A 144,179-nucleotide genomic window follows, 5' to 3' on the forward strand; every position below is an offset into this window, starting at 1 on the left:
CACCAGATCGAATAGTTAGGGCCTTAGAGGTCAACGCCAGAAGCATAAGGTACATTATAAATACAACAGCTTTTCCATCGTATAACAGGAACAATAGCAACCAGTGTGAAAGATATGGTCATTTCTACGTTCCGGGCAGCCTAGGCTTCACCCTAGTGCGTTGTTCCACCAGATCGAATAGTTAAGGCCTAAGAAGTGAGCGCCAGAAGCATAAAATACAATATAAATACAACAGTTTTTCAATCGTATAAAACGAATAATTGCAACCACTATGAAAGTTATGGTCATTTCTACTATCCGGGCAACCTAGGCTTCACCCTAGGGCGTTGCTCCACCAGATCGAATAGTTAGGGCCTTAGAAGTCAACACCAGAAGCATAAGGTACAATATAAATACAACAGCTTTTCCATCGTATAACAGGAACAGTAGCAACCAGTGTGAAAGATATGGTCATTTCTACGTTCCGGGCAACCTAGGTTTCACTCTAGGGCGTTGCTCCACCAGATCGAATAGTTAGTGCCTTAGAAGTCAACGTCACAAGCATAAAATACAGTATAAATACAACAGTTTTTCCATCGTATAAAACGAATAATTGCAACCAGTGTGAAAGTTATGGTCATTTCTACGTTCCGGGCAACCTAGGCTTCACTCTAGGGCGTTGCTCTACCAGCTCGAATGGTTGGTGCCTTAGAAGTCAACGTCAGAAGCTTAAAATACAATATAAATACAACAGCTTTTCCATCGTATAACAGGAACAATAGCAACCAGTGTGAAAGATATGGTCATTTCTACGTTCCGGGCAACCTAGGTTTCACTCTAGGGCGTTGCTCCACCAGACCGAATAGTTAGTGCCTTAGAAGTCAACGTCAGAAGCATAAAATACAGTATAAATACAACAGTTTGTCCATCGTATAAAACGAATAATTGCAACCTGTCCGAAAGTTATGGACATTTCTACTTTCCGGGCAACCTAGGCTTCACCCTAGGGCGATGCTCCACCAGATCGAATAGTTAGGACCTTAGAAGTCATCGCGCGAAACATAAAACACAAAATAAATAGAACAGTTTTTCCATTGTGTAAATCGAATAATTCCTACCAGTGTGAAAGTTATGGTCATTTCTACGTTCCGGGCAGCCTAGGCTTCACCCTAGTGCGTTGTTCCACCAGATCGAATAGTTAAGGCCTAAGAAGTGAGCGCCAGAAGCATAAAATACAATATAAATACAACAGTTTTTCAATCGTATAAAACGAATAATTGCAACCACTATGAAAGTTATGGTCATTTCTACTATCCGGGCAACCTAGGCTTCACCCTAGGGCGTTGCTCCACCAGATCGAATAGTTAGGGCCTTAGAAGTCAACACCAGAAGCATAAGGTACAATATAAATACAACAGCTTTTCCATCGTATAACAGGAACAGTAGCAACCAGTGTGAAAGATATGGTCATTTCTACGTTCCGGGCAACCTAGGTTTCACTCTAGGGCGTTGCTCCACCAGATCGAATAGTTAGTGCCTTAGAAGTCAACGTCACAAGCATAAAATACAGTATAAATACAACAGTTTTTCCATCGTATAAAACGAATAATTGCAACCAGTGTGAAAGTTATGGTCATTTCTACGTTCCGGGCAACCTAGGCTTCACTCTAGGGCGTTGCCCTACCAGCTCGAATGGTTGGTGCCTTAGAAGTCAACGTCAGAAGCTTAAAATACAATATAAATACAACAGCTTTTCCATCGTGTAAAACGAATAATTGCAACCAGTGTGAAAGTGATGGTCATTTCTACGTTCCGGGCAACCTAGGCATCACCCTAGGGCGATGCTCCACCAGGTCTAATAGTTAGGGCCTTAGAAGTCAACGCGCGAAACATAAAACACAAAATAAATAGAACAGTTTTTCCATTGTATAAATCGAATAATTCCTACCAGTGTGAAAGCTATGGTCATTTCTACGTTCCGGGCAGCCTAGGCTTCACCCTAGTGCGTTGTTCCACCAGATCTAATAGTTAAGGCCTAAGAAGTGAACGCCAGAAGCATAAAATACAATATAAATACAACAGCTTTTCCAACGTATAAAATGAATAATTGCAAAGAGTGTGAAAGTAATGGTCATTTCTACGTTCCGGGCAACCTAGGTTTCACTCTAGGGCGTTGCTCCACCAGATGGAATAGTTAGTGCCTTAGAAGTCAACGTCGGAAGCATAAAATACAGTATAAATACAACAGTTTTTCCATCGTATAAAACGAATAATTGCAACCAGTGTGAAAGTAATGGTCATTTCTACGTTCCGGGCAACCTAGGCTTCACTCTAGGGCGTTGCTCCACCTGCTCGGATGGTTGGTGCCTTAGAAGTCAACGTCAGAAGCTTAAAATACAATATAAATACAACAGTTTTTCCATCGTATAAAACGAATAATTGCAACCAGTGTGAAAGTGATCGTCATTTCTACGTTCCGGGCAACCTAGGCTTCACCCTAGGGCGTTGCTCCACCAGATCGAATAGTTAGGGCCTTAGAAGTCAACGCCAGAAGCATAAGGTTCATTATAAATACAACAGCTTTTCCATCGTATAACAGGAACAATAGCAACCAGTGTGAAAGATATGGTCATTTCTACGTTCCGGGCAACCTAGGCGTCACTCTAAGGCGTTGCGCCACCAGATCGAATAGTTAGGGCCTAAGAAGTCAACGCCAGAAGCATAAAATACTATATAAATGCAACAGCTTTTCCATCGTATAAAATGAATAATTGCAAAGAGTTTAAAAGTAATGGTCATTTCTACGTTCCGGGCAACCTAGGTTTCACTCTAGGGCGTTGCTCCACCAGACCGAATAGTTAGTGCCTTAGAAGTCAACGTCAGAAGCATAAAATACAGTATAAATACAACAGTTTTTCCATCGTATAAAACGAATAATTGCAACCTGTCCGAAAGTTATGGACATTTCTACTTTCCGGGCAACCTAGGCTTCACCCTAGGGCGATGCTCCACCAGATCGTATAGTTAGGGCCTTAGAAGTCATCGCGCGAAACATAAAACACAAAATAAATAGAACAGTTTTTCCATTGTGTAAATCGAATAATTCCTACCAGTGTGAAAGTTATGGTCGTTTCTACGTTCCGGGCAGCCTAGGCTTCACCCTAGTGCGTTGTTCCACCAGATCGAATAGTTAAGGCCTAAGAAGTGAGCGCCAGAAGCATAAAATACAATATAAATACAACAGTTTTTCCATCGTATAAAACGGATAATTGCAACCAGTATGAAAGTAATGGTCATATCTACTTCCCGGGCAACCTAGGATTCACCCTAGGGCGTTGCTCCAACAGATTCAAAAGTTAGTGCCTCAGAAGTGAACGCCAGAAGCATTAAATACAATATAAATACAACAGTTTTTCCATCGTATTAACCGGATAATTGCAACCAGTATGAAAGTTATTTTCATTTCCACTTTCCGGGCAACCTAGGATTCACCCTAGGGCGTTGCTCCAACAGATTGAATAGTTAGTGCCTTAGAAGTCAACGACCGAAGCATCAAATGCAATAAAAATACAACAGTTTTTCCATCATATAACAGGAGTCATTGCAACCAGTTTGAAAGATATGGTCATCTCTACGTTCCGGGCAACCTAGGCTTCACTCTAGGGCGTTGCTCCACCAGCTCGAATGGTTGGTGCCTTAGAAGTCAAAGTCAGAAGCTTAAAATACAATATAAATACAACAGTTTTTCCATCGTATAAAACGAATAATTGCAACCAGTGTGAAAGTGATGGTCATTTCTACGTTCCGGGCAACCTAGGCTTCACCCTAGGGCGTTGCTCCACCAGATCGAATAGTTAGGGCCTTAGAAGTCAACGCCAGAAGCATAAGGTACATTATAAATACAACAGCTTTTCCATCGTATAACAGGAACAATAGCAACTGTGTGAAAGATATGGTCATTTCTACGTTCCGGGCAACCTAGGCGTCACTCTAAGGCGTTGCGCCACCAGATCGAATAGTTAGGGCCTAAGAAGTCAACGCCAGAAGCATAAAATACAATATAAATGCAACAGCTTTTCCATCGTATAAAATGAATAATTGCAAAGAGTTTAAAAGTAATGGTCATTTCTACGTTCCGGTCAACCTAGGTTTCACTCTAGGGCGTTGCTCCACCAGACCGAATAGTTAGTGCCTTAGAAGTCAACGTCAGAAGCATAAAATACAGTATAAATACAACAGTTTTTCCTTCGTATAAAACGAATAATTGCAACCTGTCCGAAAGTTATGGACATTTCTACTTTCCGGGCAACCTAGGCTTCACCCTAGGGCGATGCTCCACCAGATCGAATAGTTAGGACCTTAGAAGTCATTGCGCGAAACATAAAACAGAAAATAAATAGAACAGTTTTTCCATTGTGTAAATCGAATAATTCCTACCAGTGTGAAAGTTATGGTCATTTCTACGTTCCGGGCAGCCTAGGCTTCACCCTAGTGCGTTGTTCCTCCAGATCGAATAGTTAGGGCCTAAGAAGTGAGCGCCAGAAGCATAAAATACAATATAAATACAACAGTTTTTCCATCGTATAAAACGGATAATTGCAACCAGTATGAAAGTAATGGTCATATCTACTTCCCGGGCAACCTAGGATTCACCCTAGGGCGTTGCTCCAACAGATTCAAAAGTTAGTGCCTCAGAAGTGAACGCCAGAAGCATTAAATACAATATAAATACAACAGTTTTTCCATCGTATTAACCGGATAATTGCAACCAGTATGAAAGTTATTTTCATTTCCACTTTCCGGGCAACCTAGGATTCACCCTAGGGCGTTGCTCGAACAGATTGAATAGTTAGTGCCTTAGAAGTCAACGACCGAAGCATCAAATGCAATAAAAATACAACAGTTTTTCCATCATATAACAGGAGTAATTGCAACCAGTTTGAAAGTGATGGTCATTTCTACGTTCCGGGCAACCTAGGCGTCACTCTAAGGCGTCGCTCCACCAGATCGAATAGTTAGGGCCTAAGAAGTCAACGCCAGAAGCATAAAATACAATATAAATGCAACAGCTTTTCCAACGTATAAAATGAATAATTGCAAAGAGTGTGAAAGTAATGGTCATTTCTACGTTCCGGGCAACCTAGGTTTCACTCTAGGGCGTTGCTCCACCAGATCGAATAGTTAGTGCCTTAGAAGTCAACGTCGGAAGCATAAAATACAGTATAAATACAACAGTTTTTCCATCGCATAAAACGAATAATTGCAACCAGTGTGAAAGTAATGGTCATTTCTACGTTCCGGGCAACCTAGGCTTCACCCTAGGGCGATGCTCCACCAGATCGAATAGTTAGGGCCTTAGAAGTCATCGCGCGAAACATAAAACACAAAATAAATAGAACAGTTTTTCCATTGTGTAAATCGAATAATTCCTACCAGTGTGAAAGTTATGGTCATTTCTACGTTCCGGGCAGCCTAGGCTTCACCCTAGTGCGTTGTTCCACCAGATCGAATAGTTATGGCCTAAGAAGTGAGCGCCAGAAGCATAAAATACAATATAAATACAACAGTTTATCCATCATATAAAACGAATGATAGCAACCAGTGTGAAAGTTATGGTCATTTCTACGTTCCGGCAACCTAGGCTTCTCTCTAGGCCGTTGTTCCACCAGATCGAATAGTTAGGGCCTAAGAAGTGAACGCCAGAAGCATAAAATACAATATAAATACAACAGTTTTTCCATCATATAAAACGAATGATTGAACCAGTGTGAAAGTTATGGGCATTTCTACGTGCCGGGCAACCTAGGCTTCACTCTAGGGCGTTGCTCCACCAGATCCAATAGCTAGGGCCTTAGAAGTCAACGCCTGAAGCATAAAATACAAAATAAATAAAACAGTTTTTCCATCGTATAAAACGAATAATTGCCCCCAGTGTGAAAGTTATGGCCATTTCTACGATCCGCGCAACCTAGGCTTCACTCTAGGGCGTTGCTCCACCAGATCGAAGTGTTAGGGCCTAAGAAGTCGACGCCCGAAGCATAAAATACGATATAAATACATCAGCATTGCCATCGTATAAAATGAATAATTGCAAACAGTGTGAATGATATGGACATTTCTACGTTCCGGGCAACCTAGGCTTCACTCTATGGCGTTCATCCACCACATCGAATAGCTACGGCCTCAGAAGTCAACGCGTGAAGCATAAAATACAATAAAAATACAACAGTCTTTCCATCCAATAACAGGAATAATTGCAACCCGTGTAAAAGTGATGGTCATTTCTACGTTCCAGGCAACCTAGGCTTCACTCCAGGGTGTTGTTCCACCAGATCGAATAGTTAGGGCCTAAGAAGTCAACGCCAGAAGCATAAAATACAATATAAATATAACAGTTGTTCCATCGTATAAAACGAGTAATTGCTACAAGTGTGAAAGATATGGTCATAACTGCGTTCCGGGCATCCAAGGCTTCACTCTTGGACGTTGCTCCACCAGATCGAATAGCTAGGACCTTTGAATTGAAATACAGAAGCAGAACATACAATAAAAATGCAACAGTTCTTCAATCGTATAGCATGAATAATTGCAACCAGAGTGAAAGTAACGATCATTTCGACGTTTCGGGCATGCTAGACTTAACTCTGAGGCATTGCTCCACCAGGTCGACGTGTTAGGGCCTTGGAATTCAACGCCAGAAACATAAACTACAAAATAAATACAACAGTCTTTCAATCGTATAAAACGAATAATTGCAACCTGTGTGAAGGTTATGGTCATATCTACGTTCCGGACAAACTAGGCTTCACTGTAGGGTGTTGCTCCACCAGATCGAATAGGTAGGGCCATAGAAGTCAACGCTCGAGCATAAAATACTATAAATATACAAGAGTTGTTCCATCGTATAACAGGAGTAATTGCAACCAGTGTGAAAGTGATGGTCATTTCTACGTACCGGGCAACCTAGGCTTCAATCTAGGGCGTTGCTCCACCAGATCAAACAGTTAGAGCCTTAGAAGTCAACGCACGAAGCATAAAATACAAAATAAATAGAACGGTTTTTCCATTGTATAAAACGAATAATCGCTACCAGTGGAAAAGTTATGGTCTTTTCTACGTTCCGGGCAACCTAGGCTACACACTAGGGCGTTGCTCCTCCAGATCAATCAGTTAGGGCCTTAGAAGTAAACGCCCGAAGCATAAAATGCAAAATAAATAGAACAGTTTTTCCATTGTATAAAACGAATAATTGCTACCAGTGTGAAAGTTCTGGTCATTTCTACGTTCCGGGCAACCTAGGTTTCACTCTAGGGCGTTGCTCCACCAGATCGAATAGTGAGGGCCTTAGAAGTCAACGCCCGAAGCATAAAATACGATACAAAATACAACAGTTTTTCCATCGTATAAAACGAATAATTGCAGCCAGTATGTAGGTTAACGCCATTTCTACTGTGCGGGCAACCTAGGCTTGACCCTAGGGCGTTGCTCCAACAGATTCAATAGTTAGGGCCTTGGAAGTCAACGCCGAAAGCATAAAATGCAATAAAACTACAACAGTTTTTCCATCGTATAGCATGAATAATTGCAACCGGTGTGAATGTTATGGTCATTGCTACGTTCCGGGCAACCTAGGCTTGACTGTAGGGTGTTGCTCCACTTGATCGAATAGGTAGGGCCATAGAAGTCAACGCCCGAAGCATAAAATACAAAATAAATAGAACGGATTTTCCATTGTATAAAACGAATAATTGCCACCAGTGTGAAGGTTATGTTCATTTCTACGTTCCGGGCAACCTAGGCTTCACTCTAGGGCGTTGCTCCACCAGATCGAACAGTTAGGGCCTTAGAAGTCAACGCCCGAAGCATAAAATACGAAATAAATAGAACAGTTTTTCCATTGTATAAAACGAATAATTGCTACCAGTGTGAAAGTGATGGTCATTTCTACGTTCCGGGCAACCTAGGTTTCACTCTAGGGCGTTGCTCCACCAGATCGAATAGCGAGGGCCTTAGAAGTCAACGCCCGAAGCATAAAATACGATACAAAATACAACAGTTTTTCCATCGTATAAAACGAATAATTGCAGCCAGTATGAAAGTTAACGTCATTTCTACTTTGCGGGCAACCTAGGCTTGACCCTAGGGCGTTGCTCCAACAGATTGAATAGTTAAGGCCTTAGAAGTCAACGCCGAAAGCATAAAATGCAAAAAAAATGCAACAGTGTTTCCATCATATAACAGGAATAATTGCGACCAGTTTGAAAGTGATGGACAATTCTACGTTCCGGGCAAACTAGGCTTCACTCTAGGGCGTTGCTCCAACAGATCGAATAGTTAGGGCCTTAGAAGTCAACGCCCGATGCATAAAATACAATATAAATACAACAGTTTTTCCATCGCATATAACGAATAATTGCAACCAGTATGAAAGTTATGGTCCTTTCTACTTTCCGGCAACCTAGGCTTCACCCTAGGGAGTTGCTCCAACAGATGGAATACTTAGGGCCTTAGAAGTCGACAGCCGAAGCATAAAATACAAAATAAATAGGACTGTTTTTCCATCGTATAAAACGAATAATTGCTACCGGTGTGAAAGTTATGGTCATTTCTGCGTTCCGGACAACCTAGGCTTCACTCTATGGCGTCCTTCCACTACATCGAATAGCTACGGCCTCAGAAGTCAACGCCTGAAGCATAAAATACAATAAAAATACAACAGTCTTTCATTCCTATAACAGGAATAATTGCAACCCGTGTGAAAGTGATGGTCATTTGTATGTTCCAGGCAACCTAGGCTTCTCTCTAGGGCGTTGCTCCACCAGATCTACTAGCTACGGCCTTAGACGTCATCGACAGAATCATAAAATACAATAAAGATGCAACAGCTTTTCCATCGTATAAAACGAATAATTGCAACCAGTGTGAAAGTTATTGTCTTTTCCACTTTCCGGGCAACCTAGGCTTCACCCTAGGGCGTTGCTCCAACAGATTGAATAGTTAGGACCTTAGAAGTCAATGCCCGAAGCATAAAATGCAATAAAAATGCAACAGCTTTTCCATCATATAACAGGAATAATTGCAACCCGTTTGAAAGTGATGGTCATTTCTACGTTCCGGGCAACCTAGGCTTCACTCTAGGGCATTGCTCCACCAGATGGAGTAGTTTGTGCCTTAGAAGTCAACGCCAGAAGCATAAAATACAATATAAATACAACAGTTTTTCCATCGTATAAAACGAATAATAGCAACCGGTGCGAAAGTTATCGTCATTTCTATGTTCCGGGCAACCTAGGCTTCACCCCAGGGCGTTGTGCCACCAGATGGAATAGTTAGGGCCTAAGAACTGAACGCCAGCAGCATAAAATACAATATAAATACAACAGTTTTTCCATCCTATAAAACGAATAATTGCCACCAGTATGAAGGTTATGGTCATTTCTACGTTCCGGGCAACCTAGGCTTCACTCTATGGCGTTCTTCCACCACATCGAATAGCTACGGCCTCAGAAGTCGACGCCTGAAGCATAAAATACATTGAAAATACAACAGTCTTTCCACCCTATAACAGGAATAGTTGCAACCCGTGTGAAAGTGATGGTCATTTGTATGTTCCAGGCAACCTAGGCTTCTCTCTAGGGCGTTGCTCCACCAGATCGAATAGTTAGGGCCTTAGAAGTCAACGCCAGAAGCATAAAATACAATATAAGTAAAACAGTTTTTCCATCGTATAAAATGTACAATTGCAAACATTGCGAAAGTAATGGTCATTCCACGTTCCGGGCAACCTAGGCGTCACTCCAGTGCGTTGCTCCACCACATCTACTAGCTACGGGCATAGACGTCATCGACAGAATCATAAAATACAATAAAGATGCAACAGCTTTTCCATCGTATAAAACGAATAATTGCAACCAGTGTGAAAGTTATTGTCATTTCTACTTTACGGGCTACCTAGGCTACACCCTAGGGCGTTGCTCCTACAGATTGAATAGTTAGGGGCTTAGAAGTCAACGCCGGAAGCATAAAATGCAATAAAAATACAACAGTTTTTCCATCATATAACCGGAATAATTGCAACCAGTTTGAAAGTGATGGTCATTTCTACGTTCCGGGCAACCTCGGTTTCACTCTAGGGCGTTGCTCCACCAGATCGAATAGTTAGTGCCTTAGAAGTCAACGCCAGAAGCATAAAAAACAATATAAATACAACAGTCTTTCAATCGTATAAAACGAATAATTGCAACCAGTGTGAAAGTTATTGTCATTTCTACTTTCCGCGCAACCTAGGCTTCACCCTAGGGCGTAGCTCCAACAGATTGAATAGTTAGGACCTTAGAAGTCAGTGCCCGAAGCATAAAATGCAATAAAAATACAACAGTTATCCATCATATAACAGGAATAATTGCAACCAGTTTGAAAGCGATGGTCATTTCTTCGTTCCGGGCAACCTAGGCTTCACTCTAGGTCGTTGCTCCACCAGATCGAATAGTTAGTGCCTTAGAAGTCGACGCCAGAAGCATAATATACAATATAAATGCAACAGTTTTTCCATCGTATAAAACGAATAATAGCAACCAGTATGAAAGTTATGGTCATTTCTGCGTTCCGGACAACCTAGGCTTCACTCTATGGCGTCCATCCACTACATCGAATAGCTACGGCCTCAGAAGTCAACGCCTGAAGCTTAAAATACAATAAAAATACAACAGTCTTTCCTTCCTATAACAGGAATAATTGCAACCCGTGTGAAAGCGATGGTCATTTGTATGTTCCAGGCAACCTAGGCTTCTCTCTAGGGCGTTGCTCCACCAGATCGAATAGTTAGGGCCTTAGAAGTCAACGCCAGAAGCATAAAATACAATATAAGTACAACAGTTTTTCTATCATATAAAATGTACAATTGCAAACATTGCGAAAGTAATGGTCATTCCACGTTCCGCGCAACCTAGGCGTCACTCTAGTGCGTTGCTCCACCACATTTACTAGCTACGGCCGTAGACGTCATCGACAGAATCATAAAATACAATAAAGATGCAACAGCTTTTCCATCGTATAAAACGAATTTTTTCAACCAGTGTGAAAGTTATTGTCATTTCTACTTTCCGCGCAACCTAGGCTTCACCCTAGCGCGTTGCTCCAACAGATTGAATAGTTAGGACCTTAGAAGTCAACGCCGGTAGCATACAATGCAATAAAAATACAACAGTTTTTCCATCATATAACAGGAATAATTGCAACCAGTTTGAAAGTGATGGTCATTTCTACGTTCCGGGCAACCTCGGTTTCACTCTAGGGCGTTGCTCCACCAGATCGAATAGTTAGTGCCTTAGAAGTCAACGCCAGAAGCATAAAAAACATTATAAATACAACATTTTTTCCATCGTATAAAACGAATAATTGCAACCAGTATGAAGGTTGACGTCATTTCTACTTTCCGGGCAACCTAGGCTTCACCCTAGGGCGTTGCTCCAACAGGTTGAATAGTTAGGGCCTTAGAAGTCAACGCCGGAAGCATAAAATTCAATAAAAATACAACAGTTTTTCCATCGTATAAAAGGATTAATTGCAACCAGTTTGAAAGTGATGGCCAATTCTACGTTCCGGGCAACCTAGGCTTCACTCTAGGGTGTTGCTCCGCCAGATCGAATAGTTAGGGCCTTAGAAGTCAACGCCAGAAGCATAAAATACAATAAAGATGCAACAGCTTTTCCATCGTATAAAACGAATAATTTCAACCAGTGTGAATGTTATGGTCATTTCTACATGCCGAACAACCTAGGCTTCACTCTAGGGCGTTGACCCAACAGATTGAATAGTTAGGGCCTTAGAAGTCAACGCCCGAACCATAAAATGCAAAAAAAATACAACAGTGTTTCCATAATATAACAGGAATAATTGCAACCAATTTGGAAAGTGATGTCCAGTTCTATGTTCCGGGCAACCTAGGCTTCACTCTAGGGCGTTGCTCCACCAGATCGAATAGTTAGTGCCTTAGAAGTCAACGCCAGAAGCGTAAAATACAATATAAATACAACAGCTTTTCCATCGTTTAAAACGAATAATTGCAACCAGTATGAAACTTATGGTCATTTCTACTTTCCGAGCTACCTAGGCTTCAGCCTAGGGCGTTGCTCCGACAGATTGAACAGTTAGGGCCTTAGAAGTCTACGCCCGAACCATAAAATGCAAAAAAAATACAACAGTGTTTCCATCATATAACAGGAATAATTGCGACCAGTTTGAAAGTGATGGACAATTCTACGTTCCGGGCAACCTAGGCTTCACTCTAGGGCGTTGCTCCAACAGATCGAATAGTTAGGGCCTTACAAGTCAACGCCCGATGCATAAAATACAATATAGATACAACAGTCTTCCATTGTATATAACGAGTAATTGCAATCAGTGTGAAAGTTATGGTCATTTCTACGTTCCGGGCAACCTAGGCTTCACTCTAGGGAGTTGCTCCACCAGATCGAGTAGCTACGACCTTAGACGTCGAAGCCAGAAGCAGTAAATACAATAAAAATGCAACAGTTTTTCCATCGTATAGCATGACTAATTGCAACCAGTGTGAAAGTAATGATCATTTCGGCGTTTCGGGCATCCTAGACTTAACTGTGAGGCATTACACCACCAGATCGATTAGTTAGGGCCTAAGAAGTCAACGCCAGAAGCATAAAATGCAATATTAATACAACAGCTTTTCCATCGTATAAAACGGATAATTGCAACCGGTGTGAATGTTATGGTCATTTCTACGTTCCGGGCAACCTAGGCTTGACTGTAGGGTGTTGCTCCACCAGATCGAATAGGTAGGGCCAAAGAAGTCAACGCCCGAAGCATAGAATACAAAATAAATAGAACAGCTTTTCCATTGTATAAAACGAATAATTGCTACCAGTGTGAAAGTTATGTTCATTTCTACGTTCCGGGCAACCTAGGCTTCACTCTAGGGCGTTGCCCCACCAGATCGAATAGTTAGGGCCTTAGAAGTCAACGCCCGAAGCATAAAATACAAAATAAATAGAACAGTTTTTCCATTGTATTAAACGAATAATTGCTACCAGTGTGAAAGTGATGGTCCTTTCTACGTTCCGGGCGACTTAGGCTTCACTCTAGGGCGTCGTACCACCAGATCGAAAAGTTAGGGCCTAAGGAGTCAACGCCAGAAGCATAAAATACAATATAAATATAACAGTTTTTCCATCGTATAAAACGAATAATAGCAACCAGTGCGAAAGTTCTGGTCATTTCTACGTTCCGGGCAACCTAGGCTTCACTCTAGGGCGTTGCTCCACCAGATCGAATAGTTAGTGCTCTAGAAGTCAGCGCCAGAAGCATAAAATACAATATAAATACAACAGCTTTTCCATCGTATAAAACGAATAATTGCAATCAGTATTAATGTCATAGCCATTTCTACTTTCCGGGCAACCTAGGCTTCACCCTAGGGCGTTGTTCCAACAGATTGAATAGTTAGGGCCTTAGAAGTCAACGCCCGAAGCATGAAATACAAAATAAATAGAACAGTTGTTCCATCATATAAAACGAATAATTGCTACCGGTGTGAAAGTTATGGTCATTTCTACGTTCCGGGCAACCTAGGCTTCACTCTAGGGCGTTGCTCCACCAGATCGAATAGTTAGGGCCTTAGAAGTCAACGCCCGAAGCATAAAATACAAAATAAATAGAACAGTTTTTCCATTGTATAAAACGAATAATTGCTACCAGTGTGAATGTTATCTTCATTTCTACGTTTCTGACAACCTAGGCTTCACTGTAGGGTGTTGCTCCACCAAATCGAATACGTATGGACTTAGAATTCAACGCCAGAAGCATAAAATACAATAAAAATACAACAGTTTTTCCATCGTATAAGAAGAATAATTGCAACCAGTGTGAAAGTAATGGTCATTTCAACGTTCTGGGCAACCTAGGCTTCACCCTAGGGCGCTGCTCCACCAGATCGAATAGCTACGGCCTTAGAAGACAACGCCAGAAGCATAAAATACAATATAGATACAACAGTCTTCCATTGTATAAAACGAGTAATTGCAATCAGTGTGAAAGTTATGGTCATTTCTACGTTCCGGGCAACCTAGGCTTCACTCTAGGGAGTTGCTCCACCAGATCGAGTAGCTACGACCATAGAAGTCGAAGCCAGAAGCAGTAAATACAATAAAAATGCAACAGTTTTTCCATCGTATAGCATGACTAATTGCAACCAGTGTGAAAGTAATGATCATTTCGGCGTTTCGGGCATCCTAGACTTAACTGTGTGGCATTACTCCACCAGATCGATTAGTTAGGGCCTAAGAAGTCAACGCCAGAAGCATAAAATGCAATATTAATACAACAGCTTTTCCATCGTATAAAACGAATAATTGCAACCGGTGTGAATGTTATGGTCATTTCTACGTTCCGGGCAACCTAGGCTAGACTGTAGGGTGTTGCTCCACCAGATCGAATAGGTAGGGCCAAAGAAGTCAACGCCCGAAGCATAGAATACAAAATAAATAGAACAGCTTTTCCATTGTATAAAACGAATAATTGCTACCAGTGTGAAAGTTATGTTCATTTCTACGTTCTGGGCAACCTAGGCCTCACTCTAGGGCGTTGCCCCACCAGATCGAATAGTTAGGGCCTTAGAAGTCAACGCCCGAAGCATAAATTACAATAAAAATGCAACAGTTTTTCCAACGTATAGCATGAATAATTGCAACCGGTGTGAATGTTATGGTCATTTCTACGTTCCGGGCAACCTAGGCTTGACTGTAGGGTGTTGCTCCATCAGATCGAATAGGTAGGTCCATAGAAGTCAACGCCCGAAGCATAAAGTACATTAAATATACAAGAGCTTTTCCATCGTATAACAGGAATAGTTGCAACCAGTGTGAAAGTGATGGTCACTTCTACGTTCCGGGCAACCCAGGCTTCACTCTAGGGCGTTGTTCCACCAGATCGAAAAGTAAGGGCCTAAGTAGTCAACGCCAGAAACATAAAATACAATAGAAATATAAAAGTTTTTCCATCGTATAAGACGAATAATAGCAACCAGTGTGAAAGTTCTGGTCATTTCTACGTTCCGGGCAACCTAGGCTTCACTCTAGGGCGTTGCTCCACCAGATCGAATAGTTTGGGCCTTAGAAGTCAACGGCCGAAGCATAAAATACAATAAAAATACAACAGTCTTTCCATCCTATAACAGGTATAATTGCAACCCGTGTGAAAGTGATGGTCATTTGTACGTTCCAGGCAACCTAGGCTTCACTCTAGGGCGTTGTTCCACCAGATCGAATTGTTAGCGCCTAAGAAGTCAACGCCAGAAGCATAAGATACAATATAAATATAACAGTTCTTCCATCGTAAAGAACGAATAATAGCAACCAGTGTGTAAGTTATGGTCATTTCTACGTTCCGGGCAACCTAGGCTTCACCCTAGGGCGTTGTTCCACCAGATCGAATAGTTAGGGCCAAAGAAGTGAACGCCAGAAGCATAAAATACAATATAAATACAACAGTTTTTCCATCGTATAAAACGAATAATTGCAACCAGTATGAAACTTATGGTCATTTCTACGTTCCGGGCAACCTAGGCTTCACTGTATGGCGTTCTTCCACCACAACGAATAGCTACGGCCTCAGAAGTCAACGCCTGAAGTATAAAATACAATAAAAATACAACAGCCTTTCCATCCTAGAACAGGAATAATTGCAACCCGTGTGAAAGTGATGGTCATTTCTACGTTCCAGGCAACCTAGGCTTCACTCTAGGGCGTTGTTCCACAAGATCGAATAGTTAGGGCCTAAGAAGTCAACGCCAGAAGCATAAAATACAATATAAATACAACAGCCTTGCCATCGTATAAAATGAATAATTGCAAACAGTGCGAAAGATATGGACATTTCTACGTTCCGGGCTACCTAGGCTTCACTCTATGGCGTTCTTCCACCACATCGAATAGCAAGGGCCTCAGAGGTCAACGCCAGAAGCATAAAATACAATATAAATATAACAGTTTTTCCATCGTATAAAACGAATAATAGCAACCAGTGTGAAAGTTGTGGTCATTTCTACGTTCCGGGCAACCTAGGCTTCACTCTAGGGAGTTGTTCCACCAGATCGAACAGTTGGGGCCGCAGAAGTCAACGCCAGAAACATAAAATACAATATAAATATAACAGTTTTTCCATCGTACAAAACGAATGATAGCGACCAGTGTGAAAGTTACGGTCATTTCTACGTTCCGGGCAACCTAGGCTTCACTCTATGGCGTTGCTCCACCAGATCGAATAGTTAGGGCCTTAGAAGACAACGCCCGAAGCATAAAATACAAAATAAATAGAACAGTTTTTCCATTGTATAAAACGAATAATTGTTACCAGTGTAAAAGTTATGGTCATTTCTACGTTCCGGGCAACCTAGGCTTCACCCTAGGGCGTTGTTCCACCAGATCGAATAGTTCGGGTCTAAGAAGTGAACGCCAGAAGAATAAAATGCAATATAAATACAACAGTTTTTCCATCATATAAAACGAGTGATAGCAACCAGTGTGAAAGTTATGGTCATTTCTACGTTCCGGGCAACCTAGGCTGCACCCTAGGGCGTTACTCCACCAGATCGAATAGTTACGGCGTTAGAAGTCCACGCCCGAAGCATAAAATACAAAATAAATAAAACAGTTTTTCCATCGTATAAAACGTATAATTGCTACCGGTGTGAAAGTTATTGTCATTTCTACTTTCCGCGCAACCTAGTCTTCACCCTAGGGCGTTGTTCCACCAGATCGAATAGTTAGGGCCTAAGCAGTGACTGCCAGAAGCATAAAATACGATATAAATACAACAGCTTTTCCATCGCATAGAAGGAATAATTGCAAACAGGGTGATAGTAATGGTTATTTCTACGTTCCGGTCAACCTAGGCTTCACTCTAGGGCGTTGCTCCACCAGATCGAATAGTTAGGGCCTTACAAGTCAACGCCCGAAGCATAAAATACAAAATAAATACAACAGCTTTTCCATCGTATAAAACGAATGATTGCAACCAGTGTGAAAGTAATGGTCATTTCTACGATCCGGGCAACATAGGCTTCACTCTACGGCGTTGTTCCACCAGATCGAATAGTTAGGGCCTAAGAAGTCAACGCCAGAAGCATAAAATACAATATAAATATAACAGTTTTTCCATCGTATAAAACGAATAATAGCAACCAGTGTGAAAGTTATGGTCATTTCTACGTTCCGGGCAACCTAGGCTTCACTCTAGAGCGTTGCTCCACCAGATCAAACAGTTAGGGCCTTAGAAGTCAACGCCCGAAGCATAAAATACAAAATAAATAGAACAGTTTTTCCATTGTGTAAAACGAATAATTGCTACCAGTGTAAAAGTTATAGTCATTTCTACGTTCCGGGCAACCTAGGCTTCACCCTAGGGCGTTGTTCCACCTGATGGAATAGTTAGGGCCTAAGTAGTCAACGCCAGAAGCATAAAATACGATATAAATACAACAGCGTTTCCATCGTATAAAACGTATAATTGCAACCAGTTTGAAAGTGATGGTCATTTCTACGTACCGGGCAACCTAGGCTTCACTCTAGGGCGTTGTTCCACCAGATCGAATTGTTAGCGCCTAAGAAGTCAACGCCAGAAGCATAAGATACAATATAAATATAACAGTTCTTCCATCGTATAGAACGAATAATAGCAACCAGTGTGTAAGTTATGGTCATTTCTACGTTCCGGGCAACCTAGGCTTCACTCTAGGGCGTTGCTCCACCAGATCGAATAGTGAGGTCCTTAGAAATCAACGCCAGAAGCATAAAATACAATAAAGGTGCAACAGTTTTGCCATCGTATAGCAGGAATAATTTGCAACCAGTGTGGTAGTAGTGGTCATTTCTACGTACCGGGCAACCTAGGCTTCACTCTAGGGCGGTGCTCCAACATATCGAATAGCTACGGCCTTAGAAGTCTACGACTGAAGCATAAATTACAATAAAAATACAACAGTCTTTTCATCGTATAACAGGAATAATTGCAACAAGCGTGATAGTAATGATCATTTCGGCGTTTCGTGCATCCTAGACTTATCTCTGAGGCATTGCTCCACCAGGTCGAATAGTTAGGGCCAAAGAAGTCAACGCCAGAATCATAAAATATAATATAAATACAACAGCCTTGCCATCGTATAAAATGAATAATTGCAAACAGTGCGAAAGATATGGACATTTCTATGTTCCGGGCTACCTAGGCTTCACTCTATGGCGTTCTTCCACCACATCGAATAGCAACGGCCTCAGAGGTCAACGCCAGAAGCATAAAATACAATATAAATATAACAGTTTTTCCATCGTATAAAACGAATAATAGCATCCAGTTGAAAGTTGTGGTCATTTCTACGTTCCGGGCAACGTAGGCTTCACTCTAGGGCGTTGTTCCACCAGATCAAACAGTTAGGGCCTTAGAAGTCAACGCCCGAAGCATAAAACGCAAAATATATAGAACGGTTTTTCCATTGTATAAAACGAATAATTGCTACCAGTGTAAAAGTTATGGTCATTTCTACGTTCCGGGCAACCTAGGCTTCACCCTAGGGCGTTGATCCACCAGATCGAATAGTTAGGGCCTAAGAAGTGAACGCCAGAAGCATAAAATACAATATAAATACAACAGTTTTTCCATCGCATAAAACGAGTAATTGCTACCAGTGTGAAAGTTATGGTCATTTCTACATTCCGAGCAACCTAGGCTTCACTCTAGGGCGTTGCTCCACCAGATCGAATAGTTAGGGCCTTAGAAGTCATCGCCAGAAGCATAAAATACAATAAAGATGTAACTGTTTTTCCATCGTATAGCAGGAATAATTTGCAACCAGTGTGATAGTAGTGGTCATTTCTACGTACCGGGCAATATAGGTTTCACTCCAGGGCGTTGCTCCACCACATCGAATAGTTACGGCCTAAGAAGTCAACGCCAGAAGCATAAAATACGATAAAGATGCAACAGTTTTTCCATCGTATAAAACGAATAATTGCAACCAGTGTGAAAGTTATGGTCATTTCTACATACCGAGCAACCTAGGCTGCACCCTAGGGCGTTACTCCACCAGATCGAATAGTTACGGCGTTAGAAGTCCACGCCCGAAGCATAAAATACAAAATAAATAAAACAGTTTTTCCATCGTATAAAACGTATAATTGCTACCGGTGTGAAAGTTATTGTCATTTCTACTTTCCGCGCAACCTAGTCTTCACCCTAGGGCGTTGTTCCACCAGATGGAATAGTTAGGGCCTAAGCAGTGACTGCCAGAAGCATAAAATACGATATAAATACAACAGCTTTTCCATCGCATAGAAGGAATAATTGCAAACAGGGTGATAGTAATGGTTATTTCTACGTTCCGGTCAACCTAGGCTTCACTCTAGGGCGTTGCTCCACCAGATCGAATAGTTAGGGCCTTACAAGTCAACGCCCGAAGCATAAAATACAAAATAAATACAACAGCTTTTCCATCGTATAAAACGAATGATTGCAACCAGTGTGAAAGTAATGGTCATTTCTACGATCCGGGCAACATAGGCTTCACTCTACGGCGTTGTTCCACCAGATCGAATAGTTAGGGCCTAAGAAGTCAACGCCAGAAGCATAAAATACAATATAAATATAACAGTTTTTCCATCGTATAAAACGAATAATAGCAACCAGTGTGAAAGTTATGGTCATTTCTACGTTCCGGGCAACCTAGGCTTCACTCTAGAGCGTTGCTCCACCAGATCAAACAGTTAGGGCCTTAGAAGTCAACGCCCGAAGCATAAAATACAAAATAAATAGAACAGTTTTTCCATTGTGTAAAACGAATAATTGCTACCAGTGTAAAAGTTATAGTCATTTCTACGTTCCGGGCAACCTAGGCTTCACCCTAGGGCGTTGTTCCACCTGATGGAATAGTTAGGGCCTAAGTAGTCAACGCCAGAAGCATAAAATACGATATAAATACAACAGCGTTTCCATCGTATAAAACGTATAATTGCAACCAGTTTGAAAGTGATGGTCATTTCTACGTACCGGGCAACCTAGGCTTCACTCTAGGGCGTTGTTCCACCAGATCGAATTGTTAGCGCCTAAGAAGTCAACGCCAGAAGCATAAGATACAATATAAATATAACAGTTCTTCCATCGTATAGAACGAATAATAGCAACCAGTGTGTAAGTTATGGTCATTTCTACGTTCCGGGCAACCTAGGCTTCACTCTAGGGCGTTGTTCCACCAGATCAAACAGTTAGGGCCTTAGAAGTCAACGCCCGAAGCATAAAACGCAAAATATATAGAACGGTTTTTCCATTGTATAAAACGAATAATTGCTACCAGTGTAAAAGTTATGGTCATTTCTACGTTTCGGGCAACCTAGGCTTCACCCTAGGGCGTTGATCCACCAAATCGAATAGTTTGGGCCTAAGAAGTAAACGCCAGAAGCATAAAATACAATATAAATACAACAGTTTTTCCATCGTATAAAACGAGTAATTGCAACCAGTGTGAAAGTTATGGTCATTTCTACGTTCCGGGCAACCTAGGCTTCACTCTGGGGCGTTGCTCCACCAGATCGAATAGATAGATCCTTAGAAGGCAACGCCACAAGCATAAAATACAATAAAGATGCAACAGTTTATCCATCGTATAACAGGAATAATTGCAACCAGTGTGAAGGTAATGGTATGTCCTACGTTCCGAGCCAGCTTGGCTTCACCCTAGGGCGTTGCTCCACCAGATCAAACAGTTAGGGCCTTAGAAGTCAACGCACGAAGCATTAAATACAAAATAAATAGAACAGTTTTTCCTGTGTATAAAACGAATAATTGCTACCAGTGTGAAAGTTATGGTCATTTCTACATTCCGAGCAACCTAGGCTTCACTCTAGGGCGTTGCTCCACCAGATCGTATAGTTAGGGCCTTAGAAGTCAACGCCAGAAGCATAAAATACAATAAAGATGTAACTGTTTTTCCATCGTATAGCAGGAATAATTTGCAACCAGTGTGATAGTAGTGGTCATTTCTACGTACCGGGCAATATAGGTTTCACTCCAGGGCGTTGCTCCACCACATCGAATAGTTGCGGCCTAAGAAGTCAACGCCAGAAGCATTAAATACGGTAAAGATGCAACAGTTTTTCCATCGTATAAAACGAATAATTGCAACCAGTGTGAAAGTTATGGTCATTTCTACATACCGAGCAACCTAGGCTTCACTCTAGGGCGTTGCTCCACCAGATCGAACAGTGAGGTCCTTAGAAATCAACGCCAGAAGCATAAAATACAATAAAGGTGCAACAGTTTTGCCATCGTATAGCAGGAATAATTTGCAACCAGTGTGGTAGTAGTGGTCATTTCTACGTACCGGGCAACCTAGGCTTCACTCTAGGGCGGTGCTCCAACATATCGAATAGCTACGGCCTTAGAAGTCTACGACTGAAGCATAAATTACAATAAAAATACAACAGTCTTTTCATCGTATAACAGGAATAATTGCAACAAGCGTGATAGTAATGATCATTTCGGCGTTTCGTGCATCCTAGACTTATCTCTGAGGCATTGCTCCACCAGGTCGAATAGTTAGGGCCAAAGAAGTCAACGCCAGAATCATAAAATATAATATAAATACAACAGCCTTGCCATCGTATAAAATGAATAATTGCAAACAGTGCGAAAGATATGGACATTTCTATGTTCCGGGCTACCTAGGCTTCACTCTATGGCGTTCTTCCACCACATCGAATAGCAACGGCCTCAGAGGTCAACGCCAGAAGCATAAAATACAATATAAATATAACAGTTTTTCCATCGTATAAAACGAATAATAGCATCCAGTTGAAAGTTGTGGTCATTTCTACGTTCCGGGCAACGTAGGCTTCACTCTAGGGCGTTGTTCCACCAGATCAAACAGTTAGGGCCTTAGAAGTCAACGCCCGAAGCATAAAACGCAAAATATATAGAACGGTTTTTCCATTGTATAAAACGAATAATTGCTACCAGTGTAAAAGTTATGGTCATTTCTACGTTCCGGGCAACCTAGGCTTCACCCTAGGGCGTTGATCCACCAGATCGAATAGTTACGGCCTAAGAAGACAACGCCAGAAGCATAAAATACAATATAAATACAACAGTTTTTCCATCGCATAAAACGAGTAATTGCTACCAGTGTGAAAGTTATGGTCATTTCTACATTCCGAGCAACCTAGGCTTCACTCTAGGGCGTTGCTCCACCAGATCGAATAGTTAGGGCCTTAGAAGTCATCGCCAGAAGCATAAAATACAATAAAGATGTAACTGTTTTTCCATCGTATAGCAGGAATAATTTGCAACCAGTGTGATAGTAGTGGTCATTTCTACGTACCGGGCAATATAGGTTTCACTCCAGGGCGTTGCTCCACCACATCGAATAGTTACGGCCTAAGAAGTCAACGCCAGAAGCATAAAATACGATAAAGATGCAACAGTTTTTCCATCGTATAAAACGAATAATTGCAACCAGTGTGAAAGTTATGGTCATTTCTACATACCGAGCAACCTAGGCTGCACCCTAGGGCGTTACTCCACCAGATCGAATAGTTACGGCGTTAGAAGTCCACGCCCGAAGCATAAAATACAAAATAAATAAAACAGTTTTTCCATCGTATAAAACGTATAATTGCTACCGGTGTGAAAGTTATTGTCATTTCTACTTTCCGCGCAACCTAGCCTTCACCCTAGGGCGTTGCTCCAACAGATTGAATAGTTAGGACCTTAGAAGTCAATGCCCGAAGCATAAAATACAATAAAAGTACAACAGTTTTTCCATCGTATAAGAAGAATAATTGCAACCAGTGTGAAAGTAATGGTCATTTCAACGTTCTGGGCAACCTAGGCTTCACCCTAGGGCGCTGCTCCACCAGATCGAATAGCTACGGCCTTAGAAGACAACGCCAGAAGCATAAAATACAATATAGATACAACAGTCTTCCATTGTATAAAACGAGTAATTGCAATCAGTGTGAAAGTTATGGTCATTTCTACGTTCCGGGCAACCTAGGCTTCACTCTAGGGAGTTGCTCCACCAGATCGAGTAGCTACGACCTTAGAAGTCGAAGCCAGAAGCAGTAAATACAATAAAAATGCAACAGTTTTTCCATCGCATAGCATGACTAATTGCAACCAGTGTGAAAGTAATGATCATTTCGGCGTTTCGGGCATCCTAGACTTAACTGTGAGGCATTACTCCACCAGATCGATTAGTTAGGGCCTAAGAAGTCAACGCCAGAAGCATAAAATGCAATATTAATACAACAGCTTTTCCATCGTATAAAACGAATAATTGCAACCGGTGTGAATGTTATGGTCATTTCTACGTTCCGGGCAACCTAGGCTTGACTGTAGGGTGTTGCTCCACCAGATCGAATAGGTAGGGCCAAAGAAGTCAACGCCCGAAGCATAGAATACGATATAAATACAACAGCGTTTCCATCGTATAAAACGAATAATTGCAACCAGTTTGAAAGTGATGGTCATTTCTGCGTACCGGGCAACCTAGGCTTCACTCTAGGGCGTTGCTCCACCAGATCGAATAGTGAGGTCCTTAGAAGTCAACGCCAGAAGCATAAAATACAATAAAGGTGCAACAGTTTTGCCATGGTATAGCAGGAATAATTTGCAACCAGTGTGGTAGTAGTGGTCATTTCTACGTACCGGGCAACCTAGGCTTCACTCTAGGGCGGTGCTCCAACATATCGAATAGCTACGGCCTTAGAAGTCTACGACTGAAGCATAAAATACAATAAAAATACAACAGTCTTTTCATCGTAAAACAGGAATAATTGCAACAAGCGTGATAGTAATGATCATTTCGGCGTTTCGTGCATCCTAGACTTATCTCTGAGGCATTGCTCCACCAGGCCGAATAGTTAGGGCCTAAGAAGTCAACGCCAGAAGCATAAAATACAATATAAATACAACAGCCTTGCCATCGTATAAAATGAATAATTGCAAACAGAGTGAAAGATATGGACATTTCTATGTTCCGGGCTACCTAGGCTTCACTCTATGGCGTTCTTCCACCACATCGAATAGCAACGGCCTCAGAGGTCAACGCCAGAAGCATAAAATACAACATAAATATAACAGTTTTTCCATCGTATAAAACGAATAATAGCATCCAGTGTGAAAGTTGTGGTCATTTCTACGTTCCGGGCAACCTAGGCTTCACTCTAGGGCGTTGTTCCACCAGATCAAACAGTTAGGGCCTTAGAAGTCAACGCCCGAAGCATAAAACGCAAAATATATAGAACGGTTTTTCCATTGTATAAAACGAATAATTGCTACCAGTGTAAAAGTTATGGTCATTTCTACGTTTCGGGGAACCTAGGCTTCACCCTAGGGCGTTGATCCACCAAATCGAATAGTTAGGGCCTAAGAAGTGAACGCCAGAAGCATAAAATACAATATAAATACAACAGTTTTTCCATCGTATAAAACGAGTAATTGCTACCAGTGTGAAAGTTATGGTCATTTCTACATTCCGAGCAACCTAGGCTTCACTCTAGGGCGTTGCTCCACCAGATCGAATTGTTAGGGCCTTAGAAGTCATCGCCAGAAGCATAAAATACAATAAAGATGTAACTGTTTTTCCATCGTACGGCAGGAATAATTTGCAACCAGTGTGATAGTAGTGGTCATTTCTACGTACCGGGCAATATAGGTTTCACTCCAGGGCGTTGCTCCACCACATCGAATAGTTACGGCCTAAGAAGTCAACGCCAGAAGCATAAAATACGATAAAGATGCAACAGTTTTTCCATCGTATAAAACGAATAATTGCAACCAGTGTGAAAGTTATGGTCATTTCTACATACCGAGCAACCTAGGCTTCACTCTAGGGCGTTGCTCCACCAGATCGAATAGTGAGGTCCTTAGAAGTCAACGCCAGAAGCATAAAATACAATAAAGATGCAACAGTTTTTCCATCGTATAGCAGGAATAATTTGCAACCAGTGTGGTAGTAGTGGTCATTTCTACGTACCGGGCAACCTAGGCTTCACTCTAGGGCGGTGCTGCAACATATCGAATAGCTACGGCCTTAGAAGTCTACGACTGAAGCATAAAATACAATAAAAATACAACAGTCTTTTCATCGTATAACAGGAATAATTGCAACAAGCGTGATAGTAATGATCATTTCGGCGTTTCGTGCATCCTAGACTTATCTCTGAGGCATTGCTCCACCAGGTCGAATAGTTAGGGCCTAAGAAGTCAACGCCAGAAGCATAAAATACAATATAAATACAACAGCCTTGCCATCGTATAAAATGAATAATTGCAAACAGTGCGAAAGATATGGACCTTTCTACGTTCCGGGCTACCTAGGCTTCACTCTATGGCGTTCTTCCACCACATCGAATAGCAACGGCCTCAGAGGTCAACGCCAGAAGCATAAAATACAATATAAATATAACAGTTTTTCATCGTATAAAACGAATAATAGCAACCAGTGTGAAAGTTGTGGTCATTTCTACGTTCCGGGCAACCTAGGCTTCACTCTAGGGAGTTGTTCCACCAGATCGAACAGTTGGGGCCGCAGAAGTCAACGCTAGAAGCATAAAATACAATATAAATATAACAGTTTTTCCATCGTACAAAACGAATGATAGCGACCAGTGTGAAAGTTACGGTCATTTCTACGTACCGGGCAACCTAGGCTTCACTCTAGGGCGTTGCTCCACCAGATCAAACAGTTAGGGCCTTAGAAGTCAACGCCCGAAGCATAAAATACAAAATAAATAGAACAGTTTTTCCATTGTATAAAACGAATAATTGCTACCAGTGTAAAAGTTATGGTCAATTCTACGTTCCGGGCAACCTAGGCTTCACCCTAGGGCGTTGTTCCACCAGATCGAATAGTTCGGGTCTAAGAAGTGAACGCCAGAAGAATAAAATGCAATATAAATACAACAGTTTTTCCATCATATAAAACGAGTGATAGCAACCAGGGTGAAAGTTATGGTCATTTCTACGTTCCGGGCAACCTAGGCTGCACCCTAGGGCGTTACTCCACCAGATCGAATAGTTACGGCGTTAGAAGTCCACGCCCGAAGCATAAAATACAAAATAAATAAAACAGTTTTTCCATCGTATAAAACGTATAATTGCTACCGGTGTGAAAGTTATTGTCATTTCTACTTTCCGCGCAACCTAGCCTTCACCCTAGGGCGTTGCTCCAACAGATTGAATAGTTAGGACCTTAGAAGTCAATGCCCGAAGCATAAAATGCAATAAAAATACAACAGTGTTTCCATCATATAACAGGAATAATAGCAACCAGTTTGAAAGTGATGGCCAATTCTACGTTCCGCCCAACCTAGGCTTCACTCCAGGGCGTTGCTCCACCAGATCGAATAGTTACGGCCTAAGAAGACAACGCCAGAAGCATAAAATACGATATAAATACAACAGCTTTTCCATCGTATGAAACGTATAATTGCTACCGGTGTGAAAGTTATGGTCATTTCTACTTTCCGGGCAACCTAGGCTTCACCCTAGGTCGTTGTTCCACCAGATGGAATAGTTAGGGCCTTAGAAGTCAACGTCAGAAGCATAAAATACAATATAAGTACAACAGTTTATCCATCGTATAAAATGAATAATTGCAAACATTCCGAAAGTAATGGTCATTCCACGTTCCGGGCAACCTAGGCGTCACTCTAGTGCGTTGCTCCACCACATCTAATAGCTACGGCCTTAGACGTCAACGACAGAAGCATAAAATACAATGAAGATGCAACAGCTTTTCCATCGTATAAAACGTATAATTGCTACCGGTGTGAAAGTTATTGTCATTTCTACTTTCCGCGCAACCTAGCCTTCACCCTAGGGCGTTGCTCCAACAGATTGAATAGTTAGGACCTTAGAAGTCAATGCCCGAAGCATAAAATGCAATAAAAATACAACAGTTTTTCCATCATATAACAGGAATAATTGCAACCAGTTTGAAAGTGATGGTCATGTCTACGTTCCGGGCAACCTAGGCTTCACTCTAGGGCGTTGCTCCACCAGATCGAATAGTTAGGGCCTTAGAAGTCAACGCCCGACGCAGAAAATGCAATAAAAATACAACAGTGTTTCCATCATATAACAGGAATAATAGCAACCAGTTTGAAAGTAATGGCCAATTCTACGTTCCGCCCAACCTAGGCTTCACTCCAGGGCGCTGCTCCACCAGATCGAATAGTTACGGCCTAAGAAGACAACGCCAGAAGCATAAAATACGATATAAATACAACAGCTTTTCCATCGTATAAAACGAACAATTGCAACCAGTATGAAAGTTATGGTCATTTCTACGTTCCGGGCAACCTAGGCCTCACTCTAGGGCGTTGCTCCACCAGATCGAATAGTTAGGGCCTTAGAAGTCAACGCCAGAATCATAAAATACAATAAATATACAACAGCTTTTCCATCGTATTAAACGGATAATTTCAACCAGTGTGAATGTTATGGTCATTTCTACATTCCGAGCAACCTAGGCTTCACTCCAGGGCGTTGATCCAACAGATTGAATAGTTAGGGCCTTAGCAGTCAACGCCCGAAGCATAAAATACAATATAAATACAACAGTTTTTCCATCATATAACAGGAATAATTGCAACCAGTTTGAAGATGATGGTCATTTCTACGTTCCGAGCAACCTAGGCTTCACTCTAGAGCGTTGCTCCACCAGATCGAATAGTTAGTGCCTTAGAAGTCAACGCCAGACGCATAAAATACAATATAAATACAACAGTTTTTCCATCGTATAAAACGAATAATTGCAACCAGTATGAAAGTTATGGTCATTTCTACGTTCCGGGCAACCTAGGCTTCACTCTATGGCGATCTTCCACTACATCGAATGGCAACGGCCTCAGAAGTCAACGCCTGAAGCATAAAATACAATAAAAATACAACAGTCTTTCCGTCCTATAACAGGGATAATTGCAACCCGTGTGAAAGTGATGGTCATTTGTACGTTCCAGGCAACCTAGGATTCACTCTAGGGCGTTGTTCCACCAAATCGAATTGTTAGGGCCTAAGAAGTCAACGCCCGATGCATAAAATACAAAATAAATAGAACAGTTTTTCCATCGTGTAAAACGAATAATTGCTACCGGTGTGAAAGTGATGGTCATTTCTACGTTCCGGGCAACCTAGGCTTCACTCTAGGGCGTTGCTCCACCAGATCGAATAGTTAGTGCCTTAGAAGTCAACGCCAGAAGCATAAAATACAATATAAATACAACAGTTTTTCCATCGTATAAAACGAATAATTGCTACCAGTATGGAAGTGATGGTCATTTCTACGTTCCGCCCAACCTAGGCTTCACTCCAGGGCGCTGCTCCACCAGATCGAATAGTTACGGCCTAAGAAGACAACGCCAGAAGCATAAAATACGATATAAATACAACAGCTTTTCCATCGTATAAAACGAACAATTGCAACCAGTGTGAAAGTTATGGTCATTTCTACGTTCCGGGCAACCTAGGCTTCACCCCAGGTCGTTGTTCCACCAGATCGAATAGTTAGGGCCTAAGAAGTGAACGCCAGCAGCATAAAATACAATATAAGTACAACAGTTCTTCCATCATATAAAACGAATAATTGCAACCAGTATGAAAGTTATGGTCATTTCTACGTTCCGGGCTACCCAGGCTTCACTCTATGGCGTTCTTCCACCACATCGAATAGCTACGGCCTCAGAAGACAACGCCTGATGCATAAAATACAATAAAAATACAACAGTCTTTCCATCCTATAACAGGAATAATTGCAACCCGTGTGAAAGTGATGGTCATTTGTACGTTCCAGGCAACCTAGGCTTCACTCTAGGGCATTGCTCCACCAGATCGAATTGTTAGGGCCTAAGAAGTCAACGCCAGAAGCATAAGATACAATATAAATACAACAGTTTTTCCATCATATAACAGGAATAATTGCAACCAGTTTGAAAGTGATGGTCATTTCTACGTTCCGGGTAACCTAGGCTTCACTCTAGGGCGTTGCTCCAACAGATTCAATAGTTCGGACCTTAGCAGTCAACGCCCGAAACATAAAATACAATATAATTACAACAGTTTTTCCATCATATAACAGGAATAATTGCAACCAGTTTGAAAGTGATGGCCATTTCTACGTTGCGGGCAACCTAGGCTTCACTCTAGGGCGTTGCTCCACCAGATCGAATAGTTACTGCCTTAGAAGTCATCGCCAGAAGCATAAAATACAATATAAACACAACAGTTTTTCCAACGTATAAAACGAATAATTGCAACCAGTATGAAAGTTAACGTCATTTCTACTTTCCGGGCAACCTAGCCTTCACCCTAGGCCGTTGCTCCAACAGATTGAATAGTTAGGGCCTTAGAAGTCAACGCCGGAAGCATAAAATGCAATAAAAATACAACAGTTTTTCCATCGTATAAAACGAATAATTGCAACCAGTATGAAAGTTAACGTCATTTCTACTTTCCGGGCAACCTAGGCTTCACTCTATGGCGATCTTCCACTACATCGAATGGCAACGGCCTCAGAAGTCAACGCCTGAAGCATAAAATACAATAAAAATACAACAGTCTTTCCGTCCTATAACAGGGATAATTGCAACCCGTGTGAAAGTGATGGTCATTTGTACGTTCCAGGCAACCTAGGATTCACTCTAGGGCGTTGTTCCACCAAATCGAATTGTTAGGGCCTAAGAAGTCAACGCCCGATGCATAAAATACAAAATAAATAGAACAGTTTCTCCATCGTGTAAAACGAATAATTGCTACCGGTGTGAAAGTGATGGTCATTTCTACGTTCCGGGCAACCTAGGCTTCACTCTAGGCACGTTGCTCCACCAGATCGAATAGTTAGTGCCTTAGAAGTCAACGCCAGAAGCATAAAATACAATATAAATACAACAGTTTTTCCATCGTATAAAACGAATAATTGCTACCAGTATGGAAGTGATGGTCATTTCTACGTTCCGGGCAACCTAGGCCTCACTCTAGCGCGTTGTTCCACCAGACTGAATAATTAGGGCCTAAGAAGTGAACGCCAGCAGCATAAAATACAGTATAAATACAACAGTTTTTCCATCATATAAAACGAATAATTGCAACCAGCATGAAAGTTATGGTCATTTCTACGTTCCGGGCAACCTAGGCTTCACTCCAGGGCGTTGCACCACCAGATCGAATAGTTACGTCCTAAGAAGTCAATGCCAGAAGCATAAAATACGATATAAATACAACAGCTTTTCCATCATATAAAACGAATAATTGCAACCAGTGTGAAAGTTATGGTCATTTCTACGTTCCGGGCAACCTAGGCTTCACCCCAGGTCGTTGTTCCACCAGATCGAATAGTTAGGGCCTAAGAAGTGAACGCCAGCAGCATAAAATACAATATAAGTACAACAGTTCTTCCATCATATAAAACGAATAATTGCAACCAGTATGAAAGTTATGGTCATTTCTACGTTCCGGGCAACCCAGGCTTCTCTCTATGGCGTTCTTCCACCACATCGAATAGCTACGGCCTCAGAAGACAACGCCTGATGCATAAAATACAATAAAAATACAACAGTCTTTCCATCCTATAACAGGAATAATTGCAACCCGTGTGAAAGTGATGGTCATTTGTACGTTCCAGGCAACCTAGGCTTCACTCTAGGGCGTTGCTCCACCAGATCGAATTGTTAGGGCCTAAGAAGTCAACGCCAGAAGCATAAGATACAATATAAATACAACAGTTTTTCCATCATATAACAGGAATAATTGCAACCAGTTTGAAAGTGATGGTCATTTCTACGTTCCGGGTAACCTAGGCTTCACTCTAGGGCGTTGACCCAACAGATTGAATAGTTAGGGCCTTAGAAGTCAACGCCCGAACCATAAAATGCAAAAAAAATACAACAGTGTTTCCATAATATAACAGGAATAATTGCAACCAATTTGGAAAGTGATGGCCAGTTCTATGTTCCGGGCAACCTAGGCTTCACTCTAGGGCGTTGCTCCACCAGATCGAATAGTTAGTGCCTTAGAAGTCAACGCCAGAAGCGTAAAATACAATATAAATACAACAGCTTTTCCATCGTTTAAAACGAATAATTGCAACCAGTATGAAACTTATGGTCATTTCTACTTTCCGAGCAACCTAGGCTTCACCCTAGGGCGTTGCTCCGACAGATTGAACAGTTAGGGCCTTAGAAGTCTACGCCCGAACCATAAAATGCAAAAAAAATAAAACAGTGTTTCCATCATATAACAGGAATAATTGCGACCAGTTTGAAAGTGATGGACAATTCTACGTTCCGGGCAACCTAGGCTTCACTCTAGGGCGTTGCTCCAACAGATCGAATAGTTAGGGCCTTACAAGTCAACGCCCGATGCATAAAATACAATATAGATACAACAGTCTTCCATTGTATATAACGAGTAATTGCAATCAGTGTGAAAGTTATGGTCATTTCTACGTTCCGGGCAACCTAGACTTCACTCTAGGGAGTTGCTCCACCAGATCGAGTAGCTACGACCTTAGACGTCGAAGCCAGAAGCAGTAAATACAATAAAAATGCAACAGTTTTTCCATCGTATAGCATGACTAATTGCAACCAGTGTGAAAGTAATGATCATTTCGGCGTTTCGGGCATCCTAGACTTAACTGTGAGGCATTACACCACCAGATCGATTAGTTAGGGCCTAAGAAGTCAACGCCAGAAGCATAAAATGCAATATTAATACAACAGCTTTTCCATCGTATAAAACTGATAATAGCAACCAGTGTGAAAGTTCTGGTCATTTCTACGTTCCGGGCAACCTAGGCTTCACTCTAGGGCGTTGCTCCACCAGATCGAATAGTTAGTGCTCTAGAAGTCAGCGCCAGAAGCATAAAATACAATATAAATACAACAGCTTTTCCATCGTATAAAACGAATAATTGCAATCAGTATTAATGTCATAGCCATTTCTACTTTCCGGGCAACCTAGGCTTCACCCTAGGGCGTTGTTCCAACAGATTGAATAGTTAGGGCCTTAGAAGTCAACGCCCGAAGCATGAAATACAAAATAAATAGAACAGTTGTTCCATCATATAAAACGAATAATTGCTACCGGTGTGAAAGTTATGGTCATTTCTACGTTCCGGGCAACCTAGGCTTCACTCTAGGGCGTTGCTCCACCAGATAGAATAGTTAGGGCCTTAGAAGTCAACGCCCGAAGCATAAAATACAAAATAAATAGAACAGTTTTTCCATTGTATAAAACGAATAATTGCTACCAGTGTGAATGTTATCTTCATTTCTACGTTTCTGACAACCTAGGCTTCACTGTAGGGTGTTGCTCCACCAAATCGAATAGGTATGGACTTAGAATTCAACGCCAGAAGCATAAAATACAATAAAAATACAACAGTTTTTCCATCGTATAAGAAGAATAATTGCAACCAGTGTGAAAGTAATGGTCATTTCAACGTTCTGGGCAACCTAGGCTTCACCCTAGGTCGCTGCTCCACCAGATCGAATAGCTACGGCCTTAGAAGACAACGCCAGAAGCATAAAATACAATATAGATACAACAGTCTTCCATTGTATAAAACGAGTAATTGCAATCAGTGTGAAAGTTATGGTCATTTCTACGTTCCGGGCAACCTAGGCTTCACTCTAGGGAGTTGCTCCACCAGATCGAGTAGCTACGACCTTAGAAGTCGAAGCCAGAAGCAGTAAACACAATAAAAATGCAACAGTTTTTCCATCGTATAGCATGACTAATTGCAACGAGTGTGAAAGTAATGATCATTTCGGCGTTTCGGGCATCCTAGACTTAACTGTGTGGCATTACTCCACCAGATCGATTAGTTAGGGCCTAAGAAGTCAACGCCAGAAGCATAAAATGCAATATTAATACAACAGCTTTTCCATCGTATAAAACGAATAATTGCAACCGGTGTGAATGTTATGGTCATTTCTACGTTCCGGGCAACCTAGGCTTGACTGTAGGGTGTTGCTCCACCATATCGAATAGGTAGGGCCAAAGAAGTCAACGCCCGAAGCATAGAATACAAAATAAATAGAACAGCTTTTCCATTGTATAAAACGAATAATTGCTACCAGTGTGAAAGTTATGTTCATTTCTACGTTCCGGGCAACCTAGGCCCCACTCTAGGGCGTTGCCCCACCAGATCGAATAGTTAGGGCCTTAGAAGTCAACGCCCGAAGCATAAAATACAAAATAAATAGAACAGTTTTTCCATTGTATTAAACGAATAATTGCTACCAGTGTGAAAGTGATGGTCCTTTCTACGTTCCGGGCGACTTAGGCTTCACCCTTGGGTGTTGTTCCACCAGATGGAATAGTTAGGGCATAGGAAGTCAACGCCAGAAGCATAAAATACGGTATAAATACAACAGCTTTTCCATCGTATAAAACGAATAATTGCAACCAGTATTAATGTCATAGTCATTTCTACTTTCCGGGCAACCTAGGCTTCACCCTAGGGCGTTGTTCCAACAGATTGAATAGTTAGGGCCTTAGAAGTCAACGCCCGAAGCATGAAATACAAAATAAGTAGAACAGTTGTTCCATCGTATAAAACGAATAATTCCTACCAGTGTGAAAGTTATGGTAATTTCTACATTCCGGGCAACCTAGGTTTCACTCTAGGGCGTTGCTCCACCAGATCGCATAGCTAGGGACTTAGAATTCAACGCCATAAGAATAAAATACAATATAAGTACAACAGTATTTCCATCGTATAAAACGAATAATTGGAAACATTGTGAAAGTAATGGTCATTTCTACGTTCCAGGCAACGCAGGCGTCACTCTAGGGCGTTACTCCACCACATCTAATAGCTACGGCCTTAGCAGTCAACGCTAGAAGCATAAAATACAATATAAATACAACACCTTTTCCATCGTATAAAATGAATAATACCAAACAGTGTGAAAGTAATGGTCATCTCTACGTTCCGGACAAACTAGGCTTCACTCTAGGGCGTTGCTCCACCACATCGAATAGCTGCGGCCTTAGAAGTCAACGCTAGAAGCATAAATTACAATAAAAATGCAACAGTTTTTCCAACGTATAGCATGAATAATTGCAACCGGTGTGAATGTTATGGTCATTTCTACGTTCCGGGCAACCTAGGCTTGACTGTAGGGTGTTGCTCCATCAGATCGAATAGGTAGGTCCATAGAAGTCAACGCCCGAAGCATAAAGTACATTAAATATACAAGAGCTTTTCCATCGTATAACAGGAATAGTTGCAACCAGTGTGAAAGTGATGGTCACTTCTACGTTCCGGGCAACCCAGGCTTCACTCTAGGGCGTTGTTCCACCAGATCGAAAAGTAAGGGCCTAAGAAGTCAACGCCAGAAACATAAAATACAATAGAAATATAAAAGTTTTTCCATCGTATAAGACGAATAATAGCAACCAGTGTGAAAGTTCTGGTCATTTCTACGTACCGGGCAACCTAGGCTTCACTCTAGGGCGTTGTTCCACCAGATCGAATTGTTAGCGCCTAAGAAGTCAACGCCAGAAGCATAAGATACAATATAAATATAACAGTTCTTCCATCGTAAAGAACGAATAATAGCAACCAGTGTGTAAGTTATGGTCATTTCTACGTTCCGGGCAACCTAGGCTTCACCCTAGGGCGTTGTTCCACCAGATCGAATAGTTAGGGCCAAAGAAGTGAACGCCAGAAGCATAAAATACAATATAAATACAACAGTTTTTCCATCGTATAAAACGAATAATTGCAACCAGTATGAAACTTATGGTCATTTCTACGTTCCGGGCAACATAGGCTTCACTGTATGGCGTTCTTCCACCACAACGAATAGCTACGGCCTCAGAAGTCAACGCCTGAAGTATAAAATACAATAAAAATACAACAGCCTTTCCATCCTAGAACAGGAATAATTGCAACCCGTGTGAAAGTGATGGTCATTTCTACGTTCCAGGCAACCTAGGCTTCACTCTAGGGCGTTGTTCCACAAGATCGAATAGTTAGGGCCTAAGAAGTCAACGCCAGAAGCATAAAATACAATATAAATACAACAGCCTTGCCATCGTATAAAATGAATAATTGCAAACAGTGCGAAAGATATGGACATTTCTACGTTCCGGGCTACCTAGGCTTCACTCTATGGCGTTCTTCCACCACATCGAATAGCAAGGGCCTCAGAGGTCAACGCCAGAAGCATAAAATACAATATAAATATAACAGTTTTTCCATCGTATAAAACGAATTATAGCAACTGGTGTGAAAGTTGTGGTCATTTCTACGTTCCGGGCAACCTAGGCTTCACTCTAGGGAGTTGTTCCACCAGATCGAACAGTTGGGGCCGCAGAAGTCAACGCCAGAAGCATAAAATACAATATAAATATAACAGTTTTTCCATCGTACAAAACGAATGATAGCGACCAGTGTGAAAGTTACGGTCATTTCTACGTTCCGGGCAACCTAGGCTTCACTCTATAGCGTTGCTCCACCAGATCGAATAGTTAGGGCCTTAGAAGACAACGCCCGAAGCATAAAATACAAAATAAATAGAACAGTTTTTCCATTGTATAAAACGAATAATTGTTACCAGTGTAAAAGTTATGGTCATTTCTACGTTCCGGGCAACCTAGTCTTCACCCTAGGGCGTTGCTCCACCAGATCGAATAGTTAGGGCCTAAGCAGTGACTGCCAGAAGCATAAAATACGATATAAATACAACAGCTTTTCCATCGCATAGAAGGAATAATTGCAAACAGGGTGATAGTAATGGTCATTTCTACGTTCCGGTCAACCTAGGCTTCACTCTAGGGCGTTGCTCCACCAGATCGAATAGTTAGGGCCTTACAAGTCAACGCCCGAAGCATAAAATACAAAATAAATACAACAGCTTTTCCATCGTATAAAACGAATGATTGCAACCAGTGTGAAAGTAATGGTCATTTCTACGATCCGGGCAACCTAGGCTTCACTCTACGGCGTTGTTCCACCAGATCGAATAGTTAGGGCCTAAGAAGTCAACGCCAAAAGCATAAAATACAATATAAATATAACAGTTTTTCCATCGTATAAAACGAATAATAGCAACCAGTGTGAAAGTTATGGTCATTTCTACGTTCCGGGCAACCTAGGCTTCACTCTAGGGCGTTGCTCCACCAGATCAAACAGTTAGGGCCTTAGAAGTCAACGCCCGAAGCATAAAATACAAAATAAATAGAACAGTTTTTCCATTGTATAAAACGAATAATTGCTACCAGTGTAAAAGTTATAGTCATTTCTACGTTCCGGGCAACCTAGGCTTCACTCTAGGGCGTTGTTCCACCTGATGGAATAGTTAGGGCCTAAGTAGTCAACGCCAGAAGCATAAAATACGATATAAATACAACAGCGTTTCCATCGTATAAAACGAATAATTGCAACCAGTTTGAAAGTGATGGTCATTTCTACGTACCGGGCAACCTAGGCTTCACTCTAGGGCGTTGTTCCACCAGATCGAATTGTTAGCGCCTAAGAAGTCAACGCCAGAAGCATAAGATACAATATAAATATAACAGTTCTTCCATCGTATAGAACGAATAATAGCAACCAGTGTGTAAGTTATGGTCATTTCTACGTTCCGGGCAACCTAGGCTTCACCCTAGGGCGCTGTTCCACCAGATCGAATAGTTAGGGCCTAAGAAGTTACCGCGGGAAGCATAAAATACAATATAAATACAACAGCTTTTCCATCGTATAACAGGAATAATTGCAACCAGTGTGAAAGTAATGGTCAGTTCTACGTTCCGGGCAAACTAGGTTTCACTCTAGGGCGTTGCTCCACCAGATCGAACAGTTAGGGACTAAGAAGTCAACGCCAAAATCATAAAATACGATATAAATACCACAGCTTTTCCGTCGTATAAAACGAATAATTGCAACCAGTGTGAAAGTTATGGTCATTTCTACGTTCCGGGCAACCTAGGCTTCACTCTGGGGCGTTGCTCCACCAGATCGAATAGATAGATCCTTAGAAGGCAACGCCACAAGCATAAAATACAATAAAGATGCAACAGTTTATCCATCGTATAACAGGAATAATTGCAACCAGTGTGAAGGTAATGGTATGTCCTACGCTCCGAGCCAGCTTGGCTTCACCCTAGGGCGTTGCTCCACCAGATCAAACAGTTAGGGCCTTAGAAGTCAACGACCGAAGCATTAAATACAAAATAAATAGAACAGTTTTTCCTGTGTATAAAACGAATAATTGCTACCAGTGTGAAAGTTATGGTCATTTCTACATTCCGAGCAACCGAGGCTTCACTCTAGGGCGTTGCTCCACCAGATCGTATAGTTAGGGCCTTAGAAGTCAACGACAGAAGCATAAAATACAATAAAGATGTAACTGTTTTTCCATCGTATAGCAGGAATAATTTGCAACCAGTGTGATAGTAGTGGTCATTTCTACGTACCGGGCAATATAGGTTTCACTCCAGGGCGTTGCTCCACCACATCGAATAGTTACGGCCTAAGAAGTCAACGCCAGAAGCATTAAATACGATAAAGATGCAACAGTTTTTCCATCGTATAAAACGAATAATTGCAACCAGTGTGAAAGTTATGGTCATTTCTACATACCGAGCAACCTAGGCTTCACTCTGGGGCGTTGCTCCACCAGATCGAATAGTGAGGTCCTTAGAAGTCAACGCCAGAAGCATAAAATACAATAAAGGTGCAACAGTTTTGCCATGGTATAGCAGGAATAATTTGCAACCAGTGTGGTAGTAGTGGTCATTTCTACGTACCGGGCAACCTAGGCTTCACTCTAGGGCGGTGCTCCAACATATCGAATAGCTACGGCCTTAGAAGTTTACGACTGAAGCATAAAATACAATAAAAATACAACAGTCTTTTCATCGTAAAACAGGAATAATTGCAACAAGCGTGATAGTAATGATCATTTCGGCGTTTCGTGCATCCTAGACTTATCTCTGAGGCATTGCTCCACCGGGCCGAATAGTTAGGGCCTAAGAAGTCAACGCCAGAAGCATAAAATACAATATAAATACAACAGCCTTGCCATCGTATAAAATGAATAATTGCAAACAGTGCGAAAGATATGGACATTTCTATGTTCCGGGCTACCTAGGCTTCACTCTATGGCGTTCTTCCACCACATCGAATAGCAACGGCCTCAGAGGTCAACGCCAGAAGCATAAAATACAATATAAATATAACAGTTTTTCCATCGTATAAAACGAATAATAGCATCCAGTGTGAAAGTTGTGGTCATTTCTACGTTCCGGGCAACCTAGGCTTCACTCTAGGGCGTTGTTCCACCAGATCAAACAGTTAGGGCCTTAGAAGTCAACGCCCGAAGCATAAAACGCAAAATATATAGAACGGGTTTTCCATTGTATAAAACGAATAATTGCTACCAGTGTAAAAGTTATGGTCATTTCTACGTTTCGGGCAACCTAGGCTTCACCCTAGGGCGTTGATCCACCAAATCGAATAGTTAGGGCCTAAGAAGTAAACGCCAGAAGCATAAAATACAATATAAATACAACAGTTTTTCCATCGTATAAAACGAGTAATTGCAACCAGTGTGAAAGTTATGGTCATTTCTACGTTCCGGGCAACCTAGGCTTCACTCTGGGGCGTTGCTCCACCAGATCGAATAGATAGATCCTTAGAAGGCAACGCCACAAGCATAAAATACAATAAAGATGCAACAGTTTATCCATCGCATAACAGGAATAATTGCAACCAGTGTGAAGGTAATGGTATGTCCTACGTTCCGAGCCAGCTTGGCTTCACCCTAGGGCGTTGCTCCACCAGATCAAACAGTTAGGGCCTTAGAAGTCAACGCCCGAAGCATTAAATACAAAATAAATAGAACAGTTTTTCCTGTGTATAAAACGAATAACTGCTACCAGTGTGAAAGTTATGGTCATTTCTACATTCCGAGCAACCTAGGCTTCACCCTAGGGCGTTGATCCACCAGATCGAATAGTTAGGGCCTAAGAAGTGAACGCCAGAAGCATAAAATACAATATAAATACAACAGTTTTTCCATCGTATAAAACGAGTAATTGCTACCAGTGTGAAAGTTATGGTCATTTCTACATTCCGAGCAACCTAGGCTTCACTCTAGGGCGTTGCTCCACCAGATCGAATAGTTAGGGCCTTAGAAGTCATCGCCAGAAGCATAAAATACAATAAAGATGTAACTGTTTTTCCATCGTAAAGCAGGAATAATTTGCAACCAGTGTGATAGTAGTGGTCATTTCTACGTACCGGGCAATATAGGTTTCACTCCAGGGCGTTGCTCCACCACATCGAATAGTTACGGCCTAAGAAGTCAACGCCAGAAGCATAAAATACGATAAAGATGCAACAGTTTTTCCATCGTATAAAACGAATAATTGCAACCAGTGTGAAAGTTATGGTCATTTCTACATACCGAGCAACCTAGGCTTCACTCTAGGGCGTTGCTCCACCAGATCGAATAGTGAGGTCCTTAGAAGTCAACGCCAGAAGCATAAAATACAATAAAGATGCAACAGTTTTTCCATCGTATAGCAGGAATAATTTGCAACCAGTGTGGTAGTAGTGGTCATTTCTACGTACCGGGCAACCTAGGCTTCACTCTAGGGCGGTGCTCCAACATATCGAATAGCTACGGCCTTAGAAGTCTACGACTGAAGCATAAAATACAATAAAAATACAACAGTCTTTTCATCGTATAACAGGAATAATTGCAACAAGCGTGATAGTAATGATCATTTCGGCGTTTCGTGCATCCTAGACTTATCTCTGAGGCATTGCTCCACCAGGTCGAATAGTTAGGACCTAAGAAGTCAACGCCAGAAGCATAAAATACAATATAAATACAACAGCCTTGCCATCGTATAAAATGAATAATTGCAAACAGTGCGAAAGATATGGACATTTCTACGTTCCGGGCTACCTAGGCTTCACTCTATGGCGTTCTTCCACCACATCGAATAGCAACGGCCTCAGAGGTCAACGCCAGAAGCATAAAATACAATATAAATATAACAGTTTTTCCATCGTATAAAACGAATAATAGCAACCAGTGTGAAAGTTGTGGTCATTTCTACGTTCCGGGCAACCTAGGCTTCACTCTAGGGAGTTGTTCCACCAGATCGAACAGTTGGAGCCGCAGAAGTCAACGCTAGAAGCATAAAATACAATATAAATATAACAGTTTTTCCATCGTACAAAACGAATGATAGCGACCAGTGTGAAAGTTACGGTCATTTCTACGTTCCGGGCAACCTAGGCTGCACCCTAGGGCGTTACTCCACCAGATCGAATAGTTACGGCGTTAGAAGTCCACGCCCGAAGCATAAAATACAAAATAAATAAAACAGTTTTTCCATCGTATAAAACGTATAATTGCTACCGGTGTGAAAGTTATTGTCATTTCTACTTTCCGCGCAACCTATCCTTCACCCTAGGGCGTTGCTCCAACAGATTGAATAGTTAGGACCTTAGAAGTCAATGCCCGAAGCATAAAATGCAATAAAAATACAACAGTGTTTCCATCATATAACAGGAATAATAGCAACCAGTTTGAAAGTGATGGCCAATTCTACGTTCCGCCCAACCTAGGCTTCACTCCAGGGCGTTGCTCCACCAGATCGAATAGTTACGGCCTAAGAAGACAACGCCAGAAGCATAAAATACGATATAAATACAACAGCTTTTCCATCGTATAAAACGTATAATTGCTACCGGTGTGAAAGTTATGGTCATTTCTACTTTCCGGGCAACCTAGGCTTCACCCTAGGTCGTTGTTCCACCAGATGGAATAGTTAGGGCCTTAGAAGTCAACGCCAGAAGCATAAAATACAATATAAGTACAACAGTTTATCCATCGTATAAAATGAATAATTGCAAACATTCCGAAAGTAATGGTCATTCCACGTTCCGGGCAACCTAGGCGTCACTCTAGTGCGTTGCTCCACTAGATCGAATAGTTAGTGCCTTAGAAGTCATCGCCAGAAGCATAAAATACAATATAAACACAATAGTTTTTCCATCGTATAAAATGAATAATTGCAAACATTCCGATAGTAATGGTCATTCCACGTTCCGGGCAACCTACGCGTCACCCTAGTGCGTTGCTCCACCACATCTAATAGCTACGGCCTTAGACGTCAACGACAGAAGCATAAAATACAATAAAGATGCAACAGCTTTTCCATCGTATAAAACGTATAATTGCTACCTGTGTGAAAGTTATGGTCATTTCTACTTTCAGGGCAACCTAGGCTTCACCCTAGGTCGTTGTTCCACCAGATTGAATAGTTAGGGCCTTAGAAGTCAACGCCCGATGCATAAAATACAAAAAAATAGAACAGTTTTTCCATCGTGTAAAACGAATAATTGCTACCGGTGTGAAAGTTATGGTCATTTCTACGTTCCGGTCAACCTAGGCTTCACCATAGGGCGTTATTCCACCAGGTCGAATAGTTAGGGCCTATGAAGTGAACGCCAGAAGCATAAAATACAATATAAATACAACAGTTTTTCCATCATACAAAACGAATAACTGCAACCAGTATGAAAGCTAGGGTCATTTCTACTTTACGGGCAACCTAGGCTACACTCTGGGGCGTTGCTCTAACAGATTGAATAGCTAGGGCCTTAGAAGTTAATGCCCGAAGCATAAAATGCAATAAAAATACAACAGTTTTTCCATCGTATAAAAGGAGTAATAGCAACCAGTTTGAAAGTGATGGTCATTTCTACGTTCCGGGCAACCTAGGCTTCACTCTAGGGCGTTGTTCCACCTGATCGAATAGTTAGGGCCTTAGAAGTCAACGCCAGAAGCATAAAATACAATATTAGTACAACAGTCTTTCCATCGTATAAAATGAATAATTGCAAACATTGCGAAAGTAATGGTCATTCCACGTTCCAGGCAACCTAGGCGTCACTCTAGTGCGTTGCTCCACCACATCTAATAGCTACGGCCTTAGACGTCAACGACAGAAGCATAAAATACAATAAAGATGCAACAGCTTTTCCATCGTATAAAACGAATAATTGCACCCAGTGTGAAAGTTATTGTCATTTCTACTTTCCGCGCAACCTAGGCTTCACTCTAGGGCGTTGCTCCACCAGATCGAATAGTTAGTGCTCTAGAAGTCAGCGCCAGAAGCATAAAATACAATATAAATACAACAGCTTTTCCATCGTATAAAACGAATAATTGCAACCAGTATTAATGTCATAGTCATTTCTACTTTCCGGGCAACCTAGGCTTCACCCTAGGGCGTTGTTCCAACAGATTGAATAGTTAGGGCCTTAGAAGTCAACGCCCGAAGCATGAAATACAAAATAAATAGAACAGTTGTTCCATCATATAAAACGAATAATTGCTACCGGTGTGAAAGTTATGGTCATTTCTACGTTCCGGGCAACCTAGGCTTCACTCTAGGGCGTTGCTCCACCAGATCGAATAGTTAGGGCCTTAGAAGTCAACGCCCGAAGCATAAAATACAAAATAAATAGAACAGTTTTTCCATTGTATAAAACGAATAATTGCTACCAGTGTGAATGTTATCTTCATTTCTACGTTTCTGACAACCTAGGCTTCACTGTAGGGTGTTGCTCCACCAAATCGAATAGGTATGGACTTAGAATTCAACGCCAGAAGCATAAAATACAATAAAAATACAACAGTTTTTCCATCGTATAAGAAGAATAATTGCAACCAGGGTGAAAGTAATGGTCATTTCAACGTTCTGGGCAACCTAGGCTTCACCCTAGGGCGCTGCTCCACCAGATCGAATAGCTACGGCCTTAGAAGACAACGCCAGAAGCATAAAATACAATATAGATACAACAGTCTTCCATTGTATAAAACGAGTAATTGCAATCAGTGTGAAAGTTATGGTCATTTCTACGTTCCGGGCAACCTAGGCTTCACTCTAGGGAGTTGCTCCACCAGATCGAGTAGCTACGACCTTAGAAGTCGAAGCCAGAAGCAGTAAATACAATAAAAATGCAACAGTTTTTCCATCGTATAGCATGACTAATTGCAACCAGTGTGAAAGTAATGATCATTTCGGCGTTTCGGGCATCCTAGACTTAACTGTGAGGCATTACTCCACCAGATCGATAAGTAAGGGCCTAAGAAGTCAACGCCAGAAACATAAAATACAATAGAAATATAAAAGTTTTTCCATCGTATAAGACGAATAATAGCAACCAGTGTGAAAGTTCTGGTCATTTCTACGTTCCGGGCAACCTAGGCTTCACTCTAGGGCGTTGCTCCACCAGATCGAATAGTTTGGGCCTTAGAAGTCAACGGCCGAAGCATAAAATACAATAAAAATACAACAGTCTTTCCATCCTATAACAGGTATAATTGCAACCCGTGTGAAAGTGATGGTCATTTGTACGTTCCAGGCAACCTAGGCTTCACTCTAGGGCGTTGTTCCACCAGATCGAATTGTTAGCGCCTAAGAAGTCAACGCCAGAAGCATAAGATACAATATAAATATAACAGTTCTTCCATCGTAAAGAACGAATAATAGCAACCAGTGTGTAAGTTAAGGTCATTTCTACGTTCCGGGCAACCTAGGCTTCACCCTAGGGCGTTGTTCCACCAGATCGAATAGTTAGGGCCAAAGAAGTGAACGCCAGAAGCATAAAATACAATATAAATACAACAGTTTTTCCATCGTATAAAACGAATAATTGCAACCAGTATGAAACTTATGGTCATTTCTACGTTCCGGGCAACCTAGGCTTCACTGTATGGCGTTCTTCCACCACAACGAATAGCTACGGCCTCAGAAGTCAACGCCTGAAGTATAAAATACAATAAAAATACAACAGCCTTTCCATCCTAGAACAGGAATAATTGCAACCCGTGTGAAAGTGATGGTCATTTCTACGTTCCAGGCAACCTAGGCTTCACTCTAGGGCGTTGTTCCACAAGATCGAATAGTTAGGGCCTAAGAAGTCAACGCCAGAAGCATAAAATACAATATAAATACAACAGCCTTGCCATCGTATAAAATGAATAATTGCAAACAGTGCGAAAGATATGGACATTTCTACGTTCCGGGCTACCTAGGCTTCACTCTATGGCGTTCTTCCACCACATCGAATAGCAACGGCCTCAGAGGTCAACGCCAGAAGCATAAAATACAATATAAATATAACAGTTTTTCCATCGTATAAAACGAATAATAGCAACCAGTGTGAAAGTTGTGGTCATTTCTACGTTCCGGGCAACCTAGGCTTCACTCTAGGGAGTTGTTCCACCAGATCGAACAGTTGGGGCCGCAGAAGTCAACGCCAGAAGCATAAAATACAATATAAATATAACAGTTTTTCCATCGTACAAAACGAATGATAGCGACCAGTGTGAAAGTTACGGTCATTTCTACGTTCCGGGCAACCTAGGCTTCACTCTATGGCGTTGCTCCACCAGATCGAATAGTTAGGGCCTTAGAAGACAACGCCCGAAGCATAAAATACAAAATAAATAGAACAGTTTTTCCATTGTATAAAACGAATAATTGTTACCAGTGTAAAAGTTATGGTCATTTCTACGTTCCGGGCAACCTAGTCTTCACCCTAGGGCGTTGTTCCACCAGATCGAATAGTTAGGGCCTAAGCAGTGACTGCCAGAAGCATAAAATACGATATAAATACAACAGCTTTTCCATCGCATAGAAGGAATAATTGCAAACAGGGTGATAGTAATGGTCATTTCTACGTTCCGGGCAACCTAGGCTTCACTCTAGGGCGTTGCTCCACCAGATCGAATAGTTAGGGCCTTACAAGTCAACGCCCGAAGCATAAAATACAAAATAAATACAACAGCTTTTCCATCGTATAAAACGAATGATTGCAACCAGTGTGAAAGTAATGGTCATTTCTACGATCCGGGCAACCTAGGCTTCACTCTACGGCGTTGTTCCACCAGATCGAATAGTTAGGGCCTAAGAAGTCAACGCCAGAAGCATAAAATACAATATAAATATAACAGTTTTTCCATCGTATAAAACGAATAATAGCAACCAGTGTGAAAGTTATGGTCATTTCTACGTTCCGGGCAACCTAGGATTCACTCTAGGGCGTTGCTCCACCAGATCAAACAGTTAGGGCCTTAGAAGTCAACGCCCGAAGCATAAAATACAAAATAAATAGAACAGTTTTTCCATTGTATAAAACGAATAATTGCTACCAGTGTAAAAGTTATAGTCATTTCTACGTTCCGGGCAACCTAGGCTTCACCCTAGGGCGTTGTTCCACCTGATGGAATAGTTAGGGCCTAAGTAGTCAACGCCAGAAGCATAAAATACGATATAAATACAACAGCGTTTCCATCGTATAAAACGAATAATTGCAACCAGTTTGAAGGTGATGGTCATTTCTACGTACCGGGCAACCTAGGCTTCACTCTAGGGCGTTGCTCCACCAGATCGAATAGTGAGGTCCTTAGAAGTCAACGCCAGAAGCATAAAATACAATAAAGGTGCAACAGTTTTGCCATGGTATAGCAGGAATAATTTGCAACCAGTGTGGTAGTAGTGGTCATTTCTACGTACCGGGCAACCTAGGCTTCACTCTAGGGCGGTGCTCCAACATATCGAATAGCTACGGCCTTAGAAGTCTACGACTGAAGCATAAAATACAATAAAAATACAACAGTCTTTTCATCGTAAAACAGGAATAATTGCAACAAGCGTGATAGTAATGATCATTTCGGCGTTTCGTGCATCCTAGACTTATCTCTGAGGCATTGCTCCACCAGGCCGAATAGTTAGGGCCTAAGAAGTCAACGCCAGAAGCATAAAATACAATATAAATACAACAGCCTTGCCATCGTATAAAATGAATAATTGCAAACAGAGCGAAAGATATGGACATTTCTATGTTCCGGGCTACCTAGGCTTCACTCTATGGCGTTCTTCCACCACATCGAATAGCAACGGCCTCAGAGGTCAACGCCAGAAGCATAAAATACAACATAAATATAACAGTTTTTCCATCGTATAAAACGAATAATAGCATCCAGTGTGAAAGTTGTGGTCATTTCTACGTTCCGGGCAACCTACGCTTCACTCTAGGGCGTTGTTCCACCAGATCAAACAGTTAGGGCCTTAGAAGTCAACGCCCGAAGCATAAAACGCAAAATATATAGAACGGTTTTTCCATTGTATAAAACGAATAATTGCTACCAGTGTAAAAGTTATGGTCATTTCTACGTTTCGGGCAACCTAGGCTTCACCCTAGGGCGTTGATCCACCAAATCGAATAGTTAGGGCCTAAGAAGTGAACGCCAGAAGCATAAAATACAATATAAATACAACAGTTTTTCCATCGTATAAAACGAGTAATTGCAACCAGTGTGAAAGTTATGGTCATTTCTACGTTCCGGGCAACCTAGGCTTCACTCTGGGGCGTTGCTCCACCAGATCGAATCGATAGATCCTTAGAAGGTAACGCCACAAGCATAAAATACAATAAAGATGCAACAGTTTATCCATCGTATAACAGGAATAATTGCAACCAGTGTGAAGGTAATGGTATGTCCTACGTTCCGAGCCAGCTTGGCTTCACCCTAGGGCGTTGCTCCACCAGATCAAACAGTTAGGGCCTTAGAAGTCAACGCCCGAAGCATTAAATACAAAATAAATAGAACAGTTTTTCCTGTGTATAAAACGAATAATTGCTACCAGTGTGAAAGTTATGGTCATTTCTACATTCCGAGCAACCTAGGCTTCACTCTAGGGCGTTGCTCCACCAGATCGTATAGTTAGGGCCTTAGAAGTCAACGCCAGAAGCATAAAATACAATAAAGATGTAACTGTTTTTCCATCGTATAGCAGGAATAATTTGCAACCAGTGTGATAGTAGTGGTCATTTCTACGTACCGGGCAATATAGGTTTCACTCCAGGGCGTTGCTCCACCACATCGAATAGTTACGGCCTAAGAAGTCAACGCCAGAAGCATTAAATACGATAAAGATGCAACAGTTTTTCCATCGTATAAAACGAATAATTGCAACCAGTGTGAAAGTTATGGTCATTTCTACATACCGAGCAACCTAGGCTTCACTCTAGGGCGTTGCTCCACCAGATCGAATAGTGAGGTCCTCAGAAGTCAACGCCAGAAGCATAAAATACAATAAAGGTGCAACAGTTTTGCCATCGTATAGCAGGAATAATTTGCAACCAGTGTGGTAGTAGTGGTCATTTCTACGTACCGGGCAACCTAGGCTTCACTCTAGGGCGGTGCTCCAACATATCGAATAGCTACGGCCTTAGAAGTCTACGACTGAAGCATAAAATACAATAAAAATACAACAGTCTTTTCATCGTATAACAGGAATAATTGCAACAAGCGTGATAGTAATGATCATTTCGGCGTTTCGTGCATCCTAGACTTATCTCTGAGGCATTGCTCCACCAGGTCGAATAGTTAGGGCCAAAGAAGTCAACGCCAGAATCATAAAATACAATATAAATACAACAGCCTTGCCATCGTATAAAATGAATAATTGCAAACAGTGCGAAAGATATGGACATTTCTATGTTCCGGGCTACCTAGGCTTCACTCTATGGCGTTCTTCCACCACATCGAATAGCAACGGCCTCAGAGGTCAACGCCAGAAGCATAAAATACAATATAAATATAACAGTTTTTCCATCGTATAAAACGAATAATAGCATCCAGTGTGAAAGTTGTGGTCATTTCTACGTTCCGGGCAACGTAGGCTTCACTCTAGGGCGTTGTTCCACCAGATCAAACAGTTAGGGCCTTAGAAGTCAACGCCCGAAGCATAAAACGCAAAATATATAGAACGGTTTTTCCATTGTATAAAACGAATAATTGCTACCAGTGTAAAAGTTATGGTCATTTCTACGTTCCGGGCAACCTAGGCTTCACCCTAGGGCGTTGATCCACCAGATCGAATAGTTAGGGCCTAAGAAGTGAACGCCAGAAGCATAAAATACAATATAAATACAACAGTTTTTCCATCGTATAAAACGAGTAATTGCTACCAGTGTGAAAGTTATGGTCATTTCTACATTCCGAGCAACCTAGGCTTCACTCTAGGGCGTTGCTCCACCAGATCGAATAGTTAGGGCCTTAGATGTCATCGCCAGAAGCATAAAATACAATAAAGATGTAACTGTTTTTCCATCGTACGGCAGGAATAATTTGCAACCAGTGTGATAGTAGTGGTCATTTCTACGTACCGGGCAATATAGGTTTCACTCCAGGGCGTTGCTCCACCACATCGAATAGTTACGGCCTAAGAAGTCAACGCCAGAAGCATAAAATACGATAAAGATGCAACAGTTTTTCCATCGTATAAAACGAATAATTGCAACCAGTGTGAAAGTTATGGTCATTTCTACATACCGAGCAACCTAGGCTTCACTCTAGGGCGTTGCTCCACCAGATCGAATCGTGAGGTCCTTAGAAGTCAACGCCAGAAGCATAAAATACAATAAAGATGCAACAGTTTTTCCATCGTATAGCAGGAATAATTTGCAACCAGTGTGGTAGTAGTGGTCATTTCTACGTACCGGGCAACCTAGGCTTCACTCTAGGGCGGTGCTCCAACATGTCGAATAGCTACGGCCTTAGAAGTCTACGACTGAAGCATAAAATACAATAAAAATACAACAGTCTTTTCATCGTATAACAGGAATAATTGCAACAAGCGTGATAGTAATGATCATTTCGGCGTTTCGTGCATCCTAGACTTATCTCTGAGGCATTGCTCCACCAGGTCGAATAGTTAGGGCCTAAGAAGTCAACGCCAGAAGCATAAAATACAATATAAATACAACAGCCTTGCCATCGTATAAAATGTATAATTGCAAACAGTGCGAAAGATATGGACATTTCTACGTTCCGGGCTACCTAGGCTTCACTCTATGGCGTTCTTCCACCACATCGAATAGCAACGGCCTCAGAGGTCAACGCCAGAAGCATAAAATACAATATAAATATAACAGTTTTTCCATCGTATAAAACGAATAATAGCAACCAGTGTGAAAGTTGTGGTCATTTCTACGTTCCGGGCAACCTAGGCTTCACTCTAGGGAGTTGTTCCACCAGATCGAATAGTTACGGCCTAAGAAGACAACGCCAGAAGCATAAAATACGATATAAATACAACAGCTTTTCCATCGTATAAAACGAACAATTGCAACCAGTATGAAAGTTATGGTCATTTCTACGTTCCGGGCAACCTAGGCCTCACTCTAGGGCGTTGCTCCACCAGATCGAATAGTTAGGGCCTTAGAAGTCAACGCCAGAATCATAAAATACAATAAATATACAACAGCTTTTCCATCGTATTAAACGGATAATTTCAACCAGTGTGAATGTTATGGTCACTTCTACATTCCGAGCAACCTAGGCTTCACTCTAGGGCGTTGATCCAACAGATTGAATAGTTAGGGCCTTAGCAGTCAACGCCCGAAGCATAAAATACAATATAAATACAACAGTTTTTCCATCATATAACAGGAATAATTGCAACCAGTTTGAAGATGATGGTCATTTCTACGTTCCGGGCAACCTAGGCTTCACTCTAGAGCGTTGCTCCACCAGATCGAATAGTTAGTGCCTTAGAAGTCAACGCCAGACGCATAAAATACAATATAAATACAACAGTTTTTCCATCGTATAAAACGAATAATTGCAACCAGTATGAAAGTTATGGTCATTTCTACGTTCCGGGCAACCTAGGCTTCACTCTATGGCGATCTTCCACTACATCGAATGGCAACGGCCTCAGAAGTCAACGCCTGAAGCATAAAATACAATAAAAATACAACAGTCTTTCCGTCCTATAACAGGGATAATTGCAACCCGTGTGAAAGTGATGGTCATTTGTACGTTCCAGGCAACCTAGGATTCACTCTAGGGCGTTGTTCCACCAAATCGAATTGTTAGGGCCTAAGAAGTCAACGCCCGATGCATAAAATACAAAATAAATAGAACAGTTTTTCCATCGTGTAAAACGAATAATTGCTACCGGTGTGAAAGTGATGGTCATTTCTACGTTCCGGGCAACCTAGGCTTCACTCTATGGCGTTGCTCCACCAGATCGAATAGTTAGTGCCTTAGAAGTCAACGCCAGAAGCATAAAATACAATATAAATACAACAGTTTTTCCATCGTATAAAACGAATAATTGCTACCAGTATGGAAGTGATGGTCATTTCTACGTTCCGCCCAACCTAGGCTTCACTCCAGGGCGCTGCTCCACCAGATCGAATAGTTACGGCCTAAGAAGACAACGCCAGAAGCTTAAAATACGATATAAATACAACAGCTTTTCCATCGTATAAAACGAACAATTGCAACCAGTGTGAAAGTTATGGTCATTTCTACGTTCCGGGCATCCTAGGCTTCACCCCAGGTCGTTGTTCCACCAGATCGAATAGTTAGGGCCTAAGAAGTGAACGCCAGCAGCATAAAATACAATATAAGTACAACAGTTCTTCCATCATATAAAACGAATAATTGCAACCAGTATGAAAGTTATGGTCATTTCTACGTTCCGGGCAACCCAGGCTTCACTCTATGGCGTTCTTCCACCACATCGAATAGCTACGGCCTCAGAAGACAACGCCTGATGCATAAAATACAATAAAAATACAACAGTCTTTCCATCCTATAACAGGAATAATTGCAACCCGTGTGAAAGTGATGGTCATTTGTACGTTCCAGGCAACCTAGGCTTCACTCTAGGGCGTTGCTCCACCAGATCGAATTGTTAGGGCCTAAGAAGTCAACGCCAGAAGCATAAGATACAATATAAATACAACAGTTTTTCCATCATATAACAGGAATAATTGCAACCAGTTTGAAAGTGATGGTCATTTCTACGTTCCGGGTAACCTAGGCTTCACTCTAGGGCGTTGCTCCAACAGATTCAATAGTTCGGACCTTAGCAGTCAACGCCCGAAACATAAAATACAATATAATTACAACAGTATTTCCATCATATAACAGGAATAATTGCAACCAGTTTGAAAGTGATGGCCATTTCTACGTTCCGGGCAACCTAGGCTTCACTCTAGGGCGTTGCTCCACCAGATCGAATAGTTAGCGCCTTAGAAGTCATCGCCAGAAGCATAAAATACAATATAAACACAACAGTTTTTCCATCGTATAAAATGAATAATTGCAAACATTCCGATAGTAATGGTCATTCCACGTTCCGGGCAACCTACGCGTCACCCTAGTGCGTTGCTCCACCACATCTAATAGCTACGGCCTTAGACGTCAACGACAGAAGCATAAAATACAATAAAGATGCAACAGCTTTTCCATCGTATAAAACGTATAATTGCTACCGGTGTGAAAGTTATGGTCATTTCTACTTTCAGGGCAACCTAGGCTTCACCCTAGGTCGTTGTTCCACCAGATTGAATAGTTAGGGCCTTAGAAGTCAACGCCCGATGCATAAAATACAAAATAAATAGAACAGTTTTTCCATCGGGTAAAACGAATAATTGCTACCGGTGTGAAAGTTATGGTCATTTCTACGTTCCGGTCAACCTAGGCTTCACCATAGGGCGTTATTCCACCAGGTCGAATAGTTAGGGCCTATGAAGTGAACGCCAGAAGCATAAAATACAATATAAATACAACAGTTTTTCCATCATACAAAACGAATAACTGCAACCAGTATGAAAGCTAGGGTCATTTCTACTTTACGGGCAACCTAGGCTACACCCTAGGGCGTTGCTCTAACAGATTGAATAGCTAGGGCCTTAGAAGTTAATGCCCGAAGCATAAAATACAATATTAGTACAACAGTTTTTCCATCGTATAAAATGAATAATTGCAAACATTGCGAAAGTAATGGTCATTCCACGTTCCGGGCAACCTAGGCGTCACTCTAGTGCGTTGCTCCATCACATATAATAGCTACGGCCTTAGACGTCAACGATAGAAGCATAAAATACAATAAAGATGCAACAGCTTTTCCATCGTATAAAACGAATAATTGCACCCAGTGAGAAAGTTATTGTCATTTCTACTTTCCGCGCAACCTAGGCTTCACCCTAGGGCGTTGCTCCAACAGATTGAATAGTTAGGACCTTAGAAGACAACGCCAGAAGCATAATATACAATATAAACACAACAGTTTTTCCATCGTATAAAACGAATAATTGCTACCAGTATGGAAGTGATGGTCATTTCTACGTTCCGGGCAACCTAGGCCTCACTCTAGGGCGTTGTTCCACCAGATTGAATAGTTAGGGCCTAAGAAATCAACGCCAGAAGCATAAAATACAATATAAATATAACAGTTTTTCCATTGTATAAAACGAATAATTGCAACCAGTATGAAAGTTATGGTCATTTCTATGTTCCGGGCAACCTAGGCTTGACTCTAGGGCGTTGTTCCACCAGATCGAACAGTTAGGGCCTAAGAAGGCAACGCCAGAAGCATAAAATACAATATAAATATAACAGTTTTTCCATCGTATAGAACGAATAATAGCATCCAGTGTGAAAGTTATGGTTATTTCTACGTTCCGGGCAACCTAGGCTTCACTCTAGGGCGTTGCTCCACCAGATCAAACTGTTACTTCCTTAGAAGTCATCGCGCGAAGCATAAAATACAAAATAAATAGAACAGTTTTTCCATCGTATAAAACGAATAATAGCAACCAGTGTGAAAGTTATGGTCATTTCTACGTTCCGGCAACCTAGGCTTCACCCCAGGTCGTCGTTCCACCAGATCGAATAGTTAGGGCCTAAGAAGTGAACGCGAGAAGCATAAAATACAATATAAATACAACAGTTTTTCTATCATATAAAACGAGTAAATGCAACCAGTATGAAAGTTGTGGTCATTTCTACTTTCCGGGCAACCTAGGCTACACCCTAGGGCGTTGCTCCACCAGATCGAATAGTTAGTGCCTTAGAAGTCATCGCCAGAAGCATAAAATACAATATAAACGCAACAGTTTTTCCAACGTATAAAACGAATAATTGCAACCAGTTTGAAAGTTAACGTCATTTCTACTTTCCGGGCAACCTAGGCTTCACCCTAGGCCGTTGCTCCAACAGATTGAATAGTTAGGGCCTTAGAAGTCAACGCCGGAAGCATAAAATACAATATAAATACATCAGTTTTTCCATCACATAACAGGAATAATTGCAACCAGTTTGAAAGTGATGGTCATTTCTACGTTCCGGGCAACCTAGGCTTCACTCTATGGCGTTCTTCCACTACATCGAAAAGCTACGGCCTCAGAAGTCAACGCCTGAAGCATAAAATACAATAAGAATACAACATTCTTTCCATCCTATAACAGGAATAATTGCAACCAGTTTGATAGTGATGGTCATTTCTACATTCCGGGGAACCTAGGCTTCACTCTAGGGCGTTGCTCCACCAGATCGAATAGTTTGTGCCTTAGATGTCAACGCCAGAAACATAAAATACAATATAAACACAACAGTTTTTCCATCGTATAAAACGAATAATTGCTACCAGTATGGAAGTGATGGTCATTTCTACGTTCCGGGCAACCTAGGCTTCACCCCAGGTCGTTGTTCCACCAGATCGAATAGTTAGGGCCTAAGAAGTGAACGCCAGCAGCATAAAATACAATATAAGTACAACAGTTCTTCCATCATATAAAACGAATAATTGCAACCAGTATGAAAGTTATGGTCATTTCTACGTTCCGGGCAACCCAGGCTTCACTCTATGGCGTTCTTCCACCACATAGAATAGCTACGGCCTCAGAAGACAACGCCTGATGCATAAGATACAATAAAAATACAACAGTCTTTCCATCCTATAACAGGAATAATTGCAACCCGTGTGAAAGTGATGGTCATTTGTACGTTCCAGGCAACCTAGGCTTCACTCTAGGGCGTTGCTCCACCAGATCGAATTGTTAGGGCCTAAGAAGTCAACGCCAGAAGCATAAGATACAATATAAATACAACAGTTTTTCCATCATATAACAGGAATAATTGTAACCAGTTTGAAAGTGATGGTCATTTCTACGTTCCGGGCAACCTAGGCTTCACTCCAGGGCGTTGCTCCACCAGATCGAATAGTTACGTCCTAAGAAGTCAATGCCAGAAGCATAAAATACGATATAAATACAACAGCTTTTCCATCGTATAAAACGAATAATTGCAACCAGTGTGAAAGTTATGGTCATTTCTACGTTTCGGCAACCCAGGCTTCACTCTATGGCGTTCTTCCACCACATCGAATAGCTACGGCCTCAGAAGACAACACCTGATGCATAAAATACAATAAAAATACAACAGCCTTTCCATCCTATAACAGGAATAATTGCAACCCGTGTGAAAGTGATGGTCATTTGTACGTTCCAGGCAACCTAGGCTTCACTCTAGGGCGTTGCTCCACCAGATCGAATTGTTAGGGCCTAAGAAGTCAACGCCAGAAACATAAGATACAATATAAATACAACAGCTTTTCCATCATATAACAGGAATAATTGCAACCAGTTTGAAAGTGATGGTCATTTCTACGTTCCGGGCAACCTATGCTTCACTCTAGGGCGTTGCTCCAACAGATTGAATAGTTCGGACCTTAGCAGTCAACGCCCGAAACATAAAATACAATATAATTACAACAGTTTTTCCATCATATAACAGGAATAATTGCAACCAGTTTGAAAGTGATGGCCATTTCTACGTTCCGGGCAACCTAGGCTTCACTCTAGGGCGTTGCTCCACCTGATCGAATAGTTAGTGCCTTAGAAGTCATCGCCAGAGGCATAAAATACAATATAAACACAACAGTTTTTCCAACGTATAAAACGAATAATTGCAACCAGTATGAAAGTTATGGTCATTTCTACGTTCCGGGCAACCTTGGCTTCACTCTATGGCGTTCTTCCACTACATCGAATAGCAACGGCCTCAGAAGTTAATGCCTGAAGCATAAAATACAATAAAAGTACAACAGTCTTTCCGTCCTATAACAGGGATAATTGCAACCCGTGTGAAAGTGATGGTCATTTGTACGTTCCAGGCAACCTAGGATTCACTCTAGGGCGTTGTTCCACCAAATCGAATTGTTAGGGCCTAAGAAGTCAACGCCCGATGCATAAAATACAAAATAAATAGAACAGTTTTTCCATCGTGTAAAACGAATAATTGCTACCGGTGTGAAAGTGATGGTCATTTCTACGTTCCGGGCAACCTAGGCTTCACTCTAGGGCGTTGCTCCACCAGATCGAATAGTTAGTGCCTTAGAAGTCAACGCCAGAAGCATAAAATACAATATAAATACAACAGTTTTTCCATCGTATAACAGGAATAATGCAACCAGTTTGAAAGTGATGGTCATTTCTACGTTCCGGGTAACCTAGGCTTCACTCTAGGGCGTTGCTCCAACAGATTCAATAGTTCGGACCTTAGCAGTCAACGCCCGAAACATAAAATGCAATATAATTACAACAGTTTTCCATCATATGACAGGAATAATTGCAACCAGTTTGAAAGTGATGGCCATTTCTACGTTCCGGGCAACCTAGGCTTCACTCTAGGGCGTTGCTCCACCAGATCGAATAGTTAATGCCTTAGAAGTCATCGCCAGAGGCATAAAATACAATATAAACACAACAGTTTTTCCAACGTATAAAACGAATAATTGCAACCAGTATGAAAGTTATGGTAATTTCTACGTTCCGGGCAACCTAGGCTTCACTCTATGGCGTTCCTCCACTACATCGAATAGCAACGGCCTCAGAAGTTAATGCCTGAAGCATAAAATACAATAAAAATACAACAGTCTTTCCGTCCTATAACAGGGATAATTGCAACCCGTGTGAAAGTGATGGTCATTTGTACGTTCCAGGCAACCTAGGCTTCACTCTAGGGCGTTGTTCCACCAAATCGAATTGTTAGGGCCTAAGAAGGCAACGCCAGAAGCACAAAATACAATATAAATATAACAGTTTTTCCACCGTATAGAACGAATAATAGCATCCAGTGTGAAAGTTATGGTTATTTCTACGTTCCGGGCAACCTAGGCTTCACTCTAGGGCGTTGCTCCACCAGATCAAACTGTTAGTTGCTTAGAAGTCAACACGCGAAGCATAAAATACAAAATAAATAGAACAGTTTTTCCATCGTATAAAACGAATAATAGCAACCAGTGTGAAAGTTATGGTCATTTCTACGTTCCGGCAACCTAGGCTTCACCCCAGGTCGTCGTTCCACCAGATCGAATAGTTAGGGCCTAAGAAGTGAACGCCAGAAGCATAAAATACAATATAAATACAACAGTTTTTCTATCATATAAAACGAGTAAATGCAACCAGTATGAAAGTTGTGGTCATTTCTACTTTCCGGGCAACCTAGGCTACACCCTAGGGCGTTGCTCCACCAGATCGAATAGTTAGGGCCTTAGAAGTCAACGCCAGAATCATAAAATACAATAAAGATGCAACAGGTTTTCCATCGTATTAAACGAATAATTTCAACCAGTGTGAATGTTATGGTCATTTCTACATTCCGAGCAACCTAGCCTTCACTCTAGGGCGTTGATCCAACAGATTGAATAGTTAGGGCCTTAGCAGTCAACGCCCGAAGCATAAAATACAATATAAATACAACAGTTTTTCCATCATATAACAGGAATAATTGCAACCAGTATGAAAGTTATGGTCATTTCTACGTTCCGGGCAACCTAGGCTTCACTCTAGGGCGTTGCTCCACCAGATCGAATTGTTAGGGCCTAAGAAGTCAACGCCAGAAGCATAAGATACAATATAAATACAACAGTTTTTCCATCATATAACAGGAATAATTGCAACCAGTTTGAAAGTGATGGTCATTTCTACGTTCCGGGCAACCTAGGCTTCACTCTAGGGCGTTGCTCCACCAGATCGAATAGTTAGTGCCTTAGAAGTCAACGCCAGAAGCATAAAATACAATATAAATACAACAGTTTTTCCATCGTATAAAACGAATAATTGCTACCAGTATGGAAGTGATGGTCATTTCTACGTTCCGGGCAACGTAGGCCTCACTCTAGCGCGTTGTTCCACCAGACTGAATAATTAGGGCCTAAGAAGTGAACGCCAGCAGCATAAAATACAATATAAATACAACAGTTTTTCCATCATATAAAACGAATAATTGCAACCAGCATGAAAGTTATGGTCATTTCTACGTTCCGGGCAACCTAGGCTTCACTCCAGGGCGTTGCTCCTCCAGATCGAATAGTTACGTCCTAAGAAGTCAATGCCAGAAGCATAAAATACGATATAAATACAACAGCTTTTCCATCGTATAAAACGAATAATTGCAACCAGTGTGAAAGTTATGGTCATTTCTACGTTCCGGGCAACCTAGGCTTCACCCCAGGTCGTTGTTCCACCAGATCGAATTGTTAGGGCCTAAGAAGTGAACGCCAGCAGCATAAAATACAATATAAGTACAACAGTTCTTCCATCATATAAAACGAATAATTGCAACCAGTATGAAAGTTATGGTCATTTCTACGTTCGGGGAAACCGAGGCTTCACTCTATGGCGCTCTTCCACCACATCGAATAGCTACGGCCTCAGAAGACAACGCCTGATGCATAAAATACAATAAAAATACAACAGCCTTTCCATCCTATAACAGGAATAATTGCAACCAGTTTGAATGTGATGGTCATTTCTACGTTCCGGGCAACCTATGCTTCACTCTAGGGCGTTGCTCCAACAGATTCAATAGTTCGGACCTTAGCAGTCAACGCCCGAAACATAAAATAGAATATAACTACAACAGTTTTTCCATCATATAACAGGAATAATTGCAACCAGTTTGAAAGTGATGGCCATTTCTGCGTTCCGGGCAACCTAGGCTTCACTCTAGGGCGTTCCTCCACCAGATCGAATAGATAGTGCTTTAGAAGTCATCGCCAGAAGCATAAAATACAATATAAACACAACAGTTTTTCCATCCTATAACTGGAATAATTGCAACCCGTGTGAAAGTGATGGTCATCTGTACGTTCCAGGCAACCTAGGCTTCACTCTAGGGCGTTGTTCCACCAGATCGAATTGTTAGGGCCGAAGAAGTCAACGCCCGAAGCATAAGATAGTATATAAATATAACAGTTTTTCCATCGTATAGAACGAATAATACCAACCAGTGTAAAAGTTATGGTCATTTCTACGTTCCGGGCAACCCTGGCTACCCCCTAGGGCGTTGCTCCAACAGATCGAATAGTTAGGGCCTAAGAAGTGAACGCCAGAAGCATAAAATACAATATAAATACAACAGTTTTTCCATCATATAAAACGAGTAATTGCAACCAGTATGAAAGTTGTTGTCATTTCTACTTTCCGGGCAACCCAGGCTACACCCTAGGGCGTTGCTCCAACAGATCGAATAGTTAGTGCCTTAGAAGTCCACGGCCGAAGCATAAAATACAAAATAAATAGAACTGTTTTTCCGTCGTATAACAGGAATAATTGCAACCAGTTTGAAAGTGATGGCCATTTCTACGTTCCGGGCAACCTAGGCTTCACTCTAGGGCGTTCCTCCACCAGATCGAATAGATAGTGCTTTAGAAGTCATCGCCAGAAGCATAAAATACAATATAAACACAACAGTTTTTCCATCCTATAACTGGAATAATTGCAACCCGTGTGAAAGTGATGGTCATCTGTACGTTCCAGGCAACCTAGGCTTCACTCTAGGGCGTTGTTCCACCAGATCGAATTGTTAGGGCCGAAGAAGTCAACGCCCGAAGCATAAGATAGTATATAAATATAACAGTTTTTCCATCGTATAGAACGAATAATACCAACCAGTGTAAAAGTTATGGTCATTTCTACGTTCCGGGCAACCCTGGCTACCCCCTAGGGCGTTGCTCCAACAGATCGAATAGTTAGGGCCTAAGAAGTGAACGCCAGAAGCATAAAATACAATATAAATACAACAGTTTTTCCATCATACAAAACGAGTAATTGCAACCAGTATGAAAGTTGTTGTCATTTCTACTTTCCGGGCAACCCAGGCTACACCCTAGGGCGTTGCTCCAACAGATCGAATAGTTAGTGCCTTAGAAGTCCACGGCCAAAGCATAAAATACAAAATAAATAGAACTGTTTTTCCGTCGTATAAAACGAATAATTGCAACCAGTATGAGAGTTAACGTCATTTCTACGTTCCGGGCAACCTAGGCTTCACTCTAGGGCGTTGCTCCACCAGATCGAATAGTTAGGGCCTTAGCAGTCAACGCCAGAATCATAAAATACATTATAGATGCAACAGCTTTTCCATCGTATTAAACGAATAATTTCGACCAGTGTGAATGTTATGGTCATTTCTACATTCCGAGCAACCTAGGCTTCACTCTAGGGCGTTGATCCAACAGATTGAATAGTTAGAGCCTTAGGAGTCAACGCCCGAAGCATAAAATACAATATAAATATAACAGTCTTTCCATCATATAACAGGAATAATAGCAACCAGTTTGAAAGTGATGGTCATTTCTACGTTCCGGGCAACCTAGGCTTCACTCTAGAGCGTTGCTCCACCAGATCGAATAGTTAGTGCCTTAGAAGTCATCGCCAGAGGCATAAAATACAATATAAACACAACAGTTTTTCCAACGTATAAAACGAATAATTGCAACCAGTATGAAAGTTATGGTAATTTCTACGTTCCGGGCAACCTAGGCTTCACTCTATGGCGTTCCTCCACTACATCGAATAGCAACGGCCTCAGAAGTTAATGCCTGAAGCATAAAATACAATAAAAATACAACAGTCTTTCCGTCCTATAACAGGGATAATTGCAACCCGTGTGAAAGTGATGGTCATTTGTACGTTCCAGGCAACCTAGGCTTCACTCTAGGGCGTTGTTCCACCAAATCGAATTGTTAGGGCCTAAGAAGGCAACGCCAGAAGCACAAAATACAATATAAATATAACAGTTTTTCCACCGTATAGAACGAATAATAGCATCCAGTGTGAAAGTTATGGTTATTTCTACGTTCCGGGCAACCTAGGCTTCACTCTAGGGCGTTGCTCCACCAGATCAAACTGTTAGTTCCTTAGAAGTCAACACGCGAAGCATAAAATACAAAATAAATAGAACAGTTTTTCCATCGTATAAAACGAATAATAGCAACCAGTGTGAAAGTTATGGTCATTTCTACGTTCCGGCAACCTAGGCTTCACCCCAGGTCGTCGTTCCACCAGATCGAATAGTTAGGGCCTAAGAAGTGAACGCCAGAAGCATAAAATACAATATAAATACAACAGTTTTTCTATCATATAAAATGAGTAAATGCAACCAGTATGAAAGTTGTGGTCATTTCTACTTTCCGGGCAACCTAGGCTACACCCTAGGGCGTTGCTCCACCAGATCGAATAGTTAGGGCCTTAGAAGTCAACGCCAGAATCATAAAATACAATAAAGATGCAACAGGTTTTCCATCGTATTAAACGAATAATTTCAACCAGTGTGAATGTTATGGTCATTTCTACATTCCGAGCAACCTAGCCTTCACTCTAGGGCGTTGATCCAACAGATTGAATAGTTAGGGCCTTAGCAGTCAACGCCCGAAGCATAAAATACAATATAAATACAACAGTTTTTCCATCATATAACAGGAATAATTGCAACCAGTATGAAAGTTATGGTCATTTCTACGTTCCGGGCAACCCAGGCTTCGCTCTATGGCGTTCTTCCACCACATAGAATAGCTACGGCCTCAGAAGACAACGCCTGATGCATAAAATACAATAAAAATACAACAGTCTTACCATCCTATAACAGGAATAATTGCAACCCGTGTGAAAGTGATGGTCATTTGTACGTTCCAGGCAACCTAGGCTTCACTCTAGGGCGTTGCTCCACCAGATCGAATAGTTAGTGCCTTAGAAGTCAACGCCAGAAGCATAAAATACAATATAAATACAACAGTTTTTCCATCGTATAAAACGAATAATTGCTACCAGTATGGAAGTGATGGTCATTTCTACGTTCCGGGCAACGTAGGCCTCACTCTAGCGCGTTGTTCCACCAGACTGAATAATTAGGGCCTAAGAAGTGAACGCCAGCAGCATAAAATACAATATAAATACAACAGTTTTTCCATCATATAAAACGAATAATTGCAACCAGCATGAAAGTTATGGTCATTTCTACGTTCCGGGCAACCTAGGCTTCACTCCAGGGCGTTGCTCCTCCAGATCGAATAGTAACGTCCTAAGAAGTCAATGCCAGAAGCATAAAATACGATATAAATACAACAGCTTTTCCATCGTATAAAACGAATAATTGCAACCAGTGTGAAAGTTATGGTCATTTCTACGTTCCGGGCAACCTAGGCTTCACCCCAGGTCGTTGTTCCACCAGATCGAATTGTTAGGGCCTAAGAAGTGAACGCCAGCAGCATAAAATACAATATAAGTACAACAGTTCTTCCATCATATAAAACGAATAATTGCAACCAGTATGAAAGTTATGGTCATTTCTACGTTCGGGGAAACCGAGGCTTCACTCTATGGCGCTCTTCCACCACATCGAATAGCTACGGCCTCAGAAGTCAACGCCTGATGCATAAAATACAATAAAAATACAACAGCCTTTCCATCCTATAACAGGAATAATTGCAACCAGTTTGAATGTGATGGTCATTTCTACGTTCCGGGCAACCTATGCTTCACTCTAGGGCGTTGCTCCAACAGATTCAATAGTTCGGACCTTAGCAGTCAACGCCCGAAACATAAAATACAATATAATTACAACAGTTTTTCCATCATATAACAGGAATAATTGCAACCAGTTTGAAAGTGATGGCCATTTCTGCGTTCCGGGCAACCTAGGCTTCACTCTAGGGCGTTCCTCCACCAGATCGAATAGATAGTGCTTTAGAAGTCATCGCCAGAAGCATAAAATACAATATAAACACAACAGTTTTTCCATCCTATAACTGGAATAATTGCAACCCGTGTGAAAGTGATGGTCATCTGTACGTTCCAGGCAACCTAGGCTTCACTCTAGGGCGTTGTTCCACCAGATCGAATTGTTAGGGCCGAAGAAGTCAACGCCCGAAGCATAAGATAGTATATAAATATAACAGTTTTTCCATCGTATAGAACGAATAATACCAACCAGTGTAAAAGTTATGGTCATTTCTACGTTCCGGGCAACCCTGGCTACCCCCTAGGGCGTTGCTCCAACAGAACGAATAGTTAGGGCCTAAGAAGTGAACGCCAGAAGCATAAAATACAATATAAATACAACAGTTTTTCCATCATATAAAACGAGTAATTGCAACCAGTATGAAAGTTGTTGTCATTTCTACTTTCCGGGCAACCCAGGCTACACCCTAGGGCGTTGCTCCAACAGATCGAATAGTTAGTGCCTTAGAAGTCCACGGCCGAAGCATAAAATACAAAATAAATAGAACTGTTTTTCCGTCGTATAACAGGAATAATTGCAACCAGTTTGAAAGTGATGGCCATTTCTACGTTCCGGGCAACCTAGGCTTCACTCTAGGGCGTTCCTCCACCAGATCGAATAGATAGTGCTTTAGAAGTCATCGCCAGAAGCATAAAATACAATATAATTACAACAGTTTTTCCATCATATAACAGGAATAATTGCAACCAGTTTGAAAGTGATGGCCATTTCTGCGTTCCGGGCAACCTAGGCTTCACTCTAGGGCGTTCCTCCACCAGATCGAATAGATAGTGCTTTAGAAGTCATCGCCAGAAGCATAAAATACAATATAAACACAACAGTTTTTCCATCCTATAACTGGAATAATTGCAACCCGTGTGAAAGTGATGGTCATCTGTACGTTCCAGGCAACCTAGGCTTCACTCTAGGGCGTTGTTCCACCAGATCGAATTGTTAGGGCCGAAGAAGTCAACGCCCGAAGCATAAGATAGTATATAAATATAACAGTTTTTCCATCGTATAGAACGAATAATACCAACCAGTGTAAAAGTTATGGTCATTTCTACGTTCCGGGCAACCCTGGCTACCCCCTAGGGCGTTGCTCCAACAGATCGAATAGTTAGGGCCTAAGAAGTGAACGCCAGAAGCATAAAATACAATATAAATACAACAGTTTTTCCATCATATAAAACGAGTAATTGCAACCAGTATGAAAGTTGTTGTCATTTCTACTTTCCGGGCAACCCAGGCTACACCCTAGGGCGTTGCTCCAACAGATCGAATAGTTAGTGCCTTAGAAGTCCACGGCCGAAGCATAAAATACAAAATAAATAGAACTGTTTTTCCGTCGTATAAAACGAATAATTGCAACCAGTATGAGAGTTAACGTCATTTCTACGTTCCGGGCAACCTAGGCTTCACTCTAGGGCGTTGCTCCACCAGATCGAATAGTTAGGGCCTTAGCAGTCAACGCCAGAATCATAAAATACATTATAGATGCAACAGCTTTTCCATCGTATTAAACGAATAATTTCGACCAGTGTGAATGTTATGGTCATTTCTACATTCCGAGCAACCTAGGCTTCACTCTAGGGCGTTGATCCAACAGATTGAATAGTTAGAGCCTTAGGAGTCAACGCCCGAAGCATAAAATACAATATAAATATAACAGTCTTTCCATCATATAACAGGAATAATAGCAACCAGTTTGAAAGTGATGGTCATTTCTACGTTCCGGGCAACCTAGGCTTCACTCTAGAGCGTTGCTCCACCAGATCGAATAGTTAGTGCCTTAGAAGTCAACGCCAGAAGCATAAAATACAATATAAATACAACAGTCTTTCCATCCTAAAACTGGAATAATTGCAACCCGTGTGAAAGTGATGGTCATTTGTACGTTCCAGGCAACCTAGGCTTCACTCTAGGGCGTTGTTCCACCAGATCGAATTGTTAGGGCCTAAGAAGACAACGCCAGAAGCATAAGATACAATATAAATATAACAGATTTGCCATCGTATAGAACGAATAATAGCATCCAGTGTGAAAGTTATGGTCATTTCTACGTTCCGGGCAACCTAGGCTTCACTCTAGGGCGTTGCTCCACCAGATCAAACAGTTAGTTCCTTAGAAGTCAACGCCAGCAGCATAAAATACAATATAAATACAACAGTTCTTCCATCATATAAAACGAATAATTGCAACCAGTATGAAAGTTATGGTCATTTCTACGTTCCGGGCAACATAGGCTTCACTCTATGGCGTTCTTCCACCACATCGAATAGCTGCGGCCTCAGAAGTCAACGCCTGAAGCATAAAATACAATATAATTACAACAGTTTTTCCATCATATAACAGGAATAATTGCAACCAGTTTGAAAGTGATGGCCATTTCTACGTTCCGGGCAACCTAGGCTTTACTCTAGGGCGTTGTTCCACCAGATCGAACAGTTAGGGCCTAAGAAGGCAACGCCAGAAGCATAAAATACAATATAAATATAACAGTTTTTCCATCGTATAAAACGAATAATAGCAACCAGTGTGAAAGTTATGGTCATTTCTACGTTCCGGGCAACCTAGGCTTCACCCCAGGTAGTTGTTCCAGCAGATCGAATAGTTAGGGCCTAAGAAGTGAACGCCAGCAGCATAAAATACAATATAAATACAACAGTTCTTCCATCATATAAAACGGGTAATTGCAACCAGTATGAAGGTTATGGTCATTTCTACGTTCCGGGCAACCTAGGCTTCACTCTATTGCGTTCTTCCACCACATCGAATAGCTACGGCCTCATAAGTCAACGCCTGAAGCATAGAATACAATAAAAATACAACAGTCTTTCCATCCTATAACTGGAATAATTGCAACCCGTGTGAAAGTGATGGTCATCTGTACGTTCCAGGCAACCTAGGCTTCACTCTAGGGCGTTGTTCCACCAGATCGAATTGTTAGGGCCTAAGAAGTCAACGCCAGAAGCATAAGATAGTATATAAATATAACAGTTTTTCCATCGTATAGAACGAATAATACCAACCAGTGTAATAGTTATGGTCATTTCTACGTTCCGGGAAACCTAGGCTTCACCCTAGGGCGTTGTTCCACCAGATCGAATAGTTAGTGCCTTAGAAGTCCACGGCCGAAGCATAAAATACAAAATAAATAGAACTGTTTTTCCGTCGTATAAAACGAATAATAGCAACCAGTGTGAAAGTTATGATCATTTCTACGTTCCGGCAACCTAGGCTTCACCCCAGGGCGTTGTTCCACCAGATCGAATAGTTAGGGGCTAAGAAGTGAAAGCCAGCAGCATAAAATACAATATAAATACAACAGTTCTTCCATCATATAAAACGAATAATTGCTACCAGTATGAAATTTATGGTCATTTCTACGTTCCGGGCAACCTAGGCTTCACTCTATGGCGTTCTTCCACCACATCGAATAGCTGCGGCCTCAGAAGTCAACGCCTGAAGCATAAAATACAATAAAAATACAACAGTCTTTCCATCCTATAACAGGAATAATTGCAACCAGTTTGAAAGTGATGGTCATTTCTAGTTTCCGGGCAACCTAGGCTTCACCCTAGGGCGTTGCTCCAACAGATTGAATAGTTAGGGCCTTAGAAGTCAACGCCCGATGCATAAAATACAAAATAAATAGAACAGTTTTTCCATCGTGTAAAACGAATAATTGCTACCGGTGTGAAAGTTATGGTCATTTCTACGTTCCGGTCAACCTAGGCTTCACCATAGGGCGTTATTCCACCAGATCGAATAGTTAGGGCCTAAGAAGTCAACGCCCGAAGCATAAAATACAAAATAAATAGAACAGTTTTTCCATGGTATAAAACGAACACTTGCTACCAGTGTAAAAGTTATGGCCATTTCTACGTTCCGGGCAACCTACGCTTCACCCTAGGGCGTTGTTCAACCAGATCGAATAGTTAGGGCCTAAGAAGTGAACTCCAGAAGCATAAAATACAATATATATACAACAGATTTTCCATCATATAAAACGAGTAATTGCAACCAGTATGAAAGTTGTGGTCATTTCTACTTTCCGGGCAACCCTGGCTACTCCCTAGGGCGTTGCTCCAACAGATCGAATAGTTAGGGCCTAAGAAGTGAACGCCAGAAGCATAAAGTACAATATAAATACAACAGTTTTTCCATCATATAAAACGAATAATTTCAACCAGTGTGAATGTTATGGTCATTTCTACATTCCGAGCAACCTAGGCTTCACTCTAGGGCGTTGATCCAACAGATTGAATAGTTAGGGCCTTAGCAGTCAACGCCCGAAGCATAAAATACAATACAAATATAACAGTCTTTCCATCATATAACAGGAATAATAGCAACCAGTTTGAAAGTGATGGTCATTTCTACGTTCCGGGCAACCTAGGCTTCACTCTAGAGCGTTGCTCCACCAGATCGAATAGTTAGTGCCTTAGAAGTCCACGGCCGAAGCATAAAATACAAAATAAATAGAACTGTTTTTCCGTCGTATAAAACGAATAATTGCAACCAGTATGAAAGTTAACGTCATTTCTACGTTCCGGGCAACCTAGGCTTCACTCTAGGGCGTTGCTCCACCAGATCGAATAGTTAGGGCCTTAGAAGTCAACGCCAGAATCATAAAATACATTAAAGATGCAACAGCTTTTCCATCGTATTAAACGAATAATTTCAACCAGTGTGAATGTTATGGTCATTTCTACATTCCGAGCAACCTAGGCTTCACTCTAGGGCGTTGATCCAACAGATTGAATAGTTAGGGCGTTAGGAGTCAACGCCCGAAGCATAAAATATAATAAAAATACAACAGTCTTTCCATCCTATAACAGGAATAATTGCAACCAGTTTGAAAGTGATGGTCATTTCTACTTTCCGGGCAACCTAGGCTTCACCCTAGGGCGTTGCTCCAACAGATTGAATAGTTAGGGCCTTAGAAGTCAACGCCCGATGCATAAAGTACAAAATAAATAGAACAGTTTTTCCATCGTGTAAAACGAGTAATTGCAACCAGTATGAAAGTTGTGGTCATTTCTACTTTCCGGGCAACCCTGGCTACACCCCAGGGCGTTGCTCCAACAGATCGAATAGTTAGGGCCTAAGAAGTGAACGCCAGAAGCATAAAGTACAATATAAATACAACAGTTTTTCCATCATATAAAACGAATAATTGCAACCAGTTTGAATGTGATGGTCATTTCTACGTTCCGGGCAACCTATGCTTCACTCTAGGGCGTTGCTCCAACAGATTCAATAGTTCGGACCTTAGCAGTCAACGCCCGAAACATAAAATACAATATAATTACAACAGTTTTTCCATCATATAACAGGAATAATTGCAACCAGTTTGAAAGTGATGGCCATTTCTGCGTTCCGGGCAACCTAGGCTTCACTCTAGGGCGTTCCTCCACCAGATCGAATAGATAGTGCTTTAGAAGTCATCGCCAGAAGCATAAAATACAATATAAACACAACAGTTTTTCCATCCTATAACTGGAATAATTGCAACCCGTGTGAAAGTGATGGTCATCTGTACGTTCCAGGCAACCTAGGCTTCACTCTAGGGCGTTGTTCCACCAGATCGAATTGTTAGGGCCGAAGAAGTCAACGCCCGAAGCATAAGATAGTATATAAATATAACAGTTTTTCCATCGTATAGAACGAATAATACCAACCAGTGTAAAAGTTATGGTCATTTCTACGTTCCGGGCAACCCTGGCTACCCCCTAGGGCGTTGCTCCAACAGATCGAATAGTTAGGGCCTAAGAAGTGAACGCCAGAAGCATAAAATACAATATAAATACAACAGTTTTTCCATCATATAAAACGAGTAATTGCAACCAGTATGAAAGTTGTTGTCATTTCTACTTTCCGGGCAACCCAGGCTACACCCTAGGGCGTTGCTCCAACAGATCGAATAGTTAGTGCCTTAGAAGTCCACGGCCGAAGCATAAAATACAAAATAAATAGAACTGAATTTCCGTCGTATAACAGGAATAATTGCAACCAGTTTGAAAGTGATGGCCATTTCTACGTTCCGGGCAACCTAGGCTTTACTCTAGGGCGTTGTTCCACCAGATCGAACAGTTAGGGCCTAAGAAGGCAACGCCAGAAGCATAAAATACAATATAATTACAACAGTTTTTCCATCATATAACAGGAATAATTGCAACCAGTTTGAAAGTGATGGCCATTTCTGCGTTCCGGGCAACCTAGGCTTCACTCTAGGGCGTTCCTCCACCAGATCGAATAGATAGTGCTTTAGAAGTCATCGCCAGAAGCATAAAATACAATATAAACACAACAGTTTTTCCATCCTATAACTGGAATAATTGCAACCCGTGTGAAAGTGATGGTCATCTGTACGTTCCAGGCAACCTAGGCTTCACTCTAGGGCGTTGTTCCACCAGATCGAATTGTTAGGGCCGAAGAAGTCAACGCCCGAAGCATAAGATAGTATATAAATATAACAGTTTTTCCATCGTATAGAACGAATAATACCAACCAGTGTAAAAGTTATGGTCATTTCTACGTTCCGGGCAACCCTGGCTACCCCCTAGGGCGTTGCTCCAACAGATCGAATAGTTAGGGCCTAAGAAGTGAACGCCAGAAGCATAAAATACAATATAAATACAACAGTTTTTCCATCATATAAAACGAGTAATTGCAACCAGTATGAAAGTTGTTGTCATTTCTACTTTCCGGGCAACCCAGGCTACGCCCTAGGGCGTTGCTCCAACAGATCGAATAGTTAGTGCCTTAGAAGTCCACGGCCGAAGCATAAAATACAAAATAAATAGAACTGTTTTTCCGTCGTATAAAACGAATAATTGCAACCAGTATGAGAGTTAACGTCATTTCTACGTTCCGGGCAACCTAGGCTTCACTCTAGGGCGTTGCTCCACCAGATCGAATAGTTAGGGCCTTAGCAGTCAACGCCAGAATCATAAAATACATTATAGATGCAACAGCTTTTCCATCGTATTAAACGAATAATTTCGACCAGTGTGAATGTTATGGTCATTTCTACATTCCGAGCAACCTAGGCTTCACTCTAGGGCGTTGATCCAACAGATTGAATAGTTAGAGCCTTAGGAGTCAACGCCCGAAGCATAAAATAGAATATAAATATAACAGTCTTTCCATCATATAACAGGAATAATAGCAACCAGTTTGAAAGTGATGGTCATTTCTACGTTCCGGGCAACCTAGGCTTCACTCTAGAGCGTTGCTCCACCAGATCGAATGGTTAGTGCCTTAGAAGTCAACGCCAGAAGCATAAAATACAATATAAATACAACAGTCTTTCCATCCTAAAACTGGAATAATTGCAACCCGTGTGAAAGTGATGGTCATTTGTACGTTCCAGGCAACCTAGGCTTCACTCTAGGGCGTTGTTCCACCAGATCGAATTGTTAGGGCCTAAGAAGACAACGCCAGAAGCATAAGATACAATATAAATATAACAGATTTGCCATCGTATAGAACGAATAATAGCATCCTGTGTGAAAGTTATGGTCATTTCTACGTTCCGGGCAACCTAGGCTTCACTCTAGGGCGTTGCTCCACCAGATCAAACAGTTAGTTCCTTAGAAGTCAACGCCAGCAGCATAAAATACAATATAAATACAACAGTTCTTCCATCATATAAAACGAATAATTGCAACCAGTATGAAAGTTATGGTCATTTCTACGTTCCGGGCAACATAGGCTTCACTCTATGGCGTTCTTCCACCACATCGAATAGCTGCGGCCTCAGAAGTCAACGCCTGAAGCATAAAATACAATATAATTACAACAGTTTTTCCATCATATAACAGGAATAATTGCAACCAGTTTGAAAGTGATGGCCATTTCTACGTTCCGGGCAACCTAGGCTTTACTCTAGGGCGTTGTTCCACCAGATCGAACAGTTAGGGCCTAAGAAGGCAACGCCAGAAGCATAAAATACAATATAAATAGAACAGTTTTTCCATAGTATAAAACGTATAATAGCAACCAGTGTGAAAGTTATGATCATTTCTACGTTCCGGGCAACCTAGGCTTCACCCCAGGTAGTTGTTCCAGCAGATCGAATAGTTAGGGCCTAAGAAGTGAACGCCAGCAGCATAAAATACAATATAAATACAACAGTTCTTCCATCATATAAAACGGGTAATTGCAACCAGTATGAAGGTTATGGTCATTTCTACGTTCCGGGCAACCTAGGCTTCACTCTATTGCGTTCTTCCACCACATCGAATAGCTACGGCCTCATAAGTCAACGCCTGAAGCATAGAATACAATAAAAATACAACAGTCTTTCCATCCTATAACTGGAATAATTGCAACCCGTGTGAAAGTGATGGTCATCTGTACGTTCCAGGCAACCTAGGCTTCACTCTAGGGCGTTGTTCCACCAGATCGAATTGTTAGGGCCTAAGAAGTCAACGCCAGAAGCATAAGATAGTATATAAATATAACAGTTTTTCCATCGTATAGAACGAATAATACCAACCAGTGTAATAGTTATGGTCATTTCTACGTTCCGGGAAACCTAGGCTTCACCCTAGGGCGTTGTTCCACCAGATCGAATAGTTAGTGCCTTAGAAGTCCACGGCCGAAGCATAAAATACAAAATAAATAGAACTGTTTTTCCGTCGTATAAAACGAATAATAGCAACCAGTGTGAAAGTTATGATCATTTCTACGTTCCGGCAACCTAGGCTTCACCCCAGGGCGTTGTTCCACCAGATCGAATAGTTAGGGGCTAAGAAGTGAACGCCAGCAGCATAAAATACAATATAAATACAACAGTTCTTCCATCATATAAAACGAATAATTGCAACCAGTATGAAAGTTATGGTCATCTCTACGTTCCGGGCAGCCTAGGCTTCACTCTATGGCGTTCTTCCACCACATCGCATAGCTGCGGCGTCAGAAGTCAACGCCTGAAGCATAAAATACAATAAAAATACAACAGTCTTTCCATCCTATAACAGGAATAATTGCAACCAGTTTGAAAGTGATGGTCATTTCTACTTTCCGGGCAACCTAGGCTTCACCCTAGGGCGTTGCTCCAACAGATTGAATAGTTAGGGCCTTAGAAGTCAACGCCCGATGCATAAAATACAAAATAGATAGAACAGTTTTTCCATCGTGTAAAACGAATAATTCCTACCGGTGTGAAAGTTATGGTCATTTCTACGTTCCGGTCAACCTAGGCTTCACTCTATTGCGTTCTTCCACCACATCGAATAGCTACGGCCTCAGAAGTCAACGCCTGAAGCATAGAGTACAATAAAAATACAACAGTCTTTCCATCCTATAACTGGAATAATTGCAACCCGTGTGAAAGTGATGGTCATTTGTACGTTCCAGGCAACCTAGGCTTCACTCTAGGGCGTTGTTCCACCAGATCGAATTGTTAGGGCCTAAGAAGTCAACGCCAGAAGCATAAGATACAATATAAATATAACAGCTTTGCCATCGTATAGAACGAATAATAGCATCCAGTGTGAAAGTGATGGTCATTTGTACGTTCCAGGCAACCTAGGCTTCACTCTAGGGCGTTGTTCCACCAGATCGAATTGTTAGGGCCTAAGAAGACAACGCCAGAAGCATAAGATACAATATAAATATAACAGATTTGCCATCGTATAGAACGAATAATAGCATCCAGTGTGAAAGTTATGGTCATTTCTACGTTCCGGGCAACCTAGGCTTCACTCTAGGGCGTTGCTCCACCAGATCAAACAGTTAGTTCCTTAGAAGTCAACGCCAGCAGCATAAAATACAATATAAATACAACAGTTCTTCCATCATATAAAACGAATAATTGCAACCAGTATGAAAGTTATGGTCATTTCTACGTTCCGGGCAACATAGGCTTCACTCTATGGCGTTCTTCCACCACATCGAATAGCTGCGGCCTCAGAAGTCAACGCCTGAAGCATAAAATACAATATAATTACAACAGTTTTTCCATCATATAACAGGAATAATTGCAACCAGTTTGAAAGTGATGGCCATTTCTACGTTCCGGGCAACCTAGGCTTTACTCTAGGGCGTTGTTCCACCAGATCGAACAGTTAGGGCCTAAGAAGGCAACGCCAGAAGCATAAAATACAATATAAATATAACAGTTTTTCCATCGTATAAAACGAATAATAGCAACCAGTGTGAAAGTTATGGTCATTTCTACGTTCCGGGCAACCTAGGCTTCACCCCAGGTAGTTGTTCCAGCAGATCGAATAGTTAGGGCCTAAGAAGTGAACGCCAGCAGCATAAAATACAATATAAATACAACAGTTCTTCCATCATATAAAACGGGTAATTGCAACCAGTATGAAGGTTATGGTCATTTCTACGTTCCGGGCAACCTAGGCTTCACTCTATTGCGTTCTTCCACCACATCGAATAGCTACGGCCTCATAAGTCAACGCCTGAAGCATAGAATACAATAAAAATACAACAGTCTTTCCATCCTATAACTGGAATAATTGCAACCCGTGTGAAAGTGATGGTCATCTGTACGTTCCAGGCAACCTAGGCTTCACTCTAGGGCGTTGTTCCACCAGATCGAATTGTTAGGGCCTAAGAAGTCAACGCCAGAAGCATAAGATAGTATATAAATATAACAGTTTTTCCATCGTATAGAACGAATAATACCAACCAGTGTAATAGTTATGGTCATTTCTACGTTCCGGGAAACCTAGGCTTCACCCTAGGGCGTTGTTCCACCAGATCGAATAGTTAGTGCCTTAGAAGTCCACGGCCGAAGCATAAAATACAAAATAAATAGAACTGTGTTTCCGTCGTATAAAACGAATAATAGCAACCAGTGTGAAAGTTATGATCATTTCTACGTTCCGGCAACCTAGGCTTCACCCCAGGGCGTTGTTCCACCAGATCGAATAGTTAGGGGCTAAGAAGTGAACGCCAGCAGCATAAAATACAATATAAATACAACAGTTCTTCCATCATATAAAACGAATAATTGCAACCAGTATGAAAGTTATGGTCATCTCTACGTTCCGGGCAGCCTAGGCTTCACTCTATGGCGTTCTTCCACCACATCGAATAGCTGCGGCGTCAGAAGTCAACGCCTGAAGCATAAAATACAATAAAAATACAACAGTCTTTCCATCCTATAACAGGAATAATTGCAACCAGTTTGAAAGTGATGGTCATTTCTACTTTCCGGGCAACCTAGGCTTCACCCTAGGGCGTTGCTCCAACAGATTGAATAGTTAGGGCCTTAGAAGTCAACGCCCGATGCATAAAATACAAAATAGATAGAACAGTTTTTCCATCGTGTAAAACGAATAATTGCTACCGGTGTGAAAGTTATGGTCATTTCTAGGTTCCGGTCAACCTAGGCTTCACTCTATTGCGTTCTTCCACCACATCGAATAGCTACGGCCTCAGAAGTCAACGCCTGAAGCATAGAGTACAATAAAAATACAACAGTCTTTCCATCCTATAACTGGAATAATTGCAACCCGTGTGAAAGTGATGGTCATTTGTACGTTCCAGGCAACCTAGGCTTCACTCTAGGGCGTTGTTCCACCAGATCGAATTGTTAGGGCCTAAGAAGTCAACGCCAGAAGCATAAGATACAATATAAATATAACAGTTTTGCCATCGTATAGAACGAATAATAGCATCCAGTGTGAAAGTGATGGTCATTTGTACGTTCCAGGCAACCTAGGCTTCACTCTAGGGCGTTGTTCCACCAGATCGAATTGTTAGGGCCTAAGAAGTCAACGCCAGAAGCATAAGATACAATATAAATATAACAGTTTTGCCATCGTATAGAACGAATAATAGCTTCCAGTGTGAAAGTTATGGTCATTTCTACGTTCCGGGCAACCTTGAATTCACTCTAGGGCGTTGCTCCACCAGATCAAACAGTTAGTTCCTTAGAAGTCAACACCCGGAGCATAAAATACAAAATAAATAGAACAGTTTTTCCATAGTATAAAACGTATAATAGCAACCAGTGTGAAAGTTATGATCATTTCTACGTTCCGGCAACCTAGGCTTCACCCCAGGGCGTTGTTCCACCAGATCGAATAGTTAGGGGCTAAGAAGTGAACGCCAGCAGCATAAAATACAATATAAATACAACAGTTCTTCCATCATATAAAACGAATAATTGCTACCAGTATGAAATTTATGGTCATTTCTACGTTCCGGGCAACCTAGGCTTCACTCTATGGCGTTCTTCCACCACATCGAATAGCTGCGGCCTCAGAAGTCAACGCCTGAAGCATAAAATACAATAAAAATACAACAGTCTTTCCATCCTATAACAGGAATAATTGCAACCAGTTTGAAAGTGATGGTCATTTCTAGTTTCCGGGCAACCTAGGCTTCACCCTAGGGCGTTGCTCCAACAGATTGAATAGTTAGGGCCTTAGAAGTCAACGCCCGATGCATAAAATACAAAATAAATAGAACAGTTTTTCCATCGTGTAAAACGAATAATTGCTACCGGTGTGAAAGTTATGGTCATTTCTACGTTCCGGTCAACCTAGGCTTCACCATAGGGCGTTATTCCACCAGATCGAATAGTTAGGGCCTAAGAAGTCAGCGCCCGAAGCATAAAATACAAAATAAATAGAACAGTTTTTCCATGGTATAAAACGAACACTTGCTACCAGTGTAAAAGTTATGGCCATTTCTACGTTCCGGGCAACCTACGCTTCACCCTAGGGCGTTGTTCAACCAGATCGAATAGTTAGGGCCTAAGAAGTGAACTCCAGAAGCATAAAATACAATATATATACAACAGATTTTCCATCATATAAAACGAGTAATTGCAACCAGTATGAAAGTTGTGGTCATTTCTACTTTCCGGGCAACCCTGGCTACTCCCTAGGGCGTTGCTCCAACAGATCGAATAGTTAGGGCCTAAGAAGTGAACGCCAGAAGCATAAAGTACAATATAAATACAACAGTTTTTCCATCATATAAAACGAATAATTTCAACCAGTGTGAATGTTATGGTCATTTCTACATTCCGAGCAACCTAGTCTTCACTCTAGGGCGTTGATCCAACAGATTGAATAGTTAGGGCCTTAGCAGTCAACGCCCGAAGCATAAAATACAATACAAATATAACAGTCTTTCCATCATATAACAGGAATAATAGCAACCAGTTTGAAAGTGATGGTCATTTCTACGTTCCGGGCAACCTAGGCTTCACTCTAGAGCGTTGCTCCACCAGATCGAATAGTTAGTGCCTTAGAAGTCCACGGCCGAAGCATAAAATACAAAATAAATAGAACTGTTTTTCCGTCGTATAAAACGAATAATTGCAACCAGTATGAAAATTAACGTCATTTCTACGTTCCGGGCAACCTAGGCTTCACTCTAGGGCGTTGCTCCACCAGATCGAATAGTTAGGGCCTTAGAAGTCAACGCCAGAATCATAAAATACATTAAAGATGCAACAGCTTTTCCATCGTATTAAACGAATAATTTCAACCAGTGTGAATGTTATGGTCATTTCTACATTCCGAGCAACCTAGGCTTCACTCTAGGGCGTTGATCCAACAGATTGAATAGTTAGGGCGTTAGGAGTCAACGCCCGAAGCATAAAATATAATAAAAATACAACAGTCTTTCCATCCTATAACAGGAATAATTGCAACCAGTTTGAAAGTGATGGTCATTTCTACTTTCCGGGCAACCTAGGCTGCACCCTAGGGCGTTGCTCCAACAGATTGAATAGTTAGGGCCTTAGAAGTCAACGCCCGATGCATAAAGTACAAAATAAATAGAACAGTTTTTCCATCGTGTAAAACGAATAATTGCTACCGGTGTGAAAGTTATGGTCATTTCTACGTTCCGGTCAACCTAGGCTTCACCATAGGGCGTTATTCCACCAGATCGAATAGTTAGGGCCTAAGAAGTCAACGCCCGAAGCATAAAATACAAAATAAATAGAACAGTTTTTCCATGGTATAAAACGAACACTTGCTACCAGTGTAAAAGTTATGGCCATTTCTACGTTCCGGGCAACCTACGCTTCACACTAGGGCGTTGTTCAACCAGATCGAATAGTTAGGGCCTAAGAAGTGAACTCCAGAAGCATAAAATACAATATATATACAACAGTTTTTCCATCATATAAAACGAGTAATTGCAACCAGTATGAAAGTTGTGGTCATTTCTACTTTCCGGGCAACCCTGGCTACACCCCAGGGCGTTGCTCCAACAGATCGAATAGTTAGGGCCTAAGAAGTGAACGCCAGAAGCATAAAGTACAATATAAATACAACAGTTTTTCCATCATATAAAACGAATAATTAAAACCAGTGTGAATGTTATGGTCATTTCTACATTCCGAGCAACCTAGGCTTCACTCTAGGGCGTTGATCCAAGAGATTGAATAGTTAGGGCCTTAGCAGTCAACGCCCGAAGCATAAAATACAATATAAATATAACAGTCTTTCCATCATATAACAGGAATAATAGCAACCAGTTTGAAAGTGATGGTCATTTCTACGTTCCGGGCAACCTAGGCTTCACTCTAGAGCGTTGCTCCACCAGATCGAATAGTTAGTGCCTTAGAAGTCAACGTCCGAAGCATAAAATACAATATAAATATAACAGTCTTTCCATCATATAACAGGAATAATAGCAACCAGTTTGAAAGTGATGGTCATTTCTACGTTCCGGGCAACCTAGGCTTCACTCTAGAGCGTTGCTCCACCAGATCGAATAGTTAGTGCCTTAGAAGTCAACGCCAGAAGCATAAAATACAATATAAATACAACAGTTTTTCCATCATATAAAACGAATAATTGCAACCAGTATGAAAGTTATGGTCATTTCTACGTTCCGGGCAACCCAGGCTTCACCATAGGGCGTTATTCCACCAGATCGAATAGTTAGGGCCTAAGAAGTCAACGCCCGGAGCATAAAATACAAAATAAATGGAACAGTTCTTCCATGGTATAAAACGAACACTTGCTACCCGTGTAAAAGTTATGGTCTTTTCTACGTGCACGGCAACCTAGGCTTCACCCTAGGGCGTTGTTCCACCAGATCGAATAGTTAGGGCCTGAGAAGTGAACGCCAGAAGCATAGAATACAATAAAAATACAACAGTCTTTCCATCCTATAACTGGAATAATTGCAACCCGTGTGAAAGTGATGGTTATTTGTACGTTGCAGGCAACCTAGGCTTCACTCTAGGGCGCTGTTCCACAAGATCGAATTGTTAGGGCGTAAGAAGTCAACGCCAGAAGCATAAGATACAATATAAATATAACAGTTTTGCCATCGTATAGAACGAATAATAGCATCCAGTGTGAAAGTTATGGTCATTTCTACGTTCCGGGCAACCTAGGCTTCACTCTAGGGCGTTGCTCCACCACATGAAACAGTTAGTTCCTTAGAAGTCCACGGCCGAAGCATAAAATACAAAATAAATAGAACAGTTTTTCCTTAGTATAAAAGGAATAATAGCAACCAGTGTGAAAGTTATGATCATTTCTACGTTCCGGCAACCTAGGCCTCACTCTAGCGCGTTGTTCCACCAGACTGAATAATTAGGGCCTAAGAAGTGAACGCCAGCGGCATAAAATACAATATAAATACAACAGTTTTTCCATCATATAAAACGAATAATTGCAACCAGCATGAAAGTTATGGTCATTTCTACGTTCCGGGCAACCTAGGCTTCATTCTATGGCGTTCTTCCACGACATCGAATAGCAACGGCCTCAGAAGTCACCGCCTGAAGCATAAAATACAATAAAAATGCAACAGTCTTTCCGTCCTATAACAGGTATAATTGCAACCCGTGTGAAAGTTATGGCCATTTCTACGTTCCGGTCAACCTAGGCTTCACCATAGGGCGTTATTCCACCAGATCGAATAGATAGGGCCTAAGAAGTCAACGCCCGAAGCATAAAATACAAAATAAATAGAACAGTTTTTCCATGGTATAAAACGAACACTTGCTACCAGTGTAAAAGTTATGGTCATTTCTACGTTCCGGGCAACCTAGGCTTTACCCTAGGGCGTTGTTCCACCAGATCGAATAGTTAGGGCCTAAGAAGTGAACGCCAGAAGCATAAAATACAATATAAATACAACAGTTTTTCCATCATATAAAACGAGTAATTGCAACCTGTATGAAAGTTGTGGTCATTTCTACTTTCCGGGCAACCCAGGCTACACCCTAGGGCGTTGCTCCAACAGATCGAATAGGTAGTGCCTTAGAAGTCAACGCCAGAAGCATAAAATACAAAATAAATAGAACAGTTTTTCCATCATATAAAACGAATAATTGCAACCAGTATGAAAGTTATGGTCATTTCTACGTTCCGGGCAACCCAGGCTTCACCATAGGGCGTTATTCCACCAGATCGAATAGTTAGGGCCTAAGAAGTCAACGCCCGGAGCATAAAATACAAAATAAATAGAACAGTTTTTCCATGGTATAATACGAACACTTGCTACCCGTGTAAAAGTTATGGTCATTTCTACGTTCCGGGCAACCTAGGCTTCACCCGAGGGCGTTGTTCCACCAGATCGAATAGTTAGGGCCTAAGAAGTGAACGCCAGAAGCATAGAATACAATAAAAATACAACAGTCTTTCCATCCTATAACTGGAATAATTGCAACCCGTGTGAAAGTGATGGTCATTTGTACGTTCCAGGCAACCTAGGCTTCACTCTATGGCGTTCTTCAACCACATCGAATAGCTGCGGCCTCAGAAGTCAACGCCTGAAGCATAAAATACAATAAAAATACAACAGTCTTTCCATCCTATAACAGGAGTAATTGCAACCCTTGTGAAAGTGATGGTCATTTGTACGTTCCAGGCAACCTAGGCATCACTCTAGGGCGTTGTTCCACCAGATCGAATTGTTATGGCCTAAGAAGTCAACGCCAGAAGCATAAGATGCAATATAAATATAACAGTTTTTCCATCGTATAGAACGAATAATAGCAACCAGTGTGAAAGTTATGGTCATTTCTACTTTCCGGGCAACGTAGGCTTCACGCCTGGGGCGTTGCTCCACCAGATCAAACAGTTAGGGCCTTAGAAGTCAACGCCCGAAGCATAAAATACAATATAAATACAACAGTCTTTCCATCCTATAACTGGAATAATTGCAACCCGTGTGAAAGTGATGGTCATTTGTACGTTCCAGGCAACCTAGGCTTCACTCTAGGGCGTTGTTCCACAAGATCGAATTGTTAGGGCGTAAGAAGTCAACGCCAGAAGCATAAGATACAATATAAATATAACAGTTTTGCCATCGTATAGAACGAATAATAGCATCCAGTGTGAAAGTTAACGTCATTTCTACTTTCCGGGCAACCTAGGCTTCACCCTAGGGCGTTGCTCCAACAGATTGAATAGTTAGGGCCTTAGAAGTCAACGCCCGATGCATAAAATACAACATAAATAGAACAGTTTTTCCATCGTGTAAAACGAATAATTGCTACCGGTGTGAAAGTTATGGTCATTTCTACGTTCCGGTCAACCTAGGCTTCACCATAGGGCGTTATTCCACCAGATCGAATAGATAGGGCCCAAGAAGTCAACGCCCGAAGCATAAAATACAAAATAAATAGAACAGTTTTTCCATGGTATAAAACGAACACTTGCTACCAGTGTAAAAGTTATGGTCATTTCTACGTTCCGGGTAACCTAGGCTTTACTCTAGGGCGTTGTTCCACCAGATCGAACAGTTAGGGGCTTAGAAGGCAACGCCAGAAGCATAAAATACAATATAAATATAACAGTTTTTCCATCGTATAAAACGAATAATAGCAACCAGTGTGAAAGTTATGGTCATTTCTACGTTCCGGGCAACCTAGGCTTCACCCCAGGTAGTTGTTCCAGCAGATCGAATAGTTAGGGCCTAAGAAGTGAACGCCAGCAGCATTAAATACAATATAAATACAACAGTTCTTCCATCATATAAAACGGGTAATTGCAACCAGTATGAAGGTTATGGTCATTTCTACGTTCCGGGCAACCTAGGCTTCACTCTATTGCGTTCTTCCACCACATCGAATAGCTACGGCCTCAGAAGTCAACGCCTGAAGCATAGAATACAATAAAAATACAACAGCCTTTCCATCCTATAACTGGAATAATTGCAACCCGTGTGAAAGTGATGGTCATTTGTACGTTCCAGGCAACCTAGGCTTCACTCTAGGGCGTTGTTCCACCAGATCGAATTGTTAGGGCCTAAGAAGTCAACGCCAGAAGCATAAGATAGTATATAAACATAACAGTTTTTCCATCGTATAGAACGAATAATAGCAACCAGTGTGAAAGTTATGGTCACTTCTACGTTCCAGGCAACCTAGCCTTCACACTAGGGCGTTGCTCCACCAGATCAAACAGATAAGGCCTTAGAAGTCATCGCCCGAAGCATAAAACACAAAATAAATAGAACATTTTTTCCATTGTATAAAACGAATAATAGCAACCAGTGTGAAAGTTAACGTTATTTCTACTTTTCGGGCAACCTAGGCTTCACTCTAGGGCGTTGCTCCACCAGATCAAACAGCTAGGGCGTTAGAAGTCAACGCCCGAAGCATAAAATACAAAATAGATAGAACAGTTTTTCCATCGTGTAAAACGAATAATTGCTACCAGTGTAAAAGTTATGGTCATTTCTACGTTCCGGGCAACCTAGGCTTTACCCTAGGGCGTTGTTCCACCAGATCTAATAGTTAGGGCCTAAGAAGTGAACGCCAGAAGCATAAAATACAATATAAATACAACAGTTTTTCCATCATATAAAACGAGTAATTGCAACCTGTATGAAAGTTGTGGTCATTTCTACTTTCCGGGCAACCCAGGCTACACCCTAGGGCGTTGCTCCAACAGATCGAATAGTTAGTGCCTTAGAAGTCCACGGCCGAAGCATAAAATACAAAATAAATAGAACTGTTTTTCCGTCGTATAAAGCGAATAATTGCAACCAGTATGAAAGTTAACGTCATTTCTACGTTCCGGGCAACCTAGGCTTCAATCTAGGGCGTTGCTCCACCAGATCGAATAGTTAGGGCCTTAGAAGTCAACGCCAGAATCATAAAATACAATAAAGATGCAACAGCTTTTCCATCGTATTAAACGAATAATTTCAACCAGTGTGAATGTTATGGTCATTTCTACGTTCCGGTCAACCTAGGCTTCACTCTAGGGCGTTGCTCCACCAGATCAAACAGTTAGGGCCTTAGAAGTCAACGCCCGAAGCATAAAATACAAAATAAATAGAACAGTTTTTCCATTGTATAAGACGAATAATAGCAACCAGTGTGAAAGTTATGGTCATTTCTACGTTCCGGGCAACCTAGGCTTCACTCTAGGGCGTTGCTCCAACAGATTGAATAGTTCGGGCCTTAGCAGTCAACGCCCGAAGCATAAAATAGAATATAATTACAACAGTTTTTCCATCATATAACAGGTATAATTGCAACCAGTTTGAAAGTGATGGTCATTTCTACTTTCCGGGCAACCTAGGCTTCACTCTAGGGCGTTGCTCCACCAGATCGAATAGTTAGTGCCTTAGAAGTCAACGCCAGAAGCATAAAATACAATATAAACACAGCAGTTTTTCCAACGTATAAAACGAATAATTGCAACCAGTATGAAAGTTATGGTCACTTCTTCGTTCTGGGCAACCTAGGCTTCACTCTATGGCGTTCTTCCACTACATCGAATAGCAACGGCCTCAGAAGTCAATGCCTGAAGCATAAAATACAATAAAAATACAACAGTCTTTCCGTCCTATAACAGGGATAATTGCAACCCGTGTGAAAGTGATGGTCATTTGTACGTTCCAGGCAACCTAGGCTTCACTCTAGGGCGTTGCTCCACCAGATCGAATAGTTAGGGCCTTAGAACTCAACGCCAGAAGCATAAAATACAATAAAGATGCAACAGCTTTTCCATCGTATAAAACGAATAATTAATACCAGTATGGAAGTGATGGTCATTTCTACGTTCCGGGCAACCCAGGCCTCACTCTAGGGCGTTGTTCCACCAGATCGAATAGTTAGGGCCTAAGAAATCAACGCCAGAAGCATAAAATACAATATAAATATAACAGTTTTTCCAACGTATAAAACGAATAATTTCAACCAGTGTGAATGCTATGGTCATTTCTAGATTCCGAGCAACCTAGGCTTCACTCTAGGGCCTTGATCCACCAGATAGAATAGTTAGGGCCTTAGAAGTCAACGCCAGAAGCATAAAATTCAATAAAGATGCAACAGTATTTCCATCGTATACCAGGAATAACTGCAAACAGTGTGAAAGTACTGGTCATTTCTACGTTCCGGGTAGCCTAGGCTTCACTCTAGGGCGTTGTTCCACCAGATCGAACAGTTAGGGCCTATGAAGGCAACGCCAGAAGCATAAAATACAATATAAATATAACAGTTTTTCCATCGTATAAAACGAATAATAGCAACCAGAGTGAAAGTGATGGTCATTTCTACGTTCCGGGCAACCTAGGCTTCACTCTAGGGCGTTGCTCCAACAGATTGAATAGTTCGGGCCTTAGCAGTCAACGCCCGAAGCATAAAATACAATATAATTACAACAGTTTTTCCATCATATAACAGGTATAATTGCAACCAGTTTGAAAGTGATGGTCATTTCTACTTTCCGGGCAACCTAGGCTTCACTCTAGGGCGTTGCTCCACCAGATCGAATAGTTAGTGCCTTAGAAGTCAACGCCCGAAGCATAAAATACAAAATAAATAGAACAGTTTTTCCATTGTATAAGACGAATAATAGCAACCAGTGTGAAAGTTATGGTCATTTCTACGTTCCGCGCAACCTAGGCTTCACTCTAGGGCGTTGCTCCAACATATTGAAAAGTTAGGGCCTTAGAAGTCAACGCCCGATGCATAAAATACAAAATAAATAGAACAGTTTTTCCATCGTGTAAAACGAATAATTGCTACCGGTGTGAAAGTTATGGTCATTTCTACGTTCCGGTCAACCTAGGCTTCACCATAGGGCGTTATTCCACCAGATCGAATAGTTAGGGCCTAAGGAGTGAACGCCAGAAGCATAAAATACAATATAAATACAAAAGTTTTTCCATCATACAAAACGAATAATTGCAACCAGTATGAAAGCTAGGGTCATTTCTACTTTACGGGCAACCTAGGCTACACCCTAGGGCGTTGCTCTTACAGATTGAATAGTTAGGGCCTTAGAAGTTAATGCCCGAAGCATAAAATACAATATAAATACAACAGTTTTTCCATCATATAAAACGAATAATTGCAACCAGTATGAAAGTTATGGTCATTTCTACGTTCCGGGCAACCCAGGCTTCACCATAGGGCGTTATTCCACCAGATCGAATAGTTAGGGCCTAAGAAGTCAACGTCCGAAGCATAAAATACAAAATAAATAGAACAGTTTTTCCATGGTATAAAACGAACACTTGCTACCAGTGTAAAAGTTATGGTCATTTCTACTTTCCGGGCAACCTAGGCTACACCCTAGGGCGTTGCTCCAACAGATCGAATAGTTAGTGCCTTAGAAGTCAACGGCCGAAGAATAAAATACAAAATAAATAGAACTGTTTTTCCATCGTATAAAACGAATAATTGCAACCAGTATGAAAGTTAACGTCATTTCTACGTTCCGGGCAACCTAGGCTTCACTCTAGGGCGTTGCTCCACCAGATCGAATAGTTAGGGCCTTAGAAGTCAACGCCAGAATCATAAAATACAATAAAGATGCAACAGCTTTTCCATCGTATTAAACGAATAATTTCAACCAGTGTGAATGTTATGGTCATTTCTATATTCCGAGCAACCTAGGCTTCACTCTAGGGCGTTGATCCAACAGATTGAATAGTTAGGGCCTTAGAAGTCAACGCCAGGAGCATAAAATACAATATAAACGCAACAGTTTTTCCATCGTATAAAACGAATAATTGCTACCAGTATGGAAGTGATGGTCATTTCTACGTTCCGGGCAACCTAGGCCTCACTCTAGGGCGTTGTTCCACCAGATCGAATAGTTAGGGCCTAAGAAATCAACGCCAGAAGCATAAAATACAATATAAATATAACAGTTTTTCCATCGTATAAAACGAATAATTTCAACCAGTGTGAATGCTATGGTCATTTCTAGATTCCGAACGACCTAGGCTTCACTCTAGGGCCTTGATCCACCAGATAGAATAGTTAGGGCCTTAGAAGTCAACGCCAGAAGCATAAAATTCAATAAAGATGCAACAGTATTTCCATCGTATACCAGGAATAACTGCAAACAGTGTGAAAGTACTGGTCATTTCTACGTTCCAGGTAGCCTAGGCTTCACTCTAGGGCGTTGTTCCACCAGATCGAACAGTTAGGGCCTATGAAGGCAACGCCAGAAGCATAAAATACAATATAAATATAACAGTTTTTCCATCGTATAAAACGAATAATAGCAACCAGAGTGAAAGTGATGGTCATTTCTACGTTCCGGGCAACCTAGGCTTCACTCTAGGGCGTTGCTCCAACAGATTGAATAGTTCGGGCCTTAGCAGTCAACGCCCGAAGCGTAAAATGCAATAAAAATACAACAGTTTTTCCATCGTATAAAAGGATTAATTGCAACCATTTCGAAAGTGATGGTCATTTCTACGTTCCGGGCAACCTAGGCTTCACTCTAGGGCGTTGCTCCACCAGATCGAATAGTTAGGGCCTTAGAAGTCAACGCCAGAAGCATAAAATACAATATAAGTACAACAGTTTTTCCATCGTATAAAATGAATAATTGCAAACATTGCGAATGTAATGGACATTCCACGTTCCGGGCAACCTAGGCGTCACTCTAGTGCGTTGCTCCAACACATCAAATAGCAACGGCCTTAGACGTCAACGACAGAAGCATAAAATACAATATAAATATAACAGTTTTTCCATCGTATAGAAAGAATAATAGCAACCAGTGTGAATGTTATGGTCATTTCTACTTTCCGGGCAACGTAGGCTTCACGCCTAGGGCGTTGCTCCACCAGATCAAACAGTTAGGGCCTTAGAAGTCAACGCCCGAAGCATAAAATACAAAATAAATAGAACAGTTTTTCCATGGTATAAAACGAACAATTGCTACCAGTGTAAAAGTTATTGTCATTTCTACGTTCCGGGCAACCTAGGCTTCACCCTGGGGCGTTGTTCCACCAGATCGAATAGTTAGGGCCTAAGAAGTGAACGCCAGAAGCATAAAATACAATCTAAATACAACAGTTTTTCCATCATATAAAACGAGTAATTGAAACCAGTATGAAAGTTGTGGTCATTTCTACTTTCCGGGCAACCCAGGCTACACCCTAGGGCGTTGCTCCATCAGATCGAATAGTTAGTGCCTTAGAAGTCCACGGCCGAAGCATAAAATACAAAATAAATAGAACTCTTTTTCAGTCGTATAAAGCGAATAATTGCAACCAGTATGAAAGTTAACGTCATTTCTACGTTCCGGGAAACCTAGGCTTCACTCTAGGGCGTTGCTCCACCAGATCGAATAGTTAGGGCCTTAGAAGTCAACGCCAGAATCATAAAATACAATAAAGATGCACCAGCTTTTCCATCGTATTAAACGAATAATTTCAACCAGTGTGAATGTTGTGGTCATTTCTACATTCCGAGCAACCTAGGCTTCACTCTAGGGCGTTGATCCAACAGATTGAATAGTTAGGGCCTTAGCAGTCAACGCCCGAAGCATAAAATACAATATAAATACAACAGTCTTTCCATCATATAACAGGAATAATAGCAACCAGTTTGAAAGTGATGGTCATTTCTACGTTCCGGGCAACCTAGGCTTCACTCTAGAGCGTTGCTCCACCAGATCGAATAGTTAGTGCCTTAGAAGTCAACGCCAGAAGCATAAAATACAATATAAACACAGCAGTTTTTCCAACGTATAAAACGAATAATTGCAACCAGTATGAAAGTTATGGTCATTTCTTCGTTCTGGGCAACCTAGGCTTCACCCTATGGCGTTCATCCACTACATCGAATAGCAACGGCCTCAGAAGTCAATGCCTGAAGCATAAAATACAATAAAAATACAACAGTCTTTCCGTCCTATAACAGGGATAATTGCAACCCGTGTGAAAGTGATGGTCATTTGTACGTTCCAGGCAACCTAGGCTTCACTCTAGGGCGTTGCTCCACCAGATCAAACAGTTAGTTCCATAGAAGTTAACGCCCGAAGCATAAAATACAATATAAATAGAACAGTTTTTCCATAGTATAAAACGAATAATAGCAACCAGTTTGAAAGTTATGATCATTTCTACGTTCCGGCAACCTAGGCTTCACCCCAGGGCGTTGCTCCACCAGATCGAATAGTTAGGGCCTAAGAAGTGAACGAAAGCAGCATAAAATACAATATAAATACAACAGTTCTTCCATCATATAAAACGAATAATTGCAACCAGTATGAAAGTTATGGTCATTTCTACGTTCCGGGCAACCTAGGCTTCACTCTATGGCGTTCTTCCACCACATCGAATAGCTGCGGCCTCAGAAGTCAACGCCTGAAGCATAAAATACAATAAAAATACAACAGTCTTTCCATCCCATAACAGGAATAATTGCAACCCTTGTGAAAGTGATGGTCATTTCTACGTTCCGGGCAACCTCGGCTTCACTCTAGGGCGCTGCTCCACCAGATCAAACAGTTAGGGCCTTAGAAGTCAACGCCCGAAGCATAAAATACAAAATAAATAGAACAGTTTTTCCATTGTATAAGACGAATAATAGCAACCAGTGTGAAAGTTATGGTCATTTCTACGTTCCGCGCAACCTAGGCTTCACTCTAGGGCGTTGCTCCAACATATTGAAAAGTTAGGGCCTTAGAAGTCAACGCCCGATGCATAAAATACAAAATAAATAGAACAGTTTTTCCATCGTGTAAAACGAATAATTGCTACCGGTGTGAAAGTTATGGTCATTTCTACGTTCCGGTCAACCTAGGCTTCACCATAGGGCGTTATTCCACCAGATCGAATAGTTAGGGCCTAAGAAGTGAACGCCAGAAGCATAAAATACAATATAAATACAAAAGTTTTTCCATCATACAAAACGAATAATTGCAACCAGTATGAAAGCTAGGGTCATTTCTACTTTACGGGCAACCTAGGCTACACCCTAGGGCGTTGTTCTTACAGATTGAATAGTTAGGGCCTTAGAAGTTAATGCCCGAAGCATAAAATACAATATAAATACAACAGTTTTTCCATCATATAAAACGAATAATTGCAACCAGTATGAAAGTTATGGTCATTTCTACGTTCCGGGCAACCCAGGCTTCACCATAGGGTGTTATTCCACCAGATCGAATAGTTAGGGCCTAAGAAGTCAACGTCCGAAGCATAAAATACAAAATAAATAGAACAGTTTTTCCATGGTATAAAACGAACACTTGCTACCAGTGTAAAAGTTATGGTCATTTCTACGTTCCGGGCAACCTAGGCTTCACCCTAGGGCGTTGTACCACCAGCTCGAATAGTTAGGGCCTAAGAAGTGAACGCCAGAAGCATAAAATACAATATAAATACAACAGTTTTTCCATCATATAAAACGAGTAATTGCAACCAGTATGAAAGTTGTGGTCATTTCTACTTTCCGGGCAACCTAGGCTACACCCTAGGGCGTTGCTCCAACAGATCGAATAGTTAGTGCCTTAGAAGTCAACGGCCGAAGAATAAAATACAAAATAAATAGAACTGTTTTTCCATCGTATAAAACGAATAATTGCAACCAGTATGAAAGTTAACGTCATTTCTACGTTCCGGGCAACCTAGGCTTCACTCTAGGGCGTTGCTCCACCAGATCGAATAGTTAGGGCCTTAGAAGTCAACGCCAGAATCATAAAATACAATAAAGATGCAACAGCTTTTCCATCGTATTAAACGAATAATTTCAACCAGTGTGAATGTTGTGGACATTTCTACATTCCGAGCAACCTAGGCTTCACTCTAGGGCGTTGATCCAACAGATTGAATAGTTAGGGCCTTAGCAGTCAACGCCCGAAGCATAAAATACAATATAAATAGAACAGTTTTTCCATGGTATAAAACGAACACTTGCTACCAGTGTAAAAGTTATGGTCATTTCTACGTTCCGGGCAACCTAGGCTTCACTCTAGGGCGTTGTTCCACCAGATCGAACAGTTAGGGCCTATGAAGGCAACGCCAGAAGCATAAAATACAATATAAATATAACAGTTTTTCCATCGTATAAAACGAATAATAGCAACCAGAGTGAAAGTGATGGTCATTTCTACGTTCCGGGCAACCTAGGCTTCACTCTAGGGCGTTGCTCCAACAGATTGAATAGTTCGGGCCTTAGCTGTCAACGCCCGAAGCATAAAATACAATATAATTACAACAGTTTTTCCATCATATAACAGGTATAATTGCAACCAGTTTGAAAGTGATGGTCATTTCTACTTTCAGGGCAACCTAGGCTTCACTCTAGGGCGTTGTTCCACCAGATCGAATTGTTAGGGCCTAAGAAGTCAACGCCCGATGCATAAAATACAAAATAAACAGAACAGTTTTTCCATCGTGTAAAACGAATAATTGCTGCCGGTGTGAAAGTTATGGTCATTTCTACGTTCCGGGCAACCTAGGCTTCACTCTAGGCCGTTGCTCCACCAGATCAAACAGTTAGGGCCTTAGAAGTCAACGCCCGATGCATAAAATACAAAATAAATAGAACAGTTTTTCCATCGTGTAAAACGAATAATTGCTACCGGTGTGAAAGTTATGGTCATTTCTACGTTCCGGTCAACCTAGGCTTCACCATAGGGCGTCATTCCACCAGATCGAATAGTTAGGGCCTAAGAAGTGAACGCCAGAAACATAAAATACAATATAAATACAAAAGTTTTTCCATCATACAAAACGAATAATTGCAACCAGTATGAAAGCTAGGGTCATTTCTACGTTCCGGGCAACCTAGGCTTCACTCTAGGGCGTTGCTCCACCAGATCGAATAGTCAGGGCCTTAGAACTCAACGCCAGAAGCATAAAATACAATACAGATGCAACAGCTTTTCCGTCGTATAAAACGAATAATTGCACCCAGTGTGAAAGTTATAGTCATTTCTACTTTCCGCGCAACCTAGGCTTCACCCTAGGGCGTTGCTCCAACAGATTGAATAGTTAGGACGTTAGAAGTCAACGCCAGGAGCATAAAATACAATATAAACACAACAGTTTTTCCATCGTATAAAACGAATAATTGCTACCAGTATGGAAGTGATGGTCATTTCTACGTTCCGGGCAACCTAGGCCTCACTCTAGGGCGTTGTTCCACCAGATTGAATAGTTAGGGCCTAAGAAATCAACGCCAGAAGCATAAAATACAATATAAATATAACAGTTTTTCCATCGTATAAAACGAATAATTTCAACCAGTGTTAATGTTATGGTCATTTCTACGTTCCGGGCACCTCGGTTTCACTCTAGGGCGTTGCTCCACCAGATCAAACAGTTAGTGCCTTAGAAGTCAACGCCAGAAGCATAAAATACAATATAAATACAACAGTTTTTCCATCATATAAAACGAATAATTGCAACCAGTATGAAAGTTATGGTCATTTCTACGTTCCGGGCAACCCAGGCTTCACCATAGGGCGTTATTCCACCAGATCGAATAGTTAGGGCCTAAGAAGTCAACGTCCGAAGCATAAAATACAATATAAATAGAACAGTTTTTCCATGGTATAAAACGAACACTTGCTACCAGTGTAAAAGTTATGGTCATTTCTACGTTCCGGGCAACCTAGGCTTCACCCTAGGGCGTTGTACCACCAGCTCGAATAGTTAGGGCCTAAGAAGTGAACGCCAGAAGCATAAAATACAATATAAATACAACAGTTTTTCCATCATATAAAACGAGTAATTGCAACCAGTATGAAAGTTGTGGTCATTTCTACTTTCCGGGCAACCTAGGCCACACCCTAGGGCGTTGCTCCAACAGATCGAATAGTTAGTGCCTTAGAAGTCAACGGCCGAAGCATAAAATACAAAATAAATAGAACAGTTTTTCCATTGTATAAGACGAATAATAGCAACCAGTGTGAAAGTTATGGTCATTTCTACGTTCCGCGCAACCTAGGCTTCACTCTAGGGCGTTGCTCCAACATATTGAAAAGTTAGGGCCTTAGAAGTCAACGCCCGATGCATAAAATACAAAATAAATAGAACAGTTTTTCCATCGTGTAAAACGAATAATTGCTACCGGTGTGAAAGTTATGGTCATTTCTACGTTCCGGTCAACCTAGGCTTCACCATAGGGCGTTATTCCACCAGATCGAATAGTTAGGGCCTAAGGAGTGAACGCCAGAAGCATAAAATACAATATAAATACAAAAGTTTTTCCATCATACAAAACGAATAATTGCAACCAGTATGAAAGCTAGGGTCATTTCTACTTTACGGGCAACCTAGGCTACACCCTAGGGCGTTGCTCTTACAGATTGAATAGTTAGGGCCTTAGAAGTTAATGCCCGAAGCATAAAATACAATATAAATACAACAGTTTTTCCATCATATAAAACGAATAATTGCAACCAGTATGAAAGTTATGGTCATTTCTACGTTCCAGGCAACCTAGGCTTCACTCTAGGGCGTTGCTCCACCAGATCGAATAGTTAGGGCCTTAGAACTCAACGCCAGAAGCATAAAATACAATAAAGATGCAACAGCTTTTCCATCGTATAAAACGAATAATTAATACCAGTATGGAAGTGATGGTCATTTCTACGTTCCGGGCAACCCAGGCCTCACTCTAGGGCGTTGTTCCACCAGATCGAATAGTTAGGGCCTAAGAAATCAACGCCAGAAGCATAAAATACAATATAAATATAACAGTTTTTCCAACGTATAAAACGAATAATTTCAACCAGTGTGAATGCTATGGTCATTTCTAGATTCCGAGCAACCTAGGCTTCACTCTAGGGCCTTGATCCACCAGATAGAATAGTTAGGGCCTTAGAAGTCAACGCCAGAAGCATAAAATTCAATAAAGATGCAACAGTATTTCCATCGTATACCAGGAATAACTGCAAACAGTGTGAAAGTACTGGTCATTTCTACGTTCCGGGTAGCCTAGGCTTCACTCTAGGGCGTTGTTCCACCAGATCGAACAGTTAGGGCCTATGAAGGCAACGCCAGAAGCATAAAATACAATATAAATATAACAGTTTTTCCATCGTATAAAACGAATAATAGCAACCAGAGTGAAAGTGATGGTCATTTCTACGTTCCGGGCAACCTAGGCTTCACTCTAGGGCGTTGCTCCAACAGATTGAATAGTTCGGGCCTTAGCAGTCAACGCCCGAAGCATAAAATACAATATAATTACAACAGTTTTTCCATCATATAACAGGTATAATTGCAACCAGTTTGAAAGTGATGGTCATTTCTACTTTCCGGGCAACCTAGGCTTCACTCTAGGGCGTTGCTCCACCAGATCGAATAGTTAGTGCCTTAGAAGTCAACGCCCGAAGCATAAAATACAAAATAAATAGAACAGTTTTTCCATTGTATAAGACGAATAATAGCAACCAGTGTGAAAGTTATGGTCATTTCTACGTTCCGCGCAACCTAGGCTTCACTCTAGGGCGTTGCTCCAACATATTGAAAAGTTAGGGCCTTAGAAGTCAACGCCCGATGCATAAAATACAAAATAAATAGAACAGTTTTTCCATCGTGTAAAACGAATAATTGCTACCGGTGTGAAAGTTATGGTCATTTCTACGTTCCGGTCAACCTAGGCTTCACCATAGGGCGTTATTCCACCAGATCGAATAGTTAGGGCCTAAGGAGTGAACGCCAGAAGCATAAAATACAATATAAATACAAAAGTTTTTCCATCATACAAAACGAATAATTGCAACCAGTATGAAAGCTAGGGTCATTTCTACTTTACGGGCAACCTAGGCTACACCCTAGGGCGTTGCTCTTACAGATTGAATAGTTAGGGCCTTAGAAGTTAATGCCCGAAGCATAAAATACAATATAAATACAACAGTTTTTCCATCATATAAAACGAATAATTGCAACCAGTATGAAAGTTATGGTCATTTCTACGTTCCGGGCAACCCAGGCTTCACCATAGGGCGTTATTCCACCAGATCGAATAGTTAGGGCCTAAGAAGTCAACGTCCGAAGCATAAAATACAAAATAAATAGAACAGTTTTTCCATGGTATAAAACGAACACTTGCTACCAGTGTAAAAGTTATGGTCATTTCTACTTTCCGGGCAACCTAGGCTACACCCTAGGGCGTTGCTCCAACAGATCGAATACTTAGTGCCTTAGAAGTCAACGGCCGAAGAATAAAATACAAAATAAATAGAACTGTTTTTCCATCGTATAAAACGAATAATTGCAACCAGTATGAAAGTTAACGTCATTTCTACGTTCCGGGCAACCTAGGCTTCACTCTAGGGCGTTGCTCCACCAGATCGAATAGTTAGGGCCTTAGAAGTCAACGCCAGAATCATAAAATACAATAAAGATGCAACAGCTTTTCCATCGTATTAAACGAATAATTTCAACCAGTGTGAAAGTTATGGTCATTTCTACGTTCCGGGCAACCTAGGCTTCACTCTAGGGCGTTGATCCAACAGATTGAATAGTTAGGGCCTTAGAAGTCAACGCCAGGAGCATAAAATACAATATAAACGCAACAGTTTTTCCATCGTATAAAACGAATAATTGCTACCAGTATGGAAGTGATGGTCATTTCTACGTTCCGGGCAACCTAGGCCTCACTCTAGGGCGTTGTTCCACCAGATCGAATAGTTAGGGCCTAAGAAATCAACGCCAGAAGCATAAAATACAATATAAATATAACAGTTTTTCCATCGTATAAAACGAATAATTTCAACCAGTGTGAATGCTATGGTCATTTCTAGATTCCGAACGACCTAGGCTTCACTCTAGGGCCTTGATCCACCAGATAGAATAGTTAGGGCCTTAGAAGTCAACGCCAGAAGCATAAAATTCAATAAAGATGCAACAGTATTTCCATCGTATACCAGGAATAACTGCAAACAGTGTGAAAGTACTGGTCATTTCTACGTTCCAGGTAGCCTAGGCTTCACTCTAGGGCGTTGTTCCACCAGATCGAACAGTTAGGGCCTATGAAGGCAACGCCAGAAGCATAAAATACAATATAAATATAACAGTTTTTCCATCGTATAAAACGAATAATAGCAACCAGAGTGAAAGTGATGGTCATTTCTACGTTCCGGGCAACCTAGGCTTCACTCTAGGGCGTTGCTCCAACAGATTGAATAGTTCGGGCCTTAGCAGTCAACGCCCGAAGCGTAAAATGCAATAAAAATACAACAGTTTTTCCATCGTATAAAAGGATTAATTGCAACCATTTCGAAAGTGATGGTCATTTCTACGTTCCGGGCAACCTAGGCTTCACTCTAGGGCGTTGCTCCACCAGATCGAATAGTTAGGGCCTTAGAAGTCAACGCCAGAAGCATAAAATACAATATAAGTACAACAGTTTTTCCATCGTATAAAATGAATAATTGCAAACATTGCGAATGTAATGGACATTCCACGTTCCGGGCAACCTAGGCGTCACTCTAGTGCGTTGCTCCAACACATCAAATAGCAACGGCCTTAGACGTCAACGACAGAAGCATAAAATACAATATAAATATAACAGTTTTTCCATCGTATAGAAAGAATAATAGCAACCAGTGTGAATGTTATGGTCATTTCTACTTTCCGGGCAACGTAGGCTTCACGCCTAGGGCGTTGCTCCACCAGATCAAACAGTTAGGGCCTTAGAAGTCAACGCCCGAAGCATAAAATACAAAATAAATAGAACAGTTTTTCCATGGTATAAAACGAACAATTGCTACCAGTGTAAAAGTTATTGTCATTTCTACGTTCCGGGCAACCTAGGCTTCACCCTGGGGCGTTGTTCCACCAGATCGAATAGTTAGGGCCTAAGAAGTGAACGCCAGAAGCATAAAATACAATCTAAATACAACAGTTTTTCCATCATATAAAACGAGTAATTGAAACCAGTATGAAAGTTGTGGTCATTTCTACTTTCCGGGCAACCCAGGCTACACCCTAGGGCGTTGCTCCATCAGATCGAATAGTTAGTGCCTTAGAAGTCCACGGCCGAAGCATAAAATACAAAATAAATAGAACTCTTTTTCAGTCGTATAAAGCGAATAATTGCAACCAGTATGAAAGTTAACGTCATTTCTACGTTCCGGGAAACCTAGGCTTCACTCTAGGGCGTTGCTCCACCAGATCGAATAGTTAGGGCCTTAGAAGTCAACGCCAGAATCATAAAATACAATAAAGATGCACCAGCTTTTCCATCGTATTAAACGAATAATTTCAACCAGTGTGAATGTTGTGGTCATTTCTACATTCCGAGCAACCTAGGCTTCACTCTAGGGCGTTGATCCAACAGATTGAATAGTTAGGGCCTTAGCAGTCAACGCCCGAAGCATAAAATACAATATAAATACAACAGTCTTTCCATCATATAACAGGAATAATAGCAACCAGTTTGAAAGTGATGGTCATTTCTACGTTCCGGGCAACCTAGGCTTCACTCTAGAGCGTTGCTCCACCAGATCGAATAGTTAGTGCCTTAGAAGTCAACGCCAGAAGCATAAAATACAATATAAACACAGCAGTTTTTCCAACGTATAAAACGAATAATTGCAACCAGTATGAAAGTTATGGTCATTTCTTCGTTCTGGGCAACCTAGGCTTCACCCTATGGCGTTCATCCACTACATCGAATAGCAACGGCCTCAGAAGTCAATGCCTGAAGCATAAAATACAATAAAAATACAACAGTCTTTCCGTCCTATAACAGGGATAATTGCAACCCGTGTGAAAGTGATGGTCATTTGTACGTTCCAGGCAACCTAGGCTTCACTCTAGGGCGTTGCTCCACCAGATCAAACAGTTAGTTCCATAGAAGTTAACGCCCGAAGCATAAAATACAATATAAATAGAACAGTTTTTCCATAGTATAAAACGAATAATAGCAACCAGTTTGAAAGTTATGATCATTTCTACGTTCCGGCAACCTAGGCTTCACCCCAGGGCGTTGCTCCACCAGATCGAATAGTTAGGGCCTAAGAAGTGAACGAAAGCAGCATAAAATACAATATAAATACAACAGTTCTTCCATCATATAAAACGAATAATTGCAACCAGTATGAAAGTTATGGTCATTTCTACGTTCCGGGCAACCTAGGCTTCACTCTATGGCGTTCTTCCACCACATCGAATAGCTGCGGCCTCAGAAGTCAACGCCTGAAGCATAAAATACAATAAAAATACAACAGTCTTTCCATCCCATAACAGGAATAATTGCAACCCTTGTGAAAGTGATGGTCATTTCTACGTTCCGGGCAACCTCGGCTTCACTCTAGGGCGTTGCTCCACCAGATCAAACAGTTAGGGCCTTAGAAGTCAACGCCCGAAGCATAAAATACAAAATAAATAGAACAGTTTTTCCATTGTATAAGACGAATAATAGCAACCAGTGTGAAAGTTATGGTCATTTCTACGTTCCGCGCAACCTAGGCTTCACTCTAGGGCGTTGCTCCAACATATTGAAAAGTTAGGGCCTTAGAAGTCAACGCCCGATGCATAAAATACAAAATAAATAGAACAGTTTTTCCATCGTGTAAAACGAATAATTGCTACCGGTGTGAAAGTTATGGTCATTTCTACGTTCCGGTCAACCTAGGCTTCACCATAGGGCGTTATTCCACCAGATCGAATAGTTAGGGCCTAAGAAGTGAACGCCAGAAGCATAAAATACAATATAAATACAAAAGTTTTTCCATCATACAAAACGAATAATTGCAACCAGTATGAAAGCTAGGGTCATTTCTACTTTACGGGCAACCTAGGCTACACCCTAGGGCGTTGTTCTTACAGATTGAATAGTTAGGGCCTTAGAAGTTAATGCCCGAAGCATAAAATACAATATAAATACAACAGTTTTTCCATCATATAAAACGAATAATTGCAACCAGTATGAAAGTTATGGTCATTTCTACGTTCCGGGCAACCCAGGCTTCACCATAGGGTGTTATTCCACCAGATCGAATAGTTAGGGCCTAAGAAGTCAACGTCCGAAGCATAAAATACAAAATAAATAGAACAGTTTTTCCATGGTATAAAACGAACACTTGCTACCAGTGTAAAAGTTATGGTCATTTCTACGTTCCGGGCAACCTAGGCTTCACCCTAGGGCGTTGTACCACCAGCTCGAATAGTTAGGGCCTAAGAAGTGAACGCCAGAAGCATAAAATACAATATAAATACAACAGTTTTTCCATCATATAAAACGAGTAATTGCAACCAGTATGAAAGTTGTGGTCATTTCTACTTTCCGGGCAACCTAGGCTACACCCTAGGGCGTTGCTCCAACAGATCGAATAGTTAGTGCCTTAGAAGTCAACGGCCGAAGAATAAAATACAAAATAAATAGAACTGTTTTTCCATCGTATAAAACGAATAATTGCAACCAGTATGAAAGTTAACGTCATTTCTACGTTCCGGGCAACCTAGGCTTCACTCTAGGGCGTTGCTCCACCAGATCGAATAGTTAGGGCCTTAGAAGTCAACGCCAGAATCATAAAATACAATAAAGATGCAACAGCTTTTCCATCGTATTAAACGAATAATTTCAACCAGTGTGAATGTTGTGGACATTTCTACATTCCGAGCAACCTAGGCTTCACTCTAGGGCGTTGATCCAACAGATTGAATAGTTAGGGCCTTAGCAGTCAACGCCCGAAGCATAAAATACAATATAAATAGAACAGTTTTTCCATGGTATAAAACGAACACTTGCTACCAGTGTAAAAGTTATGGTCATTTCTACGTTCCGGGCAACCTAGGCTTCACTCTAGGGCGTTGTTCCACCAGATCGAACAGTTAGGGCCTATGAAGGCAACGCCAGAAGCATAAAATACAATATAAATATAACAGTTTTTCCATCGTATAAAACGAATAATAGCAACCAGAGTGAAAGTGATGGTCATTTCTACGTTCCGGGCAACCTAGGCTTCACTCTAGGGCGTTGCTCCAACAGATTGAATAGTTCGGGCCTTAGCTGTCAACGCCCGAAGCATAAAATACAATATAATTACAACAGTTTTTCCATCATATAACAGGTATAATTGCAACCAGTTTGAAAGTGATGGTCATTTCTACTTTCAGGGCAACCTAGGCTTCACTCTAGGGCGTTGTTCCACCAGATCGAATTGTTAGGGCCTAAGAAGTCAACGCCCGATGCATAAAATACAAAATAAACAGAACAGTTTTTCCATCGTGTAAAACGAATAATTGCTGCCGGTGTGAAAGTTATGGTCATTTCTACGTTCCGGGCAACCTAGGCTTCACTCTAGGCCGTTGCTCCACCAGATCAAACAGTTAGGGCCTTAGAAGTCAACGCCCGATGCATAAAATACAAAATAAATAGAACAGTTTTTCCATCGTGTAAAACGAATAATTGCTACCGGTGTGAAAGTTATGGTCATTTCTACGTTCCGGTCAACCTAGGCTTCACCATAGGGCGTCATTCCACCAGATCGAATAGTTAGGGCCTAAGAAGTGAACGCCAGAAACATAAAATACAATATAAATACAAAAGTTTTTCCATCATACAAAACGAATAATTGCAACCAGTATGAAAGCTAGGGTCATTTCTACGTTCCGGGCAACCTAGGCTTCACTCTAGGGCGTTGCTCCACCAGATCGAATAGTCAGGGCCTTAGAACTCAACGCCAGAAGCATAAAATACAATACAGATGCAACAGCTTTTCCGTCGTATAAAACGAATAATTGCACCCAGTGTGAAAGTTATAGTCATTTCTACTTTCCGCGCAACCTAGGCTTCACCCTAGGGCGTTGCTCCAACAGATTGAATAGTTAGGACGTTAGAAGTCAACGCCAGGAGCATAAAATACAATATAAACACAACAGTTTTTCCATCGTATAAAACGAATAATTGCTACCAGTATGGAAGTGATGGTCATTTCTACGTTCCGGGCAACCTAGGCCTCACTCTAGGGCGTTGTTCCACCAGATTGAATAGTTAGGGCCTAAGAAATCAACGCCAGAAGCATAAAATACAATATAAATATAACAGTTTTTCCATCGTATAAAACGAATAATTTCAACCAGTGTTAATGTTATGGTCATTTCTACGTTCCGGGCACCTCGGTTTCACTCTAGGGCGTTGCTCCACCAGATCAAACAGTTAGTGCCTTAGAAGTCAACGCCAGAAGCATAAAATACAATATAAATACAACAGTTTTTCCATCATATAAAACGAATAATTGCAACCAGTATGAAAGTTATGGTCATTTCTACGTTCCGGGCAACCCAGGCTTCACCATAGGGCGTTATTCCACCAGATCGAATAGTTAGGGCCTAAGAAGTCAACGTCCGAAGCATAAAATACAATATAAATAGAACAGTTTTTCCATGGTATAAAACGAACACTTGCTACCAGTGTAAAAGTTATGGTCATTTCTACGTTCCGGGCAACCTAGGCTTCACCCTAGGGCGTTGTACCACCAGCTCGAATAGTTAGGGCCTAAGAAGTGAACGCCAGAAGCATAAAATACAATATAAATACAACAGTTTTTCCATCATATAAAACGAGTAATTGCAACCAGTATGAAAGTTGTGGTCATTTCTACTTTCCGGGCAACCTAGGCTACACCCTAGGGCGTTGCTCGAACAGATCGAATAGTTAGTGCCTTAGAAGTCAACGGCCGAAGAATAAAATACAAAATAAATAGAACTGTTTTTCCATCGTATAAAACGAATAATTGCAACCAGTATGAAAGTTAACGTCATTTCTACGTTCCGGGCAACCTAGGCTTCACTCTAGGGCGTTGCTCCACCAGATCGAATAGTTAGGGCCTTAGAAGTCAACGCCAGAATCATAAAATACAATAAAGATGCAACAGCTTTTCCATCGTATTAAACGAATAATTTCAACCAGTGTGAAAGTTATGGTCATTTCTACGTTCCGGGCAACCTAGGCTTCACTCTATGGCGTTCTTGCACTACATCGAATAGCAACGGCCTCAGAAGTCAACGCCTGAAGCATAAAATACGATAAAAATACAACAGTCTTTCCGTCCTATAACAGGAATAATTGCAACCCGTGTGACAGTGATGGTCATTTGTACGTTCCAGGCAACCTAGGCTTCACTCTAGGGCGCTGCTCCAACAGATTGAATAGTTAGGGCCTTAGAAGTCAACGCCCGAAGCATAAAATACAATATAAATACAACAGTTTTTCCATCGTATAAAACGAATAATTGCAACCAGTATGAAAGTTATGGTCATTTCTACGTTCCGGGCAACCTAGGCTTCACTCTATGGCGTTCTTGCACTACATCGAATAGCAACGGCCTCAGAAGTCAACGCCTGAAGCATAAAATACGATAAAAATACAACAGTCTTTCCGTCCTATAACAGGAATAATTGCAACCCGTGTGACAGTGATGGTCATTTGTACGTTCCAGGCAACCTAGGCTTCACTCTAGGGCGCTGCTCCAACAGATTGAATAGTTAGGGCCTTAGAAGTCAACGCCCGAAGCATAAAATACAAAATAAATAGAACTGTTTTTCCACCGTATAAAACGAATAATTGCAACCAGTATGAAAGTGAACGTCCTTTCTACTTTCCGGGCAACCTAGGCTTCACCCTAGGGCGTTGCTCCAACAGATTGAATAGTTAGGGCCTTAGAAGTCAACGCCCGATGCATAAAATACAAAATAAATAGAACAGTTTTTCCATCGTGTAAAACGAATAATTGCTACCGGTGTGAAAGTTATTGTCATTTCCACGTTCCGGTCAACCTAGACTTCACCATAGGGCGTTATTCCGCCAGATCGAACAGTTAGGGCCTAAGAAGTGAACGCCAGAAGCATAAAATACAATATAAATACAACTGTTATTCCATCATACAAAACGAATAGTTGCAACGAGTATGAAAGCTACGGTCATTCCTACTTTACGGGCAACCTAGGCTACAACCTAGGGCGTTGCTCTTACAGATTGAATAGTTAGGGCCTTAGAAGTTAATGCCCGAAGCATAAAATGCAATAAAAATACAACAGTTTTTCCATAATATAACAGGAATATTTGCAACCAGTTTGAAAGTGATGGTAATTGCTACGTTCCGGGCAACTTAGGCTTCACTCTAGGGCGTTGTTCCACCAGATCGAATGGTTAGGGCCTAAGAAGTCAACGCCAGAAGCATAAGATACAATATAAATATAACAGTTTTTCCATCTATAGAACGAATAATAGCAACCAGTGTGAAAGTTATGGTCACATCTACGTTCCGGGCAACCTAGGCTTCACTCTATGGCGTTCTTCCACTACATCGAATAGCAACGGCCTCAGAAGTCAACGCCTGAAGCATAAAATACAATAAAAATACAACAGTCTTTCCGTCCTATAACAGGAATAATTGCAACCCGTATGAAAGTGATGGTCATTTGTACGTTCCGGGCAACCTAGGCTTCAGTCTAGGGCGTTGTTCCACCAGATCAAATTGTTAGGGCCTAAGAAGTCAACGCCAGAAGCATAAGATAGTATATAAATATAACAGTTTTTCCATCGTATAGAACGAATAATAGCAACCAGTGTGAAAGTTATGGTCACTTCTACGTTCCGGGCAACCTAGGCTTCACACTAGGGCGCTGCTCCACCAGATCAAACAGTTAGGGCCTTAGAACTCAAGGCCCGAAGCATAAAATACAAAATAAATAGAACAGTTTTTCCATTGTATAAAACGAATAATAGCAACCAGTGTGCAAGTTATGGTCATTTCTACGTTCCGGGCAACCTAGGCTTCACTCTAGGGCGTTGCTCCACCAGGTCAAACAGCTAGGGCCTTAGAAGTCAACGCCCGAAGCATAAAATACAATATAAATATAACAGTTTTTCCATCGAATAGAACGAATAATAGCAACCAGTGTGAAAGTTAACGTCATTTCTACTTTCCGGGAAACCTAGGCTTCACCCTAGGGCGTTGCTCCAACAGATTGAATAGCTAGGGCCTTAGAAGTCAACGCCCGATGCATAAAATATAAAATAAATAGAACAGTTTTTCCATCGTGTAAAACCAATAATTGCTACCGGTGTGAAAGTTATGGTCATTTCTACGTTCCGGTCAACCTAGGCTTCACCATAGGGCGTTATTCCACCAGATCGAATAGTTAGGGCCTAAGAAGTGAACGCCAGAAGCATAAAATACAATATAAATACAACAGTTTTTCCATCATATAACAGGAATATTTGCAACCAGTTTGTAAGAGATGGTAATTGCTACGATCCGGGCAACCTAGGCTTCACACTAGGGCGTTGATCCACCAGATCGAATAGTTAGGGCCTAAGAAGTGAACGACAGCGGCATAAAATACAATATAAATACAACAGTTCTTCCATCATATAAAACGGATAATTGCAACCAGTATGAAGGTTATGGTCATTTCTACGTTCCGGGCAACCTAGGCTTCACTCTATGGCGTTCTTCCACCACATCGAATAGCTGCGGCCACAGAAGTCAACGCCTGAAGCATAAAATACAATAAAAATACAACAGTCTTTCCATCCCATGACAGGAATAATTGCAACCCTTGTGAAAGTGATGGTCATTTGTACGTTCCAGGCAACCTAGGCATCACTCTAGGGCGTTGTTCCACCAGATCGAATTGTTAGGGCCTAAGAAGTCAACGCCAGAAGCATAAGATACAATATAGATGTAATAGTTTTTCCATCGTATAGAACGAATAGTAGCAACCAGTGTGAAAGTTATGGTCATTTCTACGTTCCGGGCAACCTATGCTTCACCCTAGGGCGTTGATCCACCAAATCGAATAGTTAGGGCCTAAGAAGTGAACGCCAGAAGCATAAAATACAATATAAATACAACAGTTTTTCCACCATATAAAACGAATAATTGCTACCAGTATGGAAGTGGTGGTCATTTCTACGTTCCGGGCAACCTAGGCCTCACTCTAGGGCGTTGTTCCACCAGATCGAATAGTTAGGGCCTAAGAAATCAACGCCAGAAGCATAAAATACAATATAAGTATAACAGTTTTTCCACCGTATAAAACGAATAAGATCAACCAGTGTGAATGTTATGGTCATTTCTACATTCCGAGCAACCTAGGCTTCACTCTAGGGCCTTGATCCACCAGATAGAATAGTTAGGGCCTTAGAAGTCAACGCCAGAAGCATAAAATTCAATAAAGATGCAACAGTATTTCCATCGTATAGCAGGAATAACTGCAAACAGTGTGAAAGTACTGGTCATTTCTACGTTCCGGGTAACCTAGGCTTCACCCTAGGGCGTTGTTCCACCAGATCGAACAGTTAGGGCCTAAGAACGCAATGTCAGAAGCATAAAATACAATATAAATATAACAGTTTTTCCATCGTATAAAACGAATAATAGCAACCAGTGTGAAAGTAATGGTTATTTCTACGTTCCGGGCAACCCAGGCTTCACTCTAGAGCGTTGCTCCAACAGATTGAATAGTTCGGGCCTTAGCAGTCAACGCCCGAAGCATAAAATACAACATAATTACAACAGTTTTTCCATCATATAACAGGTATAATTGCAACCAGTTTGAAAGTGATGGTCATTTCTACTTTCCGGGCAACCTAGGCTTCACTCTAGGGCGTTGCTCCACCAGATCGAATAGTTAGTGCCTTAGAAGTCAACGCCAGAAGCATAAAATACAATATAAACGCAACAGTTTTTCCAACGTATAAAACGAATAATTGCAACCAGTATGAAAGTTATGGTCATTTCTTCGTTCTGGGGAACCTAGGCTTCACTCTATGGCGTTCTTCCACTACATCGAATAGCAACGGCCTCAGAAGTCAATGCCTGAAGCATAAAATACAATAAAAATACAACAGTCTTTCCGTCCTATAACAGGGATAATTGCAACCCGTGTGAAAGTGATGGTCATTTGTACGTTCCAGGCAACCTAGGCTTCACTCTAGGGCGTTGTTCCACCAGATCGAATAGTTAGGGCCTTAAAACTCAACGCCAGAAGCATAAAATACAATAAAGATGCAACATCTTTTCCATCGTATAAAACGAATAATTGCACCCAGTGTGAAAGTTATTGTCATTTCTACTTTCCGCGCAACCTAGGCTTCACCGTAGGGCGTTGCTCCAACAGATTGAATAGTTAGAACCTTAGAAGTCAACGCCAGGAGCATAAAATACAATATAAACACAACAGTTTTTCCATCGTATAAAACGAATAATTGCTACCAGTATGGAAGTGATGGTCATTTCTACGTTCCGGGCAACCTAGGCCTCACTCTAGGGCGTTGTTCCACCAGATTGAATAGTTAGGGCCTAAGAAATCAACGCCAGAAGCATAAAATACGATATAAATATAACAGTTTTTCCATCGTATAAAACGAATAATTTCAACCAGTGTGAATGTTATGGTCATTTCTACGTTCCGGGCACGCGGTTTCACTCTAGTGCGTTGCTCCACCAGATCAAACAGTTAGTGCCTTAGAAGTCAACGCCAGAAGCATAAAATACAATATAAATACAACAGTTTTTCCATCATATAAAACGAATAATTGCAACCAGTATGAAAGTTATGGTCATTTCTACGTTCCGGGCAACCCAGGCTTCACCATAGGGCGTTATTCCACCAGATCGAATAGTTAGGGCCTAAGAAGTCAACGCCCGAAGCATAAAATACAAAATAAATAGAACAGTTTTTCCATGGTATAAAACGAACACTTGCTACCAGTGTAAAAGTTATGGTCATTTCTACGTTCCGGGCAACCTAGGCTTCACCCTAGGGCGTTGTACCACCAGCTCGAATAGATAGGGCCTAAGAAGTGAACGCCAGAAGCATAAAATACAATATAAATACAACAGTTTTTCCATCATATAAAACGAGTAATTGCAACCAGTATGAAAGTTGTGGTCATTTCTACTTTCCGGGCAACCTAGGCTACACCCTAGGGCGTTGTTCCAACGGATCGAATAGTTAGTGCCTTAGAAGTCAACGGCCGAAGCATAAAATACAAAATAAATAGAACTGTTTTTCCATCGTATAAAACGAATAATTGCAACCAGTATGAAAGTTATGGTCATTTCTATATTCCGAGCAACCTAGGCTTCACTCTAGGGCCTTGATCCAACAGATTGAATAGTTAGGGCCTTAGCAGTCAACGCCCGAAGCATAAAATACAATATAAATACAACAGTTTTTCCATCATATAACAGGAATAATTGCAGCCAGTTTGAAAGTGATGGTCATTTCTACGTTCCGGGCAACCTAGGCTTCACTCTAGAGCGTTGCTCCACCAGATCGAATAGTTAGTGCCTTAGAAGTCAACGCCAGAAGCATAAAATACAATATAAATACATCAGTTTTTCCATCGTATAAAACGAATAATTGCAACCAGTATGAAAGTTATGGTCATTTCTACGTTCCGGGCAACCTAGGCTTCACTCTATGGCGTTCTTCCACTACATCGAATAGCAACGGCTTCAGAAGTCAACGCCTGAAGCATAAAATACGATAAAAATACAACAGTCTTTCCGTCCTATAACAGGAATAATTGCAACCCGTGTGACAGTGATGGTCATTTGTACGTTCCAGGCAACCTAGGATTCACTCTAGGGCGTTGCTCCAACAGATTGAATAGTTAGGGCCTTAGAAGTCAACGCCCGAAGCATTAAATACAAAATAAATAGTACTGTTTTTCCATCGTATAAAACGAATAATTGCAACCAGTATGAAAGTTAACGTCCTTTCTACTTTCCGGGCAACCTAGGCTTCACCCTAGGGCGTTGCTCCAACAGATTGAATAGTTAGGGCCTTAGAAGTCAACGCCCGATGCATAAAATACAAAATAAATAGAACAGTTTTTCCATCGTGTAAAACGAATAATTGCTACCGGTGTTAAAGTTATGGTCATTTCCACGTTCCGGTCAACCTAGGCTTCACCATAGGGCGTTATTCCACCAGATCGAATAGTTAGGGCCTAAGAAGTGAACGCCAGAAGCATAAAATACAATATAAATACAACTGTTATTCCATCATACAAAACGAATAGTTGCAACGAGTATGAAAGCTAGGGTCATTTCTACTTTACGGGCAACCTAGGCTACACCCTAGGGCGTTGCTCTTACAGATTGAATAGTTAGGGCCTTAGAAGTTAATGCCCGAAGCATAAAATGCAATAAAGATGCAACAGTTTTTCCATCGTATAGCAGGAATAACTCTAAACAGTGTGAAAGTACTGGTCATTTCTACGTTCCGGGTAACCTAGGCTTCACTCTAGGGCGTTGATCCACCAGATAGAATAGTTAGGGCCTTAGAAGTCAACGCCAGAAGCATAAAATTCAATAAAGATGCAACAGTTTTGCATCGTATAGCAGGAATAACTGCAAACAGTGTGAAAGTACTGGCCATTTCTACGTTCCGGGTAACCTAGGCTTCACTCTAGGGCGTTGTTCCACCAGATCGAATTGTTTGGGCCTAAGAAGTGAACGCCATAAGCATAAAATACAATATAAATACAACAGTTCTTCCATCATATAAAACGAATAATTGCAATCAGTATGAAAGTTATGGTCATTTCTACGTTCCGGGCAACCTAGGCCTCACTCTATGGCGTTCTTCAACCACATCGAATAGCTGCGGCCTCAGAAGTCAACGCCTGGAGCATAAAATACAATAAAAATACAACAGTCTTTCCATCCTATAACAGGAATAATTGCAACCATTTTGAAAGTGATGGTCATTTCTACGTTCCGGGGAACCTAGGCTTCACTCTAGGGCGTTGTTCCACCAGATCGAATAGTTAGTGCCTTAGATGTCAACGCCAGAAGCATAAAATGCAATGTAAACACAACAGTTTTTCCATCGTATAAAACGAATAATTGCTACCAGTATGGAAGTGATGGTCATTTCTACGTTCCGGGCTACCTAGACCTCACTCTAGTGCGTTGTTCCACCAGGTTGAATAGTTAGGGCCTAAGAAATCAACGCCAGAAGCATAAAATACAATATAAATATAACAGTTTTTCCATCGTATAAAATGAATAATTGCAAACATTGCGAAAGTAATGGTCATTCCACGTCCCGGGCAACCTGGGCGTCACTCTAGTGCGTTGCTCCACCACATCTAATAGCTCCGGCCTTAGACGTCAACGACAGAAGCATAAAATACAATAAAGATGCAACAGCTTTTCCATCGTATAAAACGAATAATTGCACCCAGTGTGAAAGTTATTGTCATTTCTACTTTCCGCGCAACCTAGGCTTCACCCTAGGGCGTTGCTCCAACAGATTGAATAGGTAGGACCTTAGAAGTCAACGCCAGAAGCATAAAATTCAATATAAACACAACAGTTTTTCCATCGTATAAAACGAATAATTGCTACTAGTATGGAAGTGATGGTCATTTCTACGTTCCGGGCAACCTAGGCCTCACTCTAGGGCGTTGTTCCACCAGGTTGAATAGTTAGGGCCTAAGAAATCAACGCCAGAAGCATAAAATACAATATAAATATAACAGTTTTTCCATCGTATAAAACGAATAATTGCAACCAGTATGAAAGTTATGGTCATTTCTACGTTCCGGGCAACCTAGGCCTCACTCTATGGCGTTCTTCAACCACATCGAATAGTGACGGCCTCAGAAGTCAACGCCTGAAGCATAAAATACAATAAAAATACAACAGTCTTTCCATCCTATATCAGGAATAATTGCAACCCGTGTGAAAGTGATGGTCATTTGTACGTTCCAGGCAACATAGGCTTCACTCTAGGGCGTTGTTCCACCAGATCGAATTGTTAGGGCCTAAGAAGTCAACGCCAGAAGCATAAGATACACTATAAATATAACAGTTTTTCCATCGTATAGAACGAATAATAGCATCCAGTTTGAAAGTTATGGTCATTTCTACGTTCCGGGCAACCTGGGCTTCACTCTATGGCGTTCTCCCACCACATCGAATAGGTACGGCCTCAGAAGTCAACGCCTGAAGCATAAAATACAATAAAAATACAACAGTCTTTCCATCCTATAACAGGAATAATTGGAACCAGTTTGAAAGTGATGGTCATTTCTACGTTCCGGGGAACATAGGCTTCACTCTAGGGCGTTGCTCCTCCAGATCGAATAGTTAATGCCTTAGAAGTCAACGCCAGAAGCATAAAATACAATATAAACGCAACAGTTTTTCCATCGTATAAAACGAATAATTGCTACCAGTATGGAAGTGATGGTCATTTCTACATTCGGAGCAACCTACGCTTCACTCTAGGGCGTTGATCCACCAGATAGAATAGTTAGGAACTTAGAAGTCAATGCCCGAAACATAAAACGCAATAAAAATACAACAGTTTTTCCATTGTATAAAAGGATTAATTGCAACCAGTTTGAAAGTGATGGTCATTTTCTACGTTCTGGGCAACCTAGGCTTCACTCTAGGGCGTTGCTCCACCAGATCGAATAGTTAGGGCCTTAGAAGTCAACGCCAGAATCATAAAATACAATGAAGATGCAACAGCTTTTCCATCGTATTAAACGAATAATTTCAGCCAGTGTGAAAGTTATGGTCATTTCTACATTCCGAGCAACCTAGGCTTCACGCTAGGGCGTTGATCCAACAGATTGAATAGTTAGGGCCTTAGCAGTCAACGCCCGAAGCATAAAATACAATATAAATACAACAGTTTTTCTATCGTATAGCAGGAATAACTGCAAACAGTGTGAAAGTACTGGCCATTTCTACGTTCCGGGTAACCTAGGCTTCACTCTAGGGCGTTGTTCCACCAGATCGAACAGTTAGGGCCTAAGAAGGCAACGCCAGAAGCATAAAATACAATATAAATATAACAGATTTTCCATCGTATAAAACGAATAATAGCAACCAGTGTGAAAATTATGGTCATTTCTACGTTCCGGGCAACCTAGGCTTCACCCCAGGTCGTTGTTCCACCAGATCGAATAGTTAGGGCCTAAGAAGTGAACGCCAGCAGCATAAAATACAATATAAATACAACAGTTCTTCCATCATATAAAACGAATAATTGCAACCAGTATGAAAGTTATGGTCATTTCTACGTTCCGGGCAACCTAGGCCTCACTCTATGGCGTTCTTCAACCACATCGAATAGTGACGGCCTCAGAAGTCAACGCCTGAAGCATAAAATACAATAAAAATACAACAGTCTTTCCATCCTATAACAGGAATAATTGCAACCCGTGTGAAAGTGATGGTCATTTGTACGTTCCAGGCAACATAGGCTTCACTCTAGGGCGTTGTTCCACCAGATCGAATTGTTAGGGCCTAAGAAGTCAACGCCAGAAGCATAAGATACAATATAAATATAACAGTCTTTCCATCGTATAGAACGAATAATAGCATCCAGTTTGAAAGTTATGGTCATTTCTACGTTCCGGGCAACCTAGGCTTCACTCTAGGGCGTTGCTCCACCAGATCAAACAGCTAGTTCCTTAGAAGTCAACGCCCGAAGCATAAAATACAAAATAAATAGAACAGCTTTTCCATCGTATAAAACGAATAATAGAAACCAGTGTGAAAGTTATGGTCATTTCTACATTCCGGCAACCTAGGCTTCACCCCAGGGCGTTGTTCCACCGGATCGAATAGTTAGGGCCTAAGAAGTGAACGCCAGAAGCATAAAATACAATATAAATACAACAGTTTTTCTATCATATAAAACGAGTAAATGCAACCAGTATGAAAGTTGTGGTCATTTCTACTTTCCGGGCAACCTGCGCTACACCCGAGGGCGTTGCTCCAACAGATTGAATAGTTAGGGCCTTAGAAGTCAATGCCCGAAACATAAAACGCAATAAAAATACAACAGTTTTTCCATCGTATAAAAGGATTAATTGCAACCAGTTTGAAAGTGATGGTCATTTTCTACGTCCCGGGCAACCTAGGCTTCACTCTAGGGCGTTGCTCCACCAGATCGAATAGTTAGGGCCTTAGAAGTCAACGCCAGAATCATAAAATACAATATAATTACAACAGTTTTTCCATCATATATCAGGAATAATTGCAACCAGTTTGAAAGTGATGGTCATTTCTACGTTCTGTTCAACCTAGGCTTCACGCTAGGGCGTTGCTCCACCATATCGAATAGTTAGTGCCTTAGAAGTCAACGCCAGAAGCATAAAATACAATATAAATACAACAGTTTTTCCAACGTACAAAACGAATAATTGCAACCAGTATGAAAGTTATGGTCATTTCTACGTTCCGGGCAACCTAGGCCTCACTCTATGGCGTTCTTCAACCACATCGAATAGTGACGGCCTCAGAAGTCAACGCCTGAAGCATAAAATACAATAAAAATACAACAGTCTTTCCATCCTATAACAGGAATAATCGCAACCCGTGTGAAAGTGATGGTCATTTGTACGTTCCAGGCAACATAGGCCTCACTCTAGGGCGTTCTTCCACCAGGTTGAATAGTTAGGGCCTAAGAAATCAACGCCAGAAGCATAAGATACAATATAAATATAACAGTCTTTCCATCCTATAACAGGAATAATTGCAACCAGTTTGAAAGTGATGGTCATTTCTACGATCCGGGGAACACAGGCTTCACTCTAGGGCGTTGCTCCTCCAGAACGAATAGTTAGTGCCTTAGAAGTCAACGCCAGAAGCATAAAATACAATATAAACGCAACAGTTTTTCCATCGTATAAAACGAATAATTGCTACCAGTATGGAAGTGATGGTCATTTCTACATTCGGAGCAACCTACGCTTCATTCTAGGGCGTTGATCCACCAGATAGAATAGTTAGGAACTTAGAAGTCAATGCCCGAAACATAGAACGCAATAAAAATACAACAGTTTTTCCATTGTATAAAAGGATTAATTGCAACCAGTTTGAAAGTGATGGTCATTTTCTACGTTCTGGGCAACCTAGGCTTCACTCTAGGGCGTTGCTCCACCAGATCGAATAGTTAGGGCCTTAGAAGTCAACGCCAGAATCATAAAATACAATATAATTACAACAGTTTTTCCATCATATAACAGGAATAATTGCAACCAGTTTGAAAGTGATGGTCATTTCTACGTTCTGTTCAACCTAGGCTTCACGCTAGGGCGTTGCTCCACCAGATCGAATAGTTAGTGCCTTAGAAGTCAACGCCAGAAGCATAAAATACAATATAAATACAACAGTTTTTCCAACGTACAAAACGAATAATTGCAACCAGTATGAAAGTTATGGTCATTTCTACGTTCCGGTCAACCTAGGCTTCACTCTATGGCGTTCTCCCACTACATCGAATAGCAACGGCCTCAGAAGTCAATGCCTGAAGCATAAAATACAATAAAAATACAACAGTCGTTCCGTCCTATAACAGGGATAATTGCAACCCGTGTGAAAGTAATGGTCATTTGTACGTTCGAGGCAACGTAGGCTTCACGCTAGGGCGTTGATCCAACAGATTGAATAGTTAGGGCCTTAGCAGTCAACGCCCGAAGCATAAAATACAATATAAATACAACAGTTCTTCCATCATATAAAACGAATAATTGCAACCAGTTTGAAAGTGATGGTCATTTCTACGTTCCGGGCAACCTAGGTTTCACTCTAGGGCGTTGCTCCACCAGATCGAATAGTTAGGGCCTTAGAAGTCAACGCCAGAATCATAAAATACAATGAAGATGCAACAGCTTTTCGATCGTATCAAACGAATAATAGCAACCAGTATGAAAGTTATGGTCATTTCTACGTTCCGGGCAACCCAGGCTTCACTCTATGGCGTTCTTCCACCACATCGAATAGGTACGGCCTCAGAAGTCAACGCCTGAAGCATAAAATACAATAAAAATACAACAGTCTTTCCATCCTATAACAGGAATAATTGCAACCAGTTTGAAAGTGATGGTCATTTCTACGTACCGGGGAACCTAGGTTTCACTCTAGGGCGTTGCTCCACCAGATCGAATAGTTAGTGCCTTAGAAGTCAACGCCAGAAGCATAAAATACAATATAAATACAACAGTTCTTCCATCATATAAAACGAGTAAATGCAACCAGTATGAAAGTTGTGGTCATTTCTACTTTCCGGGCAACCTGCGCTACACCCGAGGGCGTTGCTCCAACAGATTGAATAGTTAGGGCCTTAGAAGTCAATGCCCGAAACATAAAACGCAATAAAAATACAACAGTTTTTCCATCGTATAGAAGGATTAATTGCAACCAGTTTGAAAGTGATGGTCATTTTCTACGTCCCGGGCAACCTAGGCTTCACTCTAGGGCGTTGCTCCACCAGATCGAATAGTTAGGGCCTTAGAAGTCAACGCCAGAATCATAAAATACAATATAATTACAACAGTTTTTCCATCATATAACAGGAATAATTGCAACCAGTTTGAAAGTGATGGTCATTTCTACGTTCTGTTCAACCTAGGCTTCACGCTAGGGCGTTGCTCCACCATATCGAATTGTTAGTGCCTTAGAAGTCAACGCCAGAAGCATAAAATACAATATAAATACAACAGTTTTTCCAACGTACAAAACGAATAATTGCAACCAGTATGAAAGTTATGGTCATTTCTACGTTCCGGGCAACCTAGGCCTCACTCTATGGCGTTCTTCAACCACATCGAATAGTGACGGCCTCAGAAGTCAACGCCTGAAGCATAAAATACAATAAAAATACAACAGTTTTTCCATCGTATAAAACGAATAATTGCAACCAGTATGAAAGTTATGGTCATTTCTACGTTCCGGGCAACCTAGGCCTCACTCTATGGCGTTCTTCAACCACATCGAATAGTGACGGCCTCAGAAGTCAACGCCTGAAGCATAAAATACAATAAAAATACAACAGTCTTTCCATCCTATAACAGGAATAATTGCAACCAGTTTGAAAGTGATGGTCATTTCTACGTTCCGGGGAACATAGGCTTCACTCTAGGGCGTTGCTCCTCCAGAACGAATAGTTAGTGCCTTAGAAGTCAACGCCAGAAGCATAAAATACAATATAAACGCAACAGTTTTTCCATCGTATAAAACGAATAATTGCTACCAGTATGGAAGTGATGGTCATTTCTACATTCGGTGCAACCTACGCTTCATTCTAGGGCGTTGATCCACCAGATAGAATAGTTAGGAACTTAGAAGTCAATGCCCGAAACATAAAACGCAATAAAAATACAACAGTTTTTCCATTGTATAAAAGGATTAATTGCAACCAGTTTGAAAGTGATGGTCATTTTCTACGTTCTGGGCAACCTAGGCTTCACTCTAGGGCGTTGCTCCACCAGATCGAATAGTTAGGGCCTTAGAAGTCAACGCCAGAATCATAAAATACAATGAAGATGCAACAGCTTTTCCATCGTATTAAACGAATAATTTCAGCCAGTGTGAAAGTTATGGTCATTTCTACATTCCGAGCAACCTAGGCTTCACGCTAGGGCGTTGATCCAACAGATTGAATAGTTAGGGCCTTAGCAGTCAACGCCCGAAGCATAAAATACAATATAAATACAACAGTTTTTCCATCGTATAGCAGGAATAACTGCAAACAGTGTGTAAGTACTGGCCATTTCTATGTTCCGGGTAACCTAGGCTTCACTCTAGGGCGTTGTTCCACCAGATCGAACAGTTAGGGCCTAAGAAGGCAACGCCAGAAGCATAAAATACAATATAAATATAACAGATTTTCCATCGTATAAAACGAATAATAGCAACCAGTGTGAAAATTATGGTCATTTCTACGTTCCGGGCAACCTAGGCTTCACCCCAGGTCGTTGTTCCACCAGATCGAATAGTTAGGGCCTAAGAACTGAACGCCAGCAGCATAAAATACAATATAAATACAACAGTTCTTCCATCATATAAAACGAATAATTGCATCCAGTATGAAAGTTATGGTCATTTCTACGTTCCGGGCAACCTAGGCCTCACTCTATGGCGTTCTTCAACCACATCGAATAGTGACGGCCTCAGAAGTCAACGCCTGAAGCATAAAATACAATATAAATACAACAGTTTTTCCATCATATAACAGGAATAATTGCAACCAGTTTGAAAGTGATGGTCATTTCTACGTTCCGGGCAGCCTAGGCATCACTCTAGAGCGTTGTTCCACCAGATCGAATAGTTAGGGCCTAAGAAGTGAACGCCAGCAGCATAAAATACAATATAAATACAACAGTTCTTCCATCATATAAAACGAATAATTGCCACCAGTTTGAAAGTGATGGTCATTTCTACGTTCCGGGCAACCTCGGCTTCACTCTAGGGCGTTGCTCCACCAGATCGAATAGTTAGGGCCTTAGAAGTCAACGCCAGAATCATAAAATACAATGAAGATGCAACAGCTTTTCGATCGTATCAAACGAATAATAGCAACCAGTATGAAAGTTATGGTCATTTCTACGTTCCGGGCAACCCAGGCTTCACTCTATGGCGTTCTTCCACCACATCGAATAGGTACGTCCTCAGAAGTCAACGCCTGAAGCATAAAATACAATAAAAATACAACAGTCTTTCCATCCTATAACAGGAATAATTGCAACCAGTTTGAAAGTGATGGTCATTTCTACGTTCCGGGGAACCTAGGCTTCACTCTAGGGCGTTGCTCCACCAGATCGAATAGTTAGTGCCTTAGAAGTCAACGCCAGAAGCATAAAATACAATATAAACACAACAGTTTTTCCATTGTATAAAACGAATAATTGCTACCAGTATGGAAGTGATGGTCATTTCTACGCTCAGGGCTACCTAGGCCTCACTCTAGGGCGTTGTTCCACCAGGTTGAATAGTTAGGGCCTAAGAAAACAAAGCCAGAAGCATAAAATACAATATAAATATAACAGTTTTTCCATCGTATAAAACGAATAATTTCAACCAGTGTGAATGTTATGGTCATTTATACATTCGGAGCAACCTACGCTTCACTCTAGGGCGTTGATCCACCAGATAGAATAGTTAGGAACTTAGAAGTCAACGCCAGAAGCATAAAATTCAATAAAGATGCAACAGTTTTTCCATCGTATAGCAGGAATAACTGCAAACAGTGTGAAAGTACTGGTCATTTCCACGTTCCGGGTAACCTAGGCTTCACTCTAGGGCGTTGTTCCACCAGTTCGAACAGTTAGGGCCTAAGAAGGCAACGCCAGAAGCATAAAATACAAAATAAATAGAACAGTTTTTCCGTCGTATAAAACGAATAATAGCAACCAGTGTGAAAGTTATGATCATTTCTACGTTCCGGCAACCTAGGCTTCACCCCAGGGCGTTGTTCCACCAGATCGAATTGTTTGGGCCTAAGAAGTGAACGCCAGCAGCATAAAATACAATATAAATACAACAGTTCTTCCATCATATAAAACGAATAATTGCAACCAGTATGAAAGTTATGGTCATTTCTACGTTCCGGGCAACCTAGGCCTCACCCTATGGCGTTCTTCAACCACATCGAATAGCTGCGGCCTCAGAAGTCAACGCCTGAAGCATAAAATACAATAAAAATACAACAGTCTTTCCATCCTATAACAGGAATAATTGCAACCCTTGTGAAAGTGATGATCATTTATACGTTGCAGGCAACCTAGGCATCACTCTAGGGCGTTGTTCCACCAGATCGAATTGTTAGGGCCTAAGAAGTCAACGCCACAAGCATAAGATACAATATCAATATAACAGTTATTCCATCGTATAGAAAGGATAATAGCAACCAGTGTGAAATTTATGGTCATTTCTACGTTCCGGGCAACCTAGGCTTCTCGCCTAGGGCGTTACTCCACCAGATCAAACAGTTAGTGCCTTAGAAGTCAACGCCCGAAGCATAAAATACAAAATAAATAGAACAGTTTTTCCATTGTATAAAACGAATAAATGCTACCAGTGTAAAAGTTATGGTCATTTCTACTTTCCGGGCAACCTAGGCTTCACCCTAGGGCGTTGTTACACCAGATCGAATAGTTAGGGCCTAAGAAGTGAACGCCAGAAGCATAAAATACAATATAAATGCAACAGTTTTTCCATCATATAAAACGAGTAATTGCAACCAGTATGAAAGTTGTGGTCATTTCTACTTTCCGGGCAACCTAGGCCACACCCTAGGGCGTTGCTCCAACAGATCGAATATTTAGTGCCTTAGAAGTCAACGGCCGAAGCATAAAATACAATATAAATACAACAGTTTTTCCATCATATAACAGGAATAATTGCAACCAGTTTGAAAGTGATGGTCATTTCTACGTTCCGGGCAACCTAGGCTTCACTCTAGAGCGTTGCTCCACCAGATCGAATAGTGAGTGCCTTAGAAGTCAACGCCAGAAGCATAAAGTACAATATAAATACAACAGTTTTTCCATCGTATAAAACGAATAATTGCAACCAGTATGAAAGTTATGGTCATTTCTACGTTCCGGGCAACCTACGCTTCACTCTAGGGCGTTGATCCACCAGATAGAATAGTTAGGAACTTAGAAGTCAACGCCAGAAGCATAAAATTCAATAAAGATGCAACAGTTTTTCCATCGTATAGCAGGAATAACTGCAAACAGTGTGAAAGTACTGGTCATTTCCACGTTCCGGGTAACCTAGGCTTCACTCTAGGGCGTTGTTCCACCAGTTCGAACAGTTAGGGCCTAAGAAGGCAACGCCAGAAGCATAAAATACAAAATAAATAGAACAGTTTTTCCGTCGTATAAAACGAATAATAGCAACCAGTGTGAAAGTTATGATCATTTCTACGTTCCGGCAACCTAGGCTTCACCCCAGGGCGTTGTTCCACCAGATCGAATTGTTTGGGCCTAAGAAGTGAACGCCAGCAGCATAAAATACAATATAAATACAACAGTTCTTCCATCATATAAAACGAATAATTGCAACCAGTATGAAAGTTATGGTCATTTCTACGTTCCGGGCAACCTAGGCCTCACCCTATGGCGTTCTTCAACCACATCGAATAGCTGCGGCCTCAGAAGTCAACGCCTGAAGCATAAAATACAATAAAAATACAACAGTCTTTCCATCCTATAACAGGAATAATTGCAACCCTTGTGAAAGTGATGATCATTTGTACGTTGCAGGCAACCTAGGCATCACTCTAGGGCGTTGTTCCACCAGATCGAATTGTTAGGGCCTAAGAAGTCAACGCCACAAGCATAAGATACAATATCAATGTAACAGTTATTCCATCGTATAGAAAGGATAATAGCAACCAGTGTGAAATTTATGGTCATTTCTACGTTCCGGGCAACCTAGGCTTCTCGCCTAGGGCGTTACTCCACCAGATCAAACAGTTAGTGCCTTAGAAGTCAACGCCCGAAGCATAAAATACAAAATAAATAGAACAGTTTTTCCATTGTATAAAACGAATAAATGCTACCAGTGTAAAAGTTATGGTCATTTCTACTTTCCGGGCAACCTAGGCTTCACCCTAGGGCGTTGTTACACCAGATCGAATAGTTAGGGCCTAAGAAGTGAACGCCAGAAGCATAAAATACAATATAAATGCAACAGTTTTTCCATCATATGAAACGAGTAATTGCAACCAGTATGAAAGTTGTGGTCATTTCTACTTTCCGGGCAACCTAGGCCACACCCTAGGGCGTTGCTCCAACAGATCGGATAGTTAGTGCCTTAGAAGTCAACGGCCGAAGCATAAAATACAAAATAAATAGAACTGTTTTTCAATCGTATAAAACGAATAATTGCAACCAGTATGAAAGTTAACGTCATTTCTACGTTCCGGGCAACCTAGGCTTCACTCTAGGGCGTTGCTCCACCAGATCGAATAGTTAGGGCTTTAGAAGTCAACGCCAGAATCAGAAAATACAATAAAGATGCAACAGCTTCTCCATCGTATTAAACGAATAATTTCAACCAGTGTGAATGTTATGGTCATTTCTACATTCCGAGCAACCTAGGCTTCACTCTAGGACGTTGATCCAACAGATTGAATAGTTAGGGCCTTAGCAGACAACGCCCGAAGAATAAAATACAATATAAATACTACAGTTTTTCCATCATATAACAGGAATAATTGCAACCAGTTTGAAAGTGATGGTCATTTCTACGTTCCGGGCAACCTAGGCTTCACTCTAGAGCGTTGCTCCACCAGATCGAATAGTGAGTGCCTTAGAAGTCAACGCCAGAAGCATAAAGTACAATATAAATACAACAGTTTTTCCATCATCTAACAGGAATAATTGCAACCAGTTTGAAAGTGATGGCCAATTCTACGTTCCGCGCAACCTAGGCTTCACTCCAGGGCGTTGCTCCATCAGATCGAATAGTTACGGCCTAAGAAGACAACGCCAGAAGCATAAAATACGATATAAATACAACAGCTTTTCCATCGTATAAAACGAATAATAGCAACCAGTGTGAAAGTTATGATCATTTCTACGTTCCGGCAACCTAGGCTTCACCCCAGGTCGTTGTTCCACCAGATCGAATTGTTTGGGCCTAAGAAGTGAACGCCAGCAGCATAAAATACAATATAAATACATCAGTTCTTCCGTCATATAAAACGAATAATTGCAACCAGTATGAAAGTTATGGTCATTTCTACGTTCCGGGCAACCTAGGCTTCACTCGATGGCGTTCTTCAACCACAGCGAATAGCTGCGGCCTCAGAAGTCAACGCCTGAAGCATAAAATACAATAAAAATACAACAGTCTTTCCATCCTATAACAGGAATAATTGCAACCCTTGTGAAAGTGATGATCATTTGTACGTTGCAGGCAACCTAGGCATCACTCTAGGGCGTTGTTCCACCAGATCGAATTGTTAGGGCCTTAGAAGGCAACGCCCGAAGCATAAAATACAAAATAAATAGAACAGCTTTTCCATTGTATAAAACGAATAAATGCTACCAGTGTAAAAGTTATGGTCATTTCTACTTTCCGGGCAACCTAGGCTTCACCCTAGGGCGTTGTTACACCAGATCGAATAGTTAGGTCCTAAGAAGTGAACGCCAGCAGCATAAAATACAATATAAATGCAACAGTTTTTCCATCATATAAAACGAGTAATTGCAACCAGTTCGAAAGTTGCGGTCATTTCTACTTTCCGGGCAACCTAGGCTACACCCTAGGGCGTTGCTCCAACAGATCGAATAGTTAGTCCCTTAGAAGTCAACGGCCGAAGCATAAAATACAAAATAAATAGAACTGTTTTTCAATCGTATAAAACGAATAATTGCAACCAGTATGAAAGTTAACGTCATTTCTACGTTCCGGGCAACCTAGGCTTCACTCTAGGGCGTTGCTCCACCAGATCGAATAGTTAGGGCTTTAGAAGTCAACGACAGAATCATAAAATACAATAAAGGTGCAACAGCTTCTCCATCGTATGAAACGAATAATTTCAACCAGTGTGAATGTTATGGTCATTTCTACATTCCGAGCAACCTAGGCTTCACTCTAGGACGTTGATCCAACAGATTGAATAGTTAGGGCCTTAGCAGTCAACGCCCGAAGCATAAAATACAATATAAATACAACAGTTTTTCCATCATATAACAGGAATAATTGCAACCAGTTTGAAAGTGATGGTCATTTCTACGTTCCGGGCAACCTAGGCTTCACTCTAGAGCGTTGCTCCACCAGATCGAATAGTTAGTGCCTTAGAAGTCAACGCCAGAAGCATAAAATACAATATAAATACAACAGTTTTTCCATCGTATGAAACGAATAATTGCAACCAGTATGAAAGTTATGGTCATTTCTACGTTCCGGGCAACCTAGGCTTCACTTTAGGGCGTTGTTCCACCACATCGAATTGTTAGGGCCTAAGAAGTCAACGCCAGAAGCATAAGATACAATATAAATATAACAGTTTTTCCACCGTATAGAACGAATAATAGCAACCAGTGTGAAAGTTATGGTCATTCCTACTTTCCGGGCAACCTAGGCTTCACGCCTAGGGCGTTGCTTCACCAGATCAAACAGTTAGGGCCTTAGAAGTCAACGCCCGAAGCATAAAATACAAAATAAATAGAACAGTTTTTCCATGGTATAAAACGAACAATTGCAACCAGTGTAAAAGTTATTGTCATTTCTACGTTCCGGGCAACCTAGGCTTCACCCTAGGGCGTTACTCCACCAGATCGAATAGTTAGGGCCTAGGAAGTAAACGCCAGAAGCATAAAACACAATATAAATACAACAGTTTTTCCATCATATAAAACGAGTAATTGCAACCAGTATGAAAGTTGTGGTCATTTCTACTTTCCGGGCAACCCAGGCTACACCCTAGGGCGTTGCTCCAACAGATCGAATAGTTAGCGCCTTAGAAGTCCACGGCCGAAGCATAAAATACAATATAAACACAACAGTTTTTCCATCGTATAAAACGAATAATTGCTACCAGTATGGAAGTGATGGTCATTTCTACGTTCCGGGCAACCTAGGCCTCACTCTAGGGCGTTGTTCCACCAGGTTGAATAGTTAGGGCCTAAGAAATCAACGCCAGAAGCATAAAATACAATATAAATATAACAGTTTTTCCATCGTAAAAAACGAATAATTTCAACCAGTGTGAATGTTATGGTCATTTCTACATTCGGAGCAACCTAGGCTTCACTCTAGGGCGTTGATCCACCAGATAAAATAGTTAGGGCCTTAGAAGTCAACGCCAGAAGCATCAAATTCAATAAAGATGCAACAGTTTTTCCATCGTATAGCAGGAATAACTGCAAACAGTGTGAAAGTACTGGTCATTTCTACGTTCCGGGTAACCTGGGCTTCACTCTGGGGCGTTGTTCCACCAGATCGAACTGTTAGGGCCTAAGAAGGCAACGCCAGAAGCATAAAATACAAAATAAATAGAACAGTTTTTCCATCGCATAAAACGAATAATTGCAACCAGTATGAAAGTTATGGTCATTTCTACGTTCCGGGCAACCCAGGCTTCACTCTATGGCGTTCTTCCACCACATCGAATAGCTACGGCCTCAGAAGTCAACGCCTGAAGCATAAAATACAATAAAAATACAACAGTCTTTCCATCCTATAACAGGAATAATTGCAGCCAGTTTGAAAGTGATGGTCATTTCTACGTTCCGGGGAACCTAGGCTTCACTCTAGGGCGTTGCTCCACCAGATCGAATAGTTAGTGCCTTAGAAGTCAACGCCAGAAGCATAAAATACAATATAAATACAACAGTTTTTCCATCGTATAAAACGAATAATTGCAACCAGTATGAATGTTATGGTCATTTCTACGTTCCGGGCAACCTAGGCTTCACTCTATGGCGTTCTTCCACTACATCGAATAGCAACGGCCTCAGAAGTCAACGCCTGAAGCATAGAATACAATAAAAATACAACAGTCTTTCCATCCTATAACTGGAATAATTGCAACCCGTGTGAAAGTGATGGTCATTTGTACGTTCCAGGCAACATAGGCTTCACTCTAGGGCGTTGTTCCACCAGATCGAATTGTTAGGGCCTAAGAAGTCAACGCCCGATGCATAAAATACAAAATAAATAGAACAGTTTTTCCATCGTTTAAAACGAATAATTGCTACCGGTGTGAAAGTTATGGTCATTTCTACGTTCCGGGCAACCCAGGCTTCACTCTATGGCGTTCTTCCACCACATCGAATTGCTACGGCCTCAGAAGTCAACGCCTGAAGCATAAAATACAATAAAAATACAACAGTCTTTCCATCCTATAACAGGAATAATTGCAACCAGTTTGAAAGTGATGGTCATTTCTACGTTCCGGGGAACCTAGGCTTCACTCTAGGGCGTTGCTCCACCAGATCGCATAGCTAGTGCCTTAGAAGTCATCGCCAGAAGCATAAAATACAATATAAACACAACAGTTTTTCCATCGTACAAAACGAATAATTGCTACCAGCATGGAAGTGATGGTCATTTCTACGTTCCGGGCAACCTAGGCAACACTCTAGGGCGTTGTTCCACCAGATTGAATAGTTAGGGCCTAAGATATCAACGCCAGAAGCATAAAATACAATATAAATATAACAGTTTTTCCATCGTATAAAACGAATAATTTCAACCAGTGTGAATGTTATGGTCATTTCTACATTCGGAGTAACCTAGGCTTCACTCTAGGGCGTTGATCCACCAGATAGAATAGTTAGGGCCTTAGAAGTCAACGCCAGAAGCATAAAATTCAATAAAGATGCAACAGTTTTTCCATCGTATAGCAGGAATAACTGCGAACAGTGTGAAAGTACTGGTCATTTCTACGTTCCGGGTAACCTAGGCTCCATCTAGGGCGTTGTTCCACCAGATCGAACAGTTAGGGCCTAAGAAGGCAACGCCAGAAGCATAAAATACAAAATAAATAGAACAGTTTTTCCATCGTATAAAACGAATAATAGCAACCAGTGTGAAAGTTATGATCATTTCTACGTTCCGGCAACCTAGGCTTCTCCCCACGGCGTTGTTCCACCAGATCGAATAGTTAGGACTTAAGAAGTGAACGCCAGCAGAATAAAATACAATATAAATACAACAGTTCTTCCATCATATAAAACGAATAATTGCAACCAGTATGAAAGTTATGGTCATTTCTACGTTCCGGGCAACCTAGGCTTCACTCTATGGCGTTCTACCACCACATCGAATAGCTGCGGCCTCAGAAGTCAACGCCTGAAGCATAAAATACAATAAAAATACAACAGTCTTTCCATCCTATAATAGGAATAATTACAACCCGTGTGAAAGTGATGGTCATTTGTACGTTCCAGGTAACATAGGCTTCACTCTAGGGCGTTGTTCCACCAGATCGAATTGTTAGGGCCTAAGAAGTCAACGCCCGATGCATAAAATACAAAATAAATAGAACAGTTTTTCCATCGTTTAAAACGAATAATTGCTACCGGTGTGCAAGTTATGTTCATTTCTACTTTCCGGGCAACCTAGGCTTCACCCTAGGGCGTTGTTACACCAGATCGAATAGTTAGGGCCTAAGAAGTGAACGCCAGAAGCATAAAATACAATATAAATGCAACAGTTTTTCCATCATATAAAACGAGTAATTGCAACCAGTATGAAAGTTGTGGTCATTTCTACTTTCCGGGCAACCTAGGCCACACCCTAGGGCGTTGCTCCAACAGATCGAATAGTTAGTGCCTTAGAAGTCAACGGCCGAAGCATAAAATACAAAATAAATAGAACTGTTTTTCAATCGTATAAAACGAATAATTGCAACCAGTATGAAAGTTAACGTCACTTCTACGTTCCGGGCAACCTAGGCTTCACTCTAGGGCGTTGCTCCACCAGATCGAATAGTTAGGGCTTTAGAAGTCAACGCCAGAATCAGAAAATACAATAAAGATGCAACAGCTTCTCCATCGTATTAAACGAATAATTTCAACCAGTGTGAATGTTATGGTCATTTCTACATTCCGAGCAACCTAGGCTTCACTCTAGGACGTTGATCCAACAGATTGAATAGTTAGGGCCTTAGCAGACAACGCCCGAAGCATAAAATACAATATAAATACAACAGTTTTTCCATCATATAACAGGAATAATTGCAACCAGTTTGAAAGTGATGGTCATTTCTACGTTCCGGGCAACCTAGGCTTCACTCTAGAGCGTTGCTCCACCAGATCGAATAGTGAGTGCCTTAGAAGTCAACGCCAGAAGCATAAAGTACAATATAAATACAACAGTTTTTCCATCGTATAAAACGAATAATTGCAACCAGTATGAAAGTTATGGTCATTTCTACGTTCCGGGCAACCTACGCTTCACTCTAGGGCGTTGATCCACCAGATAGAATAGTTAGGAACTTAGAAGTCAACGCCAGAAGCATAAAATTCAATAAAGATGCAACAGTTTTTCCATCGTATAGCAGGAATACCTGCAAACAGTGTGAAAGTACTGGTCATTTCCACGTTCCGGGTAACCTAGGCTTCACTCTAGGGCGTTGTTCCACCAGTTCGAACAGTTAGGGCCTAAGAAGGCAACGCCAGAAGCATAAAATACAAAATAAATAGAACAGTTTTTCCGTCGTATAAAACGAATAATAGCAACCAGTGTGAAAGTTATGATCATTTCTACGTTCCGGCAACCTAGGCTTCACCCCAGGGCGTTGTTCCACCAGATCGAATTGTTTGGGCCTAAGAAGTGAACGCCAGCAGCATAAAATACAATATAAATACAACAGTTCTTCCATCATATAAAACGACTAATTGCAACCAGTATGAAAGTTATGGTCATTTCTACGTTCCGGGCAACCTAGGCCTCACCCTATGGCGTTCTTCAACCACATCGAATAGCTGCGGCCTCAGAAGTCAACGCCTGAAGCATAAAATACAATAAAAATACAACAGTCTTTCCATCCTATAACAGGAATAATTGCAACCCTTGTGAAAGTGATGATCATTTGTACGTTGCAGGCAACCTAGGCATCACTCTAGGGCGTTGTTCCACCAGATCGAATTGTTAGGGCCTAAGAAGTCAACGCCACAAGCATAAGATACAATATCAATATAACAGTTATTCCATCGTATAGAAAGGATAATAGCAACCAGTGTGAAATTTATGGTCATTTCTACGTTCCGGGCAACCTAGGCTTCTCGCCTAGGGCGTTACTCCACCAGATCAAACAGTTAGTGCCTTAGAAGTCAACGCCCGAAGCATAAAATACAAAATAAATAGAACAGTTTTTCCATTGTATAAAACGAATAAATGCTACCAGTGTAAAAGTTATGGTCATTTCTACTTTCCGGGCAACCTAGGCTTCACCCTAGGGCGTTGTTACACCAGATCGAATAGTTAGGGCCTAAGAAGTGAACGCCAGAAGCATAAAATACAATATAAATGCAACAGTTTTTCCATCATATAAAACGAGTAATTGCAACCAGTATGAAAGTTGTGGTCATTTCTACTTTCCGGGCAACCTAGGCCACACCCTAGGGCGTTGCTCCAACAGATCGAATAGTTAGTGCCTTAGAAGTCAACGGCCGAAGCATAAAATACAAAATAAATAGAACTGTTTTTCAATCGTATAAAACGAATAATTGCAACCAGTATGAAAGTTAACGTCATTTCTACGTTCCGGGCAACCTAGGCTTCACTCTAGGGCGTTGCTCCACCAGATCGAATAGTTAGGGCTTTAGAAGTCAACGCCAGAATCAGAAAATACAATAAAGATGCAACAGCTTCTCCATCGTATTAAACGAATAATTTCAACCAGTGTGAATGTTATGGTCATTTCTACATTCCGAGCAACCTAGGCTTCACTCTAGGACGTTGATCCAACAGATTGAATAGTTAGGGCCTTAGCAGACAACGCCCGAAGCATAAAGTACAATATAAATACAACAGTTTTTCCATCATATAACAGGAATAATTGCAACCAGTTTGAAAGTGATGGTCATTTCTACGGTCCGGGCAACCTAGGCTTCACTCTAGAGCGTTGCTCCACCAGATCGAATAGTTAGTGCCTTAGAAGTCAACGCCAGAAGCATAAAATACAATATAAATACAACAGTTTTTCCATCGTATGAAACGAATAATTGCAACCAGTATGAAAGTTATGGTCATTTCTACGTTCCGGGCAACCTAGGCTTCACTTTAGGGCGTTGTTCCACCACATCGAATTGTTAGGGCCTAAGAAGTCAACGCCAGAAGCATAAGATACAATATAAATATAACAGTTTTTCCACCGTATAGAACGCATAATAGCAACCAGTGTGAAAGTTATGGTCATTCCTACTTTCCGGGCAACCTAGGCTTCACGCCTAGGGCGTTGCTTCACCAGATCAAACAGTTAGGGCCTTAGAAGTCAACGCCCGAAGCATAAAATACAAAATAAATAGAACAGTTTTTCCATGGTATAAAACGAACAATTGCAACCAGTGTAAAAGTTATTGTCATCTCTACGTTCCGGGCAACCTAGGCTTCACCCTAGGGCGTTACTCCACCAGATCGAATAGTTAGGGCCTAGGAAGTAAACGCCAGAAGCATAAAACACAATATAAATACAACAGTTTTTCCATCATATAAAACGAGTAATTGCAACCAGTATGAAAGTTGTGGTCATTTCTACTTTCCGGGCAACCCAGGCTACACCCTAGGGCGTTGCTCCAACAGATCGAATAGTTAGTGCCTTAGAAGTCCACGGCCGAAGCATAAAATACAATATAAACACAACAGTTTTTCCATCGTATAAAACGAATAATTGCTACCAGTATGGAAGTGATGGTCATTTCTACGTTCCGGGCAACCTAGGCCTCACTCTAGGGCGTTGTTCCACCAGGTTGAATAGTTAGGGCCTAAGAAATCAACGCCAGAAGCATAAAATACAATATAAATATAACAGTTTTTCCATCGTAAAAAACGAATAATTTCAACCAGTGTGAATGTTATGGTCATTTCTACATTCGGAGCAACCTAGGCTTCACTCTAGGGCGTTGATCCACCAGATAAAATAGTTAGGGCCTTAGAAGTCAACGCCAGAAGCATCAAATTCAATAAAGATGCAACAGTTTTTCCATCGTATAGCAGGAATAACTGCAAACAGTGTGAAAGTACTGGTCATTTCTACGTTCCGGGTAACCTGGGCTTCACTCTGGGGCGTTGTTCCACCAGATCGAACTGTTAGGGCCTAAGAAGGCAACGCCAGAAGCATAAAATACAAAATAAATAGAACAGTTTTTCCATCGCATAAAACGAATAATTGCAACCAGTATGAAAGTTATGGTCATTTCTACGTTCCGGGCAACCCAGGCTTCACGCTATGGCGTTCTTCCACCACATCGAATAGCTACGGCCTAAGAAGTGAACGCCAGAAGCATAAAATACAATAAAAATACAACAGTCTTTCCATCCTATAACAGGAATAATTGCAACCAGTTTGAAAGTGATGGTCATTTCTACGTTCCGGGGAACCTAGGCTTCACTCTAGGGCGTTGCTCCACCAGATCGAATAGTTAGGGCTTTAGAAGTCAACGCCAGAATCAGAAAATACAATAAAGATGCAACAGCTTCTCCATCGTATTAAACGAATAATTTCAACCAGTGTGAATGTTATGGTCATTTCTACATTCCGAGCAACCTAGGCTTCACTCTAGGACGTTGATCCAACAGATTGAATAGTTAGGGCCTTAGCAGACAACGCCCGAAGCATAAAATACAATATAAATACAACAGTTTTTCCATCATATAACAGGAATAATTGCAACCAGTTTGAAAGTGATGGTCATTTCTACGTTCCGGGCAACCTAGGCTTCACTCTAGAGCGTTGCTCCACCAGATCGAATAGTGAGTGCCTTAGAAGTCAACGCCAGAAGCATAAAGTACAATATAAATACAACAGTTTTTCCATCGTATAAAACGAATAATTGCAACCAGTATGAAAGTTATGGTCATTTCTACGTTCCGGGCAACCTACGCTTCACTCTAGGGCGTTGATCCACCAGATAGAATAGTTAGGAACTTAGAAGTCAACGCCAGAAGCATAAAATTCAATAAAGATGCAACAGTTTTTCCATCGTATAGCAGGAATAACTGCAAACAGTGTGAAAGTACTGGTCATTTCCACGTTCCGGGTAACCTAGGCTTCACTCTAGGGCGTTGTTCCACCAGTTCGAACAGTTAGGGCCTAAGAAGGCAACGCCAGAAGCATAAAATACAAAATAAATAGAACAGTTTTTCCGTCGTATAAAACGAATAATAGCAACCAGTGTGAAAGTTATGATCATTTCTACGTTCCGGCAACCTAGGCTTCACCCCAGGGCGTTGTTCCACCAGATCGAATAGCTGCGGCCTCAGTAGTCAACGCCTGAAGCATAAAATACAATAAAAATACAACAGTCTTTCCATCCTATAACAGGAATAATTGCAACCCTTGTGAAAGTGATGATCATTTGTACGTTGCAGGCAACCTAGGCATCACTCTAGGGCGTTGTTCCACCAGATCGAATTGTTAGGGCCTAAGAAGTCAACGCCACAAGCATAAGATACAATATCAATATAACAGTTATTCCATCGTATAGAAAGGATAATAGCAACCAGTGTGAAATTTATGGTCATTTCTACGTTCCGGGCAACCTAGGCTTCTCGCCTAGGGCGTTACTCCACCAGATCAAACAGTTAGTGCCTTAGAAGTCAACGCCCGAAGCATAAAATACAAAATAAATAGAACAGTTTTTCCATTGTATAAAACGAATAAATGCTACCAGTGTAAAAGTTATGGTCATTTCTACTTTCCGGGCAACCTAGGCTTCACCCTAGGGCGTTGTTACACCAGATCGAATAGTTAGGGCCTAAGAAGTGAACGCCAGAAGCATAAAATACAATATAAATGCAACAGTTTTTCCATCATATAAAACGAGTAATTGCAACCAGTATGAAAGTTGTGGTCATTTCTACTTTCCGGGCAACCTAGGCCACACCCTAGGGCGTTGCTCCAACAGATCGAATAGTTAGTGCCTTAGAAGTCAACGGCCGAAGCATAAAATACAAAATAAATAGAACTGTTTTTCAATCGTATAAAACGAATAATTGCAACCAGTATGAAAGTTAACGTCATTTCTACGTTCCGGGCAACCTAGGCTTCACTCTAGGGCGTTGCTCCACCAGATCGAATAGTTAGGGCTTTAGAAGTCAACGCCAGAATCAGAAAATACAATAAAGATGCAACAGCTTCTCCATCGTATTAAACGAATAATTTCAACCAGTGTGAATGTTATGGTCATTTCTACATTCCGAGCAACCTAGGCTTCACTCTAGGACGTTGATCCAACAGATTGAATAGTTAGGGCCTTAGCAGACAACCCCCGAAGCATAAAATACAATATAAATACAACAGTTTTTCCATCATATAACAGGAATAATTGTAACCAGTTTGAAAGTGATGGTCATTTCTACGTTCCGGGCAACCTAGGCTTCACTCTAGAGCGTTGCTCCACCAGATCGAATAGTGAGTGCCTTAGAAGTCAACGCCAGGAGCATAAAGTACAATATAAATACAACAGTTTTTCCATCGTATAAAACGAATAATTGCAACCAGTATGAAAGTTATGGTCATTTCTACGTTCCGGGCAACCTACGCTTCACTCTAGGGCGTTGATCCACCAGATAGAATAGTTAGGAACTTAGAAGTCAACGCCAGAAGCATAAAATTCAATAAAGATGCAACAGTTTTTCCATCGTATAGCAGGAATAACTGCAAACAGTGTGAAAGTACTGGTCATTTCCACGTTCCGGGTAACCTAGGCTTCACTCTAGGGCGTTGTTCCACCAGTTCGAACAGTTAGGGCCTAAGAAGGCAACGCCAGAAGCATAAAATACAAAATAAATAGAACAGTTTTTCCGTCGTATAAAACGAATAATAGCAACCAGTGTGAAAGTTATGATCATTTCTACGTTCCGGCAACCTAGGCTTCACCCCAGGGCGTTGTTCCACCAGATCGAATTGTTTGGGCCTAAGAAGTGAACGCCAGCAGCATAAAATACAATATAAATACAACAGTTCTTCCATCATATAAAACGAATAATTGCAACCAGTATGAAAGTTATGGTCATTTCTACGTTCCGGGCAACCTAGGCCTCACCCTATGGCGTTCTTCAACCACATCGAATAGCTGCGGCCTCAGAAGTCAACGCCTGAAGCATAAAATACAATAAAAATACAACAGTCTTTCCATCCTATAACAGGAATAATTGCAACCCTTGTGAAAGTGATGATCATTTGTACGTTGCAGGCAACCTAGGCATCACTCTAGGGCGTTGTTCCACCAGATCGAATTGTTAGGGCCTAAGAAGTCAACGCCACAAGCATAAGATACAATATCAATATAACAGTTATTCCATCGTATAGAAAGGATAATAGCAACCAGTGTGAAATTTATGGTCATTTCTACGTTCCGGGCAACCTAGGCTTCTCGCCTAGGGCGTTACTCCACCAGATCAAACAGTTAGTGCCTTAGAAGTCAACGCCCGAAGCATAAAATACAAAATAAATAGAACAGTTTTTCCATTGTATAAAACGAATAAATGCTACCAGTGTAAAAGTTATGGTCATTTCTACTTTCCGGGCAACCTAGGCTTCACCCTAGGGCGTTGTTACACCAGATCGAATAGTTAGGGCCTAAGAAGTGAACGCCAGAAGCATAAAATACAATATAAATGCAACAGTTTTTCCATCATATAAAACGAGTAATTGCAACCAGTATGAAAGTTGTGGTCATTTCTACTTTCCGGGCAACCTAGGCCACACCCTAGGGCGTTGCTCCAACAGATCGAATAGTTAGTGCCTTAGAAGTCAACGGCCGAAGCATAAAATACAAAATAAATAGAACTGTTTTTCAATCGTATAAAACGAATAATTGCAACCAGTATGAAAGTTAACGTCATTTCTACGTTCCGGGCAACCTAGGCTTCACTCTAGGGCGTTGCTCCACCAGATCGAATAGTTAGGGCTTTAGAAGTCAACGGCAGAATCAGAAAATACAATAAAGATGCAACAGCTTCTCCATCGTATTAAACGAATAATTTCAACCAGTGTGAATGTTATGGTCATTTCTACATTCCGAGCAACCTAGGCTTCACTCTAGGACGTTGATCCAACAGATTGAATAGTTAGGGCCTTAGCAGACAACGCCCGAAGCATAAAATACAATATAAATAGAACAGTTTTTCCATCATATAACAGGAATAATTGCAACCAGTTTGAAAGTGATGGTCATTTCTACGGTCCGGGCAACCTAGGCTTCACTCTAGAGCGTTGCTCCACCAGATCGAATAGTTAGTGCCTTAGAAGTCAACGCCAGAAGCATAAAATACAATATAAATACAACAGTTTTTCCATCGTATGAAACGAATAATTGCAACCAGTATGAAAGTTATGGTCATTTCTACGTTCCGGGCAACCTAGGCTTCACTTTAGGGCGTTCTTCCACTACATCGAATAGCAACGGCCTCAGAAGTCAACGCCTGAAGCATAGAATACAATAAAAATACAACAGTCTTTCCATCCTATAACTGGAATAATTGCAACCCGTGTGAAAGTGATGGTCATTTGTACGTTCCAGGCAACCTAGGCTTCACTCTAGGGCGTTGTTCCACCAGATCGAATTGTTAGGGCCTAAGGAGTCAACGCCAGAGGCATAAGATACAATATAAACACAACAGTTTTTCCATCGTACAAAACGAATAATTGCTACCAGCATGGAAGTGATTGTCATTTCTACGTTCCGGGCAACCTAGGCCTCACTCTAGGGCGTTGTTCCACCAGATTGAATAGTTAGGGCCTAAGATATCAACGCCAGAAGCATAAAATACAATATAAATATAACAGTTTTTCCATCGTATAAAACGAATAATTTCAACCAGTGTGAATGTTATGGTCATTTCTACATTCGGAGTAACCTAGGCTTCACTCTAGGGCTTTGATCCACCAGATAGAATAGTTAGGGCCTTAGAAGTCAACGCCAGAAGCATAAAATTCAATAAAGATGCAACAGTTTTTCCATCGTATAGCAGGAATAACTGCAAACAGTGTGAAAGTACTGGTCATTTCTACGTTCCGGGCAACCTAGGCTTCACTCTATGGCGTTCTACCACCACATCGAATAGCTGCGGCCTCAGAAGTCAACGCCTGAAGCATAAAATACAATAAAAATACAACAGTCTTTCCATCCTATAATAGGAATAATTACAACCCGTGTGAAAGTGATGGTCATTTGTACGTTCCAGGTAACATAGGCTTCACTCTAGGGCGTTGTTCCACCAGATCGAATTGTTAGGGCCTAAGAAGTCAACGCCCGATGCATAAAATACAAAATAAATAGAACAGTTTTTCCATCGTTTAAAACGAATAATTGCTACCGGTGTGCAAGTTATGTTCATTTCTACGTTCTGGTCAACCTAGGCTTCACTCTAGGGCGTCGCTCCACCAGATCAAACAGTTAGGGCCTTAGAAGTCAACGCCCGAAGCATAAAATACGAAATAAATAGAACAGTTTTTCCATTGTATAAAACGAATAATAGCAACCAGTGTGAAAGTTATGGTCATTTCCACGTTCCGGGCAACCTAGGCTTCACTCTAGGGCGTTGCTCCAACAGATTGAATAGTTAGGGCCTTAGAAGTCAACGTCCGATTCATAAAATACAAAATAAATAGAACAGTTTTTCCATCGTGTAAAACTAATAATTGCAACCAGTGTGAAAGTAATGGGCATTTCTACGTTCCGGGCAACCTAGGCTTCACTCTAGGCCGTTGCTCCACCACGTCGAATAGCTACGGCTTTAGAAGTCAACGCCAGAAGCATAAAATACAGTATAAATACAACAAATTTTCCATTGTATAGCATGACCAATTGCAACCAGTGCGAAAGTAACGATCATTTCGACGTTTCCGGCATCCTATTCTTAACTCTGAGGCGTTGCTCCACCAGATCGAAGAGTTAGGGTCTAAGAAGTCAACACCGGAAGCATAAAATACAATATAAGTACAACAGTTTTTCCATCGTATAAAATGAATAATTGCAAACATTGCGAAAGTAATGGTCATTCCACGTCCCGGGCAACCTAGGCGTCACTCTAGTGCGTTGCTCCACCACATCTAATAGCTACGGCCTTAGTAGTCAACGACAGAAGCATAAAATACAATAAAGATGCAACAGCTTTTCCATCGTATAAAACGAATAATTGCACCCAGTGTGAAAGTTATTGTCATTTCTACTTTCCGCGCAACCTAGGCTTCACCCTAGGGCGTTGCTCCAACAGATTGAATAGGTAGGACCTTAGAAGTCAACGCCAGAAGCATAAAATACAATATAAACACAACAGTTTTTCCATCGTATAAAACGAATAATTGCTACCAGTATGGAAGTGATGGTCATTTCTACGTTCCGGGCAACCTAGGCCTCACTCTAGGGCGTTGTTCCACCAGATTGAATAGTTAGGGCCTAAGAAATCAACGCCAGAAGCATAAAATACAATATAAATATAACAGATTTTCCATCGTATAAAACGAATAACTTCAACCAGTGTGAATGTTATGGTCATTTCTACATTCAGAGCAACCTAGGCTTCACTCTATGGCGTTGATCCACCAGATAGGATAGTTAGGGCCTTAGAAGTCAACGCCAGAAGCATAAAATTCAATAAAGATGCAACAGTTTTTCCATCGTATAGCAGGAATAACTGCAAACAGTGTGAAAGTACTGGCCATTTCTACGTTCCGGGTAACCTAGGCTTCACTCTAGGGCGTTGTTCCACCAGAGCGAACAGTTAGGGCCTAAGAAGGCAACGCCAGAAGCATAAAATACAATATAAATATAACAGATTTTCCATCGTATAAAACGAATAATAGCAACCAGTGTGAAAGTTATGGTCATTTCTACGTTCCGGGCAACCTAGGCTTCACCCCAGGTCGTTGTTCCACCAGATCGAATAGCTAGGGCCTAAGAAGTGAACGCCAGCAGCATAAAATACAATATAAATACAACAGTTCTTCCATCATATAAAACGAATAATTGCAACCAGTATGAAAGTTATGGTCATTTCTACGTTCCGGGCAACCGAGGCTTCACTCTATGGCGTTCTTCCACCACATCGAATAGTGACGGCCTCAGAAGTCAACGCCTGAAGCATAAAATACAATAAAAATACAACAGTCTTTCCATCCTTTTACAGGAATAATTGCAACCCTTGTGAAAGTTATGATCATTTGTACGTTGCAGGCAACCTAGGCATCACTCTAGGGCGTTGTTCCACCAGATCGAATTGTTAGGGCCTAAGAAGTCAACGCCACAAGCATAAGATACAATATAAATATAACAGTTATTCCATCGTATAGAAAGGATAATAGAAACCAGTGTGAAATTTATGGTCATTTCTACTTTCCGGGCAACCTAGGCTTCACACTAGGGCGTTGTTCCACCAGGTCGAATAGTTAGGGCCTAAGAAGTGAACGCCAGAAGCATAAAATACAATATAAATGCAACAGTTTTTCCATCATATAAAACGAGTAATTGCAACCAGTATGAAAGTTGTGGTCATTTCTACTTTCCGGGCAACCTAGGCTACACCCTAGGGCGTTGCTCCAACAGATCGAATAGTTAGTGCCTTAGAAGTCAACGGCCGAAGCATAAAATGCAAAATAAATAGAACTGTTTTTCCATCGCATAAAACGAATATTTGCAACCAGTATGAAAGTTAACGTCATTTCTACGTTCCGGGCAACCTAGGCTTCACTCTAGGGCGTTGTTCCACCAGATCGAATAGCTAGGGCCTTAGAAGTCAACGCCAGAATCATAAAATACAATAAAGATGCAACAGCTTTTCCATCGTATTAAACGATTAATTTCAACCAGTGTGAATGTTATGGTCATTTCTACATTCCGAGCAACCTAGGCTTCACTCTAGGGCGTTGATCCAACAGATTGAATAGTTAGGGCCTTAGCAGTCAACGCCCGAAGCCTAAAATACAATATAAATACAACAGTTTTTCCACGTTATAACAGGAATAATTGTAACCAGTTTGAAAGTGATGGTCATTTCTACGTTCCGGGCAACCTAGGCTTCACTCTAGAGTGTTGCTCCACCAGATCGAATAGTTAGTGCCTTAGAAGTCAACGCAAGAAGCATAAAATACAATATAAATACAACAGTTTTTCCATCGTATAAAACGAATAATTGCAACCAGTATGAAAGTTATGGTCATTTCTACGTTCCGGGCAACCTAGGCTTCACTCTAGGGCGTTGCTCCAACAGATTGAATAGTTAGGGCCTTAGAAGTCAACGTCCGATTCATAAAATACAAAATAAATAGAACAGTTTTTCCATCGTGTAAAACTAATAATTGCAACCAGTGTGAAAGTAATGGGCATTTCTACGTTCCGGGCAACCTAGGCTTCAATCTAGGGCGTTGCTCCACCAGGTCGAATAGCTACGGCTTTAGAAGTCAACGCCAGAAGCATAAAATACAGTATAAATACAACAAATTTTCCATTGTATAGCATGACCAATTGCAACCAGTGCGAAAGTAACGATCATTTCGACGTTTCCGGCATCCTATTCTTAACTCTGAGGCGTTGCTCCACCAGATCGAAGAGTTAGGGTCTAAGAAGTCAACACCGGAAGCATAAAATACAATATAAGTACAACAGTTTTTCCATCGTATAAAATGAATAATTGCAAACATTGCGAAAGTAATGGTCATTCCACGTCCCGGGCAACCTAGGCGTCACTCTAGTGCGTTGCTCCACCACATCTAATAGCTACGGCCTTAGTAGTCAACGACAGAAGCATAAAATACAATAAAGATGCAACAGCTTTTCCATCGTATAAAACGAATAATTGCACCCAGTGTGAAAGTTATTGTCATTTCTACTTTCCGCGCAACCTAGGCTTCACCCTAGGGCGTTGCTCCAACAGATTGAATAGGTAGGACCTTAGAAGTCAACGCCAGAAGCATAAAATACAATATAAACACAACAGTTTTTCCATCGTATAAAACGAATAATTGCTACCAGTATGGAAGTGATGGTCATTTCTACGTTCCGGGCAACCTAGGCCTCACTCTAGGGCGTTGTTCCACCAGATTGAATAGTTAGGGCCTAAGAAATCAACGCCAGAAGCATAAAATACAATATAAATATAACAGATTTTCCATCGTATAAAACGAATAACTTCAACCAGTGTGAATGTTATGGTCATTTCTACACTCAGAGCAACCTAGGCTTCACTCTATGGCGTTGATCCACCAGATAGAATAGTTAGGGCCTTAGAAGTCAACGCCAGAAGCATAAAATTCAATAAAGATGCAACAGTTTTTCCATCGTATAGCAGGAATAACTGCAAACAGTGTGAAAGTACTGGCCATTTCTACGTTCCGGGTAACCTAGGCTTCACTCCAGGGCGTCGTTCCACCAGAGCGAACAGTTAGGGCCTAAGAAGGCAACGCCAGAAGCATAAAATACAGTATAAATATAACAGATTTTCCATCGTATAAAACGAATAATAGCAACCAGTGTGAAAGTTATGGTCATTTCTACGTTCCCGGCAACCTAGGCTTCACCCCAGGTCGTTGTTCCACCAGATCGAATAGTTAGGGCCTAAGAAGTGAACGCCAGCAGCATAAAATACAATATAAATACAACAGTTCTTCCATCATATAAAACGAATAATTGCAACCAGTATGAAAGTTATGGTCATTTCTACGTTCCGGGCAACCTAGGCTTCACTCTATGGCGTTCTTCCACCACATCGAATAGTGACGGCCTCAGAAGTCAACGCCTGAAGCATAAAAGACAATAAAAATACAACAGTCTTTCCATCCTATAACAGGAATAATTACAACCCGTGTGAAAGTGATGGTCATTTGTACGTTCCAGGCAACATAGGCTTCACTCTAGGGCGTTGTTCCACCAGATCGAATTGTTAGGGCCTAAGAAGTCAACGCCAGAAGCATAAGATACAATATAAATATAACAGTTTTTCCATCGTATAGAACGAATAATAGCATCCAGTTTGAAAGTTATGGTCATTTCTACGTTCCGGGCAACCTAGGCATCACTCTAGGGCGTTGCTCCACCAGATCAAACAGTTAGTTCCTTAGAAGTCAACGCCCGAAGCATAAAATACAAAATAAATAGAACAGCTTTTCCATCGTATAAAACGAATAATAGCAACCAGTGTGAAAGTTATGGTCATTTCTACGTTCCAGCAACCTAGGCTTCACCCCAGGTCGTTGTTCCACCAGATCGAATAGTTAGGGCCTAAGAAGTGAACGCCAGAAGCATAAAATACGATATAAATACAACAGTTCTTCCATCATATAAAACGAATAATTGCAACCAGTATGAAAGTTATGGTCATTTCTACGTTCCGGGCAACCTAGGCTTCACTCTATGGCGTTCTTCCACCACATCGAATAGCTGCGGCCTCAGAAGTCAACGCCTGAAGCATAAAATGCAATAAAAATACAACAGTCTTTCCATCCTATAACAGGAATAATTACAACCCGTGTGAAAGTGATGGTCATTTGTACGTTCCAGGTAACATAGGCTTCACTCTAGGGCGTTGTTCCACCAGATCGAATTGTTAGGTCCTAAGAAGTCAACGCCCGATGCATAAAATACAAAATAAATAGAACAGTTTTTCCATCGTTTAAAACGAATAATTGCTACCGGTGTGCAAGTTATGTTCATTTCTACGTTCCGTTCAACCTAGGCTTCACTCTAGGGCGTTGCTCCACCAGATCAAACAGTTAGGGCCTTAGAAGTCAACGCCCGAAGCATAAAATACGAAATAAATAGAACAGTTTTTCCATTGTATAAAAAGAATAATAGCAACCAGTGTGAAAGTTATGGTCATTTCCACGTTCCGGGCAACCTAGGCTTCACTCTAGGGCGTTGCTCCAACAGATTGAATAGTTAGGGCCTTAGAAGTCAACGTCCGATTCATAAAATACAAAATAAATAGAACAGTTTTTCCATCGTGTAAAACTAATAATTGCAACCAGTGTGAAAGTAATGGGCATTTCTACGTTCCGGGCAACCTAGGCTTCACTCTAGGGCGTTGCTCCACCACGTCGAATAGCTACGGCTTTAGAAGTCAACGCCAGAAGCATAAAATACAGTACAAATACAACAAATTTTCCATTGTATAGCATGACCAATTGCAACCAGTGCGAAAGTAACGATCATTTCGACGTTTCCGGCATCCTATTCTTAACTCTGAGGCGTTGCTCCACCAGATCGAAGAGTTAGGGTCTAAGAAGTCAACACCGGAAGCATAAAATACAATATAAGTACAACAGTTTTTCCATCGTATAAAATGAATAATTGCAAACATTGCGAAAGTAATGGTCATTCCACGTCCCGGGCAACCTAGGCGTCACTCTAGTGCGTTGCTCCACCACATCTAATAGCTACGGCCTTAGTAGTCAACGACAGAAGCATAAAATACAATAAAGATGCAACAGCTTTTCCATCGTATGAAACGAATAATTGCACCCAGTGTGAAAGTTATTGTCATTTCTACTTTCCGCGCAACCTAGGCTTCACCCTAGAGCGTTGCTCCAACAGATTGAATAGGTAGGACCTTAGAAGTCAACGCCAGAAGCATAAAATACAATATAAACACAACAGTTTTTCCATCGTATAAAACGAATAATTGCTACCAGTATGGAAGTGATGGTCATTTCTACGTTCCGGGCAACCTAGGCCTCACTCTAGGGCGTTGTTCCACCAGATTGAATAGCTAGGGCCTAAGAAATCAACGCCAGAAGCATAAAATACAATATAAATATAACAGATTTTCCATCGTATAAAACGAATAACTTCAACCAGTGTGAATGTTATGGTCATTTCTACATTCAGAGCAACCTAGGCTTCACTCTATGGCGTTGATCCACCAGATAGGATAGTTAGGGCCTTAGAAGTCAACGCCAGAAGCATAAAATTCAATAAAGATGCAACAGTTTTTCCATCGTATAGCAGGAATAACTGCAAACAGTGTGAAAGTACTGGCCATTTCTACGTTCCGGGTAACCTAGGCTTCACTCTAGGGCGTTGTTCCACCAGAGCGAACAGTTAGGGCCTAAGAAGGCAACGCCAGAAGCATAAAATACAATATAAATATAACAGATTTTCCATCGTATAAAACGAATAATAGCAACCAGTGTGAAAGTTATGGTCATTTCTACGTTCCGGGCAACCTAGGCTCCACCCCAGGTCGTTGTTCCACCAGATCGAATAGTTAGGGCCTAAGAAGTGAACGCCAGCAGCATAAAATACAATATAAATACAACAGTTCTTCCATCATATAAAACGAATAATTGCAAACAGTATGAAAGTTATGGTCATTTCTACGTTCCGGGCAACCTAGGCTTCACTCTATGGCGTTCTTCCGCCACATCGAATAGTGACGGCCTCAGAAGTCAACGCCTGAAGCATAAAATACAATAAAAATACAACAGTCTTTCCATCCTTTTACAGGAATAATTGCAACCCTTGTGAAAGTTATGATCATTTGTACGTTGCAGGCAACCTAGGCATCACTCTAGGGCGTTGTTCCACCAGATCGAATTGTTAGGGCCTAAGAAGTCAACGCCACAAGCATAAGATACACTATAAATATAACAGTTATTCCATCGTATAGAAAGGATAATAGAAACCAGTGTGAAATTTATGGTCATTTCCACGTTCCGGGCAACCTAGGCTTCACGCCTAGGGCGTTGCTCCACCAGATCAAACAGTTAGGGCCTTAGAAGTCAACGCCCGAAGCATAAAATACAAAATAAATAGAACAGTTTTTCCATTGTATAAAACGAATAATTGCTACCAGTGTAAAAGTTGTGGTCATTTCTACTTTCCGGGCAACCTAGGCTTCACACTAGGGCGTTGTTCCACCAGGTCGAATAGTTAGGGCCTAAGAAGTGAACGCCAGAGGCATAAAATACAATATAAATGCAACAGTTTTTCCATCATATGAAACGAGTAATTGCAACCAGTATGAAAGTTGTGGTCATTTCTACTTTCCGGGCAACCTAGGCTACACCCTAGGGCGTTGCTCCAACAGATCGAATAGTTAGTGCCTTAGAAGTCAACGGCCGAAGCATAAAATGCAAAATAGATAGAACTGTTTTTCCATCGCATAAAACGAATATTTGCAACCAGTATGAAAGTTAACGTCATTTCTACGTTCCGGGCAACCTAGGCTTCACTCTAGGGCGTTGCTCCACCAGATCGAATAGCTAGGGCCTTAGAAGTCAACGCCAGAATCATAAAATACAATAAAGATGCAACAGCTTTTCCATTGTATTAAACGATTAATTTCAACCAGTGTGAATGTTATGGTCATTTCTACATTCCGAGCAACCTAGGCTTCACTCTACGGCGTTGATCCAACAGATTGAATAGTTAGGGCCTTAGCAGACAACGCCCGAAGCATAAAATACAATATAAATACAACAGTTTTTCCACGTTATAACAGGAATAATTGTAACCAGTTTGAAAGTGATGGTCATTTCTACGTTCCGGGCAACCTAGGCTTCACTCTAGAGCGTTGCTCCACCAGATCGAATAGTTAGTGCCTTAGAAGTCAGCGCAAGAAGCATAAAATACAATATAAATACAACAGTTTTTCCATCGTATAAAACGAATAATTGCAACCAGTATGAAAGTTATGGTCATTTCTACGTTCCGGGCAACCTAGGCTTCACTCTATGGCGTTCTTCCACTACATCGAATAGCAACGGCCTCAGAAGTCAACGCCTGAAGCATAGAATACAATAAAAATACAACAGTCTTTCCATCCTATAACTGGAATAATTGCAACCCGTGTGAAAGTGATGGTCATTTGTACGTTCCAGGCAACCTAGGCTTCACTCTAGGGCGTTGTTCCACCAGATCGAATTGTTAGGGCCTAAGGAGTCAACGCCAGAGGCATAAGATACAATATAAACACAACAGTTTTTCCATCGTACAAAACGAATAATTGCTACCAGCATGGAAGTGATGGTCATTTCTACGTTCCGGGCAACCTAGGCCTCACTCTAGGGCGTTGTTCCACCAAATTGAATAGTTAGGGCATAAGATATCAACGCCAGAAGCATAAAATACAATATAAATATAACAGTTTTTCCATCGTATAAAACTAATAAGTTCAACCAGTGTGAATGTTATGGTCATTTCTACATTCGGAGTAACCTAGGCTTCACTCTAGGGCGTTGATCCACCAGATAGAATAGTTAGGGCCTTAGAAGTCAACGCCAGAAGCATAAAATTCAATAAAGATGCAACAGTTTTTCCATCGTATAGCAGGAATAACTGCAAACAGTGTGAAAGTACTGGTCATTTCTACGTTCCGGGTAACCTAGGCTCCATCTAGGGCGTTGTTCCACCAGATCGAACAGTTAGGTCCTAAGAAGGCAACGCCAGAACCATAAAATACAAAATAAATACAACAGTTTTTCCATCGTATAAAACGAATAATAGCAACCAGTGTGAATGTTATGATCATTTCTACGTTCCGGCAACCTAGGCTTCTCCCCAGGGCGTTGTTCCACCAGATCGAATAGTTAGGGCCTAAGAAGTGAACGCCAGCAGAATAAAATACAATATAAATACAACAGTTCTTCCATCATATAAAACGAATAATTGCAACCAGTATGAAAGTTATGGTCATTTCTACGTTCCGGGCAACCTAGGCTTCACTCTATGGCGTTCTACCACCACATCGAATAGCTGCGGCCTCAGAAGTCAACGCCTGAAGCATAAAATACAATAAAAATACAACAGTCTTTCCATCCTATAATAGGAATAATTACAACCCGTGTGAAAGTGATGGTCATTTGTACGTTCCAGGCAACATAGGCTTCACTCTAGGGCGTTGTTCCACCAGATCGAATTGTTAGGGCCTAAGAAGTCAACGCCAGAAGCATAAGATACAATATAAATATAACAGTTTTTCCATCGTATAGAACGAATAATAGCATCCAGTTTGAAAGTTATGGTCATTTCTACGTTCCGGGCAACCTAGGCTTCACTCTAGGGCGTTGCTCCACCAGATCAAACAGTTAGTTCCTTAGAAGTCAACGCCCGAAGCATAAAATACAAAATAAATAGAACAGCTTTTCCATCGTATAAAACGAATAATAGCAACCAGTGTGAAAGTTATGGTCATTTCTACGTTCCAGCAACCTAGGCTTCACCCCAGGGCGTTGTTCCACCAGATCGAATAGTTAGGGCCTAAGAAGTGAACGCCAGAAGCATAAAATACGATATAAATACAACAGTTCTTCCATCATATAAAACGAATAATTGCAACCCGTGTGAAAGTGATGGTCATTTGTACGTTCCAGGTAACATAGGCTTCACTCTAGGGCGTTGTTCCACCAGATCGAATTGTTAGGTCCTAAGAAGTCAACGCCCGATGCATAAAATACAAAATAAATAGAACAGTTTTTCCATCGTTTAAAACGAATAATTGCTACCGGTGTGCAAGTTATGTTCATTTCTACGTTCCGGTCAACCTAGGCTTCACTCTAGGGCGTTGCTCCACCAGATCAAACAGTTAGGGCCTTAGAAGTCAACGCCCGAAGCATAAAATACGAAATAAATAGAACAGTTTTTCCATTGTATAAAAAGAATAATAGCAACCAGTGTGAAAGTTATGGTCATTTCCACGTTCCGGGCAACCTAGGCTTCACTCTAGGGCGTTGCTCCAACAGATTGAATAGTTAGGGCCTTAGAAGTCAACGTCCGATTCATAAAATACAAAATAAATAGAACAGTTTTTCCATCGTGTAAAACTAATAATTGCAACCAGTGTGAAAGTAATGGGCATTTCTACGTTCCGGGCAACCTAGGCTTCACTCTAGGGCGTTGCTCCACCACGTCGAATAGCTACGGCTTTAGAAGTCAACGCCAGAAGCATAAAATACAGTACAAATACAACAAATTTTCCATTGTATAGCATGACCAATTGCAACCAGTGCGAAAGTAACGGTCATTTCGACGTTTCCGGCATCCTATTCTTAACTCTGAGGCGTTGCTCCACCAGATCGAAGAGTTAGGGTCTAAGAAGTCAACACCGGAAGCGTAAAATACAATATAAGTACAACAGTTTTTCCATCGTATAAAATGAATAATTGCAAACATTGCGAAAGTAATGGTCATTCCACGTCCCGGGCAACCTAGGCGTCACTCTAGTGCGTTGCTCCACCACATCTAATAGCTACGGCCTTAGTAGTCAACGACAGAAGCATAAAATACAATAAAGATGCAACAGCTTTTCCATCGTATGAAACGAAGAATTGCACCCAGTGTGAAAGTTATTGTCATTTCTACTTTCCGCGCAACCTAGGCTTCACCCTAGAGCGTTGCTCCAACAGATTGAATAGGTAGGACCTTAGAAGTCAACGCCAGAAGCATAAAATACAATATAAACACAACAGTTTTTCCATCGTATAAAACGAATAATTGCTGCCAGTATGGAAGTGATGGTCATTTCTACGTTACGGGCAACCTAGGCCTCACTCTAGGGCGTTGTTCCACCAGATTGAATAGTTAGGGCCTAAGAAATCAACGCCAGAAGCATAAAATACAATATAAATATAACAGATTTTCCATCGTATAAAACGAATAACTTCAACCAGTGTGAATGTTATGGTCATTTCTACATTCAGAGCAACCTAGGCTTCACTCTATGGCGTTGATCTACCAGATAGGATAGTTAGGGCCTTAGAAGTCAACGCCAGAAGCATAAAATTCAATAAAGATGCAACAGTTTTTCCATCGTATAGCAGGAATAACTGCAAACAGTGTGAAAGTACTGGCCATTTCTACGTTCCGGGTAACCTAGGCTTCACTCTAGGGCGTTGTTCCACCAGAGCGAACAGTTAGGGCCTAAGAAGGCAACGCCAGAAGCATAAAATACAATACAAATATAACAGATATTCCATCGTATAAAACGAATAATAGCAACCAGTGTGAAAGTTATGGTCATTTCTACGTTCCGGGCAACCTAGGCTTCACCCCAGGTCGTTGTTCCACCAGATCGAATAGTTAGGGCCTAAGAAGTGAACGCCAGCAGCATAAAATACAATATAAATACAACAGATCTTCCATCATATAAAACGAATAATTGCAACCAGTATGAAAGTTATGGTCATTTCTACGTTCCGGGCAACCTAGGCTTCACTCTATGGCGTTCTTCCACCACATCGAATAGTGACGGCCTCAGAAGTCAACGCCTGAAGCATAAAATACAATAAAAATACAACAGTCTTTCCATCCTTTTACAGGAATAATTGCAACCCTTGTGAAAGTTATGATCATTTGTACGTTGCAGGCAACCTAGGCATCACTCTAGGGCGTTGTTCCACCAGATCGAATTGTTAGGGCCTAAGAAGTCAACGCCACAAGCATAAGATACAATATAAATATAACAGTTATTCCATCGTATAGAATGGATAATAGAAACCAGTGTGAAATTTATGGTCATTTCCACGTTCCGGGCAACCTAGGCTTCACGCCTAGGGCGTTGCTCCACCAGATCAAACAGTTAGGGCCTTAGAAGTCAACGCCCGAAGCATAAAATACAAAATAAATAGAACAGTTTTTCCATTGTATAAAACGAATAATTGCTACCAGTGTAAAAGTTGTGGTCATTTCTACTTTCCGGGCAACCTAGGCTTCACACTAGGGCGTTGTTCCACCAGGTCGAATAGTTAGGGCCTAAGAAGTGAACGCCAGAAGCATAAAATACAATATAAATGCAACAGTTTTTCCATCATATAAAACGAGTAATTGCAACCAGTATGAAAGTTGTGGTCATTTCTACTTTCCGGGCAACCTAGGCTACACCCTAGGGCGTTGCTCCAACAGATCGAATAGTTAGTGCCTTAGAAGTCAACGTCCGAAGCATAAAATGCAAAATAAATAGAACTGTTTTTCCATCGCATAAAACGAATATTTGCAACCAGTATGAAAGTTAACGTCATTTCTACGTTCCGGGCAACCTAGGCTTCACTCTAGGGCGTTGCTCCACCAGATCGAATAGCTAGGGCCTTAGAAGTCAACGCCAGAATCATAAAATACAATAAAGATGCAACAGCTTTTCCATCGTATTAAACGATTAATTTCAACCAGTGTGAATGTTATGGTCATTTCTACATTCCGAGCAGCCTAGGCTTCACTCTAGGGCGTTGACCCAACAGATTGAATAGTTAGGGCCTTAGCAGTCAACGCCCGAAGCATAAAATACAATATAAATACAACAGTTTTTCCACGTTATAACAGGAATAATTGTAACCAGTTTGAAAGTGATGGTCATTTCTACGTTCCGGGCAACCTAGGCTTCACTCTAGAGCGTTGCTCCACCAGATCGAATAGTTAGTGCCTTAGAAGTCAACGCAAGAAGCATAAAATACAATATAAATACAACAGTTTTTCCATCGTATAAAACGAATAATTGCAACCAGTATGAAAGTTATGGTCATTTCTACGTTCCGGGCAACCTAGGCTTCACTCTATGGCGTTCTTCCACTACATCGAATAGCAACGGCCTCAGAAGTCAACGCCTGAAGCATAGAATACAATAAAAATACAACAGTCTTTCCATCCTATAACTGGAATAATTGCAACCCGTGTGAAAGTGA

Source organism: Calliopsis andreniformis, unplaced genomic scaffold, assembly GCF_051401765.1.
Source record: "Calliopsis andreniformis isolate RMS-2024a unplaced genomic scaffold, iyCalAndr_principal scaffold0027, whole genome shotgun sequence".
NCBI lineage: Eukaryota > Metazoa > Arthropoda > Insecta > Hymenoptera > Andrenidae > Calliopsis > Calliopsis andreniformis.